This window comes from Lucilia sericata, unplaced genomic scaffold (genome assembly GCF_015586225.1).
Source record: "Lucilia sericata isolate MDLA Ls3-8-SP2 unplaced genomic scaffold, ASM1558622v1 Contig000338F_arrow, whole genome shotgun sequence".
NCBI classification, from domain to species: Eukaryota; Metazoa; Arthropoda; class Insecta; order Diptera; family Calliphoridae; genus Lucilia; species Lucilia sericata.
In genome coordinates, this window is record NW_023994358.1 from 126,154 (window position 1) to 270,332 (window position 144,179).

The 144,179-nt window shown below is 29.2% G+C and overlaps 1 protein-coding gene across 1 annotated transcript; it reads right to left on the reverse strand.

The window, feature by feature from the left end:
* Positions 1-24,183: 24,183 nt before the first annotated feature.
* LOC119603803 (protein sax-3-like) lies at positions 24,184-102,011 on the reverse strand. Its single transcript, XM_037955995.1, has 14 exons — positions 101,441-102,011; positions 51,681-51,871; positions 48,778-48,880; positions 47,572-47,856; positions 47,315-47,455; positions 45,153-45,284; positions 44,039-44,976; positions 43,843-43,962; positions 43,275-43,704; positions 34,480-34,575; positions 33,992-34,238; positions 33,720-33,883; positions 30,959-31,205; positions 24,184-25,910 (listed from the first exon to the last, which is right to left on the reverse strand). The coding sequence occupies exons 1-14, from the start codon at positions 101,721-101,723 to the stop codon at positions 24,545-24,547; spliced, it is 4,743 nt and encodes a 1,580-aa protein (XP_037811923.1). The 5' UTR covers positions 101,724-102,011; the 3' UTR covers positions 24,184-24,544.
* Between the last annotated feature and the right edge of the window lie 42,168 nt (positions 102,012-144,179).

Genomic DNA, 144,179 nt, shown 5'->3' on the forward strand with positions numbered 1-144,179 from the left:
CTAGACTATAGACTAGACTATAGACTAGACTATAGACTAGACTAGACTAGACTACTAGACTATAGACTAGACTATAGACTAGACTATAGACTAGACTATAGACTAGACTATAGACTAGACTATAGACTAGACTATAGACTAGACTATAGGACTAGACTATAGACTAGACTATAGACTAGACTATAGACTAGACTATAGACTAGACTATAGACTAGACTATAGACTAGACTATAGACTAGACTATAGACTAGACTATAGACTAGACTATAGACTAGACTATAGACTAGACTATAGACTAGACTATAGACTAGACTATAGACTAGACTATAGACTAGACTATAGACTAGACTATAGACTAGACTATAGACTAGACTATAGACTAGACTATAGACTAGACTATAGACTAGACTATAGACTAGACTATAGACTAGGACTATAGACTAGACTATAGACTAGACTATAGACTAGACTATAGACTAGACTATAGACTAGACTATAGACTAGACTATAGACTAGACTATAGACTAGACTATAGACTAGACTATAGACTAGACTATAGACTAGACTATAGACTAGACTATAGACTAGACTATAGACTAGACTATATAGACTAGACTATAAACTGGACTATAGATAGAATAGACTAGACTATAGACTAGACTATAGACTAGACTATAGACTAGACTATAGACTAGACTATAGACTAGACTATAGACTAGACTATAGACTAGACTATAGACTAGACTATAGACTAGACTATAGACTAGACTATAGACTAGACTATAGACTAGACTATAGACTAGACTATAGACTAGACTATAGACTAGACTATAGACTAGACTATAGACTAGACTATAGACTAGACTATAGACTAGACTATAGACTAGACTATAGACTAGACTATAGACTAGACTATAGACTAGACTATAGACTAGACTATAGACTAGACTATAGACTAGACTATAGACTAGACTATAGACTAGACTATAGACTAGAGACTATAGACTAGAATAGACTAGACTATAGAATAGACTATAGACTAGACTAAAGACTAGACTATAGACTAGACTATAGACTAGACTATAGACTAGACTATAGACTAGACTATAGACTAGACTATAGACTAGACTATAGACTATACTATAGACTAGACTATAGACTAGACTATATACTAGACTATAGACTAGACTATAAACTGGACTAGACTATAGACTAGACTATATACTAGACTATAGACTAGACTATAAACTGGACTAGACTATAGACTAGACTATAGACTAGACTATAGACTAGACTATAGACTAGACTATAGACTAGACTATAGACTAGACTATAGACTAGACTATAGACTAGACTATAGACTAGACTATAGACTAGGCTATAGACTAGACTATAGACTAGACTATAGACTAGACTATAGACTAGACTATAGACTAGACTATAGACTAGACTATAGACTAGACTATAGACTAGACTTTAGTCTTATTAGATTACTAAGTTACACTGGAGTGGCTTCTCTTCTCTCGACAATACCAAATACATACACTGACTCCCTGCAAAATTGCTGGATTCTTTTGGCTATATTTGTAAATATTTGCATGTATTTGTATTATGTTATTTTTACACTAACTGATAGAGACTACAATCATTTTGCTTTACTTTACCCTAAAGGCATTTTAATAATGTTGAATATTTGTTTTCTGTCTGTTTTGTATATTTTCTTGTTTGTAAGTATGTTTAAATGTATTATAGTTATGTATGAAGTTGTATAATGTTGTTGCTGTTATAACAACATTTATAGTTTTATATGACTTGGTTTCAATTGTGGCTATTTGCTTGTTGTTGTTATTCTAAAATTTATGTTCATCTGTCCGTCTGACTCCATGAAGTTGTATTTTTGTGTGTGCATGTTTTGTTATTAACTTTATGTTTTTGTAAGTCAATTATCAATTCAATTCAATATGTTAGTTCTAAAGACTTTTCATCAATTTAATTAAAAAAATGTTTTACAGTAATTTGAAATGAATTTAAGTTTAATTATTACAGTGGGACTTATAAATTGTATAAAATAATTGTGTGTTGGTAAGAAAAGGAAGTAAATAGTATTATCTTGCAAAATAGATAGTTTCAATAATGATTCTCTGGAAGTTATGATTATTCCTCTAATGGCGTTTATATTATTATTTCATTATTGTAGTTTTATTTATCTGTTAAACTCAATACTTTCAGGACGGTGTTCTTCTTGCACTGTTTGATAATTCTATTCGGAGACTATGTCCTAGAACTGAACTAGAACTGCACAAGAACGGATCAAGAACGGAACAAGAACTGAACTTGAACTGAACTAGAACTAAGCTAGAACTGAACTAGAACTGAACTAGAACTGAACTAGAACTGAACTAGAACTGAACTAGAACTGAACTAGAACTGAACTAGAACTGAACTAGAACTGAACTAGAACTGAACTAGAACTGGACTAGAACTGAACTAGAACTGAACTAGAACTGAACTAGAACTGAACTAGAACTGAACTAGAACTGAACTAGAACTGAACTAGAACTGAACTAGAACTGAACTAGAACTGAACTAGAACTGAACTAGAACTGAACTAGAACTGAACTAGAACTGAACTAGAACTGAACTAGAACTGAACTAGAACTGAACTAGAACTGAACTAGAACTGAACTAGAACTGAACTAGAACTGAACTAGAACTGAACTAGAACTGAACTAGAACTGAACTAGAACTGAACTAGAACTGAACTAGAACTGAACTAGAACTGAACTAGAACTGAACTAGAACTGAACTAGAACTGAACTAGAACTGAACTAGAACTGAACTAGAACTGAACTAGAACTGAACTAGAACTGAACTAGAACTGAACTAGAACTGAACTAGAACTGAACTAGAACTGAACTAGAACTGAACTAGAACTGAACTAGAACTGAACTAGAACTGAACTAGAACTGAACTAGAACTGAACTAGAACTGAACTAGAACTGAACTAGAACTGAACTAGAACTGAACTAGAAGTGAACTAGAAGCTGAACTAGAACTGAACTAGAACTGAACTAGAACTGAACTAGAATTGAACTAGAACTGAACTAGAACTGAACTAGAACTGAACTAGAACTGAACTAGAACTGAACTAGAACTGAACTAGAACTGAACTAGAACTGAACTAGAACTGAACTAGAACTGAACTAGAACTGAACTAGAACTGAACTAGAACTGAACTAGAACTGAACTAGAACTGAACTAGAACTGAACTAGAACTGAACTAGAACTGAACTAGAACTGAACTAGAACTGAACTAGAACTGAACTAGAACTGAACTAGAACTGAACTAGAACTGAACTAGAACTGAACTAGGACTGAACTAGAACTGAACTACAACTGAGCTAAAATTGAACTAGAAGTGAACTAGAAGTGAACTAGAGCTGCACTATATTAAAGAGCAATACTGACATCTAACATCCTTGTCAAAAGCATTGCCTAATTTAAATCAGATATTTCTCCATTATTATCCATATTATAGGATCAGCACATGATATACTTATAAAGGCGGAACTAGACTTTTGAAACAATTTCCATTGCGAAGTTATTTACATACATATATCTTCTCACATTAAAGGATTGTGAATTTTATTTCCTAATTCAACTCATTATTCGCATAAAAGTCGTAAAATAATTCAACGTATACGTAATCATGTGTAGTAAATTAATTCCGTAGGGTGTTTAAAATATACATACATACAACTTTAAGAAAAACTCTTCTTTTCTTATTTCATACATTTAATTAAACTTCGATTTTCAACTTTCTGTCAATATCTTATATATATTCATAAAAAATTTTATTAAAATACTAAGATAAATACAACAAGTTAGAGTGCTATATTCGGCTATGCCGAATCTTAAATACCCTCCACCAGCAAACTACTTTTTATTGAAACCCATCTAACTATCTAATTTTTAAATAACTTGCCAAAATTTTTGTCGAACTAATTTTGATTAGGTCCAGAAAAATTTATATTAATACGCCAGTTCGAAAACATTTTAATAGAATGATGTATCTATACACAGAATATGGGAGTTGTAACCAATTATGGACTGATCAGGAAACAATTTCGTATAATGATTTTTATGCAAAAAAGATCAAGTCTAATTTTACTCCAATAGCTTTATTAATCAATGAAATATGTGCGTTTAGTAAAGACAAAACATATTTGTGTAGAATTTTCTCAAATTAACTTTATTTGACAATGAAATATGTGTGTTTAAGTGACTCTCAGCAGTGGACCTTATATAGAAGCTATGACCACTAATAGACCGATCCGAGAAAAAAGTGGCAGAATGATTCATATGTACACAAAACTTATTCAAGTCGAATTTTACCCCTATAGCTTTAGAATTCAATGAAATATATGCGTGTAAGTGATTTTGGGAAGTGGACCTTATATGGGAACTATGACCAATTATGGGCCTATTCGGGAAACATTTCGCAGAGTGATTCATATTTGGACAAAACATGTTTGAGTTGAATTTTATCGAGATAGCTTTATTTGATAATGAAATATGTGCTTTTAAACATATTCAAGTCGAATATTATCCCAATAGCTTTAGAACTCAATGAAATATATGCGTTTAAGTGATTTTCGGAAATGGACCTTATATGGGAGCTATGACCAATTATAGACCTATCCAGAAAAAATGTTGTAGAGTTATTCATGTTTATGCAAAACATATTTATGTCGAATTTTGTCAAGATAGCTTTACATGACATTGAAATATGTGCTTTTAAGTGATTTTCGAAAGAGGGCCTTATATGACCAATAAGGGACCGATCCGTAAAAAAATAGTGAAATGATTTGAATGCACACAAAACATATTTCTGTCGAATTTTATCCCGATAGCTTTAGAATTCTATGAAATATATGCGTTTAAGTGATTTTCGGAAGTGGACCTTATATGGGAGCTATGACCAATTATGGGCCTATCCGGAAAAAAAATTCCTAGAATGATTCATGTTTAGGTAAAACGTATTTGTGTCGAATTTTATCAATATAGCTTTACTTGGCATTGAAATATGTGCTTTTAAGTGATTTTCGGAAGTGGGCCTTATATGGGATCTATGACCAATTATGGACCGATCCATAAAAAATTTTGTAGAATGTTTTGTATGTATACAAAACAGATTTGTGTCGAATTTTACCCGGATATCTTTATAATTCAATGAAATATATGCGTTTAAGTGATTTTCGGGAGTGGACCTTATATGGGAGCTATGACCAATTATGGACCTATCCGGAAAAAATTTCGTAGAGTGATTTATATTTCGACTAAACATATTTGTGTCGAATTTCATCAAAATAGCTTTAGTTGACAATGAAATATGAGCTTTTAAATGATTTTCGGAAGTGGGCTTTATATGGGAGCTATGACCAATAATGGACCGATCCGTAAAAAATTTGGCAGAATGATTTATATGTACATAAAACATATCCAACTCGAATTTTATCATAATAGCTTTATTGATCAATGAAATATGTGCGTTTAGGTGATTTTCGGAAGTGGACCTTATATGGGAGCTATGACCAATTGTGGACCGACTGAGATCTACGTTGACAGTATGATTTCTGTTCATATTATATTTACATGTACAAAATTTCGTGTTGTACCGTGGTGAATTTGGTTGATTTTCTTTACTTAGTTTTAACGTGAGCGTGTTTTACACAGACAGACGGACAGACGGACATAGCTCAATCGACTCAGAATTTGATAAGGACCCAGAATATATATACTTTGTTGGGTCTTAGATGAATATTTCTTGGTGTTACACACGGAACGACAAACTTATATATACCCTCTATCACCACTGATGGTGGTGGAGGGTATAAAAAGAAAAACTTCTCACATAATATTTACACATATCTACATAGTATCAAAATCAAATGAAGTTTTATTACAGTTACTACTAACACACATACATAAATACTCAAGGAAAATAGTTTTATACATATGCATTTTCTTAGCAGACCATGTTTGCTAAACCTATCTCCCTTCATACGAACACATACAGATGTATTTTTATGTGACACCCACGTGGGTTGTTATATGTCTAGCTTTAGGTGTAATTAGTAAAATGTAGTTATTGATATATTCAACATCTTAAATTGAGTCAAATCTGTGTGTTTATCCCACCCACCTTGTTTTTTCCTTCGACATAACTTTACTTGTACTTATGAACTTCTAAGTAATTTAAGCAAGGATTATAGCAGTCAGACATTGGACCATCATATGTCGTCTTAAAAGACGCAACAAAATAAAACAAGTAAGAGTGTTATATTCGGCTGTGCCGAATCTTGTATACCCACCATCAAAACATTGCCGAAAAGGACTGCTTGCTTATAAATAAACTTTGATATTTAAGAATCGATGCTTTTGTTATTATCAAAACAATTTTCTCATTCATTACATATATGTATAATTTTACCATCATACATATTATGTATATCGATAGGATAAATTATGGACTGATCCTCCTAAAATTTGGTAGAGAAATTTGTAACAAATTTTGTCGCTGTACTTGTATTTTTAAGGTAGTATAAAGCGTTAAAGTCATTTTCTGAGAGGGACCTTATTAGATGGGGGAGGTTTGGTCAATTATGGATCGATCCTCGTCAAATTTTCTATAACGATTTTAGCTAGTAATGAGCGTTAAAGCCATTTGTGAAGGGGACCTTATATGGGGGGTAGGGTCAATTATGAACCGATCCTTATAAAATTTTACAAAGCGATTAGGTTCCTATAAAATATGTTCATGTTGAATTTCATCGCTATAGATGCTTCTTTTGGACAGTTATGAGCGTTAAAGTAATTTCCTGAAGGGGACCTTATATGGGGTATAGGGTGAATTATGGACCGATCCTTATAAAATTTTGCTATGATATTAAGGTTCCTATAAAATATGTTCATGTCAAATTTCATTGGTATGGATGTTTCTTTAAGGCTGTTATGAGCTTTAAAGTAATTTTCCAAAGCGGGGGGTAGGGTCAATTATGGACCGATCCTTATAAAAATTTACAAAGCGATTTAGGTTTCCATAAAATAGGTTTATGTCGAATTTCATTGCTATAGATGCTTCTTTTAGAGAGTTATGAGCGTTAAAGTCATTTTCTGAAGGGGACCTTAAATGGGGGATAGGGTCAATTATGAACCGATCCTTATAAAAATTTACAAAGCGATTTAGGTTTCTATAAAATAGGTTCATGTCGAATTTCATTGCTATAGATGCTTCTTTTAGAGTTATGAGCGTTAAAGTCATTTTCTGAAGGGGACCTTATAGGGCGGCTAGGGTCAATTATGGACCGATCCTTATAAAATTTTACAAAGCGATTTAAGTTTTTATAGAATATGTTCATGTCGAATTTCATCGCTATAGATGCTTCTTTTAGACAGTTATGAGCGTTAAAGCCATTTTCTGAAGGGGACCTTATATGGGGGGTAGGGTCAATTATGGACCGATCCTTATAAAATTTTACAAAGATTTTAAGGTTCCTATAAAATATGTTTATGTCGAATTTCATCGCTATAGGTGCTTCTTTTAGTCAGTTATGAGCGTTAAAGTCATTTTCTGAAGGGGACCTTATATGGGGGCTAGGCGAAATCGTGGACCGATATTGCCCATTTTCAATACCAAACGAACTGCATTAACTAAAAGTATTTATGCAAAATTTCAGCTCTCTAGCTACATCCGTTTGGACTCCATCGTGTTTTCAACAGACAGACAGACGGACAGACGGACAGACGGACGGATATGGCTAGATCGTCTTAGAATCTAATAAGGACCCAGAATATATATACTTTTATGGGTCTTAGACGAATATTTCAATGTGTTACAAACGGAATGACAAAAACAATATACCCCCCATCTTTTTTGATGGTGGGTATAAAAAATCTATCTGATATCAACAATCAGTCTCCACCTTTGTAGCAGAATATACCAATACAAATATAAAACTACAGTCACAAGCAAAAAAACAAGCTCTCAAATTTCGAGGAAAAGCGAAAGAATCACCTTTTTATTATACATAATTTGTATTATGTTTTCTCACCCACTGTCCCGTTTATGTGTACAGATAATTAAATTAGTAAAATTACCTTAAATAAGTTTTGTTACAAGAAATTGTAACTTCTCCTGGGGGATCTGTTGTACGTTAAACTTACAAGTTTAAGTGTGATTAACAAAGCAATAACAAAATGCTGAAGACAGTAAAATATTGTTCTATGAATAATATCATCCTTAATACCTATAATGTTCTCTGAATTCGGAATGTTTAAGAAATTAAAATCCTTCCACTTACCTCTTTTTAGCTAAAACTTAATTATTTTTGACATTTATTTTATTTTTCAGGGACAAGAGATAGGGCTGAAATTTTATAGAAATATATTATGGAACTAGACTAGACTAAACTATAGACTAGACTAAACTTAAGACTATACTACAGATTAAACTAGACTAGACTATAGACTATAACCTAGTCTATAGTCTAGTCTACAGTCAAGTCTATAGTCTAGTCTATAGTCTAGTCTATAGTCTAGTCTATAGTCTAGTCTATAGTCTAGTCTATAGTCTAGTCTATAGTCTAGTCTATAGTCTAGTCTATAGTCTAGTCTATAGTCTAGTCTATAGTCTAGTCTATAGTCTAGTCTATAGTCTAGTCTATAGTCTAGTCTATAGTCTAGTCTATAGTCTAGTCTATAGTCTAGTCTATAGTCTAGTCTATAGTCTAGTCTATAGTCTAGTCTATAGTCTAGTCTATAGTCTAGTCTATAGTCTAGTCTATAGTCTAGTCTATAGTCTAGTCTATAGTCTAGTCTATAGTCTAGTCTATAGTTAGTCTATAGTCTAGTATAGTCTATTCTATATTCTAGTCTATAGTCTAGTCTATAGTCTAGTCTATAGTCTAGTCTATAGTTCTAGTCTATAGTCTAGTCTATAGTCTAGTCTTAGTATAGTCTAGTCTAGTAGTCTATAGTCTAGTCTATAGTCTAGTCTATAGTCTAGTCTATAGTCTAGTCTATAGTCTAGTCTATAGTCTAGTCTATAGTCTAGTCTATAGTCTAGTCTATAGTCTAGTCTATAGTCTAGTCTATAGTCTAGTCTATAGTCTAGTCTATAGTCTAGTCTATAGTCTAGTCTATAGTCTAGTCTATAGTCTAGTCTATAGTCTAGTCTATAGTCTAGTCTATAGTCTAGTCTATAGTCTAGTCTATAGTCTAGTCTATAGTCTAGTCTATAGTCTAGTCTATAGTCTAGTCTAGTCTATAGTCTAGTCTATAGTCTAGTCTATAGTCTAGTCTATAGTCTAGTCTATAGTCTAGTCTATAGTCTAGTCTATAGTCTAGTCTATAGTCTAGTCTATAGTCTAGTCTATAGTCTAGTCTATAGTCTAGTCTATAGTCTAGTCTATAGTCTAGTCCTATAGTCTAGTCTATAGTCTAGTCTATAGTCTAGTCTATAGTCTAGTCTATAGTCTAGTCTATAGTCTAGTCTATAGTCTAGTCTATAGTCTAGTCTACAGTCTAGTCTATAGTCTAGTCTATAGTCTAGTCTATAGACTAGTGGGTTAAGTCTTTTAGTTTCAAAAGTTATTGTATTACTTATGTTAAAAACTATGACGCATTCCTTTAGTAAAGGTTAAATATAGATAAAACACTAAATCCTACTACTACTCCTACCTTTAGTAAAGGTTAAATATAGATAAAACACTAAATCCTACTCCTACTCCACTCCTACACATTAAAATTATCTAACGCTCTAACTTAGAAATAACTTAAATTACTTTTCTTAAATAAATTAAACTAATTTATTGTAAACCTCTTGAAATTTCTTTGAATACTATGTTTTTCTCTCAAATATTCTGTTTAATCATCTAGAGCATAGCGAAAGATTATGTTATAATTTATTAATAGTCATTCAACATTCTCATTAAACTTATTTCCAGATTAATATTATTTCGTAAATTGTATTGTTTTGTATAAGTTGCTAAATAACAAGAAAAAGGAGTTTACTTCTTCGTCGTTTTGCTACTTGTGTTTTTGGTGCTAATGTAATTCATTATTACATCTCATTTCCGTTTGACGGAAATCATTCATTTCCTTGACGTGCTTATGGGGTAAACAGTGAATAAATACTAAAATCTTAGATAGATTACAGACAAACGAATATATACAAAAATATACATATTTGCTTACAGACTTAAAATGAACAACCACCAAGTTCAATTTAAGACAGAAAATAGATTTTTTACTAAAAAATCATAAAATGTGAGTTATAACAAAGATTTGAAAATTTATTTTTTCAAGTTTGTAGTTTTGATTTTTTTGATGAATAATGTATTGCTTATATACATATTGACAGACATGGCTGTTTGGTAATTACCCTACACTTGGTGCTTTTAAAGATTTGTTTGGCCAAGGCATCTATCCTGGCTATTCTTAGACAATATTAATATATCAACTATAATTATTTAGACTAGACTATAGACTAGACTATAGACAAGACTATAGACTAGACTATAGACTAGACTATAGACTAGATTATAGACTAGACTCTAGACTAGACTATAGACTAGACTATCGACTAGACTGTAGACTAGACTATAGACTAGACTATAGACTAGACTATAGACTAGACTATAGACTAGACTATAGACTAGACTATAGACTAGACTATAGACTAGACTATAGACTAGACTATAGACTAGACTATAGACTAGACTATAGACTAGACTATAGACTAGACTATAGACTAGACTATAGACTAGACTATAGACTAGACTATAGACTAGACTATAGACTAGACTATAGAATAGACTATAGACTAGACTATAGACTAGACTATAGACTAGACTATAGACTAGACTATAGACTAGACTATAGACTAGACTATAGACTAGACTATAGACTAGACTATAGACTAGACTATAGACTAGACTATAGACTAGACTATAGACTAGACTATAGACTAGACTATAGACTAGACTATAGACCAGACTATATACTAGACTACACACTAGACTATAGACTAGACTATAGACTAGACTATAGACTAGACTATAGACTAAACTATAGACTAAACTATAGACTAGACTATAGACTAGACTATAGACTAGACTATCGACTAGACTATAGACTAACTATAGACTAGACTATAGACTAGACTATAGACTAGACTATAGACTAGACTATAGACTAGACTGTAGACTAGACTATAGACTAGACTATAGACTAGACTATATACTAGACTATAGACTAGACTATAGACTAGACTATAGACTAGACTATAGACTAGACTATAGACTAGACTATAGACTAGACTATAGACTAGACTATAGACTAGACTATAGACTAGACTATAGACTAGACTATAGACTAGACTATAGACTAGACTATAGACTAGACTATAGTCTAGTCTATAGTCTAGTCTATAGTCTAGTCTATAGTCTAGTATATAGTCTAGTATATAGTCTAGTCTATAGTCTAGTCTATAGTCTAGTCTATAGTCTAGTCTATAGTCTAGTCTATAGTCTAGTCTATAGTCTAGTCTATAGTCTAGTCTATAGTCTAGTCTATAGTCTAGTCTATAGTCTAGTCTATAGTCTAGTCTATAGTCTAGTCTATAGTCTAGTCTATAGTCTAGTCTATAGTCTAGTCTATAGTCTAGTCTATAGTCTAGTCTATAGTCTAGTATATAGTCTAGTCTATAGTCTAGTCTATAGTCTAGTCTACAGTCTAGTCTATAGTCTAGTCTATAGTCTAGTCTATAGTCTAGTCTATAGTCTAGTCTATAGTTTAGTCTATAGTCTAGTCTATAGTCTAGTCTATAGACTAGACTATAGACTAGACTATGGACTAGACTATAGACTAGACTATAGACTATAGAATAGACTATAGACTAGACTATAGACTAGACTATAGACTAGACTATAGACTAGACTATAGACTAGACTATAGACTAGACTATAGACTAGACTATAGACTAGACTATAGACTAGACTATAGACTAGACTATAGACTAGACTATAGACTAGACTATAGACTAGACTATAGACTAGACTAGACTAGACTAGACTATAGACTAGACTATAGACTAGACTATAGACTAGACTATAGACTAGACTATAGACTAGACTATAGACTAGACTATAGACTAGACTATAGACTAGACTATAGACTAGACTATAGACTAGACTATAGACTAGACTATAGACTAGACTATAGACTAGACTATAGACTAGACTATAGACTAGACTATAGACTAGACTATAGACTAGACTATAGACTAGACTATAGACTAGACTATAGACTAGACTATAGACTAGACTATAGACTAGACTATAGACTAGACTATAGACTAGACTATAGACTAGACTATAGACTAGACTATAGACTAGACTATAGACTAGACTATAGACTAGACTATAGACTAGACTATAGACTAGACTATAGACTAGACTATAGACTAGACTATAGACTAGACTATAGACTAGACTATAGACTAGACTATAGACTAGACTATAGACTAGACTATAGACTAGACTATAGACTAGACTATAGACTAGACTATAGACTAGACTATAGACTAGACTATAGACTAGACTATAGACTAGACTATAGACTAGACTATAGGCTAGACTATAGACTAGACTATAGACTAGACTATAGACTAGACTATAGACTAGACTATAGACTAGACTATAGACTAGACTATAGACTAGACTATATACTAGACTATATACTAGACTATAGACTAGACTATAGACTAGACTATAGACTAGACTATAGACTAGACTATAGACTAGACTGTAGACTAGACTATAGACTAGACTAGACTAGACTAGACTAGACTAGACTATAGACTAGACTAGACTATAGACTAGACTAGACTATAGACTAGACTATAGGCTAGACTATAGGCTAGACTATAGACTAGACTTTAGACTAGACTTTAGACTAGACTATAGACTAGACTATAGACTAGACTATAGACTAGACTATAGACTAGACTATAGACTAGACTATAGACTAGACTATAGACTAGACTATAGACTAGACTATAGACTAGACTATAGACTAGACTATAGACTAGACTATAGACTAGACTATAGACTAGACTATAGACTAGACTATAGACTAGACTATAGACTAGACTATAGACTAGACTATAGACTAGACTATAGACTAGACTATAGACTAGACTATAGACTAGACTAGACTAGACTATAGACTAGACTATAGACTAGACTATAGACTAGACTATAGACTAGACTATAGACTAGACTATAGACTAGACTATAGACTAGACTGTAGACTAGACTGTAGACTAGACTATAGACTAGACTATAGACTAGACTATAGACTAGACTATAGACTAGACTATAGACTAGACTATAGACTAGACTATAGACTAGACTATAGACTAGACTATAGACTAGACTATAGACTAGACTATAGACTAGACTATAGACTAGACTATAGACTAGACTCTAAAGTTGAAATGAATAGTAGAGCTCCTGCAATTCTACCTTAACCAGCTGTAAATTTGCCACCTAATGTTTCTACATACAAAAAAAATACAAAACAAAAATTCTAGAATGTTTATTGTTTAGAGTAAAAAATAAAATACAAAGGAATGCAAACACCCTCTTGCAAAAGTCTCGTAAATATATAGCATTTCCAATCAACATCATCATCAGCAGCATCATTTTGCGGGTATACAAGCCAAGTGAAAAAATCAACAACAATGTTTAAATTTTATACTGCATATTTTCTCCTAAGGGTGTTTACGTTTTGGTGTTAATTTTGTTATTGTTTGAAAACAACAAAAGAAAACTGTTTAATAAAAATATTTTTCCTGTAATTTCCATGATTGTTTAAATAAGGTTAAACAATATTTAGGAAATATAGAAAATGTTCAGTTTAGATAATAAACAACAAGACGACATTATCGGTAACAAGATTTTATTTTCAAATCTTTTGTCATAAAGATAATGTCACTTTAAACAACTTAAAGGAAATAATATGCCATTCAAAAACAATATCCTTAAATACTAAAAAAAAAGTGAAAATGGTGACACTTACTAAATGAGCTTTAACTTTATGACTTTCAACTTGTGGCGGGTAATAAAACCTTTTATCTGAAAGTTTACACCCAGGCTGCCAACAGTCGTTTGAGTCTTATTATAGACAGATAAAAAATGTCTGTTAGTTAAAATTGTTCAAGGAATTTTAAGGATTTTTTTATCCTTATTGGTTTTAACAATATACTGCAATTAGTTATACTAATGAGTGTACAATTTTATGGTTTGTTTTCTTTTTTCGATTTTTAATTTTGTAATTAAAAAATAACTTTTTTTTACACATTTACACGTTATTTATTTTTTGAAAATTTCATTATATATTGCCTTCATGCAGTTTGAAGGTTATCAAAAATCTCTCCTTATTGTGTGTTAAAAAATATTGTATATATAAAAATTTTAATTAAATTGCATTAATTGATGGTGCATGTAAAACATACAAAAAGTGAACCACAATTTTGTAATTTATAACGTTAACGTGTCTACAACTCCTTCTTTAGTTTTTCCATTGGCCAAATGACAAATTCACTTTTGTTTAAGGAAGGTGTTTTTGGTTGATCGTGAACGACTGTAAGTCAACATATAATGTTAACAAGTTTTGTTTCTTTCACAAATTTTTTACCGATATGATGATATATCCTATCTTAGAACTTTAAAGCTTAACATTTTTAATAAATGAGATTAAAAATTAAAATTTTCTGAAATTATTACTTTTTAGGTTTTAGCGAAATTGTTTTAACACATATTTTCAGAATTATTATAAAACAATAGTACATTTTTTAGGCCCGATATCTTGGGAAACTATTTTGTCATAATAGTGGTCTTAGCGATTGTATACATTATTCCCATTTTATTTTCTTTAAAGGCTTTCCAAAAAGAATTGCTGTAATAATTTTCTATAAATCGATGAAGTCAATATTACTGCAACGAAAATACTTCTCTATATTATGACATGACATTGAATATTTTGCTATAGTATACCACACATATGACAGGGTTGTGCAACATCGGCCCCACAAAGAGAAGTGATTGTGTGGCTAATATCATTTAAGTATAAGTAACATAGAACAGACATTACACTGCATTATAGACTAGACTATAGACTAGACTATAGACTAGACTATAGACTAGACTATAGACTAGACTATAGACTAGACTATAGACTAGACTATAGACTAGACTATAGACTAGACTATAGACTAGACTACAGACTAGACTATAAACTAGACTATAGACTAGACTGTAGACTAGACTATAGACTAGACTATAGACTAGACTATAGACTAGACTATAGACTAGACTATAGACTAGACTATAGACTAGACTATAGACTAGACTATAGACTAGACTATAGACTAGACTATAGACTAGACTATAGACTAGACTACAGACTAGACTATAAACTAGACTATAGACTAAAGCTGCACTGGGTATCAGAAATAAATAACATATGACTATTCAATCGCACCTACACGAAGGAGTTTATGAATCTTCTCATACCAGATGATCCTCCTTGAGCTCTTGCTTATCGATGATAACCTTTCCATTTTATGTTGAATGAATATTCCATTCAATGACTGTTATAGAAGTTGATTTCATCACGTATTAGTTCGATTCTGTATGGAACATGAACATGTTGTTTTCAGTTATGTGGATCTTACTAAGTTTCACAGACTAACTCTAAAGAGTCAGTTTTTAAGTCGGCTATATCTACATAGAATGGCTTTGATAGTTTTGCATGAATTCTCACCATTAGAAGTATTAGTTTCATGGATCAGCTCAGATCAGATGATTACGCGAGAGACTACATGCTCAACATCATAGATAATCGTTCAAGTCATCAGTTGATTTGAGTCTATATTAACGTAGGTATGTTACTATAATCCGATTTACAATGGTACCATATTACTGATCGATTTATAAATCGTCTGCTTCCATAACCTAATCTAAATAAATAATGAGATTTTTGCAGATAAATTTCTGTAAAATTCAAAATTTAACCATTTATGATAATTGGCTGCACACCTCTGGTATTTTTCTATAGACGTTAATTGTCCATTGCCCATACATAAAACCGCATTTAAACGAACGTAAACACTATTTCTTTTTTAATAAAAAATATTAAAAAAACTCCGTGAATTCAGTAAACACATACTCATTTTCATATAATTCAAGCATTTATACATTTGTTCAAAAAATAACATGCAACAGCCCTCAACATGTTCATGTTTAAACGCCGAAAAAAATTGCATTTGTTTTTATTTTGTTTTATACATCCATGCAACTCCTTCTTTTTGTTCATTTAAAATCGACAAGCTCCTTTATAAAAACTCACACATAGACACATACTCACGGACGACTAGAGTACTTATTTTAATTTTCGCGAATTTTCATTGTACATACCTACAATGTATGCATAATACACATACATAAATATAATATTGTATTTTTCATATTAAAAAATCCTGTATATTTTTCACTGACTGAACGGAAATAGCGCATTCACAATTATGTTCGTTAAAGAGATGTAAAAAGCGAGTGAACAATGAGAAAAAAGAGAAAAACGACAAAAAATTTAACACGAAAACGTATTTATGGCGGTACTGAGTGTATTGCATATAGTACCGGATGTAGGTATGTACTTTTAGCATATGCCTGTGAAAAAACCAGAGACGGTGGTAAAAAAAATATGTAAAACTGGACTTCATGTTTGAACTTTATAGAATTAATGTCAAGGCATGCGTTAAAAAATAATATTTTAATAATCCAACTAAAATCCTGATATATAGACTTATTGATGCTGGTAAGATTATTAGCTTCGACGTCTCTGTAAATCAGTCGCTGATTTATTATACGAGGTCATAGAGCGGAAAATAAATGTTTCTGCATCTGTTTTCATTTGCTTTAATTATACCCTACAATATTTTCCGGCATTAAATTTTAACGAGTTGACACTAATGTGCTACTACAAAAAAGTTTAAAAGAGAAAAACTAAAAAAATATATAAAAAATGGGTATGTATAGAATTAAAGATTGATATTTCTTAAGTATATTTTATATGCAAGATCGATTTCAATATTACTTTTAGGATGGTTTTCACCTATATATATATCTTAGTAGTTAATAACTTCTTTAATAAAATTTATAAACCAAAATTACTCTTAAATTCATATTGTTCATAGCGGATGTTTATATTAGCGCTTTAAATATTCACTCATTATTCGTAATATGTATTTACTTTTATGTTTAAAAAGCTATTAAATATTTTTCAACCAAAATATTATAAAAAAAAATTATTATAACATTGTGTTAAAATATACAAATATTTTAAGCATTCCGACTATAGTACTAATTAATAAATACTTTTTCATGAATATTTTTAAAGACAATTTCGCATCATCAGTTTCTACTGATCATCGTTCGATAAAATTTAAATATTTGAGTTTTTTAAGGGCTTGTTACAACTTAAATTTAAGATATTTCTTCTTCATAAAATTTAACCTCTTTAAATTTGGCTGTAGTAGAGAAAATCCCAATATTCTTATAGTGAGCCTCTGGGCCAAATGATTATTAGTTTAATGTCATCAGCAAACCTTAAAAGGAATTCTCTCATCTCCGAAGAACAGTATTTCAGCAGTATTGAATTGAACTAGAACTGAACTAGAACTGAACTAGAACTGAACTAGAACTGAACTAGAACTGAACTAGAACTGAACTAGAACTGAACTAGAACTGAACTAGAACTGAACTAGAACTGAACTAGAACTGAACTAGAACTGAACTAGAACTGAACTAGAACTGAACTAGAACTGAACTAGAACTGAACTAGAACTGAACTAGAACTGAACTAGAACTGAACTAGAACTGAACTAGAACTGAACTAGAACTGAACTAGAACTGAACTAGAACTAGAACTGAACTAGAACTGAACTAGAACTGAACTAGAACTGAACTAGAACTGAACTAGAACTGAACTAGAACTGAACTAGAACTGAACTAGAACTGAACTAGAACTGAACTAGAACTGAACTAGAACTGAACTAGAACTGAACTAGAACTGAACTAGAACTGAACTAGAACTGAACTAGAACTAGAACTGAACTAGAACTGAACTAGAACTGAACTAGAACTGAACTAGAACTGAACTAGAACTGAACTAGAACTGAACTAGAACTGAACTAGAACTGAACTAGAACTGAACTAGAACTGAACTAGAACTGAACTAGAACTGAACTAGAACTGAACTAGAACTGAACTAGAACTGAACTAGAACTGAACTAGAACTGAACTAGAACTGAACTAGAACTGAACTAGAACTGAACTAGAACTGAACTAGAACTGAACTAGAACTGAACTAGAACTGAACTAGAACTGAACTAGAACTGAACTAGAACTGAACTGAACTAGAACTGAACTAGAACTGAACTAGAAGTGAACTAGAACTGAACTAGAACTGAACTAGAACTGAACTAGAACTGAACTAGAACTGAACTAGAACTGAACTAGAACTGAACTAGAACTGAACTGAACTAGAACAGTACTAGAACTGAACTAGAACTGACCTAGAACTGAACTAGAACTGAACTAGAACTGAACTAGAACTGAACTAGAACTGAACTAGAACTGAACTAGAACTGAACTAGAACTGAACTAGAACTGAACTAGAACTGAACTAGAACTGAACTAGAACTGAACTAGAACTGAACTAGAACTGAACTAGAACTGAACTAGAACTGAACTAGAACTGAACTAGAACTGAACTAGAACTGAACTAGAACTGAACTAGAACTGAACTAGAACTGAACTAGAACTGAACTAGAACTGAACTAGAACTGAACTAGAACTGAACTAGGACTGAACTAGAACTGAACTAGAACTGAACTAGAACTGAACTAGAACTGAACTAGAACTGAACTAGAACTGAACTAGAACTGAACTAGAACTGAACTAGAACTGAACTAGAACTGAACTAGAACTGAACTAGAACTGAACTAGAAACTGAACTAGAACTGAACTAGAACTGAACTAGAACTGAACTAGAACTGAACTAGAACTGAACTAGAACTGAACTAGAACTGAACTAGACTGACTAACTGAACTAGAACTGAACTAGAACTGAACTAGAACTGAACTAGAACTGAACTAGAACTGAACTAGAACTGAACTAGAACTGAACTAGAACTGAACTAGAACTGAACTAGAACTGAACTAGAACTGAACTAGAACTGAACTAGAAGTGAACTAGAAGTGAACTAGAACTGAACTAGAACTGAACTAGAACTGAACTAGAACTGAACTAGAACTGAACTAGAACTGAACTAGAACTGAACTAGAACTGAACTAGAACTGAACTAGAACTGAACTAGAACTGAACTAGAACTGACCTAGAACTGAACTAGAACTGAACTAGAACTGAACTAGAACTGAACTAGAACTGAACTAGAACTGAACTAGAACTGAACTAGAACTGAACTAGAACTGAACTAGAACTGAACTAGAACTGAACTAGAACTGAACTAGAACTGAACTAGAAACTGAACTAGAACTGAACTAGAACTGAACTAGAACTGAACTAGAACTGAACTAGAACTGAACTAGAACTGAACTAGAACTGAACTAGAACTGAACTAACTGAACTAGAACTGAACTAGAACTGAACTAGAACTGAACTAGAACTGAACTAGAACTGAACTAGAACTGAACTAGAAACTGAACTAGAACTGAACTAGAACTGAACTGAACTAGAACTGAACTAGAAACTGAACTAGAACTGAACTAGACTGAACTAGAACTAGAACTGAACTAGAACTGAACTAGAACTCACTAGAACTGGAATTAGAACTAGAACTGAATTAGAACTGAACTAAAACTGAACTAGAACTACAACTGAACTAGAACTTAACGAGAAAAAACAAATTTCTTAAAACATAATTTTTCAAGACGTTTTTGCCGCCTATAAAAGTTTACTTAAGCTCATTTAGCAATGTGTGTAAAGAAACAACAACAAGCGCTTTTAGATTTGCCCGTCAATGGGTACAAGAAATTATGAGAACCGCATAGTAAGGACTGTTTGTTTTTTACGCAATTAGTAGACTTTTTGCAGCAGACTGTGTTTTACATGATGTTTTTAACAGTGTTATGACCATTTACATGCTACATGTTATATATCGTTGGAAAGGTAATTAAATCTAGTATTAGATAGTTGTGACTATAATCTAATATATTATATAGTATAGAAGAAACCAGACCTGTAACATATTAATATTCTTTATTGATATAAAGAAGATATTAGCAGTTGGGCTAAACTAAAAATTAAGGGAAGGGGTTCTGGAATACAGCTACAAATTAGAGGCCTAATTAGTGCCCTTTTGATCGAGTCAAATTGTTCGTAATTTTTTGAGATTAAGTATTTTCAGCTATAGTTTCATCTATCAATTATGCAGTAATTGAGCCTCTGTTGCGTCTTCAAGTACAATGAGGAGAGGATTGTGCGAAATGTTTGCTGTTATATTATCCAACCATCCATCCAACTAAACTTTATAGTCAAAACCTAGCAAACCCCAGTTGCACTTTCAACCATTTAAAACAATAATTAAAAACACTTGAATTTTTAAATTTTTCATAAATATGGCATTTAGTTTTATTTTGTTTTCGTTTTGTAATCGGTTTTGTTTTTCCGTTTTTTTTTTTTTTTTCATTAATATTATACTAATTAATCTTATAATCGATATTTAATAATCACTAAAAAACTGCTGCTGTATTATAATTTATTTTATTTTTAATAATTTTTTTTTTCTTCAGTTTATCTGTTAATATTAAATTATTTAAATACAGCTAAAAAAACAACAATTCTATAAAATATTTTTAAATGTTTAAATTATAAATTATAGTAAAAACTTATAAATTTATGTATTTTATGTAAGTGTTTGTGTATTTATTATTTATATATATATATATACTATATAAGTAGGTAAGGTTATTTTAATTATTATGTTTAAATAATACGATTAAACTAGTCAGTTTTTATTATAACTAGTAATTTTAATTATTATTACATATTTGTATTTGTATATGTAGTTATTATATTTATATGTATATGTATAGTTAAGTATATGTCTAGTGATATATTTTTTATATTTTACAAGGGATTTTTTTATATATATAATTTAAAGCTAATTAAGCCTTAAACAAACAATATAATTATAATAATAAAAATTTACAGGAAGGAGTAGTTTTAATGAAAAAAAAAAAAGAATTAAATAAAATTTAAAAAAAAAATTAAAAAGGAGTGTAATAAAAGTTTATCAATTATCTGCTAAAAACAGGCAGCATCGTCAATTATAGTTTTATTTATTCTGTTTTTTCTATTTTTATTCAAGTGATTTTTTAATTGATTTTTTTAGCTTTAATTGATTTATTTTTTTTTTATATATTTATTATTTTATTAATTAATTCATTAATTTTTTTATAATAATTATTTTTCTATAATTAAGTTTTTTTTTTGCTCTAAACTACTATTTACATATGTTTTTTTTTTTATTTAGCTTTTAACTTTTATTTGCTTTTTTTAATTTATATCTAATAAGACATCACATCATTTTATTTTTAAATGTTTTAATATATATTTTTATTTATAATCTATATAAAGATTTTTATTTAATTGTTTTTTGTTAATTTAATATATTTTTGTTTGCATTATATTAAAGAGTGTTATAGACAGGAACATTTAGTTGTCTTTAAAATGGCAACTTAATTTGTGTAATTATAAAAAAGGTTTTTTTTTATTTAAATTGTGAAAAATTATAAAGAAATTAAAAAAAATAGTTATAAAGAAATTATTAGAAAAGTCGGTGGTATTTGATATTGTTAAATGAATTTTGGCAGTAAAAGGTAAAAAAGTTTAACTATATAAATCAAAAGCTTTGAAACAAAGAAAATATTAAGAAATTTTGTTGAAAAGTTCAGAAATTTATCTGCTATAATAAGAAATAATAGAAAGTTTAATTTCTAGTTAAATTAAGTCATTGTAACAGATAAAATTGATCAAATCTAAGATCTAAGGAACAGTTTCTAGTACCAATAGGACTCAATTTAAGCACATATGTTGTCATTTGGTATTTGCGTGATCTTTAATGATCATGCTGGGATCTATTGATAGTTCCTTGATCATTGTCATCATTTTTCAAAAAAATCTTTTTATTAATTCAATGAAAATTCTGTTGTAATAAGAAATTTTTCTTTAAAACATAAATATTGTGCAATAAAATCTTAAAGTTTTAATATATTTTTAAAAAAAATATAAATATTTTTTCACCAAATTAAAAATTTAAAAAAAAAAAATAAGTAAAAAAATTCATCATTACAAGAAAATATTTTTAAAATTTTAAGAAAAAATATTTTAAATATATTCAAATTTTTTAAAATAAATATTTTAAGAAAATATTTTTAAAATTTTTAAGAAAATTTTCAAAATTTTTAAACAAATATTTTAAGTATTTTAAGAAAATTTTTTTAAAATTTTAAGAAAAATATTTGAAATTTTTAAAGAAAAATATTTAAAATATTTTAAGAAATTTTTTTTTAAATATTTTAAGAAAATTCTTTAAAATATGTATTTTAAGAAAATATTTGATTTTTTTTTAATATTTTCAATATTTTAAGGAAAATATTTTCAATATTTTAAGGAAAATATTTGAAATATTTAAAAAAAATATTTGAAATATTTTCAGTATTTTCTTAAAAATATTTTCAATACTTTTATGAAAATATTTTCAATATTTAAAAAAAAATATTTGAAATATTTAAAAAAAAAAAATACTTAAAATACTAAAAAAAATATTTCAAATATTTTAAAAAAATATTTCAAATATTTTAAAAAAATATTTCAAATATTTTAAAAACATATTTCAAATATTTAAAAAAATTTAAAATATTTTTAAAAAATATTTCAAATATTTCCACTATTTAAAAAATATATTTCAAATGTTTTGAAAAAATATTTTAAGATTTATATTTTCAATATTTTTTAGAAAATATTTTCAAAATTTAACAAAAATATTTTAAATATTTTCAGTATTTTCTTAAAAATATTTTCAGTATTTTTATGAAAATATTTTCAATATTTTTATGAAAATATTTTCATTATTAAAAAAAATATTTCAAATATTTTAAAAAAATATTCGAAATATTTTAAAAATATTCGAAATATTTTAAAAAATATTCGAAATATTTTAAAAAATATTCGAAATATTTTAAAAAATATTCGAAATATTTTCAATATTTTAAAGAAAATATTTTCAATATTTTAAAGCAAATATTTTCAATATTTTAAAAATATTGTCAATATTTTAAAAAATATTTAAAAAAAAATATTTTCAATATTTTAAAAAATATTTTCAATATTTTAAAAAATATTTTCAATAGTTTAAAAAATATTTTCAATATTTTAAAAAATATTTAAAAAAAATATTTTCAATATTTTAAAGAAAATATTTTCAAAATTTTAAAGAAAATATTTTAAAATTTTTTAAGAAAAATATTGAAATTTTTTTAAGAAAAACATTGGACATTTTTTAAGAAAAATATTAGATATTTTGAAAAAATATTGAAATTTTTTTTTATAAAAATATTGAAATCTTTTTTTTTTAATAAAATATTCAAAATTTTTTAAATAAAAATATTAAAAATATTTTCAGAATTTTAAGAAGGTAGTTTTAAAAGTTTTATTTTTGAAATTGCTGAAAAAACTGAAAATATAATAAAATATTTTTAAAATAATATTTAAATATTTTGAAAAAATATCAAATTATTAAAAAAAAAAACTGAAAAATATTTCAATATTGTTACAAAATGTATATGAGAAATTAAATTTTAAAATAGGTTAAAAAAAACTTGAATTTTTAAATAAGTTTTCAAAAATTTTGTATTTAATTAAAAAAATTTTATAAATAATTTCTAAAATATTATCCAAAATGTGGATATCTACTTTAAAATACTTAAACTCACAAATCATGTAAGAAAAAAACTTAAAAATTTGGTTCATTTGGAAGCAAAAACTTAAAATATTTAAAAGAAAATAAAAAAAAAATTAAATTAAATAATAAAGAAGGTTTAAAAATCAGTCTTAAAACTTAAAACAATTACAATTAAAAAGCAAACAAATCAAAGTTTATTATTATCATCATTTACTTTCAACATTTTCACTCAAACTCATCTAATTGTCCATTATTGAAACGTTCGCACCACTCTAGCAGCTCCTTAACCTCACGTGCATAATAATCTTCTTGATGTCTAGCTGTTGTTGCAGATGTAGCTGTAGTTGTTGTTATTGTTGAGTTGGTGCTTTCGCAGGCTAAATCTTCACTCATTTTAATAGTTGTCGTTTGGCACTTATCGAAGAAGGGTCACACATTGTGTGCATTAGAGGGACCGCTCGTTGAACTACCCGAATTACTTAAAAGACTACGTTCACTGGCCATACTGCCGCCGGGAGCATAAATCATTTCTGAATCACTGCTGGCTTGTTGTTGATGCAACGGATGTAAGTGATGCATTTGTAGTGAAGATGTTTGTGCTGTTTGTTGTAGTTGTTGTTGTTCTAAGCTTCCCATAGGCGGGTTTGTTGCGGAGGAGTTTATTGTTGGGGCATTATTAAGCATATTGGCATTACGTTGATATGATGAAGAGGCCGACGAGGAGGTATTGGAACGTGTTGAGGAATTATTGTGTGAACGCCAATTATGATATTGATTTTGTGTTATACTGGTTTCTTGATGTGCATGGGAATTGGCCAGTTGTTGTGGAAGATGTTGAGGTGTTAGGGGTATTAATTGCTGTTGCTGTTGTGGTGTCTCATCCACCTTGACGTATAAACGTTCCATATCACTTTCATTATCACCATCGGCTGTATGATATAGAGCCTGGTCTTCACCAATTTCATCATCGTGCGACATTAGCATGGCCATGGGTGAGGGTGAACCACCACAACCCGAATCGGCCATGCCATTGTAACAGAAAGAACCAGCATCTAAGTCCATTAAATTTTTACTAATCATGTCTTGGGTATTATAGTTTTGATTATTGTTAAGCGTATTTTGTTTTTGTTGTTGTTGTTGTTGTTTTTGTTGCTGGTTGTCGGCCAAATGCAGCTGATAGTTTTGTGCCTGAGTGTTAATGACCTTAAAACGATTACTTTGTTGATTATTGCCACTGCGTCTTAAAGTGCCTATATGAGCAAATGTTTGTTGGCCCAATTGATGTTGTTGTTGCTGCTGCTGTTGTTGTTGGTCGGCTGTTTCATAGGTATGACAATTACTTAATTTATTTTCTGTAATATGAATTTTTTCCTTAGGATAATAATATTGTTCAGAATACACTGATCTATTGCTGGTCATTTGCGTGGGATATATTTCACTGGTGGTAGACATTTGTTGATAAATATTATTGCTTTCATTATGTTGTTGCTGTTGTAATTGCTGTTTTTGTTGTTGCTGCTGTTGCTGCTGGTGATAATGAGGATGCATGGGTCTTTGCTGCTGTTGTACATTTGCCAAGGCTGGTGTTTGTTGCACATTAAAACCTGGTCTAGTTTGATAACGTGGCTGTTGTCCATTTGTATTATGCTGCTGTTGTTGCTGCATTATAGAGGAGGTAGCATAGGGTGCCGGTGAAGAGGCATTTTTACGTCCTATACCATATTCACTGCCAGTTTTGCCAAAACTTGTTACTTCTGCATAGTCGGTGGGTATATTGGAATATTCACCCACATATCTAGAGAAAGAGAGAGAAGAGAAAAAATGTTTTTGGTTTCAATATTTATGGCTTTAAATTGTTTTTAAATGTTTTATATAGTTTTATTTAAATATACATGTTTTTTTGTTAAATTAATGGTTATATTTTTAAGCTGCTTATAGAGCTGGTTTATTTAAAAAATTTATTTGAAACTTTTATTTTTTTTAATAAAATTTGAGGTTTATTATTTAAATTATTTGGCAAGGATTAAAAAAATGTGTTGCTTTTTTTCAGGTTTGCTTTATTTTTAGGGAAAAAATTTGTTTGCAAATATTTTAATCCTTAAATTTATTAAAAATTCTGTAAAAATATCAATATTTTTGAGCGGAAATATGGGTTAAAGGTTAAAGTTTGCCGGTTGTCAAACAGAAGGTTATTTTACTGAATTAATGTGAATTTAACAGACACATAGATAGACAGGTATACTAACATACATACTGATAGACAGACAGATGGACAGACGGACAGACAGACAGATGGACAGACGGACAGACAGACACAGAGACATACAGATATACAGACATACAGACAGATAGACAGACGAATAAACAGACAGACAGGCGGACAGACAAACAGAAAATGGATGGACGGACGAATATATAGACATAAGTACCTATCAAATATTCTTAACTAAATATTTTTGAAGGGAAATATGGGTTAAAGACTAGACACACAGATATACAGGTATACTAACAGACATAAACACAGCTAGGTAAACATATAGAAATACAGACATACACACAGACGGACAAACAGACAGGCGGGCAGACAGACAGACAGGCGGGCAGACAGACAGACAGAAAAACAGAGAATGGATGGACGGACGAATATATAGACATAAGTACCTATCAAATATTCTTAACTAAATTTATGATTAAGTTCCTCGAAATCAGACTATAAAATTATAAAATTAGTTTTTAAAATTTTGACTAACAGTACGTATGTATGATTAATATTAATTATTAAGAGAAACATACTTCTTTAGTTTAACTCAAAAACTAAAAGCTTTTAAAACTTTAAATGAAAAATATTTAAATGTTAAACTCTTAAGCACATCGTAATAGGTTTTTGTAAATAAATTAATTTTAAATAAACCTTTTTATTCATAACAAAATATTCCTTCAAAATATCTAGATATTATTATAATTAAATTAATTATGGTCATTAAATATTTGTGTAATTATTTAAATTTTTTGTTTGCTTTAAAAATTGCTAAAAATTTAACCCTTTTCCTTTACAATTTATTGATTATTAATCAATATTAAACAAAAACAAAAAAAGTAAAAATGATGAAGTGAACTTCAATTATAATTACTATTTTAATTAATAATATTTTATATATGTCGTGTGACAAAAACAAATATTTCTAGAATTTTTATAAAAAAAAAAACTATAAACAAACAGCGTAGTTATATTTATATAAAATTAAAATTTAACAAAAATTTTTTTGTAATTACCCTGATTAAACTACGCCTTTCTATATATTTATTACTTTTTTAAATCATAATTATTATTTTTAAAACAACTATATATATATAGTATTTATACTTATAGTGGCTTCATAACTAATTAAAACAACATAAATATTTAAATAAAATACACAAACATTACAATTTTGCATATCACAACAACAAATAATTATAATGAAAAAAAATTATTTTTATGCTTATCAAACCAAATCATAAAGTAGAGAAAAAAAAATATCATTAAACAAGCAGAAAATTTGCTGGAAAATAAGCACATTTAAACAGATTTAATTATATATAAATATAATTTAATTTAATATTTAAATATTAAAATCATATACAAATTTAAGTCTCTGTAACTTTTTGTCATATTACATAAAAATCATGTTTAATAATCGTAATAATAATTATATTGTATATACAAAAAATGTTTGTTGCTATTGTTTCAACACTTTAGTTGTAAATAAAATGTATAAATTACCAATTGTTTCAAAGCTCAATAGACATTTATTAAACACCAAAAGTATTGTTATATTTTCAACAATTATAAATAGCAGGCCTTTAGAAATTGTTATTTGTTTTTATTTTATAAAAATTTTTTTTCTCATTTAGGCCATAAATTATAAAACAACAATATAATTGTTGCAAAAATGGAAAAAAAAAATTAAATATATAAAATGTTGGCTATATGAGTATTTCTATAGATGAGAGAGAGAGAGAGTTAGGCAAAGAAATAGCGAAATTATGCTAAATAGTTATCAATGTGATATTAGAATAATGTAATTTTTTGTAGCTAATACATATTTGTTTAAAATAAATTTCATACATAAATTAAATATGTTGCGAAGTTTTACTAATTTCATTAAAATATTGTAAGTTTTTTAAAAAATTTTCAAAATTTTATTGCCATAATTTAGCAATAAGTACATACGAAATGGCTTCTTGTTCTAGAACTGTACAAGAACTGAACTAGAATTGAACAGAACTGAACTAGAATTGAACTAGAACTTAACTAGACTGAACTAGAACTGAACTAGAACTGAACTAGAACTGAACTAGAACTGAACTAGAACTGAACTAGAACTGAACTAGAACTAAAACTAGAACTGAACTAGAACTGAAACTAGACTGAAACTAGAACTGTAGAACTTAACTGAACTGAACTAGAAACTGACTAGAAAACTAGAACTAGACTGAACTAGAACTGAACTAGACTGAACTAGAACTGAACTATAACTGAACTAGAACTGAACTCAACTGAACTTGAAACTGAACTAGAACTGAACTAGAACTGAACTAGAACTGAATAGAACTGAACTAGATAATTGAACGAACTGAACTAGAACTGAACTAGAACTGAACTAGAACTGAACTAAAACTGAAACTAGAACTGAACTAGAACTGAACTAGAACTGAACTAGAACTGAACTAGAACTGAACTAGAACTGAACTAGAACTGAACTAGAACTGAACTAGAACTGAACTAGAACTGAACTAGAACTGAACTAGAACTGAACTAGAACTGAACTAGAACTGAACTAGAACTGAACTAGAACTGAACTAGAACTGAACTAGAACTGAACTAGAACTGAACTAGAACTGAACTAGAACTGAACTAGAACTGAACTAGAACTGAACTAGAACTGAACTAGAACTGAACTAGAACTGAACTAGAACTGAACTAGAACTGAACTAGAACTGAACTAGAACTGAACTAGAACTGAACTAGAACTGAACTAGAACTGAACTAGAACTGAACTAGAACTGAACTAGAACTGAACTAGAACTGAACTAGAACTGAACTAGAACTGAACTAGAACTGAACTAGAACTGAACTAGAACTGAACTAGAACTGAACTAGAACTGAACTAGAACTGAACTAGAACTGAACTAGAACTGAACTAGAACTGAACTAGAACTGAACTAGAACTGAACTAGAACTGAACTAGAACTGAACTAGAACTGAACTAGAACTGAACTAGAACTGAACTAGAACTGAACTAGAACTGAACTAGAACTGAACTAGAACTGAACTAGAACTGAACTAGAACTGAACTAGAACTGAACTAGAACTGAACTAGAACTGAACTAGAACTGAACTAGAACTGAACTAGAACTGAACTAGAACTGAACTAGAACTGAACTAGAACTGAACTAGAACTGAACTAGAACTGAACTAGAACTGAACTAGAACTGAACTAGAACTGAACTAGAACTGAACTAGAACTGAACTAGAACTGAACTAGAACTGAACTAGAACTGAACTAGAACTGAACTAGAACTGAACTAGAACTGAACTAGAACTGAACTAGAACTGAACTAGAACTGAACTAGAACTGAACTAGAACTGAACTAGAACTGAACTAGAAACTGAACTAGAACTGAACTAGAACTGAACTAGAACTGACTAGAACTGAACTAGAACTGAACTAGAACTGAACTAGAACTGAACTAGAACTGAACTAGAACTGAACTAGAACTGAACTAGAACTGAACTAGAACTGAACTGAACTAGAACTGAACTAGAACTGAACTAGAATTGAACTAGAACTGAACTAGAACTGAACTAGAACTGAACTAGAACTAGAACTGAACTAGAACTGAAATAGAACTGAACTAGAACTGAACTAGAACTGAACTAGAACTGAACTAGAACTGAACTAGAACTGAACTAGAACTGAACTAGAACTGAACTAGAACTGAACTAGAACTGAACTAGAACTGAACTAGAACTGAACTAGAACTGAACTAGAACTGAACTAGAACTGAACTAGAACTGAACTAGAACTGAACTAGAACTGAACTAGAACTGAACTAGAACTGAACTAGAACTGAACTAGAACTGAACTAGAACTGAACTAGAACTGAACTAGAACTGAACTAGAACTGAACTAGAACTGAACTAGATCTACACTAAATCTGAACTGTAATTGAAATAGAACTTAAAATTAATATTTTTTCATTTTAAATTTTATTTATCAAAATTTCCCAAAACACATCAATTGAAATAATTCCCTGTGTAAATCGATCAATATTAATCATACGCTCAGTATCACTAAACAAATAATAACACTTATACGCTTAATTGAATTTTTGCATATACATTTCTAAATATTTATTTATATTAAAAAAATCCCCTTAAAAATATATGAATAGTTTAAAATAAATCCTTTAAATCTATTATTTCCCTCAACATAAAAAAATACAAATACTATAACACTTTAAAAATTTCGTTTATTTAACAAAGCTGCTGTAAAAATATATTTATCGGTTAAAATTTTATAACAAACTTTTCAATTTTTATGAAAAAAAAAAAAATTCTATTTATTTTCATTAGAACAACAAACTGTTATAAAAAAGCAGAAATAAAATAACTAAAATATAGTGATAGTTTTATTTCGAGAACAACATTTTAAAGCCCTCATAAAAATAAATGTTTGTTTCTAATTAAACATTTAAAAATTTTAGCACCATAGACAGCTCAAAAATAAAAAAAATTTAATAAAATATGCTTAAACTATATATGTATATGTAGTTACAAAAAATATATACAAAACTTACCTTTGTTGCTGTCCCCCTACCCCGCTGCCATTATTGCCATTACGTTCGTTTGTGCCATTTGTACCATTAGCTGTATTGTTTGTTAGACATACTGGTGCATAGTCATCAATTTGATCCTTTTGCATATCGAGTGTATCACCACTGGGCTGTGTACGCCATACCATGCCACCCGTTGAAGCATCTAACCAATAACCATTGCCATTACGTGATAAACTGGGCATTTTTAAAACATCATTCGGATGAGTACCTATAAAACAATATATATAGAAGGAAAAAATATCGTTTAGAAAAAAATTTGTTTTATAAAAAATGGATTTGTGTCTAGAATGGAAAAAACAAGGATTTGTTAAAAAATGTATGTAGTATATTGTCAGCATTAATTGTTGTTGCAAACAATAGTGTTATAGTGTCTAACTACTGAAAAAAAAAACAAGAAATTAAAATGATTTTTCATTTAGTTTGTTTTTCTTGTATTTTTTTAGTTTGTGTATTTGTGGAGGTTTGATAAATTGTATGGATGTTCTGGTCATGTTAACTATTTAGTTAATTAACATGACATGACAGAGGGAAACGTAGTTAAAAAAAATGTTTTTATCGAATTTTTGTTGATAATAAAATTTGTATGTTAAAAAGTTTGTTTTTTGAGTTTAGCAAGGACGATTCGTTTTTTATTTCCTTTTCCTTTTTGTACAAATTAAAACATCAATTTCCTTAGAGATTAAAATAGTAATGATTTGTGTCAAAGGGTTTATTTGATAAATAGTGACAAAGAGAAAATGTTGAAAAAAAAGCAGCTTAACAAAAGAAAAAACGATTGGAAATAAATGTGAAATGAAAATAAAGCTTAATTTTCCAATAAAAAACTGTTAAATACAAATATTATAAAAGAGCTTTTAATACTAAAAATATTCTTCATAATAAAACTTTAAACTTCTGGTTTGCTTTATGTCTTTCAAAGCTTTTAAACTAATTACTTCAATCAAGTTTTTTAACATGAAAACTGTGGTATGTAACCAAAGCTTTAATGATAAAAGCTACAACTTTAAAAACTCTTAAGACTCGAAAACATATAAAAACTTGATAAAAAGCTTCCAAATTAACTTCTAAAATAAAAAGCTTTCAAATATAATTCCTTAGTTTAATAGTAAAAGCTTTATAAAGTGTTACAATAACTTTTTAAATGTAAAGCTTTAGAATTTGAATTCAAGCGAAAATGGAAAGCTATGGAATTAACTTTACTTAGAAAAAACTTTTGTTATTAAAGATCAAAATGAAAGGCAATGGAAAGTAAAGCTTACTGAGTTTTATTTAATACGAATGCATTATTCAAAAAGCTTTTTTGAAATGGAAAGCTTTGGAATTAGCTTTATTTAGAGAAAGCTTTTGTTAGTTATAATCAAAATGAAATGCAATGGAAAGTAAAGCTTACAGAGTTAGAAAAGCTCACAGCAGACATACAATTCACACTAAAAGCTTTACAGTTTAATGGTAAACAAGGAAGTGATCCCGCATCATTGGATTATTTGCAAAAGCTTAAAGCGTTTCTTAAAACGTAAATGGAAAGTTTTAGAATTAAATTTATTTAGAGAAAGCTTTTGTTATCGTAATGAAAGGCAATGGAAAGTAAAGCTTACAGAGTTAGAAAAGCTCATAGAAGACATCCATTTCATACTAAAAGCTTTACAGTTTAATGATAAACAAAGAATTGAACAAAAGCTTTTTAATGGAAAGTTTTGGAATTAAATTTATTTAGAGAAAGCTTTTGTTATTCAATATCACAATGAAAGGCAATAGAAAGTAAAGCTTACAGAGTTAGAAAAGCTCATAGAAGACATAAATTTCATATTAAAAGCTTAGCAGTTTAATGAAAAACAAAGAATTAAGCAAAAGCTTAAAATTTTTCTTGAAGCGTAAAGCTTTAAGCAATTAGAATACATTGCTAGAAAAGCTTTTTTGAAATGAAAAGATTTGAAATTAAATTTATTTAAAAAGAAAAAACTTTTGTTACAGAGCTAGAAAAGCTTCTAGCTCTGTAAGCTTTAAAATATTATATGACAAAAGCTTAAAGGGTTTCTTGAAATGTAAAAAAATTAAAAGTTTTTTGGAAAGCTTTTTTCAGTTAATAGCTTTTTATAGCAGCTTATGAATGAAAGCTTTTTAATATCAAAACTGGAACAAAATCCCTTTAAAGCTTTTTATAATTTAACAAGTACTGGAATTTTTCAAGCAAAACTCTTTATTTAAAAACCCATTTCAAATGATTTACCACTGAATGTAAAAACCAAAAACAAGAAAAAACTTTAGCCCTTCTTTGCCAAACAACAACTGCAACAACAACAACAATTATAAAGCATGATAAAGCAGAAAATTTACCCTGGTTTTTTTGCATTTACTTTGAGGTGGTTGTATTAAAGGTAAGAAAAACTTTTATTTACACCTGCTCGTTTAACAATGATTTTTCAAGTGGCTTTTGCTGATTTTTGTAGTTGTTGTTGTTGTTGAAAAAAGTTGCTGTAGTAGTCTATAGTAGTTAGTTGTTGATTTAAACGAATCATACAATATTCAAAACAACTAAAGCAACAGCAACATAAACAACACTCGTTAACTTTTGATGAAGGCAACAAAGCGCAAAATGAAAAGTACTTTTGCCACTTAACAAAAAAAAAAAAAGTGGAAAAAATTTAAAATAAAGGAAAACTTAACAAAAACTAAACTTTTCTTTAAGCTTAAAATTTAAAAAAAAATAAAAAATCCTACTAACCTCTAATGGTATTTAAGGCAGATTGTTTCATCATCATATGTTTACGCTTGACAAAGACCATGGCGCCAAAGGATAACATCATAACCGCCAATATAGCACCCAATAATATAATAAACCATGGTTGAGTAAGCACATCATCGACATGATCTTGATTTATGGGATAACTATAAATAATATATGAGAAAAAAGAAACAAAATTGTTTATGAATAAAATCCAATATAAAAAATTAACATATTTAAATTTTAGCGAAAATAGAAACTCTCTAACTTACCGTTGATTTATGAAAGGATCCAAACGTTTAGTAACCGGATCTAATCTTAAAGTAGCCGGTACACAATAGGGACCCACACCCGCATTATTACCAGCTGCCACACTGACAGTATACATAACACCTTCGGTTAAATTGGCCAATACCAAAGTGGGTGAAACAGCATCAATTGTGACATTTGTTAGAATACGTGAAAAGTTATGAGCTGTATCGATGCCCCTTACAACAATGTGATAGTATAACAAAATGCCTAATGAGATGGGAAAGAGAGAAAATAAAAACGGAAAGGGATTATAGTAAATATTTAAAAAGAGATTAGTAAACAATTTTTCCTTCTGTAGAAGAAAAGGGTTCCAAAAAATTTCTTTCTTGCTAATTTTTGCCATTTAAGCATAAATTATATAGCTACACATGTGTTCTTTTTTCTTCCTGTAGTCCTTTTTTATTGTTATTATTTGTATATGTAGTTTTTTTGTTATTGTTAAACTTACCATGTGCTGGTTTAAGATTTGGCTGTTTCCATTTCAAAAATACTGCCGAAGAATTTAATAATATGGCTTCCATACCAAATGGTGCTTCATTGGGTGCTGAAATAGTTAAATGAAAATAAGATAAATATTATATAATATGCAAAATGTTTATTTAATAGGATTTATACTAATTAGTTTATAATTATTATAATTATGGAGATTTTGGTTTTGCTTAACAAATGAAAGATTTGAAAGGAGTCGTTGAAGTTTAATGCAGCAAAGTATTGCTTAAATGTTCTAAAGTAAAGTTCAGTAGTAAAATGTACAAACATATTTCCTTATAATGATTCAGTAGCTTTAGAACTTTTACTAACAAGATTCTAGAACTCTAGCAAAAAAGCTTTTCAGAAACTTTAAACAAACATATTTAGAAATATGTTTCTAATTCCAATGTTTATAAAAAGCTCACTAAGCTTAAGCAAAAGATTTATAATAAGTATATTAAGTTATATTAAAAGCTTTTGAAACTTTAAAAATCGTAAAAAAATTTTTCCTCATACAGATTTAGAAGCTTTAGAGCTTTTACCAAAAGGATTCTAGAACACTAGCAAAAAAGCTTCTCACAAACTTGAAGCAAAAAAGCTTTATAATAAGAAAATGATTTATAATAAGATGATGAATGATTTCTTTGCTTTCGAAACTTTATATTGAAAGCTTTTAATGTTTTATAAAAAGCTTTTGAAACTTTTTAAAAAGCTTAACATTTATAGAGGGTTTACAAAGCTCCATAAAAAGCTTTAAAGCTTTTTGAAAAGTCTTTAAAAGTTTAACAGAAAGCTTTTTATACTTTTTCAAAAGCTTTCGGAAAAACGTTTGAAGCTATACTAGAAGCATTTAATGTAAAAGCTTTAAAAACAATTAAAAATATTCATAAACCTAAAAGATTTGAATAGCGAAAATTGAAAGAAAAGCTACAAAAAAGCTCTTTTTAAACATTATAAATTTTTTTCTTCAAATCCATAGCCTTCGCTCCAACAACTTTACACAATCCTTTAACTAAGTTCCTCAGCTTTTTAAAAGCTTGGAAAACTTACAAAGCTCCATAAATTGCTTTTAAAGCTTTTAAAAATTTAACAAAACACTTTTGATATAAAATATCATCAAGCTTTTAAAACAATTATAAGTGTACATAAATTTAAAAAATTTGAATAACGCAAATTGGAAGAAATCTACAAAAAGCTCTTTTTGAACATCATAAAGCCTTGGCTCAAACAACTTTGCACAATCCTTTGACTAAGTTCCTCAACTTTTTAAAAGCTTAACTTTATAAAAAGCTTAACTTTTGTGGAATGCTTACAAAACTCCATTAAAAGCTTGTAAAGCTTTATAAACGTCTTTAAAAGTTTAACCAAACACTTTTGATACAAAAGCTTTCAGAAATGCAGTTCAAGCTGTAGTATAAGCATTTGATGTGAAGAAAAGCTACAAAAAGCTCTTTTTTAACAAAATAAAGTTTTTTCTTCTTCGCTAAACAACATTACACAATCCTTTAACTAAGTTCCACAACTTTTTAAAAGTTTAACTTTTGTGGAAAACTTACAAAGCTCCATAAACAGCTTTATAAAAGTTTTTAAAAGTTTAACAAAGCACTTTTGATACAAAAGCTTTCAGAAATGCAGTTGAAGTTGTACTATAAGCATTTGATGTAAAATCTATTAAAACAATTAAAATTTTGCATAAAATATAAAGTTGTTAATATCGCAAGTTCGAAGATTAACAACAAAAAAAACCCTATTTTATCATGAAAACATAAATTTCAAAGTCTCCACTCCATTTACGCAATCCTTTAACCAAATTCCGAAAATTTTCCATCAACTGCAAATATTCAAATTTCTACCCTCATCTCAAACCCAAAACCCATCTGTTTTGCCCTACAAAATAATCATTTTAATAGAACATAACCTTTAGAGATAAAAGCCAAAAGAAAAAAACTTTCATCAATTTAATCTATAACTTTTGCTGCTTAACAACAAAACATTAATTTGTATCGTAAACTTTCTCCTAACACATTTATCAAAGGGAAATATCTACGTTTTATCTGCTTCAATAAATATTTAATACGCAAAAATTATGCAGCTGATGTCAAAAAAAGGCAAAATTTTTTAAACAACAAAGTTAAAGATTTGTTAAAAGAAATCAAAGATAACAACATATGATACTCAAATTTTGAAAGAAGTTAAAGAAATAAAATCTAAATTGCAAATAAATCATAAAAGGAAGAAGAAAGAAAAAACTGTGACAAACTAGTGGCAAAAGTTTTAAACGTTAGGACTATAAAAGATTACAAAACTAGAAAAAGTTAATGGAACACTTTTCAAAACTTTAGAAATTTTTCTTTTAGTACAATGACAGCATTAATTTAAAATAATCATACGCCCCCATATGCTAAAAGTTATATAACATCTTTACTATAGAATAACAATCATACGCCTGCGAATACTTTTTTAATTTTAAATATTAAAATATTTTTTAAACAATTTTCAAGAAATTCTTTTACAAAAATAACAATAATTTTCCTTTTTTGTTTTATTATAAATATAAATTGTATTAATATTACTCATACGTCTTAATGAAAAAATTTTTTTCGTTAATTAATTTTAAACAATTTATTTAAAAAACAAAGAAAATATCTTTTGTTTTTGTTGTTGTATTTTAATAAAAACTCATAACTTTTCTGTTTGTATTAAATGAAAAGAATGTTTTTTTTTAGAAAAAAAGCACAGCATTTATACTTTTGTTTAAACAATCATAGTTGATTACTTTAAATAACCACAAAACTTTAGTAAAATATAAAAGAATGTTGAAGAAAGAATAAAAAACTCATGTGTTATTAACCCATGTAAGACTAACCTCAGAAATTTAAAGAAAATTTCGTTTAGATAGGAAAATTAAAGAAAATTTTATAAAATTTAAGAAGGAACGTCAGGAGGAGTTCTTTAAGAAATTTCTGTTCAAATTTCCATTTACTTGTTTTTAACGGGTTAATTTTCATTTTGCTGTTTCCATACATTCAGTATTTTCTCTCTTTGGTAAATAAAAATAAACAAGTACGCACTTAAGTAGGAAAATATAAACATAAACTCACACACACACACATGTTCTCAAATATAGTCTAACCGTCTCGTATTTGAAACAAAAACAAATACAACATATATAAATACATATATAGAGCCATTATATTTCACTATATGTATTCTAATATATGTATGTATAGCAAAAAAACATGATAAGATATACCAGGCTAACAGAAACAGCTAGAAAATGTTACAAACCAAATTAAACAGACAACGCTAAAAACAAGCACTATAACAATAATAGCAACAAACAACAACAAAACAAAAGCAATAGTAGCAGTATTTGAGTTGTTCAAAAGAAATAAAACAACAACAACAACAACTAAAACTTAAATAGAGAAAAACAAAACTCATCTCCATTTGTTTATTTATAAGCTTGAATAAATGTGCTGAATGTCGGAGCTTTTTATAAATGTATTTATACATTCACACACACACATGTACATATGTACGTATTTATGTATGCATGAGTGTGTGCTGAAAATATGACGATGAAGCTGTTGTTGTTGATAATAAAACAACAGTAAAACTAAACGCTATAGACACCAGTACGTATACGTAGTATGTATGAATGCTGCTACTTGGCGCTTTTTTATACCCTACACCACTTTAGTGGGGAGTGTATATTGGGTTTGTGCTGATGTTTGTAACGCACAATAATATTGGTCCTATACGCACCTTAAAGTAAACCAATCGACTGAGAATCATTTTCTGAGTCGATTTAGCTATGTGCGTCCGTCTGTCTGTTTGTCTGTCTGTCTGTCTGTCTGTCTGTCTGTCTGTCTGTCCGTCCTTCCATGTAAACATTGTAATCAAACTACAGGTCGCAATATTGAAGATAATTCAATGAAATTTGGTACATGATCTTCTATTGTCCCAGGGATGAAGCCAATTAAGATCGGTCCATTATTTCACCTAGCCCCCATACAATTGAACCCCAGAATAGGGCTTGTAAACCTTGTAATCAAACTACAGGTCGCAATTTTGAAGATAATTTAATGAAATTTGGCACATGCTCTTTAATGGTTCCGGAGACGAAGCCTATTGAAAATGGTTAAGATCGGTCAATTATTTCACCTAGCCCCCATACAACTGAACCCGACGAAAAGGGCTTTTAAGTTCATAATTATGTTTAATATACTCGTATCTCGACAAAAAGCTGCAAAACCAAGTTCTATACTAGCCTTGATGACTCTCATGATGTTTATAGTTATAGGGTCTCATTTAACCATAGCCCCTATACAAAGCCCCCTTCAAAATTTGACTTAAATGTTTACAATTTTATTCAACAATAAATGGTATATCTGAGGCAAGGTATAATTCAACTTAAATGCTTTATTATGAAAACTAAATTACAGTTTATTTTTGTAACAGGTGTATAGGGTATTATAAAGTCGGCCTCGACCGACTATAATTTCTTACTTGTTTTTACAGTGTTTTGTTTTTGTTCATTTCTTTTTTTTTTTTGCTGCATACTTTTAAAAATTTTTTCTGCCATATTTGTATGGCAAAAACAAAGTAAAGTAATTTCTTTGAGTAAACATTGAGTCTTTTTATTACACCAACACATATCATAACACACACACTACTACCAGTATATACCCAAAGGTGCATTTGAAGAATAAGAGCATTTTGTTTGTAATATTAAAGAAATGAGTGAAAACAAATAAAGAAATAACATATCGAGGTTGGAGAAGGGTTTTTTCCTTTTCGCCTGTCTCCTGATGCTGCTGCTCTATTATATTGTGTTGTAACTGTATGTGTTTGTTTGAAATTGTGCTTTTGTATTAGAACAAACTGTTTGTATGTGTATTGGAGGTGTTTTTTTTTCTCTGAAAGTTATATTTTGATTGTTTTTTTGTGTTATCCTTTTTGTTATGTTATAGGTATTTACATTTGTCAGGACTTTTACCCTACCAGGCTTTAGTTGGGACTTTTTGCCAGTTATAGGGTTTGTTTTTGGAGCTACTTTTTCCAAAGAGGGTTAGAGGAGTTTATTTAAAAGTTTTGCTCATATATTTATCATTATTATTAAATATTTAAAAATTAAACAAATTAAGCTTGTTTATTAGGTAAATAATGGTAAGGTTAAGCAAAAGTATTGTAAATGATTGTAAATTTAAACATTTCAAAAATTTGCAGTAAAAAATTTTCTTTCTAACTTTGCCTCTGTGGATGTAGTTCATTTGGTCGTTGTTGTTGAGCTTTAATTTCCGTTTTTCATTTTGTATTATTATCTGTTTCCACATCCACTTTTGTGTTTTTGTTAACAACGTGCTAAAGTACTTTAAAAAAAAAAAACAATAAAAATGCAATAACATAAACACAGACTTTACAACAACAATTTAACGTTTTGCATACAATCTTTGTGCATGTGTGTATCATTAGCTTAACCCTGCAGTTTACAGTAGGTAATAGGAAATTCTGAATTTACCCTTAATTTGGAGAGTCTTGGGGGTAAATGAAAGTAATTTTCCTTCCATTAGAAATGACCTTTAAAGTACGAAAATAATTTTCTGGGTGATTACTTTAGGGACATAAAAGTAACGATTCAGTATACTCGGGGACACTAGAGTGACGACTAAGGGGTACATAGGAACACATCAGAGTAATATCATGTCTCGCTAGATTACTTTAGAGACAAAAACCTATCTATTGACTCTCTCTTTTCATTTCTAAAAGCATATATGAGCCGAATCGGCTATTCTTTAGATTACTTAGGGACACTAAAGTGACAATTGACTCTACACTAAAGTGATCAATAACTTTCTGCCTGTATTGCACAGTAAACATGTCTTTTCTGTAGATTACTCAGAAACATAGTGTAACGATTGCTCTGATATTTTGTAAAAAATTCATATTGCCTTCAAAGAGACACATTGACTTCTCCCTAAAAACTACCGATAAAAAGTTCAGTTCTATGAAATGCATGTTTTTATACATTGTTTTTGTTTAAATTGCATACAAATTGCAGCACGTAACAACAGTTGACAGTAAATGTTTCGTGTTGTTTTCTTCTTATTTCATAACAAAACAAACATTATAAGAAAAAAAATGTTTCCATATACCTACAGCTTCAGCTAAATAAATACTAAATAGCAGCAAGAAAAAAATAACATTTGTTAAAAGAAAAGGATTTACAACAGCAACCCAAAATAGAACTCTTCATATATTTACACACATATACATATAAAAGAAAGAAACGTGAGCTGGCATACCTTTACAGTTTAAAGGTAAACATTTTTGTGGTTGCATTTCCTTATATATTCAAGAGCTAAATACAAACATTTTAACACATATGTATATGGATGTATATGTTTATATATAGACTTGTGTGTTTGTTAATATGCATGTATAAGGATATGTAGGGCTAGTGTTTTTTTATGTTATGCTATGACATCATGTCTCTGATGAGACTGCTTGTACATGTGAAGTTTGCATTTGTTGTCTTAATATTGTACACAAATTAGACATAAGCAATTGGAATAATATACATGTAGATTAGAAAAAAAAAAAAACAAGTCAGGGCACTTGGTCATGTTAACAAGAGCGAATATAAAATACCCTACTTAATATCAAATCTAATACATAAAACGTTTAGAAAATGTACTTGCTGTTCACTTCCTAAGAAGTAGTTCTCGAATCCAAACTATCAAATTTCATTCTCAGTTTTTAACTGTTATTTACGAATTGTTTTTATTTTTAGAAATCTAATAACTTTTAGCAAATGTCTCTTTTAGACTAATAAACCTAGTAACGCATAAAGTAAAGCGCCTAAAAGTAAGCAGGCAAAAATATGTTAAAAAAAATGTTGCATATTTATCTGAAATAATTGTTGTTTATCTTAGCATGAGTTGTTGGTTAGGGTAAAAAAAAATCCTTGACAAAAATTCAGTTTTAATGTGGAAAAACAAAAAAAGCTAAAAAATCATACAAATGCATATGAAAAGCATAATGAGTTTTGTATTTAAGTTAACCCTTTAAGAGCCAAAAAAGGGACCTATTTATTATGAAGAAAATACTAAACTTTCTAAAGAACTTTTTGAAATATAAAATACATTTTTTTTTGTAATTATAAAAATAATTTCATATGTATAATATTTAACTTTCTTGTTTAATTGAATTTAAAATAAATTCTAAAGCCTACTTCAGGGAGTTTATATTTAAATAAAATCGTAATTATAGTGATTTAATAAGATTTTTAGTTATATTTTCTTAAAAATATTCTATTCATATACAATATCATAGCATACTTTGAAGCTGGCTCATAGGAATTAGTTATTCCCAAATTATAGCATATCGTAAGGCTGTTTTAATTTAACCACTAATATAAAACTAAAGTTAACAGTTTTTGTATTGAATTTAAAACAACATTTTGTTCAATTTTTTGTTGTTTTTTTAACAATTTAAATTTCCCAATAAAACGACTTGTTTCTAAAAGTAAAGCATACTTTTAGGGTGACATTTTAAGTTATTTAAATATTCTCTCTTAAATGAGCAGAATATTAGTCATTAGCTTTAAAATTCGTTTATATTTAGAGGCTGAATGGTTAGAACAATTTACTCGGAAATTAGAGCATATCTTAGGGCTGATTATATATTATAACAAATTTTGAATTAAGTTTTTGAGTCTCTTTAGTGGAATAATTTAGTTATTTTAATCCTAATTCACAATTCTTAAGGTTGCTACTATTAAAACAAGTTCATTTTAATAACTTACTACTAAACTAAAGCCTACTTTTAGGCATCAAACTTTAAATAAATCTACTGCCTATCTTACAGGCTGATAACTTAAACCTTACGCTTCTCAAAAGATTAAAAACCTAATTTCAATCTTTTTTCACCCTCTACTCCTTTACACACAACTGCACTTTATCATAATCCTCTAGAGATTTTTGTTCTAGAGATTTTGGTCTAAACCAAATAAAAAAAGTGCATCATAATATTGCCTTGACTTTATTTGTTGTAAAAAATTTATTTGTTTTATTTTTAATTATTTTCTGTCATATATGTTTTTTGTTTTTGCTTTTGTTAAGAGACACAAAGTGTCTGGAAAGTTACAAAAGATGCTGCTGATTTTTAAGGGTTTCTAAGCTTTTGGCATCTTTTGAAAGGGGGTTAAAATAAGAATCATAAACTTAAAACTTTTTGCACAAAAATTGTGGGGGTTTTTAATGTTTTATGAAATGAAGTTTTCCGAAAAACTCCTACATATGAAAACATGTGTTTATTTTTATATGTTATCGGAGATAAAAAAACTTTTGAGACTAGAAAAGGTAATAAATTGTTTAAAGAAAAACAAAATATTTTAATTGATAGTCAATAAAGAGAAAGTTAATAAACTAGAAGAAATAATAAAATTAACAAAAAAAAATAAAGAACTAAGAATTGTTTTAAACTTCAAAGCAAAACTTCAAAACTTGAAATTATAAATCCGTAGATAATTTTGTACAAATAAAAGATTCTTAAATTTTAAAAAATTTTTAAATTTCACACATAATTTTTATGCCCAAATTTCCTCAAATCTTTCTCTATTGTTAAACAAATAAAATAAAAATCCCATTATAAAATTCACCAAAAAAATATTAAATCAAATAAAACATTAAACAATAATAATAATAATAATCTCCCCCCAAAAAAAAAGAGAATAAATAAAATAAATAACAATGACGACACACTTACCATCTTCTAAAGTTCGTGCCACACGTGAATTTGATGGTTTACCCTCGACCGATTTATAAAAGGGTACAATGAAAAATTCATATAAAGTATATTGTAAAAGTCCAGTCATGGTACAGGATGAGGCACCACCACCATTCAAAATGGTCAACATACGATACGAAGTACTACCAATATATGAAGCGGCCGATTGTAAAATGGAGGAGGGTGTGGTGGTCGAAGTTAACACATAGGGCGTACCATCACGTCTGGCAATATTTGGTTTTGAAGCTGAAATCAATGCGGATGAAGAGGCAGCTGTTGAACGGGTATTACTGTTACTGCTACGTGCAGCGGCTACTAATGGATTTGTATTGGCTGTAGAGCCAGATGAAGTTTCCATAAGTTGACGTGCGTAAATATAAAAACCCTCAACATATTTGCCATTGATGATCTGTAAAGGAATACATAAACAAGAAATAAAGTAGAGTTCACCAAAAAAAAGAACAGGAAATGAAAAATATAGTTTTGTTTAACAAAGTTTTAAAGAAAAACTAAATGAAATAGAAACCAAAAACCAACAAATACTAACCTGCCAAGATAATTTCATACTAGTGGAATCCACTACACTAGCATTGATAAGTTCTACTACATCTCCCGACAATAAACTGGCACGAGCTTCACTCAAATCTAAGCCACTATTAAAGTATTTCTAAATATATAAATAAAAAAAGAAAACAAAAAATTAAAAATTTAAGTTAAATTTTTCTCTAAAACAAAAAACTTACCGTTCCCACTGTGATGGGCTCCGATATGGGTGAAGGCAGCGACACTCCATGAGTATTTTCCGCTCTAATCAAAAAGAAATAATTTGTACCCGGCAATAAACCCACTTGTGTATAAGTGGTATTTTGAACTCTGGAAGCTACTTGCAACCAACCATCGGTTTCATTTTTGGCAAACATTTCCACTACATAACCCACCAAACTAGAGGCACCCACTTTATTACTGCGTGTCCAAGACAAACTAATCGAATCTTCAGTTTTATCCACCACTTGAGGTTTACCAGGTGGTCCAGGAAATGTCGAGAGCTCAGGTGCTCTAAAGAATTTGATATTAGGATTGGTGGGAGTATCCAAACGTAAATAACCACTCCAGGAAGATTTGCCATTACGATTGCTAGCCACACAGGTATATAAACCCTCATCTTCACCCTTCACCAAATCCACTATAGTCAATGCACCCATTTCGGACATATTGCGACGTTCATGTTCATTAACATCTACCGGTATACCATTCAAATACCACTGCACTTGAGGTATGGGAGAGCCCAACGTACGACAGGGTAGGGTAACAAAAGACTTAACGGGTAAAGTTTGATTAACAGGACCCTGTTCAATAACCGGTGGTGGCAATTCATATTGAGTATCTACCGTTACCACAATACGACTGCTAACACTACCCACAGCATTGAGAGCATTACAGACAATAACTTTGCCAGAATCTTCGCGTGCAAAACGGAATATGGAAAGTACCGAACGTCCCTCGGGTGTTAGCGTCACTTCAATGCGATTATCCTTATAGCCGGGGAAAAGTAAAGAGCTATTACCCTCCAAAGACCAATAGACGGTGGGCTTGGGATAACCACTAGCTTGACATTCGAATAAGACCTCATCGCCCACTTCAACGAATTGATTTTTAGGGCGTAAAGTAAATTTGGGAGGAGCTAAGGAACAAATAAACAATTTTATTTAAAAAAAATTATTCAAATTTTTTAAAAATAATTTAAAATTTATATTTATTTTATCAAACTTTTATAGAACAAATTTTATATGAAAATTTTTCTTATAAACCTTTCATAAATTGTTATGAATAAGTCTTTTAGTGTTTTGAAAAACTTACCATGAACTACTAAAGTTCCTGTGGCCGTTATAGAACCCACTGCATTATCAGCTTCACAAGTATATTCGCCCATATCTTCAAGAGTTATGTCATCGAGCTTTAAGCTACGATCTTCCAAAACGGTGACACGACCTTTAGAAGAAAAATTTACCAAATTTTAAAATATTTGTTAACTTTAAAAGAGGTTAAAAACAACAATCCATTTAATAAAAATTTATATAAAATACAAAAAGCTTTTTATAAGGAAATAAAAAGCTTTTTATATAAAATGTTGGAACAGACTTGAAGTCTAAAAAGCATAAAAAAACATTTTTTTTTATAGAAATGCTTAAATAAATAATTTTAGTGAATTATTTAGAAAGAGCTTTTTAAAGAAATACTTAGAAAAAGCTTTTTAATATAAATAGTCAGATCGAGCTTTTATACTAAAATGTTCGAAAAAAGCTTTTTTATATAAAATGTTCGAAAAAAGCTTTTTATATAAAATATTTGAAAAAGACTTTTATAAAAATATTAAAAAACTGTTTTTATAGAAAAGCTCAAAAATGCTTCAAAAAAATATTTTTTTGTAATGTTCGAAAGAAGCTTTTTAATAAAATGTTCAAAAACAGCTTTTTATATAAAATGTTCGAAAAAAGCTTTTTTATATAAAATGTTCGAAAAAAGCTTTTTATATAAAATATTTGAAAAAGACTTTTATAAAAATATTGAAGAACTGTTTTTATAGAAAAGCTCAAAAATGCTTTAACAGAAAAAGCTTTCTATAGAAAAGTTCAGAAAAATATTTTTATAGAAAAGCTTAAAAAGGTATTTGTTTTTATTAAAAAGCTTAAATAAAGCTTTTAAAAGAAAAGCTAAGAATGAAAAAGCCTACAAAAAGCTTTTTAACGTAAATGTTTAGAAAAGATTTTTTAATCTTTTTGTATAAAATCTTTAATTTTATAGAAAAGCTCAGAAAAAGAGTTTTGTGGAAAATTTTACAAAATACTCTTTTAGAGAAAAAAGTTTTTTATATAAAAACTTTTTCATAGAAAATCTTAGAAAAAGCTTTAATTAGAAAGAACAAAAGGAGTCTTCTTATAGAAAAGCTCTTACAAAGTTTTTTAAAGAAAAGCTCATAAAAAGCTTAAAAATGAAAAGAAATGAAAGAAAAGGCTTTATATAGAAAATGTTAGAAAAATGTTGTTGTAGCAAAGCTTATCATTTTGTAGAATGCATGGAAAAGACTTTTAATTTATTGGAAATTTAAGCTTTAAGTTCTTCCTTTAACTAAAGCTATTTTTTAATTTAATTACATATCCTCTCATTAGCAATTCACCATCTAAAGAACCACATTGCCATAAGATGACATTTACTATAAGCACAACTCTATATATTAAATCGAAAAATCTAAAAAGTTTGTAGAAAAACAACTTTTAAATAACCAAGAATAACCATAAAATCATTAAGTTATATTGCATTACCTTAAACAACATAATTGTTTGAAATACTACCCCCGACTTGAAAAATCTTTGACATCTTTTGCCAAAGAGGAATATTAAAATAGCAAATTTCATTAAACAAATCAAAAACCTAAAACCTCATAAAGTCAGATCTATGTAAAAGAAACTTCATTTAGACGTCCATAAAGTTAAGAGCAAAAATAACATGACTGTGTTTTTGAATCAAAAACCATACAGACTGAGACATAAAGTTGAGGTATATGAATACATTTTTTGGTAAATGTTAAAAGTTTTACAAAAATAGTTAGACACCATGTGTATGTACTATGTGGATCTATGACTATGACAATTTAAAGGAAGGTATCATATATAGATGACCGCTTACTGTGTTATGTGGTTTCCGGCTAATTGACAATAAGAGAAGGGTTAAACAAACAGAGTATAACCGCAAATGTTTATATACAGTCAACAAATATACAATAACAAAAACAAAAGTAAAATAAACATTACAAACACATATGAGAAAAAAAACATTGCTTGAGTATATATGTGTGTGTGTGTTAAATAAACATTTGCGTCCTATGCTCTGCTGGTTCCTGTTCCTTAAAATAGGTAATTTATTTAACATATTAAATGGATTGTTGTTAACATAGTATATTTTATCAAACAAAAAAGCGATTGTAAAATGAAAATTTTGTAAAATTGTTTAAATACACTTACGTAATGGCATATTACCACCAGAGGCAGTACGACGCCACAGGACATCCGGCAATGGATCACCACCAATGCGACATTGAAATATCACTGAGGTACCCACCACAGCAGTTTGATTTTGGGGGCCACGTATTAAAAATGGACGGGCTAGTAGTAAAAAAAAAAAATGAAGCAATTTCATTTAAAAACATATTTTATAAAATCCTTTAATTAATATAAATGTTTAAATAAAATTTAAAACATTTGACATGAATTTTACTTACTGTGTACTTTTAGAAAAGCTGTTGATGATTCTCTGGTACCCACTACATTTTTCACTACACACTGATAGCGTCCATCATCGGATTGTCTTACATCTTGTATGGCCAAATTACCACCATCAACTACTCGTATTCTTTTATTGCCATTTAAATTTAAAGTTTGTCCATTTTTACGCCATGATACTTGAGGTTCAGGTGATCCCCTAGGTGGTCCACATTCCATAATGGCTACCTCACCTTGAGCTACGCGGGTATTTTGGGGTTCTAAGCGAAATTCATCACGCAAAACTGTTTGAAAGAACGAAAGGAGATAATTTCAAATGTTACAAAAAGCTTTGAATTTAATTTCTAGAGAAAGAACTTGGGAAAGCTTTAAGCTGAATATATGATAGGAAAACTAAAATACATATTACAGTTTTCTTTAGGAAAGCTTTTAAAGCTTTTGAATTGTTTTTAAGAAATCTGAACAATTTTTGTTTTAAGGAAACTAAAGTTTTTGAATAAAGCTTTATATTAGTAAGTTTTTCATAAGTAACTTAAAGCTTTAAAATTCAAAAAAAAATTAAGATAGAGCTTTCTTATAAGGAACTTCGGTTTTAATTCTTTAATTTAATTTCTAGAAAAGGAACTTTTAAGAAAGCTTTAAGCTGAATATATGATAGCAAAACTAAAATATTACAGTTTTCTTTATAAAAGCTTTAACACAGTAAGCTTTCTGTATTACAAAATTTAAAGCTTTTAAATTGTTCTTAAGAAATGTGAACAATATATGTTTTAGGGAAACTAAAGTTTTCAATAAAGCTTTATATTATTAAGCTTTTCATAAGAAACTTAAAGCTTTTTAATTGTAAAGCTTAAAATAGAGCTTTCTTATAAGGAACATCAGTTTCATTGTGTTTTGTTTTTCAGAAAAGCTTCTTAATAAAAGATCTTTTAAAGCTTTTAAGTTTTTTGATGATATTTAAAGTTATATTTTTTTAAGTTTTTCAAAAAAGCTTTATATTAGTAAGCTTATCCTAAGAAACTTAAAGCTTCAATATTTAAAAGCTTAAAAAAGAGCTTTCTTATAAGGAACTTCAGTTTTATTGTGTTTTTCAGAAAAGCTTCTTAATTAGACATCTTTAAATGCGAAGATACTTTTAAAGCTTTTAAGTTTTTTGATGAAATTTAATATTATATTTCTTTAAAGCTTTTAAACTAGTTACTTACATGCCACTTGCAGTGTTGCATTACGTGATCTGGCCACACCAAACTCATTTTTAGCTTGACACCAATAAGTGCCGGCATCACTTTCACGCCGTGAATGAATAACCTGCAATGAAGAATACATGAATAAAAAAATTAATACACCATTTATAATAGAATTGCAAAAGCAAAGCTTTTATATCAATTAAAAGCTTTTGGGAAATTTTTTGTTGAAATGTTAAACAAAGAAACAGCTTTAAGTTACAGAAAGCTATTTTTAATAAATATTTTCAGTATTTGAAGCTTTTAACTAAATAAATAGTTGAAGCTTTTAACTAAAGCTAGAATTGCAAAAGCAAAGCTTAAATTTCAATTAAACCGTTAAAAGCTTTAGGACTTATTTTTTGAAATGATAACCAAAGAAAGAGCTTTAAAATATAGAAAGTTATTTTTAATTAATATTTTCAGTATTTGAAGCTTTTAACTAACTAGACAGTTTGAGGCAAAAGCAAAGCTTTAATTTTAATTAAACCATTAAAAGCTTTAAAACCTATTTTTTGAAATGATAACCAAAGAAAGAGCTTTAAACTATAGAAAACTATTTTTAATTTATATTTTCAGTATTTGAAGCATTTAACTAAATAAACAATTATGGCTTTCAAAGAAAGCTTCTTAAAATGTACACTTATCTTACAATATTTTTTAATATTAAACTTTTTCTCTTGTACTTTAAACTACTTAAAAGCTTTGACTTTAATTAAATTGTTAGAAGTTGTAAAATAGATTTCTCCCCTTAAAAACTTCACAAATTCCTTTAAATTATAAAACAATTAGAATTTTATCTTCATTTATAATCTCTTTAAACAAAACTGACACGTGTTCGAACATTTTACCCAACCATAACAAAGTCCTTTTAATTTTTTAACTAATTAAACAAACAAGCATTTGAAATTTTGCCATAGAAAATAATTTAAATAATTTCAAAAAAAAATTTTTAATAAAAATTTATTTTTCATTTGTAAATTTTAAATTAACATCCGTTATTAAATAGTTAGAGCTTAATACAATATTATATTTAATTATTGTCAATTTCTTTTAATGTTTTTAGACAACTAAAGTATTTTTTGTTTGGTTAGGGAAATGTTTTTGTTTAAATTTGTATTTAAAACAAAAAAGGAAACGAAAATTTATACTCTATAGTTTAAAATGTTTAAACAAAAAAAGTTTTAATATAAAAAACACAACAGCATTTGTTAAATGTTTATAAAAATAATATAAAATTTGTCATGTGTAAGTAATTTGTGGCTGGCCTTTTTTAATAAAAAAATTGTTTTCATAAAAAATATGTTTTTTATATTTAATATAATTTTCCTTTTTTTTTGATATTAACAAAAATGAATAGTAATTGCTAAATGATTATGATTTTGTTTAAACAGCAAAACAAAGTTACTTGTAGATTACATTTTTTTTAGGAAATTTAAGGTTTAAAGAGAATTTGATGAGACAGACACAGACACACACAGACAGACAGACGGACGGACGGACAGACAGAAAGTCAGACAGAGAAACAGACAGACAGAAAGACGTTCGGACGGACGGACAGACGAAAAACTTAATTTTTCTGTAACATTCTGATCATAAAAACTGCTTAAATAGTCTGCAGTCTTGTTCTTTTCATCACTTTTCAAAAATGTTTGTAATGATTCTATTAAATTTGGCAAAAATATTCTTTAGTGTGAACACGTTATTCAAGTATGACAATTATTTATACCCTACACCACTTTAGTGGGGAGGGTTTGTGCTGATGTTTGTAACGCACAATAATATTGGTCCTACACCCACCTTAAACTATACCAATTCGGTTTAGAATCATTTTCTGAGACGATTTAGATATGTCCGTCCGTCCGTCTGTCTGTCTGTCCATCCGTCCATGTAAACCTTGTAATCAAACTGCAATTTTGCAGATAATTCAACGGAATTTGGTACATGATCTTCTATACAAATGATCAGGGGTTCATAGGGCTTGTAATCAAACTACGCAATTTTGAAAATAGTTCAATGAAATTTGGTACATGATCTCCTATGGTTAACATCGGTCCATTATCTCACCTAGCCCCCATACAACTAAACCCCCGAATAGGGCTTGTAAACCTTGTAATCAAACTATAGGTAGCAATTTTGAAGATAATTCAATGAAATTTTGCACATGATCTTCTATGGTACCGGAGATGAAGCCTATTGAAAATAGTTATCATCGGTAAATTATTGCACCTAGCACCCATATAACTGTACCCGACGAATAGGGCTTTTAAGTTCATAATTATGTTTAATATACTCGTATCTCGACAAATAGCTGCAAAACCAAGTTCTATACTAGCCTTGATGACTCTCATGAATTTTATAATTACAGGGTCTCGTTTGACTATAGCCCCTATTCCAAGTCCCCTTCAAAATTTGACTTAAATGTCCACAATTTTATTCAATTATAAATGGTTTAAGTACAATTCAAGGCAAGGTACAATACAACTTAAATGATTTTATTTTTGTAACAGCTGTAGGGTATTATATGGTCGACCTCGCCCGACTATAATTTCTTACTTGTTTTGCAAATGTTTTACAACTTTTTATAAAAATTACTTTAATGGTCACAATTACGAAAATGTTCAAGCGATTTTGTTAATATTTGAGAAATATCTATATACCAATCGACTCAGAATCACTTTCTGGGTCGGTTAAGAAATGTCCGTCCGTCCATCCGTCCGGCTGTCCATATGAACGTTGTGCGTTAGATACAGACCGAAATTTTCAACATAATTTAATAAAATTAGCATCAAATCTTTTGACTATATCTTCAACAATTTTGAACCGATTTGTTTAATATGCAATATTTTTATATTTAAGAGTTTAAAGAAAAACTTTCAACTTACCTTAAGAAAAAACAAATCACCCGCTGGCATTAAAATACGATGTGATCCTGAATCGGTTTTCAATTCATAACCATCCTTAAACCATTGTATAGATGGCTTAGGACTACCTTCGGCTTTACAGTTAAAGGTAAAAGGATCATTTTTAGGCACCACCATATCCATAGGATGTTCAATAATACGAGGATTTTGAGCTAAAGGATAAAGAAAGAAGAAAAAAGTAAATTAAAACAGGTGTTAAGAAAAATAGCTTAAAATAAACATAAATTTATATAAATAAATTCCTATACAAACTTAATTAAACCTTAAAAATAATTTCAAATTTGTCATGCCTTAAAAAGAGAAATACAATAGATAAAAACCCGCTTGCTATAATACCGACAAAAGGCTTTCTTAATATTATTATAGTTGACTTATATACGTTTTTTATATAGCCCCCCTGTAAGACCATAAACTACCACTATTTTTTGCTGGCTGCTTATCGTTTCTATTCATTGAAAAGTCCTTATTTTTTAGCCTTAAGCACCTATTCATTGGTTTTCTTTATAAGTAGAAAATTATTGGATTACTTTTTGATATTTATGATAATTTGAGTTTTTTTTTTTTTTCTCTATATAGATATTCATTCTATTTAACAAAAGGTATTAAACTACCTACTGCCACAGCTTTAGAATGACTGCCTGCTGGTTTTTATACCATCTTTAAGTAACTAAAGCCCTGGCTGGCCGTTCATCCATTGATATTTTTTTCTTCTTAATATTGATGATAATTTTATTTAAAAGGTTCAATTGTGTTTAATCACCCTAAAAGTGATGTTAATGAATCTAAAATAAATTTTCATAAAATTAAAAGAAAATTTCCAGCTATAGAGCGCCAACAAAGCTAACATTTACGTATAAATGGAAAATTTAATTTGTAGATAATTTAGGTTTATTAAAAGGAATTTTTTTTTTTTTTTTCAAATTTCTTCATTATTTTCTGGTTTTAATGTGTTTTTATATAATGTCACCTCTTTATTTGTTAGTTTTTGGATTCCTTTTTCATTTGTAGTTTTAGTTGCTTTCTTGCCATGTCGCCTTTTGGCCAGAGTATCTTGTGTTTTAAGCGGAAATTAAATTTTGGTAGAAAATTTATTGAAAACGGATAAATGAAGCCATCAATTGTGTTAGTTAACAACAAAGTTAGAGCAAGAAAACAGCAGTAAAGTACCGTTTTAAGGATGCCTTTAAGGTAATTTATAAAGATAAGAGTAAGAGAAGGAAAAAGGAGTATAAAAACAAGGACATTTAGGAGTTCTTAAACAGATAATAAAGCAGAAAAAGCAAAATCATTAAAATTTTTAATACATATTGTTTAAGAACCATTTTTGGTTATAAAAAAATATTGAAATTTTGGCAAACTTTAAATTTGTTCTATATTTAAAAATAATTAAAAAGTTAATAAAATTTTTGTTTAATTTGATAGCTAATAGCATGATCTATTCATTAAAAGAAAAATAGTTAAAAAATTTTAATTTGAATTTCTGTAATTTGCTCTCAAACTTAACATATTTTATAAGAAATACAAATTTTTAACTAATTTTAAACTTAAGCCTTAAAAGCAATTAAACATTATGTTTAGGTTTTTTACTAAGTTAATAAAATATTGTTATTCTACAGAAAGCTCTTTTTCATTTCTTACAACTTCACTTTTAAATAATTTATTATTTTTTAAACAATTTTTATGTTTTTTCTACCAATAAGTATATTTACCTGGAAAACTTAATAAGTCTAATGTATAAGAGGATTTTAGTGGTTTGTTTGTTTGTATACTATTTTGTAATTTATTTTAGAAGTATTTAACAACAAAATAAATATTAACTCAAGGATGCCAAAAATAGTTAAGAAAAAACATAACAAGAAACCAGAATATTTTGCAAACAAAATAAATTTCAATTAAAGCAAAATTTTTCCTAAAATCTTATTAAATATTTTTAGGTTTTTTGCACTTTTTCCTGATCATTTAGTTGACTTTTTGAATTCTAAGCTTTTTTTGTCAACTTAATGACATACATATTAAGAGCAACAATGTTTTTGGTATTTAAAATGCATAAAAAACTAACTAACAACATGTTGTCTTTGTTATTTAAAACCCAAACATCTTTCAAATAACCCAGCAAACATTACACATCTAAGAGTAAAAAAGTTGTTAGAGTTTACTTTTAAGAATTATTTAAAAATATTATTTCTGTGAAAAAATTTAATTTTTTTTTAATTCCTGGTTTTAAATGTTTGCTGGGTTATTCTTTCAATTGCAAATATTGTTTACTATTGCCTGTTAAAACAAAGCTTTTGTTAATAGAATCTTCCTTCTTGTTTTGTTAACAAAACTATCATCATATATCATCTCTAAAAGACTTTTGTTTTTTATTAATGCTGCTACTCTGTTATTGTTGTTGTTCTTGTTAAAAGTATGACAACAATGTGTTGCATGCATGCATTTATGCATGAGCTTCAAAAAGTGATGCATGAGCTTTTAGGTGGCAAACATGAAACTACATTAACAATAAGTGATAAGGACTTTCAGAAATAATAGCAGCAATATTTAGTTACTTTTTTGTTCGATAATAATGACATATTAAGGAATGTTTTGTAAGGAAAATTTAAGCCCTTTCGTCCTGGCAATTCATGCCAAGAAAAGTTTAACAAAATGAAGACTTAGAAAAATACACAATTTGCTAAGTCTTTCTCTAAAAGATCAAATATCCTTTCCCCAAATGGATACTGTCATTAGAAAGCATCAGATATGATTATTTCACTGACGATCAGTAAAGATCTTTATTACATATAATTTTAATTCATAATGATCAGACATTATCTGCTTTTTTTTTTCCTAAAAAAACAGATATAATTATTCAAAAAATCGTACAAGATCACTAGAGATCAGACGAGATCTTTTCCGAAAAACTCTAGAAATGATCTTAGTCACAAAAGATTAGATAAGCTTTTATCATAAAAAGTCAGACAACATCTTGATCACAAGATCTTGATCACGAAAGATCAGACAAGATCTTGATCACAAAAGATCAGACAGAATCCTTATTACGAAAGATCAGACAAGAACTTGATCACAAAGGATCAGTCGGGATCCTTATCAAGAAAGATCAGACAAGATATTTATCACAAAAGATCAGACATGATCTTTGTCATAAAAGATCAGCAAAGATCTTTTTTAGAAAACATCAGACAAGATCTTTTACCCAGAATGATCACACATGAGCTTTTTTTAAAGAACGTACATGATCTTGACAAAATCTTTATCGTAAAAGATCAGCAAAGATCTTTATCAAAAAAGGTCAGACAAGATCTTTTTCAGAAAAAATCAGACAAGATTACAAAAGATCAGACAGGATCCTTATTACGAAAGATCAGACAAGAACTTGATTACCAAAGATCAGACAGGATCCTTATTGCGAAAGATCAGACAAGATATTTATCACAAAAGATCAGATCAGAACACAAAAGATAAGACAGGATCCTTCACAAAGGATCCGACAAGATCCTCACGAAAGATCTGGCAAGATATTTATCACAAAAGATCAGACAAGATTTGTATCATAAAAGATCAGCAAAGATCTTTATCAGACAAGATCTTTTACCCATAATGATCACACATGAGCCCTTTTTTTGAAGATCGTATATAATTTTTTTCCAAAAAGATCAAAAATGTTTTTATTCAAAAATAATAAAGATCATTATCATAAAAGACCGGAAAAGATTTTTATCATTAAAGACCAGACAACATCATTATTACAAAAGATCGGACAAGATCTTTATCGCAAAAGATCAAATTTCATCTTTTTATCAAAAGATCAGATCATGATCAAATATGAAATATATTAGACTGCAAAAGATCAGATTAATTTCCAAAAAATTATATATATATAATAATTTCATAAGATCAGACCTGACCTTTTCCAAAACTAATTCGACATGAAGTTTTTTGAAGAATATGATATTGATCAGATATGATAAAAGATCAGACATGATCAAGATTTTTAATTGAAATGTGTATCTAACCCTATTTAACGGTGCTTTTGTTAAACTTATAATTTTTGAATATTTTGCTGTTGTATTTAAATAAACATTTTACGTTTTCTTTTGTTGTAATCTAAAAAAAAAAAAATTCTTCACTAATTCACTTCCTGTTGTCATTTGCATATCATTTCTCTACTTTTTTCTAACTTGTTTGTTGTTAAATTACATTTTACTTTTCGTTAACACTTTAGTCAAAAAAAATATATAAATGAAAATACAACAAGGGAACAATATACTTAAATCATTTGAAATTATACTCTTCCAAAAAAAAAAAAAACGAGAAAAACATTTTCCTAAAGTTGTACAATTTTTCCACAAAAGTTTTATTTTTCCTTTATTTTTTAGTCTTCCTGTGTTTATTTACACTTGTATAACAATTTGAATTTTTTTTGTACTTTTTGGGCAGTATCTCTTAGATAGCTAGCTGTAGCAGTAGTAGTTTGTTTTAAATGTTTATTTGTTGTTTTTCTTTGTTGATGTTTATATAAAATTTATTTCAATTTTAAACTTTTGTTGGTCAAATACTTAAAAAAACGCTACTTGTCTCTCTCTCTAGACTGCTTTTAAACACACACACACACCTTACTTTACAGGTGAGTTTTTCAGTAGTTTTTTTGTTTTATTTCCTGTCGTACAGAAAAAATAAAAAAACAAATATTAAAAACTATTTGTTTTTCTTTGCTTTTCCTAATCAGTTGTATGCCACCCTGAACAAAAAATTATTGTTATTTCTTAAAGTTTTTGCACATAATATTTTAAGAAAAATTTATGAGTTTGTTAAAAGAATATATAAAACAACATCATGTGGCAGGTATTTGCTTGCATTCCCTTTTGCTCTCTAACACTTAAGGGGTTTTTCCGGTGTGAGATGAATTTTTGTTTTCTTAAAGGGAAATTTATGTTTCTGTTTCATTTATTTTGGACTTAAGTGTCGAAAATAGAAAAAATTTATATTTTTGGTATTTAAAGTAATTAAGGAAAAGTGAGCAATTTATTTGATAGTAAAATGTTAATATTTTAAAGAAGTTTTTAATGAAAAATATTTAAATTCAAAATTTTTAACTTTTAGTTGACTAGTTTTAACTTTAGTTGCTGGAAATGAAAACAATTTAGTTGCACAAAACAAAATTAGTAAATACAACTAAATAAAAGCTAACTTATCTATAACTTTAATAAAATTTAGTTGCCCTAATAAATCTTTTGTAAGCCCAAAAACTTTTGTTGGAAATACCAGCAGTTCAGTTGCTGCAACAAAATGCCATCAGTTAGTTGCTGTAACAAAAAGTTTTTAAAAACAACTAACATTAAAGTAGTTTGATGAATTTGTCCGTCATCTTAAGTTGCTTTTTACTAGAGCTTTTTTATAAAAATTATGATTAAAGCACAAAAGACTAATAGAACTTTTGTTTAAGTACAAATATTTAGTTGCTGTAACAAAATTTTGTAAACACAAACATAATCATCAAGAGTTTTCTAAATGTTTAAAGCAAAAATCTTAAAAAGCTTTAACTTAAACTTATATAGGAACTAGCAGCAAAAGTTTATTAAACAAAATTAAGGTTTAAAAAGTTTGTTGAACTTTCAAAGCTAAAAGCTTTTAGAACTTTTGCTTGAATGTTGTTGTTGTAATAAAATTCTGTAAAGACAACTAAAGTTTAAAAAGTTTTTTAAACTTTTAAAGCAATAGGCTTTTAAAACGTTAGCTTAAGCTTACATTCTTAATCCTTGGTATAAAATTTTGTCAAAGCAACTAAAATATACGAAGTTTTTTGATATTTAAAAACAAAAATAGATTAGTTTTAGTTACAGCAACAAAAATTTGTAAACACAACCAAAATTTGAAAAGCTTTATTCATTTTGTAAGTAATATAGTCTGCTCTTGTGAAAAGCTTTTGCTGAAATTTATATAAATATTTAGTTCATGTAAAAAAAGTTTTATACCAACTACCAAAGCTAAAAGCTTTAAGAAATTTTGCCTTTATTTTGTTGTTGTAACAATATTGGGTAAAGCCTATTAAAGTTTAAAAAGTTGGTTGAACTATTAAAGCAAAAAGCTTTTGGTTTTTGTTGGAGCAAAAAATATTTGTAAACACAACCAATATTTGGAAAGCTTTGTTCATATTTCAGGTAAATTAGCCTCCTCTTGTGAAAAGCTTTTGCTGATATTTATATAAATATTTAGTTCATGTAAAAAAAGTTTTATACAAACTACCAAAGTTAAAAGCTTTAAGAAATTTTGCCTTTATTTTGTTGTTGTAACAAAATTGTGTAAAGCCAACTAAATTTTCAAAAATTGTTTGAACTTTTAAAGCAAAAAGCTTCCAAAGCTATAGCTTAAGCTTACACTCTTACTCCATGTTATGCAATTATGTCAATACAACTAAAAATTAAGAATTTTTTTGAATTTTTTTTGAACTTTTAAAGCAAAAAGCTTTAAGTTTTAGTTGCAACAACAAACATTTTTAAAGACAACCAAAATTTGAAAAGCTTTGTTCATATTTCAAGTAAGTTTCTTGTGAAAAGCTTTTGCTGAAATTTGTTGATGTAAAAAACAGATTTTTTAGAACTTTTAAAGCAAAAAGCTTTTAGTTGCTGCTACAAAATTTGTAAATTTTAAAAGCTTTATCAACTTTTCAAGCAAATTAGTTTCGAAAAAATCATTTATATGAAAAATTTTCTATATAAACAAATACCACAATGATACTTAATAGAACTTCTTATCTTTGTTAGGTTATTTTAAAAGCTTTTCCATTCTGTGACTACTTATTTAACAACAAAGTTTAAAAAAAAAATACCAGAAAATATAAAAGGCATTCTCTAATAACATTACACTAATATTAATAATAAATATAGTAATGATAATGGAATAGCATTACTATCATAAGGTTGTCCATTAGAAAAACCTAATAACTCTAAAAGCTCTACAAGCTTTTTGTTAAAATATTTTTGCTGTAAAATACATATATTTTTCAAATAATATTTTTCCATTTACTAGTAAATACTGCAGTTTTCTCTGTAATAATTAATTCCTTATTTGTAAATATTTTTTTCCTCTATGGTGTTTTTTTCCATTAGTTGTAGCTTGGTTTGTCATGAATTTTAATAAACTCCTGTTTGAAGTTTTTACTTTATTTTAGTCATTTAAGCACTATGTGTAGTTTGTGTTGAAACCAACTATTATTTTTTTTTTTTAATTTTTTATCTGTATTTAAAAAAATGAATTTGTAAGTTGGCATAAAGATAAGACTACAAAGAGTTGGAGTGTAGGAATAAAAAAAGCATATTCAATGAAAGGTTTTATATACCCCATACAGTAAAACTCTATTGATAGACAGATAGAGATATGAACAACGGAATAATGACATTGAATATATTGAATATGCAAAATATTGAAAATAAAAAAAAAAAACAACAACAGCACTATGATGAATATGATAAAAATTTAACAAAAAGAGATTTTTGTTCAAAAGTATGCTACAGTGATAAGGGGAAAATATTTAGTTCAATAAAGGGTATGATAGGTTTTTGAGAAAAACTTAAAAAAAAGCTGAGCTTTAAAGAAATGCTGAAAGCTTTTAGTAATAAAAGCTATCTATTTTCAAGTAAAACCCTTAAATTGTTAATGTAGTGATAAAAATCACACAAAAAAGGATAATTAAAGTTATTTTAACAAAAAAGCTTTTAATAGCTTTTTACTAAAAAAATTTTTATTTAGTTTATTTTCATCTTTAATTTAATATTTTGCCCACACTGTTGTCAGTTAATTTTCTTAGCAAAAAAAAAAAAAACTTTTCTATTTTATTGTATTCTAATAATTTTTATTACAAAATTTGTTTAACCTTAGGCTATTTGTCTCATTAGCAGCCATTTGTGGTTTGTTATTATTACATATTTTTCTATCTTTATACAAATTTACGAGCTAGAGAATACAGCTACTTGCTAAAAACGTGCTAAACAATAAAATTTTACAATAAGAAAGCAAAAGAAATAGAAATAATTCTTCTAAATACACCTTAAGGGCTGACATTGGCCAATGTTCTATGGTAAAAACAAAACTACGTGTTGTAAGTGGATATAATGTGGTGGGTCCTGTATAAAAACAAGGAAAACAGAAAAAAGCAAAAAAAAAAAACAACAAGAATTAATTTTCTGCCATAAAGAAAACAAAAGATCTGTTGGAAATAATGTTGATGGTGGTGGTGTTGTTTTTGTTTTTAGCTGGGTGTATGATTGTAGCCTTTAGCTACTTACACATTATTAGGGAGTCTCAAGAGAGTGACATGAAACATCACAAGTTTAACGAGTCTTAAATATGGAGGTAGGGAGGAAAAGATAAGCTTCAATTTATACTACTGATTAGGGTTAGAAGGAAAACATATGTTTTATTTGTTTTTTTCCTTTTTCTTTTGTTTTGCAAATGGTGTGTTAAATTGTATTAATAAAAATTATAAAGTTAAATATTAAGAAATAAGAACATAATAATGTTAATATTCATAACTGCTTACAAAACAATGTTACACAACTAAAAGTATGTTTTACATTTAGTGTTATTAGCGCCGCCTTAGGGTATGCTTTAAGTTTTAAAGCAATAAATATTAATTTATGTTTACTGAAGTGATAAGATAAGTATTTAAACAACAACAAAAATTAAAGAACTAAAACTGAACTAGAACTAAACTAGAACTGAACTAGAACTGAACTAGAACTGAACTAGAACTGAACTAGAACTGAACTAGAACTGAACTAGAACTGAACTAGAACTGAACTAGAACTGAACTAGAACTGAACTAGAACTGAACTAGAACTGAACTAGAACTAGAACTGAACTAGAACTGAACTAGAACTGAACTAGAACTGAACTAGAACTGAACTAGAACTGAACTAGAACTGAACTAGAACTGAACTAGAACTGAACTAGAACTGAACTAGAACTAGAACTGAACTAGAACTGAACTAGAACTGAACTAGAACTGAACTAGAACTGAACTAGAACTGAACTAGAACTGAACTAGAACTGAACTAGAACTGAACTAGAACTGAACTAGAACTGAACTAGAACTGAACTAGAACTGAACTAGAACTGAACTAGAACTGAACTAGAACTGAACTAGAACTGAACTAGAACTGAACTAGAACTGAACTAGAACTGAACTAGAACTGAACTAGAACTGAACTAGAACTGAACTAGAACTGAACTAGAACTGAACTAGAACTGAACTAGAACTGAACTAGAACTAGAACTGAACTAGAACTGAACTAGAACTGAACTAGAACTGAACTAGAACTGAACTAGAACTGAACTAGAACTGAACTAGAACTGAACTAGAATTGAACTAGAACTGAACTAGAACTGAACTAGAACTGAACTAGAACTAAACTAGAACTGAAGTAGAACTGAACTAGAACTGAACTAGAACTGAACTAGAACTGAACTAGAACTGAACTAGAATTGAACTAGAACTGAACTAGAACTGAACTACAACTGAACTAGAACTGAAGTAGAACTGAACTAGAACTGAACTAGAACTGAACTAGAACTAAACTAGAACTGAACTAGAACTGAACTAGAACTGAAATAGAACTGAAATAGAACTGAACTAGAAATGAACTAGAACTGAACTAGAACTGAACTAGAACTGAACTAGAACTGAACTAGAACTGAACTAGAACTGAACTAGAACTGAACTAGAACTGAATTAGAACTGAACTAGAACTGAACTAGAAATGAACTAGAACTGAACTAGAACTGTACTAGAACTGAACTAGAACTGAACTAGAATTGAACTAGAACTGAACTAGAACTGAACTAGAACTGAACTAGACCTGAACTAGAACTGAACTAGAACTTAACTGATCTAGAACTGAACTAGAACTAAACTAAAACTGAACTAGAACTGAACTAAAACTATACTTGGCCTCTAGTTCCTTAAAAATATCTTTTACATTTTAACTCTTTCCTACTTCTATTCCTCTTTCCTTAAATATTATTTTAATTTAAAAATCCTCCAACTAGTGTACATTGTAGCACAGCGAAAGGGCGCCATTAGTTAATTTCTTTATAGTATACTTTTAGGCAAAGCTTTATTTTAGCAACACAATTATAATTATTATGCAATTTAGTTCTATGACTTTTAACTTAATAAATTTATAATTAATTTAAAGTCATTATTATTCCTCCCATACACATACACAAGCAAAATTGTTTAAAACTAAATTTCTGCAAATCTTTTTCAAGTTAAAGACTTTAAACAAATTAAAACTGAAAACCTATTATTAAATACTGATGTTTATAATACAAATAACAGCCTAAGGGCTATAATTTTAATAACACAGACTTAAATTGTCTCTAAGAGGACAGAAGACAGGAGAAGAAATATTTGAAATTAAAATTTGGGAGAAAAAAAAAACATATAACAACCAAAAACATTATAAAACAGTTCATCAATTAAAAATTAAAAATATTTTAAAGGAAAAGGGCATAAAAGAGAAGAAGGAATGAGGAAAAAAATTTAGTAACAACAACAAGCCTGTTATTATTTTTATAAAATTCCTTTTTTTTCCATAGTCTGTGAATAATCGTTAGTTTTCTAAACTAAAGTCATTATTCTTGCACATGTCAAACTAACAACAAAAACAACTTGAGTAAATTTGTTGTTGTGAAAAAACTGAATACAAATATAATGACAGTATTTTATGACTATTTAGTTAAGCCACTCAGTTAAGACATTGGCCTCTTTAAACACTAACCACTGGCCAGTGAGTTGGATAGAGTGTCTTGTTTAGCATTACGTCAAAAGAATCTTATTTTATTCAAGATATTAATGCATTGGCTGTTGGCTGGGTCTGAGTCTTTATATACATATGTATTTTTTTCTCATATATATGTTTGGCTTTTGTGATGGAAATCTTTTTGGCATGAAATCAATCATCATTCTTTAAACGTATAAATTTTGTTTTTTTTTCGCTGCATTATGCCTCCTTTCGTCATTCCTCCTACTGCTGCAATCTTAATTCTACCATCTAAATTGTCTTTGTTAAACGCTTTTGGAAAAAAAATTACAAAGATCAAATCTATAGAATGCTAACATTTAAAGCATAAGTAAAATAAACCCTTAAGGATAAGTTGTTAGTAGTTTAGTTATTTATGCATTCTTTTGCCAAATGTTCTAAAAGTCATTGCATATGACATTGAAAATTTTTACTTGTTTCTCGTCAGCCCTCTTCTATTAGTGGTCAAACGTATGAATACATAATGTTGTCATAAAATTTTTGTATTTTTCATGAGTTATTTCAAAGTTGTTGTTGTTTGTTTTCGTTTTGTTAATTGAATTTAGTTTTATATATTTAAATGCCGGATGTGTTATCCTTTGGTTGTGTAGTAGTTAGAGCTCGTTTTTTTTCGTTGCCTTCTCTGTCTGCTATTGTTTATGATTTGGGTGTTTGTTTGCCGAGGGTTTCTTGAATCGATATAATCAATAGCTCTGACATCTGTGTGGATTTTGTGTGTTGCAGCAGTCAAGGGTAAAATTATGGTGGTTGTTTTTAAAATCAATTAAATTTGTATGAAAAGAAATTTTAAAACTTTTTTGGTTAATTTCAAGAAAAATATTAAGAAAATTTTTGAGTTTCTATTTCTAAAAAGTAAAGCTTTTGGGAAAAGCTCCTCATATAACAAAGGTTTTATTTTAAATTTAACACATTTTGTAAAACTACTTCTCGAATATCAAGTATTTAACAATGAATAGCTAAAAACTTTCGAAAAAAAGCTTTTTCAATACTAAGTTTAATTTAAGCTTAATTTCTTAAAAGTTAAGGAAATAAAGTTGGTCATTATACACGATTTTTTAAAGAAATTATGATTTCTTAAAAGGATAGGAAAAATACTAAAAAAATTTGTGAGTTTCTATTTCTACAAAGTAAAGCTTTTGGGAAAAGCTTTTCAAATAACAAAGCTTTTATTTTACATTTAAAACATTTTGGAAAACTCCTTCTCGAATATCAAACATTTCACCATAAATTGCTAAAAACTTTCGAATAAAAGCTTTTGCAATACTAAGTTTAACTTCAGCTTAATTTCTTAAACATAAAATTAAAGAGTTTAGGAAAAAATCTTGTTCAACATTCATGAATTTTTTCAAGAAATTATGAGAAAAAGCTTTTAATTTCAAATAATATAATCTCGGAAACATTCGAAAGACAGGCTTTTGAATAAAAGCTTTTTCAATATTAAACCTTAACTGAAGCCATTTTTCAATACTCATGCTTTTAAGTTTAAGAAAAGCTTTCTCAAGTTTAAGAAGAGCTTCCTTAAGTTAAAGAAAAGCTGTTTTAAGTTTAAGAAAAGCTTTCTTAAGTTTAACAAAAGCTTTCTTAAGTTTAATAAAAGCTTTCAAGTTTAAGAAAAGCTTTCTCAAGTTTAAGAAAAGCTTTCTTAAGTTTAAGAAAAGCTTTCTTAAGTTTAAGAAAAGCTTTCTCAAGTTTAAGAAAAGCTTTCTCAACAAATGTTCTTCTTAATGTCAAGAGAATTCTTTCTGAAGGTTGAAGTTCCAAGCTTTCTACTGGCATATTGGTAGGCTCACTATAACATTAAACTGCTCATATTTTGCCCTTAACTGTTACTATATATAATTCAATTTATGTAGGTTTTGTCATTTTTATATGATTTTTTTTTCTTGCAATCCTCTTTTTTTGGGGGTAACATTGATGTTGTTTTATATATACGATAATAATCTTGTTTTATATTCTTTACATACGAACAAACGAGTGACTACAGTTTTGTAAAAGATTCCGGCTGATGTTGCCTCTGTGTACTTTCAATTTATTTGTGCATCATTAAACATAAAAGCAGAATATCATAAATATAATTTGTATATATTTGTTTGTTATTGTTGACTTTATTACAAAATATTTTTTTGCAATTCTATAGATTGAATTTGTTTTGAACATAAACATATTTTGATAGATTTTAATATTTTTTTTTTTTTTTTCACAAAAAAATTATGTTAATGAAAAACAGTTGTTGTGGTTAATATAAAATACACATTTATTTTTAGTGGAAATATTGTACAAATTTTTAAATTTAAGTTAATAAACCTATAAAAAGCTTTTGTTGTTCTATTAAAAAGTTAAATTTAGAATGATGTGTTTTAAGTGAGCCTAAAAATATACTTTAGTTTTAGTTAATTTTGTATATCTAAAAGTATGCTTAGGTTTTTAAACTAAATTTTGCTCCTAAAAGTAGGCTTGATGTTTTAGTTCAAAATTTGTTAGTTAATTAAAACTACAGTTCATTGACTTCTTCTAAATTCATTAAATAAACATAAAAAAATTAACTAATCTGTCTTAATTTTTATATTTTACTTAAAGAACCTTTTTCCTTGACAATACAGAACTTTGTCATTTAAATAAATTAACATATCCCCCAACACAAGCTATTAATACTAATGCGTTTTATTATAAAACCAGCATAATATTATTCATCATTCGAATGATCCAATGATCCACTACAATTTAATAGAATTCTTGGTATAGTAATTTACTTTCAAACAAAAGCAGCAAATCAAGAAAGCACAAAATTGATAGTCAAAAAAAAAAAAACAACAACCAACTACATACCGCAAAAATTAATTTATTTCATTTATTAAAGTATAATAAAAAAAGAAGGTATCATTACAAGTTGTATTATCTTAGAAATGAAATGAAAGACGGCAAGTTATAGTATAACATCAAACAAGAAACTAAAACAGTAGATCCTCCTATAGCGGGGGCTAAGCAACATTTACTCAATTTGTTGATCTTCTTTGAAATGTTAAACCAACAAAACTATAGCTATTATTGCCTCTAATATGTGTGGTATTATATGTATAACTGTGTTTATATGTTTGTTGCGTTATTTTTTTATTTTGCTCAATTTAATCAAAAGTTTGCGTTTATGATGAGATATTATTGAAAGCATTAATAGCAAGAAATTTTTCAATGGCTGTGGTCTTAACACGGCATACTTTCTTCAGAAGCTAAACAAAACCCAGCAAATTGTTCAAAATAAAAACAATAGAGAATAATTATTTATTCTGTATTAACGACATCAATTTTTAATTTTCTAAGAAACTAATAGGATTTCATAAGATCTCGGCCTAAAAGTAGGCAAACCATTTTTGAAAATAAAACATCCTAAAAGTAGGCAACATTTTTAGAATACTTTGTATTTATTAAGTTTAACACTAACATTTCAGAAATGTAAGCTTAAAATTGTTAAACAAAAACTCTAGCATATTTTTAGTAAATCAATAAATTTATAGCATACTTTTAGTTACTTATCAACAAATATGTACTTTTGCACAAAAGACATTCTTTTCAACAAATTCAATTATTCTTTCATATTTTTTTTTTCCATTACAAGATCATAAAGGAAATAATGTCTAAACATTTGACTTGATTTAAAGACGCAAAAACCCCAAAACAGAACTTCAAAAAGAAACAACAACCAAAAAAGAAAATACAAAACTCATAAAAGCCGCCAGCAAAATCAATGCAATAGTATAAAGTTAAAGAAAAAAACTAAAGCATACAAATGTACTTGTAGCATGCCATAACCACAATAAAGCATCATTAACAACATCATTATGATCAGCCAGCAACCTCATCATAAATACAAAATATATGTTTCTTTTGTAGGGAAGTGTAGTAAATGTATTCAATGCATACAATACCGCAATAAGCATAAACATACTTTGAAAACTAAACAAAAACATACATTACATATTTGCCAATATTGAACAGAGTGACAAGGAATACAATGAACAAATATTATATATGAATGGGAACTGAACTAGAACTGAACTAAACTAGAACTGAACTAGAACTGAACTAGAAATGAACTAGAACTGAACTAGATCTGAACTAGAACTAAACTAGAACTGAACTAGAACTGAACTAGAACTGAACTAGAACTGAACTAGAACTGAACTAGAACTGAACTAGAACTGAACTAGAACTGAACTAGAACTGAACTAGAACTGAACTAGAACTGAACTAGAACTGAACTAGAACTGAACTAGAACTGAACTAGAACTGAACTAGAACTGAACTAGAACTGAACTAGAACTGAACTAGAACTGAACTAGAACTGAACTAGAACTGAACTAGAACTGAACTAGAACTGAACTAGAACTGACTAGAACTGAACTAGAACTGAACTAGAACTGAACTAGAACTGAACTAGAACTGAACTAGAACTAGAACTGAACTAGAACCTGAACTAGAACTGAATACCGAACTAGAACTGACCTAGAACTGAACTAGAACTGAACTAGAACTGAACTAGAACTGAACTAGAACTGAACTAGAACTGACTAGAACTGAACTAGACTGAACTAGAACTGATAGACTGACTGAACTGAACTAGAACTGAACTAGAACTGAACATAGAACTGAACTAGACTGAACTAGACTGACTAGACACTGAACTAGAACTGAACTAGAACGACTAGACTGAACTACTGAACTAACTGAACTAGAACTGAACTAGAACTGACTAGAACTGACTAGAACTGACTACTGAACTAGAACTGAACTAGGAACTGAACTAGAAACTGAATCTAGAACTGACTAGAAAACTGAACTAGAACTGAAACTAGAACTGAACTAGAACTGAACTAGAACTGAACTAGAACTGAATTATAACTGAACTAGAACTGAACTAGAACTGAAGTAGAACTGAACTAGAACTGAACTAGAACTGAACTAGAACTGAACTAGAACTGAACTAGAACTGAACTAGAACTGACTAGAACTAGAACTGAACTAGAACTGAACTAGAACTGAACTAGAACTGAACTAGAACTGAACTAGAACTGAACTAGAACTGAACTAGAACTGAACTAGAACTGAACTAGAACTGAACTAGAACTGAACTAGAACTGAACTAGAACTGAACTAGAACTGAACTAGAACTGACTAGAACTGAACTAGAACTGAACTAGAACTGAACTAGAACTGAACTAGAACTGAACTAAACTGAACTAGAACTGAACTAGAACTGAACTAGAACTGAACTAGAACTGAACTAGAACTGAACTAGAACTGAACTAGAACTGAACTAGAACTGAACTAGAACTGAACTAGAACTGAACTAGAACTGAACTAGAACTGAACTAGAACTGAACTAGAACTGAACTAGAACTGAACTAGAACTGAACTAGAACTGAACTAGAACTGAACTAGAACTGAACTAGAAACTGAACTAGAACTGAACTAGAACTGAACTAGAACTGAACTAGAACTGAACTAGAACTGAACTAGAACTGAACTAGAACTGAACTAGAACTGAACTAGAACTGAACTAGAACTGAACTAGAACTGAACTAGAACTGAACTAGAACTGACTAGAACTGAACTAGAACTGAACTAGAACTGAACTAGAACTGAACTAGAACTGAACTAGAACTGAACTAGAACTGAACTAGAACTGAACTAGAACTGAACTAGAACTGAACTAGAACTGAACTAGAACTGAACTAGAACTGAACTAGAACTGAACTAGAACTGAACTAGTACTGAACTGGAACTGAACTAGAACTGAACTAGAACTGAACTGAACTAAAACTGAATTTCTTCAAATGATTTTTTTAAGAAAAAGCTCCAAAAGCTTTTTTAGTTACATTGAAGATTTTTATAGAGAAATTTTGCATTTATTTGTTTCGTTTAATTGCTGTCACCCTGTGTTTTACAAATAGCATCTTATGAAAAAGTTATGCAGTTTTAAAAGTTTATTTTAATTTTTTTTTTTTTTGAAAGAAAAATAATGCATTGTTTTAATTTTTTCCAAAAAAAAAAAACACATACTACATCGCTAGTCTTCTCAAAAAAGAATGAAAGAGAGGACAATACAGCTGCTGTTCTTGTTAAGTTGATAATCATGTAAAAATAAATCACATTTTCGCTTCCTTTTTGTTTAATGCTACAACACAGCCTGCTGCATACAGCATGTGGAAGACTGTCTGTAACAACTATACGAAAATACAAAAGGCGGTAGATTTTGTTGTAAAGAAACTTTAAAAGGGTTTTTAGTTTTTTTTTTTTTTTTGTTTCGGCTTAAAACAATATGAACTAAATACTAGGCAAACTTTTTGTTTTTTGAGCATAAAAAAATGATCTACAATAAAAACGCATATAGATTTTAAAATGTAAGAAAAAAAAAAATTATCTGTAAATATGCAGCATTATAAACAGAAATATTTTTTTTACCAGGATTTATAGAAAAAAAATTTTAAGAAATAATCCACCACACACGTGTAGATTTAAAAATCATGTATTATGCACTCATGCATACTTTCAATTAGTGTTATTTGCTTAGGCCAACAACAGCAAAAACAACAAAAGAGGAGAGTCTGTCTGTCCTTAGTAACAAACACCACCTACAGGCAGGCACCTCTAAATGTGGCAGTAAAGGAGCAGTAAAAACAACAACAACAAAAAAGGAAATATGCTAAAATGCAATAACAGCAACAACAACAATAATATGCAACTACATCAAAAACAGTAATACTCCTTATATGGAGCCTTTTGTAATGTTTAGACAGACAGTGAAACGATGTTGCCACACAATATATGTATGTATATTGCCGGTGTGTGTAAGTATAAAAGTCTGTGGCAGAGAGGTTGTTGCATAGACATACATATTTAAGACTCAATAACAGTTTTTAAGTCAATTGTAATGTGCGTAGTAGTTAGTTTTATAAAAAAACAGCATTTTTTTACCAAAGCTTTTGGCCATTTGTTTCTACTTGTGGCTGTTGCTGTTGTATGTACAACATAGGAGTTGCAAGTATTTTTGCAATTGTTGTCAGTAAGTATGTCTGTCTGTTTGTATGTTGTATATACAGGTAGTGATTTTCAATCATTTGCCTTAAATTCATGTATTTTTTTTTCCTTTAACCAATATTTGCCTAGTGGCTAAAAGTAGAAACAACAATGTTGGTGGATTTTTTGTTTTGTTTAACGAAAATTTAAATTGTTCATTATGTTAACCCAAATAAATACATATTGCCACGTACTTTTTGTTACATACAAACACACATAACTAACTGTCCGTCTGTCTGTCTGGCTGTCCGTCTGTCTGTCTGGCTGTCCGTCTGTCTGGGTGTCCGTCCGTCCATCCGCCTGTCCGTCCTTCCTTTATTCCATATGTCTATTAATCTATGCCTCTCTGAGTACGTAAATTTTGACTTGTCGTCATTTAAATTTTGTTAAAATAAAATAATAAACAAAATTTAAAATAAAAACCCCATAAATTCATTAAAAGTGTATAAATGTCAGTTTGTTTGGTTGTAAAGAAAAATCTATAGTTTTTTATCTCTTTCTCCATTTATTTGATTACATTAAATTGAAAAAAGCTATATTTCTTAAAGAAATCTTTAATATACATAAAATTGGTGTTTTTACTATAAAAAGTTTTTTCCAAATTTTTTAATAAGTGCTCTTTTGTCCACCACTAACACTATAACAACAAGATTGATGTTAAAATTTTATTGTTTAAGAAAAAAATAAATAAATTTTATTGTATAAAAAAACCCCGCTTGTGCCTAATGTGTCATGTTAAATAGTCTTTAAATTAATAAAGAAAAAAACTGCTTTTTTGAGTATAAAAATAGAGGGTGTTTTTTTTCGATATTTAAAAGAAATATTTTTTTGTTTAATTTAGTTTTATGTAAATGATTTTTGAAATGATTAAGTGTTACTAATTTTTTATGTTCATTGTTTATTAACACTTTTATTTTGAAGTGTTGGAGTTTTTTTAAGAATTATATGATTTTTGTGTTTCTTTAAAGATTTAACAAGCTGCTGTTTTTAATAGGAATTGCGTGACAATATTTTTTTTGTTGAAGGTTTTGTAAAATGCCGAAAATTTAAACAATAATAAATTATCATGTGTCCGAATAAATGATAAGAAACTTGAGATATAAACAAATTAATTAATAAAATTCTATATTTGGCATAAACTAGTTTTAAAACTTAAGCTTTTGTTTACTAATAAATCATTTTTAATGTTAAGCCTCTAAATAGGCAATTTTTTTCAACCTGTACCTACTAAAAGTACACCCATTTCTCTGACAGTTAGCTTTAATGTACTAGTGATAAAATTACGTTTATTTGGGTTCAATTACTAAAAAGCTTTAAAGCTTTAGTATTTGTTGAATAAGTTTTATCTTTAAGCCTAAAAGTAGGCAATATAGAAAACGATCTTATATGTTTCAATACTTATACTCACGATATCCTTAAGATTTTTTGTATTCATTTGTATTAAAATCAAGGATGCTTACCTGTAAATATAAGAAAATTATAAAAAATTAGTTTAAATTATTAATTATTTAAAGTGTCTTATAAATAAAAATCCGTAGTATGCTTTAAGGCGAAAAACTTTAAAGCTACAAAAGCTCTTTTAATAACATGTAAGCAATCAGTTAATTGTGGAATAACTTCTTAATAAAACCTACGAAAAGTCGAGATTAATTGAAACGTTTAAAGTTTAAACTATTTTTCATATTTTTATAACAATTAAAAAGAGAAAATCATTAGCATACTTTAAGGCACATAAGTAAAGAAAAGAGCTTGCAATCAATTAGTTAACTAATGATTAACACTTCAGTCTAACCAAACAATCTAAAGTTTAAACTATTTGTCAGTTATTTTTATAACAATTAAAAAGACAAAATCAACAGTATACTTTAAGGCTCATAAGTAAAGAAAAAGGCTTGCAATCATTCGGTTAACTAATGAAAGGCAAAGGTTTAAAAGTTCTTAAACGTCAGTAAAGCTCAGATTAATTAGACAACTAAACCAGCTATTAATAGTTAAACAAATTTTTACTTTATTTACTTAAATAATTTAACAATTAAAATCTCCTCCTAAAAATAACCACCACTTTTATTAATATTTATTACAATTTGCCTATTAGCCTAACACTTCATTAAAAACAAACTCAAATTATTATAATTTGTAACAAATTTTTGTAGGAGGTTTTTCTCCAATTTTAAACTTTATTATACAAATTAACCGTTATTAGCTGGAAGCTTTAACTATATACAATTTCAAATACATATTTTTAACAAATCATCAAGCCAAAGAAGAGGAAAAAAAAGTTCATTAACACTTCAGCCCAACGAAAACAAAGCAGGAATTGAAAAACTTATAGGAAACCAAAAACACCCTAAAGAAAATTATAATTTTTTTTTTTCCTCAATAAACAAATAGTTAAACCTCCCAAAACAAAAATTCAATAACTTTAACCTAAAGCCACAACAGAAAATTAAAAAAGTAAAGAAAAATAAATAGAAAATAATGATCAATGATAAGCGTAACAGGCAGAATAAATATTATTTTAAATTTATTTATTTTCTGGACAAAACCTCTAAAACACTCAATACTCCCAAGAAATGGTCAAGCTAAGACTTTTATTCAAACTCTTAGAGATAAATAAAATCATATAAACAAAAGGGCCATTGTTATTATTGATTTTAACAACTTAAAACAAACATTTATGTATATATTGTTTTTAAATACCAACAAAAAAATATCAGAATTCTTTAACTAAAAAACTATATTGAGGAAAAACTACTCCCATCTAGGAAACAAAAACTCCAAAAAAAAAGAACACATCATTTTACAAGAATAACAATTGCTCAAAGGTGGTCTCATAATTTTCAAGTTTCAACTGAAAACATAAGAAACCAACAACAACAGCAAACTTACATGTTTTGGACAATAACAACTACATACAATAGGGAAAAAATCTTTATACAGTAAAATATTGAAAACAAAACAAAAAAATTCTAAATCTTACATGTAAAACTACAGAGTCAAAGAATCTATACACTCTAGGTATTGTATCTATGAAATGTTATTGATGCTGCCCCTGCTTGCTACTGCTGCAACCAAGACTTCTATAGCAACAACAACAAAAACCAATAAATATAGTGAAATATTGCTTTTTTTGGTGTAGCTATTCTAAACATTTTTCTTTAAAAAAAATGCAAAAAAATACTGATTCTATTGAAAAACTATTAAACAATTGTTTTTGTAGTTGTTGTTGTCGTTGTCCCATGTTTCATAAAAGCAGGGAGTTAAAGGAATGATATGAAAGCTTTACTATTTGTTTGGATAAAGATTAGTTATCGTTATTTTTGTGTTTAAACTCAAAATTTTTGAATAGGCAGCTTTTTTAAACAAAAAGCTATAAAAAGCTTTTTTAAGAAAAAGCTCTAAACAGCTTTTTTTAAGAAAATATCTAAAAAGCTTTTTTAGAAAAAACTCTAAAAAGCCTTTTTAAGAAAAAGCTCTAAAAAGATGTTTTAAGAAATTAGTTTAAAAAGCTTTATTTTTAGAAATTAGTTTAAAAGCTTTTTCTCAGAAAAAGTTTTGAAAAGCTTTTGTTTTAAAAATTTTTCTAAGAAATTAGTTTAAAAAGCTTTTCTAAGAAATTCTAAGAAATTAGTTTAAAAAGCTTTTCTAAGAAATTCTAAGAAAATCGTTTAAACAGCTTTTCTAAGAAATTTTTTTAAAAAACTTTTCTAGGAAAATTATTTAAAAAGCTTTTCTAAGAAAACATTTTATTTTTGAAATAACCTTTTAAGATCTTATTTAAAATCTTTAAACAAGTTTTTAAGAAATAGCTTCAATACTTTTTGTTAAAGAAAAAGCTTTAAACTGCTTCTTTTTTATTATTTTTGGAAAAAACTTAAATTTTTAGTTTTAAGAAGAAGCTTTAAACAGCATTTTAAAAAAGCTTTATACAGTTTGTTGATGAAAAAGCTAAAAACAGAGTTTTTAAGAAATGACTTTTTGAACAAAAGGCTTTTAAATGTTTTTTGAACAAAAAGCTTTAAAATGCTTTTTTTGAACAAAAGGCTTAAATGCTGTTTTTTGATAAAAGGTTTTAACAAGCTTTTGTGGAAAAAGATATCAAATCAAAAAACTACAAAATTTGATTAAGAAAGAGGTATTTGAACAAAAGGTTTTTTATGAAAAAGCTTTCAAATTATTTCTAAACAAAAAGCTTTTTTAATAAAAAGATTGTAAATTCATTTTAAGGAAAAACCTTCAAAAGACTAAGCTAGTTTCTTTAAGAAAAAGCTTTCAGTTTTTTATATAAAAAGCTTTCACGATAAAACTTTTGCAAAACAAATTAAGTTAACATTCATTTAAATACCAATTGCTTTCGTATATTCATGTTTAAACTATGCAACATGTTCAGTCAAAAATCGTACACTAAAACCAAAACAGAACCTACAACTCAGAAGCTTCAAAGCTTAGAGAGCACAAAACAACAACAACAATAACAACATTCAAAGATGAATGTTTATTATACGAATAGTAGTGGGTCTACAGGAGATGATCTAACTAAGGATATAGTATATTTTTTTGTTTGGATTGTATTTCCTTATAGACAACAACAATAAAGCAAGTGTACCAGGTAGATGTTGTTGTTGTTGTTGCAAGTTGCTATGTTGTTACATATAGTTTTTTTTACATTTTTTGTACTTCTTGATGTTCTGTGCCGCATTCTAGGTCTGTTTAAATAAATAATGGGTTGTATGCTTTTAAGGTCAGTGTTTAGTTAAGAAATTGCATTGATTTGTATAATGGCATCAATATAATAGTCATTCAATTCCAATAGTTATTGAAGTTATAAGGCAGCTATAGTGTGTAGTTGTAGTAATGCTTGTTGTTGTATTGTAAGTTGATTCTTTGATTGCCGTTCAATGTTTAGGTAAAAGTAGCTAAAAGGTTTTCTTTTTTTATGGCAAAAAAAGTTTCTTGAATATTTTATTTAATAGAAAAATCATAACATAACTTTGCTTTTTGTTAGCAAACAAAGGGAAGTGCTTGTTGTTGGGCTTTAACTTAAATATGATATTGATTTAAATAATAGATAAAATGCATATTATATTTGAAGATTATTTACAATTTTTCAAAGGAATTGCAAGAAATAGGGGAGAAATTTAAATTAAAGTTTAACAATGAATAGAGCAAGAGTGTATATAAAGGAAGATTAAGAAGGTGTATATAAAGGAAGATTAAGAAGGTATTATTGCAGTTGGAAGTTGTGAAACAAAATAATGGAACTAATAGTAAAATTATTAAAAAGTTATTAAGTCTTAAGATTTTGTTTACACCTTAAAGTATGCTTTAATGTTTTAAAGTTTTTAGTTTAAAAATGTATGCTTTACTTAAAGAAAAATTAAAAACTAAAGTCTACATTTAGGCGACAAATAAAGATATTTTGTTATAAACTTAATTTACATAAATATAATTGAAAAATTTGCATAAACATCTTGCTCATCTCGTCATTTTCAAAACCAAAAACAAATTATAATCACTTAATTGTTAAATTTTTATTAATATGTCCTCCTACTTTTCCCTGAATATCACTGGCAGCCATATAATATTTAATCTTCTCACACACTCATATTTCAACTTGAAAAAGAAAAAAAAAAACATTTTCGACGACAGACAGACAATCACAGAATAAAATAAAAGGACAACAAAAACAGCAATAAAACATTTATATAAATTGTATGTATAGCTGCAGTAATTAATATATACATTTTTTTTTCTTACAGTACATTTTGCTTGCCATAATTTATCTGCAATAATTTGTTGCACATTCTGCATTTACAGACGAGAAACTTTGCAAACACAAACTGCAATATGATTGTGATGATGTATGCAAAATTACAACAACGATGACGACAAACAACAGCAGCAGCAACAAAAATTTCAGAAAAAAATAAAGGGAAAACTCAATTTTTTTTGTTAAAAAAAAATAGCAAGCAAACAAATATAAATGATACATGATGCTTAAAACGATTAAGACTTTAAACAAAATCCAAAAAAAAAAAAAAAAATAATAAATATATATAACTCTATATGTTGCTGTATAAATTAAAAGTATAAACACAACTCAATTTTTTTTTTGCTGTTTACAAAAAAAAATTAAAAAAAAAAACTAAAAAAATATGAATGATATTGCTGGTTATTAGTGTAGCATGTCTACTTTTTTGTTGTTGTTGTTTATATTTTTATAACTTTTTTTTTCCATTTTCTTGCCCCAAACAGGGTTGAAATTGTGTGTGGAGGTTCTTGAAAAGTAACGTGGAAAAATAAAAATAATAAAGGCGTTACTTAAGGCTTCATAACTATAAAGCTTTGCATTGCAATTTATAATATTATTTTATTTATTTATTTGTAGATTTGTAGCTGAATAGCAGGCATTGCAACATATGGTTGTTGTAGTTGACTTTGAGTTAAAGTGTGTTGGTTGAGTTTTCAAACCGCAATATGCAGTTTTGTTGCTGCTGCTGTTGTTGTTTTTGCACAAAATTCAATTTAAAATATTGCTGCACTTTGGTAAGTTTTACAGCGTTTTAAACCTTTTGTGAATATGAGGGGTTAAGGTAGACTTTTGAAAGCTTTATATGTGCTTTGAAATAACAAGAACTCTCTTTGTCATATACACTTTTAAAGAAAAGCTCAATTAAAACTTTAATGCATAGAAGATTTTTTAAAAGCTTTAATGCATAAAGTATTTTCATGCTTAATTATGTTAAATCTTTCATAAAGGTTTTTTAAAGCTTTTATTTATAAAGATTTTTAACTGTTTTCTTACATAAAACTTAAACATTTTGTGAATCAGAGGGGTAAAGGTAGACTTTTTAAAGCTTTACATGTGCTTTAAAATAACAAGAACTCTCTTTGCCATATAAACTTTTAAACTCTCTTTGCCATTTCAACTTTAAAGCATTGAAGCTTTTTGAAAGCTTTAATGCATAAAGTTTTTTTCGTGCTTAATTTTGTTAAAGCTTTCATAAAGGGTTTTTAAAGCTTTCATATCTAAAGTTTTTTAACTACTTTCTTACATAAGCTTTTTTTTAATCTTTCGTAGAAATCTCTTTTTTAAACTGTTTATACAAAATACTTTTCCTTAAAGCTTTCAAATATTTTTAAAAGCTTTACTATTAAAACTGTGTTAGAAGATTCAAATATTTAAAAACTTCTATTCAAAAAAAGCTTTTAAATACTTTTATACTGAATTTTTTTTAAGAATATTCATAAAAGCTTTCTTAAAAAAATAATAAAAAGCTTTCTTACAAAAAAAAGTTTTTAAGCTTTCATTCTAAAAGCTTTTTTAAGCTTTCATTCTATAAGTTATTTTAAGCTTTCATTCTAAAAGTTTTTAAGCTTTCATTATAAAAGCTTTTTAAAGCTTTCATTATAAAAGCTTTTTAAAGCTTTCATTATAAAAGTTTTTTAAAGCTTTCATTCTAAAAGCTTTTTTAAGTTTTCATTCTAAAAACTTGTTTAAGCTTTCTTTTTAAAAGCTTTTTAAGCTTTCTTTCTAAAAGCTTTTTTAAGCTTTCATTCTAAAAGATTTTTTAAGCTTTCATTCTAAAAGCTTTTTTAAACCACTATAAACGTATTTAAAAGATTTCCTCAAACATGTTTATCAAAAAGACTTCATACGAAAAGTTTCTTTAAAAGCTTTCATTTAAATTACTTTTTAAAAGCATTCATTAACAATTTTTTTAAATGATGTCATTAAAAATGCTTTTCTAAAACGCAAAAACGTATCTACAAGGTGTATTTATTATAAGCTTTCATATAAAAAGCTTCTTTAAAAGCTTTCATTAGAAACGGTTTTTAAAAGCTTTCATCAAAAAATCTTTTCTTAAGCACTAAAAACTTATCTAAAAGGCTTCATAACAAATTTAAAAAAAGGCTTGCACAAGAAAAGTTTATTCAAACGCTTTCAAATTTAAAATTTTTTTAAAACTTTCAGATTTAAATTTTATTAAAATATCTGATATTTACAACTTTCTTAAAACTATATAAGCTATTTCTAAAGCTCTCAGTCTTAAGATTTTTAAAATGCTTTCAATGCTAAAAGCTTTTTTTGTAAGCTTTCATATACGTATCTACAAATTTTGAATTAGAAACCTTTTTAACAGCTTTTAAAGCTTTAAAATTAAGAGCTTTTTAAAAGCTTTATAACAAAAAATTTAATCACAATGAAATTGTTTAACTTAAATGCATAAAAAAGCTTTTTAAACCCTAAAATGTACATATAATTGCATATATATTATATAATATGGAAAAGGAAAAAGCTCCCACTATAACAGCTACATATACATACATATACCGCCAAATTGAAAATACAAATGTAATATAAAAGAAATAATAAAAATAATAGCAATAATAATAATAAAAAAAATTCTTGTTCACTCATATGTTTTTTGTTAGTTTTGTATGTTGGCATTAAATAATATTCTTTTTGGCTTCTTGTTGTAAATATTTCTCTTGGCTGCTTGCTGCACACGTTTACAGCATGCCATTTCTACACTGACTTCACTTCGATATCACACTCCTTATATTGCCAACTTGGATGGATGTAAAGTATAAAAACGATTTGTTGTAGTTGTTGTTGCTGTTCAGTTTTTAACAAATAATCATACAATATAAGGAAAGTACAACTTTTATGCATTCATTGCTCAATATGTCTTGCTACACATGTCGGTTGCTGTGTCTGTCTGTCCTTACGTTTGTCTTTAGGATGGTTGTTTGGTTTGGAAGACAATCTTGTTCTTGGATTTGTTCTATCTAGCAATAGTATGTTTGTTTGTGATAATTTATGAGCAAAACTTAAACTTCTGCAGCTTATAACAAGTACTCACAAACTTTACTTACTTTATGCATACTTTGCCATGTTGCTGCTAATAATGCTGCTGTTTATCTTTTTAGTTGTTTTTTTTTTCTCTCTCTTATGTTTGCTGTTGCTGCTTTAAGCTAAACATTATGTCTAGTATAACATATGACTCTATTTGGCGGTTAATATCTAAAAGATTCTGTGAATAACAAATTTTTATTTTATTACAAGAAAATAAATTAAATTTTCTTTTTATTATTTTTTTCAGATTTTTTGCCTTTTTCTAACCATATCATATGTTTGTGTAAGTATTTTTAGTTTAATTTTATGTTTATTTATCGTAAAAAACTTTTAAATTTTACTAATTGCATTAAAATGTTTTGAAGCTAAATCATTACTATATGTTTATCCTTACGATCTTTTTTTTAGTTTTTAATGGTGAAAAAAAGACGAAGAAGAAAAAGTCAGGTGTTTTGTAGTTGTTTTTATGCATTATGCATAATGTATGCAATATTATGCATTTTTCATGCAGCCATCGATCGCATTCTTTTGCTGAGTTTATTTTAATGTAAAGCTTTTTTTCGGTAGCCTTAAACAAAGCTTTTCTCTGGGCATTTACTAACTGTAAGCTGCTAGTGTTTAAACTGCCTTGATAGCCAGTCTGTCCGTCTTTCCTTACTTAAATCCGTCCGTCTTTCCTTACTCAAGTCCGTCCGTCTTTCCTTACTTAAATCCGTCCGTCTTTCCTTACTTAAATCCGTCCGTCTTTCCTTACTTAAATCCGTCCGTCTTTCCTTACTCAAGTCCGTCCGTCTTTCCTTACTCAAGTCCGTCCATCCATCCGTCCGTCTGTCTGTTTGTTCATATTATTGTCATTGTATAGCTGCATAATAAGGCTTGTTTAGCATACACTTTAAACTAACAGCCACCAAAAAAAATTATATAAATAAACCGCCTCGATAATCAACATTTAAACTCTTCTTCCTTTTAAATCCTCATACATGTAGTTACATTTTAACACACTCTCCCGGTACGCACGATTGATTTTGAGTAAAAAAATATCTTTGCCAGCCTTTCTTTTGTGTTATGGTATCTTTTTAAAAAAGCAGCCGTTTTTTTTTTTTTGCGCTATTCTTTAGCATTTTGTGCATAATATTTTGTATGGTTTGTTGTTTTTATGAAAATATTTTGTCATTGTTGTTGCACTTTTTTTTTTATTTGTTAACCGAAAAAAATGAGATAAATTGTTACACTAATGAGCTATTTTACATAATATGTCTCTTTGGCTTTGTACTTATACACAAAGGATAAAGATGATGGTTTTTTTCTTCCTTTATAATCATGCAGCTTTCTGTTTAAGATGTTATTGATACAAGACGATACATGCATAATTTACAGATAAAGTATGAAAAGTTTGGTTGTGGAAAAAATTTGCTAAAAGTTGGAAGCATAATTTGAAATTGAAATAATATTAAATAAATGCAAATGAGAAAGGGTATTTTGTTTTGTTATAAACATCGGTTTTGAACTAATTAGCAAGAAAATTTAGTTTGAAGCAGGTATAAAGGAGCAAATATATATAGAAAATAAAATTCTTAAAGGTTTCTCAAACCTTACATTCATTCATTAATTCATTTCAAAGAAATTGTTATTTATAAATATTTTTAGAATTTTTTGATAATTATTAATTATGTACACATTTTGTTAACACTTAAGCGTTCACATGTTGTTTACAGCAATTTCAGCTTAAGCTAAAAATAACAAAAAAAAAAAATTTGCTAAAATTTTTACTCAAAATTTTTTCTGCTTTAAACCAGACGAAAGGAAGTTATGAATTTTAATTTGAAGCTATTTAGTTTTCGCCGAAATATTCATAAAACTGACCATATTTCTGTCGAAATTTTTAACGCCTAAAAGCATTTAAAACAACATAAAAACACAAAAAAAAATTTGCATAAAACATACAGTAAATTTTTGAGAAAATATCAAATAAATCACAGACAGCCAACAGAAAGTGATCTTGAACTCCTGAACATAAGTGATGGGTATGAGTAAGTAGCAGCAGTTTTATTGATATGTTCAAATTTTTTAAACAAATTTGATCATAAACATGATTATGACTTAATGGCAAACTTGCAAATACACACACATACACATATACATATGTACGTACACAGAGGGAAAAAGAAATATACACGCCTGGTACCAAATTAACACCAAAGAGTTTATAATTTTTCTATAACATCCGTTGTCAAAGTTGCAACGTTGTCAACATGGCAACAATTCGTTGTAGAAATCTAAATTTTATACACATCCGTTGTGTAAATGTATATAGGCAACGGATTGTTTGTCATTAGTGAGCTTACCACGTTTGTTAACATTTAGACAACGGATGTGTATAAAATTTAGATTTCGACAACGAATTGTTCCAATGTTGTCAACATTACATAGTGTTGTCGTACTTTGACAACGGATAGTATTGAAAAATTATAAACAGTTTGGTGTCAATTTGGTATCAGGCGTGTATATTTCTTTTTCCCTCTGTGTACATGTATGAGGGAAATCGCAAGAGACAAAACTGATCTTGAGCTTTAATGATGAGTATGACTAGCTGCCGCATTATTGATCGAACAATGTTTTGAACAGATTTGATCAAAGACATTAATTTGGTTTAACCCAGCAAATGTAGAGACAACTATTTGAAACAAAATGGATTTCAAACACACCTCCAACCTATCTCTCTCCCTGAGAAGAAGCATCAAAAAGTGATCAAAATTTTAGGAAAACTTTTAGAGACAACTCTAGAGCTATCCAAATATGCTGGAAAATTTTACTTTTGCGAAAGTCCTTGATTTAAAATTTTGCTTAATTTAAGTTTAATATCTCTTTTAAATGATCATGATTTTAAAATGTTATCAATTCAGTAACAAAAAACCTTACATTTTGCAGGGAAATAACGAAAAAACTTTTCAAAAATTATTATCTTTATCTTATTTGTGTTTTGATCTTTGATGGTTTATTGAACTTCTTTAAATTTCCTAACATCATTTATTACTTGCTGTGAGCTGTCAATAAAAATTAGTACTAATTTTTTTATTTAATAAATTTGATATGATTTTTTTTTTTTTGTAATTCAAAAAATATATATATATTTTTGATATAAAACACTTGTTGTTTTTATTAGGGTGAGAGATGTAAAGATTTGATTAAAAGATAACAATGTATAGATTTAATAGTTAAGTTTTGGATTGAAGGCCTCCTAGAGAGCTTTTTTTATAGATCATTAGATGTGGTTGGGAGATAAACAACATTTTTTTGTTTGTGAAAAACAAATCAATAAAAGTGTGGCTAATAAAGGTGTTAGAAGCGATTTTTTTTTTGGAAAAAGATTTAAAGATAAGGAAACATTATTTTTATTAATTAAAAGAATTTTTTTTTGGAAAACATTTATAGTTTTTCCTGGTGTTTTATAGATTTTTTTAAAAATAGCTCGTGTGGGCCTACCACCAAAAAATATTTTAATATTTGGAATGGAAAGACGGACATGGTGATGTTAATATGTTTTCCAGTTTACTGTTTAAAAAAGAAGTTTTGTAAAACTTTTATACCTCAGAAACCAAATATATCTTTATAGTACATGCACCAAGACGGACAAAGCCTTCAAAAGATTGACAGATCTATTTTTTGCAAATTTATAGGAAGAACTGATCTATTTGTTTGTAGTGATCATGATATAAATGATATAACAGTTAAGCGGATGGACGGACTGAACTATTCGTTTTTCTACAGACAAATGGATAAACTTATATGATTAAGTACTTGAGCAATATCTTTCGTAGATCTTTTTCTAGCAAATTTGGAGGAAGAACTGATCTATTTGTTATAAATTTGAAGAGATCGGATTTTAAAAGATAGTCAGAAAGACGGAGAGAACTATTCGTTTTTCAACTAGCAAGATCTTGACAGATCTATTTCTTACAAAATTTCAGGGAAGAACTGATCTATTAGTTATAAATTTGGAGAGATCGTGATATAACAGTTGGGCGGAAGGACGGACGGACAGAACTATTCGTTTTTCAACAGACAATTGGAGGAACTTATATGATTAACTACTTGATATCTTAGGATTTTGAACGTGTAATTGATTATTACAATGTTTGATCAAATAGCTGATAATGTTAAAAGAAAGTTGAAGAACTTTATTTCTAAATAGGCGCTAAAAGAACTTTCTTTCCTTAATCCATCACTTTCAAATTTCTATTAAAATTTAACATTTATTTTTATCAAAAAAAAATCTAAAAAAATTAATATTCTACACAAGTTTTCCAAAGTAACTAAAAACATATTTTCAAAAACAAATTTTCTTTAGACTCCAAAGAAAGAAAAAACATTTCCTATGACCCAGACCAAACAATAAATTCTTTTCAAAAAAAATCCAAAAACAAGTGACAAATTCAAGTCATGTTTACCAAGACTCAGCAGTAAAACGAAGAAAAAAAAAGAAAATAATCTAAAAATATACAAAGTCATTTTTATAGGGGATCTCATCTCTAATTTGAATAAAAGACATATAACAAATACAAACGTCCAATGGCGACGAAGACATTGAACCTTTTTTTTCTCGGTGACGACTGCATATAGTTTAGTTATAAGATATTTTCTTTTACAAGAAAAACACATATAATCAACATGCTTTACATGTAGGTTTATTTTAATAGTTTTTTTTAGTTTTCCGTTTGAAGTATTGGACAAAATCGAATATACATCAAAAAAGATGGAAAAAAAACTAAACAAAAGAATAACACACTCGAGAAAAAAAGGAAAGAAAAATGAAAAATCACAACATAAAATAATTTTTGTTAAGGTTTTGTTTTTCTGTTAAATCATGCTGTGCTAACACTGAGCACTCAGAAAACCTTGTAGATATTAAATCTAAAATGAAAATCGTTAAACTAGGGTTTGGTGTGTGAGTGTGTATGGAATACATACATACATTTTTTGATGAGTTGTTTAAAGTCTGTAGGTATTAGATAAAAGAATCTTTAACATTTTGACTGACTTGATTACTAATTGTTAGAACATGATTTGCTTTAAATATTAAATAGATGGTAATTTATAAAATTAAAGTTCAAAAAAAAAAAAAAAAAAACAACTTAATTAAATATGTTGTAGAGAAAACTGAAACTCAAATGAAAAATTGTTATAATAATATGTTGTTTTTTTAATTAGTTTTTGGAATTGTTCGGAATTTTGTGTTTAAAATAAAAATTAGTTTTGTAGTTAGATATTAATTACAATAATTTTGTTTTAAAACAACTGAACAAATCAAAGCTGAGTTCAGATTTTATATCTGAAAATTATATAAATTAAGACTTAAATCAAAAGAGGAAATCAAATCTCTTTTCAGTTTAAAAGAAAAGGAAATTTTGTCAACAATCAAATCAATCACAAACAATAGAATCTATAAGTATTTCTTCGAAGAAAACTTTTCCTTCCGCTACTTCAAACTTTCCTATAGCTATGTCCGTCCGTCTGTCTGTATGTCTGTCTGTCTGTCTGTCTGTCTGTCTGTCTGTCTGTCTGTCTGTCTGTCTGTCTGTCTGTCTGTCTGTCTGTCTGTCTGTCTGCCTGTCTGTCTGTCTGTCCATCCGTCTGTTGGATCGTCCGTCTGTGTGTCCATGTCAACCTTGTGTGTACTCTACAGGTCGAAATTTTTAACAAAATTTGAAATTTGGCACATACTCTTTTGACCTAAGGATTCTGCCGATAGAAATTGGTTAAAATCGGTCCATTATTTCGTATAGCTCCCATACAGCCGTAACCCTGAATAGAGCTTCTGAGCTTATAAATATGTTAAATGTTCTTGAATCACTATTTTTCAAAAATCGGCAAAAACTTAGTTTTATATAAGTCTTAATGATACTGCTGATTGTCGTAATGATCGGGCCTCATCCGATCCTATCCCCCATATAAAGTCCCCTTTAGAAAATGACATGATGGTCAAAATTCACTTATAAACACTAATGACACGATGATATTCTGCATAAATAACGTAGACGTAGAGATGTAGACGTAAATCCCCTCTACCAAAATATATAAGGATAGGACTATATTAACACCCTCCCCCCAGACCCCATCTTTTAGAAAATCCCTTTTTGGTCAATTGTTAAAATATTTGTGAATTAAAATAAAACTTAAATACTTTATTATTAAAAACAAGAATCAAAATTTGCAACATAATCACTGTAAAATGGTCGGACTTGCCCGACTCTAAATTCTTACTTGTTTTATCATGTTTTCCTTAAAAAAAATCTTTTTTTTCATTTTAATAAAATTTTCTTAAATTTCATATTATTTACTTTTAATAACAACTTAATAAACATTGATTACCAAAAAGAAAATATTGCTGATTGTACAGCCTTCTTTTTCTGCAAGACGATTTTGCTGTAACCACAGAGGGCCTGCCACCAGTACTTGTAATAATTTTTATAACTTACTTATACAGCAACATAAGCTTCTAGTCTTGAAATACCACTATGAGGCAGGCAAAAACAAGCAACAACAAGTTTTTTTTTTTTGGTTTTCCAGCTACAAGTGGCAACATAATACTAAAAGTCGGGAGTTCAGCAGCATAAACCTGTTGTTTGCCATTTTAATGAATTGTCATTTTTGTAGTTAAAAGGTCTGCATTTATTTTATTAAATTTTTATTTGTGATAAAGAAAACCTTAAGAAACACCTTTTAAATTTTTATATTTGCCCAGAAACAACAACAAAAAACAAAATACAAATACCGCTTTTAAATATGATTTCTTAAGTAAATGGCATAAAAGCAGGCAGGCAGTCAGACAAACTAAATGATAGGGAGCACCAGAAATAAATTGAACAAAATGTTTTTTTTTTGTTTAAACATAAAAAAATATTTGTTTTAATGAAGTAAATATACAACAGCATCATAACTTTTGGGAAAAAAAAGAAAAAAATTCTGCAAACATTGTCAACATTTTCATCTTACTCAGTCTGGATTGCTTGTTGCCCCATCATTATTTTCAAACTGATGACGATGATGTTGCTGATGAGTAGGACATTGTTGCTGATGTTGATCAATGTATCATATTTATGTTTTTGTCTTTCATTTCATTTTTAAATAAATATTTTGTTATGTTTATGCTTTTGCGTTTTGTATCTTTCCAAAATGCTTAAGCTTGTTAAAGCAGAAAGAGAGTAAGTATATGTGTCATTTACAATTTTTTGTCTGATATTAAAGAGGCTTACTTTAAACAGGTCTATAAAGATTCATCATTGAATATGCTACATTTTCTTTGAAAATGTCCGTCCTTCCCAATGTTAGTTGAAATAAGCTTTTAAAAGTCTCTCAGTCTCTCTTAAGTACTTCAAAAACTTAACTCCCTATAACAATGTTTCCTTTCCATTGATATAACATTCGTCAGCGTAAGGTATACACAATTCTTTATAACCTTATATGGAATCAATACTTATTTTTTTGTGGGAATTGAATTTTTGAATCTCAAAAATATTTATGTTTATTTATGATTTTTTATGCAAACAGTATAAATATTGTTTTTATGGTATTTTGTTGTCTCGTTCTTTTTTTTTTCTTTCTATAATTCTATATACTTTACTTTGTATTGTCTTATTTTATGGGAATATTGTCTTTTGGTTGGCTCAAATTTTTGTTTCTATTATGTTTGCATTTAATAATATTTACAATATGATTTAAAACAGTGTTATAAATAGAATATTAAATTTGAAAGAAAAACAATTAAGAAAGATAACTGTTTAAATTTTATTTAATTAGGATACGATTTACATTAAAGTTTATTAAAAAATTTCAACTAAATTTGAAATTGAACTATTCAGAAGTCTGGACTATAGAATAGTATAATAGTCTATAGTCTGGACTATAGAATAGTCTATAGTCTGGACTATAGAATAGTCTATAGTCTGGACTATAGAATAGTCTATAGTCTGGACTATAGAATAGTCTATAGTCTGGACTATAGAATAGTCTATATTCTGGACTATAGAATAGTATATAGTCTGGACTATAGAATAGTCTATAGTCTGGATTAGAAAATAGTCTATAGTCTGGACTATAGAATAGTCTATAGTGTGGACTATAGATATACATAGTCTGGACTATATATGTCTATATATAGGACATATATAGTTTGGACTATAGAATAGTCTATAGTCTGGACTGTAGAATAGTCTATATTCTGGACTATAGAATAGTCTATAGTCTGGACTATAGAAAAGTCTACAGTATGGACTATAGAATAGTTTATAGTCTGGACTATAGAATAGTCTATATTCTGGACTATAGAATAGTCTATAGTCTGGACTATAGAATAGTCTATAGTCTGGACTATAGAATAGTCTATAGTCTGGACTATAGAATAGTCTATAGTCTGGACTATAGAATAGTCTATAGTCTGGACTATAGAATAGTCTATAGTCTGGACTATAGAATAGTCTATAGTCTGGACTATAGAATAGTCTATAGTCTGGACTATAGAATAGTCTATAGTCTGGACTATAGAATAGTCTATAGTCTGGACTATAGAATAGTCTATAGTCTGGACTATAGAATAGTCTATAGTCTGGACTATAGAATAGTCTATAGTCTGGACTATACTATAGAATAGTCTATAGTCTGGACTATAGAATAGTCTATAGTCTGGACTATAGAATAGTCTATAGTCTGGACTATAGAATAGTCTATAGTCTGGACTATAGAATATTCTATAGTCTGGACTATAGAATAGTCTATAGTCTGGACTATAGAATAGTCTATAGTCTGGACTATAGAATAGTCTATAGTCTGGACTATAGAATAGTCTACAGTCTGGACTATAGAATAGTCTATAGTCTGGACTATAGATAATTTACGTTAGAGTAGAGTAGTTTATTATTTTGACCATAAAACCTTGAGATTGTTTGTTTGAAAGAAATCCAGCCCGCATTTTCTTCAACTTAATATGACCCTCAGATTTTCCAAAAAAAAATCCTTTTTATGCAAAAATATTTTGCCAAAAGTATTAAATCTCTAAATGATCGGCTTTACAGCAGACCAATTTAAAAACAAACCCTAGAGGTTTTACAATTATTTCAAGCCATAATTAGTCCATAAAAGATGCCTATAACTTGAAGCATAATGCAGCAGCTGCTAAATAAAAAAAACTTCATTTCATAAAACAAAAAGAATAAAGAAAGACAAAATTATGAACCAAATAGCTACATTATAGCAATTGCTTTTTTATTACAATTTGTTTCTTCCTTCTTAGCAATATCCTTTCAAATCCTACAGTCGGAATTTCAATTTTCTAAAAAACAAGAGAAGACAACAAAAATCATCATCATGTTCGACATGCCATAATTTCAAGATCATTTACTACAAAACAAGTATATGTATAGCAAATGTATATCTTACACCTAACTCCCTTAAGCGGTATGAAGATTGTTTAGTGTTTTTGTTCACAAAGTCCTTGGTGTAAGAGCAGCTGTAAAATATTTAACTTACTTTTTTGTTCGTTTTGTATAAAGGTTATAAAAATGTCCTTCAATGTAAGTCATAAAATGTGTATTTGTAAAATTCTTCTATATGTATTGCCTACATCTGTTTGTATGTGTGTTTGTTTGCTGGAGATTATCCTAGTATTTTTTTGTCGAACAATAGTTTGTTACCTCTATAAGTTTTGTTTTGTATTTAATTCAAAAATTTGTTGTTACAATTGTTTTTCTGTAACGAAATCTTGTAGTATGTGTAGGTGCATTTAAGCGTAAAAAACTGGCTTAAAAAAAATGGTGTAAAGTTTGTTACAATTGTTGTTGTTGTTGCTGTTGCATGTAGGTAGTATTTAGGGTTGGAGTTTTTATAAATTCCTAGTTAATACCCTTAGCCTGGGTATTTGGTTTTGTTTAATGAAGGTCAGGTGTAACTAATGAAATTTGTTATATTACTGAAACTATGTTGTTTTTGAAAATAATTTATTAAAAAGAAGAGCAAAGAGTGTATGTATTTTTATTTAATTGCTAAAGTAATTAGTTTGTTGTTGCAATGAACTCTTCTACAAAATAGTGTTGTATTTAAAAATTTTAACATTTCTTAGATCATGGGCTATAGAATAGTCTGGACTACAAAATAGTGTATTATCTCGACTATAGATTAGATTAAAGCCTGGACTATAGAAAACTCTATAGTTTGGACCATAGAATAGTCTATAGTTTGAAATATATAGAATAGTCTATAGTCTGGACTATAGAATAGTCTATAGTCTGAACTATAGAATAGTCTATAGTCTGGACTATAGAAAAGTCTATAGTCTGGACCATAGAATAGTCTATAGTCTAGACTATAGAACAGTCTATAGTCTGGACTATAGAATAGTCTATAGTTTGGACTATAGAATAGTCTATAGTTTGGACAACAGAATAGTCTATAGTCTGGACTATAGAATAGTCTATAGTCTGAACTATAGAATAGTCTATAGTCTGGACTATAGAATAGTCTATAGTCTGGACTATAGAATAGTATGTAGTCTGGACTATAGAATAGTCTATAGTCTGGACTATAGAACAGTCTATAGTCTGGAATATAGAATAGTCTATAGTCTGTACTATAGAATAGTCTATAGTCTGGACTATAGAAAAGTCTATAGTCTGGACTGTAGAATTGTCTATAGTCTAGACTATAGAATAGTCTATAGTCTGGACTATAGAAAAGTCTATAGTCTGGACTGTAGAATAGTCTATAGTCTGGACTATAAAATAGTCTATAGTCTGGACCATAGAATAGTCTATAGACTGGACTATAGAATAGTCTATAATATGGACTATAGAATAGTCTATGTCTGGTCTGTAGTCTGGACTATAGAAAAGTGTATAATCTGAACTATGAAATAGTATTGACTATATATTAGTCTATAATCTGAGTTGGACTATAAATTAGTCTATAGTCTATATATAATGAAAACATTACATTAAGTATAAGTAGGCTTACTTAACTTATACTTACTTAAATGCTTATTTGCAGACGATTGTAGTAAGTACTTAAATAACTCCCTACTTGTAAGCGAACGTGGTCATTACCGTGTTCAAATAATGACTAATGAATGCTATAATATAAGTAAATTTTGTCATTTGAACCCCTTTTATTTCAACGTAAGTTTTTGCTGGAATACTTTAATTATAATTTGTGGACTACTGCTCAGTTTTTGCTTGATTGTAAGCAATATTTTCCAAGTATTTCCGTTACCTTTCGGCTGATTTTTCTCAATACCTATAAGTCAGCAGTTCATATTAAGTTTTAACTATGCTCTAGTTCCAATTATGTTTTATTACTTTTAGTTTCTAAGAAAAATCTAAAAAAAAAACTTTTAGAAAATTTTATAAAACACAATAGATTTCTGTTAAAAAAAAAAACTAAAAAATTCCTTTTCCTTTCTTAGCAAAGGCTTTAAATTTTCTTTGCAATTGTATTCCTTTTCCTTTAAGTTCTTTTATACTTTATCTCTTCCTAGTCTTCTTAAGAAGCTGCCGAAAAAAAAATTCATTCTATTCATTGTAAAGAAAAACAAAACACTATTGTTCTTTTGTTAAACCAAAGAAAATGTAGAAAAGATGAAAATTATTTTTTTTTACACATTTTCTTCTAAAATCTATATTTACGAGGGCTGTAAATTTCTTTGTGCGTATGTTTTTTTTGAGTTTTTCCATAAAAACAAGAAACATATGTTTTGTAAATTGTTTCTTTGACTTCATTTAGAAATATGCATTTGATTTTATATACCATCATTCAATCAAGTTGAATATATATATATATATATATTTCTATCTTTTAGAACCGGGTTGTCTAGTCTTATTTTTATTAGAGTTTTATGCAGGCGTAACAAATTTTATATTGACCTTGCTTCATTAGTTACTAGAGGCGTTTAGAAAAAAATTTTTTTTTTTTTTCTGAGAACAATTTTTTAAGTGATTTGAGAGAAAAATATATAATTAAGCAAAAATTTGCTTCATATCTGTTTAGAAGTTGAAATACGTTCTCATTTTCCACCAACATACAAACTTATTTTATTCAGAGATTTCAACAATTCAAAAAATTTTGAAATTTATCTTAAGTATTGTACTTTAGTCAATTTTCAATCTAGAGTACTCTTTTTTTTTGCTACTTCCATAAACATAAAACCACAAAAATTGACAATTAATTTCGTAAGAAAACAATTTTATACTCAAAAACTATACAACCACTATTAATTTTTCATGTTAAGGGTTTTTATCAGCATCTTTACTCCAAAGACTCAACACAATCTATACCATATGACGACATATTGTACATAAATATATAGATATTGTAGTTGTCTTAACATTAAAGTGAAAAAAGCACTTAAAATGCGTTAAGATTTGAGATAACCCACCCAGAAAATTACAACACACACACACATAAAGAGCAGACAAATCATTTGGTATCTTTAAAAACACTTTTTGAAAAAGATTCTAAAAAGACCTTAACAAATGCACTTGATGCAAATAAGGCTTAAATTTCAGACGAAAAAAAAATCCAACCAAAACACCAACTGCAATATACATACTAAAACTACTACTACTACCTTTATACTAACTAGCTACAATTTTACTAACAAATTTATGTTTTAAGCAATAATGATAAAGAAACAATCTAAAGACGAAAAAAAGAAAAATTCTTTCTGTTAACTATATAGCCAAACCTTTTACTCATACGAATATGTGTAGTAGTAGTAGTATTATAAAAATTGGTAATTCAATGCTTTTTAACTCTTATCAGTTTCCTTTTCTTTTTTCTCCATTTTTTCTGTCTGTTCTTCCATACTACATTTGCTTTCTGTTCAAATGTTAAGAGCCTCGTCTAAATGGTATTACCAAAAAAAAACCTCTTCAACTAAAAGAAAATAACAACATGTTGAAAACAAGCAGCAATTGCTATATGCTACAGGTTGACATTTATTTAGATTTATAGTTTAACTATTTTACAAGATGTTTTCAAACAAACACATACACACAGAGAGAAAAACTAAAACATGTTGTTTGAAACATAAAAAAAAGCGTAAAAAATATTTTAAAGACAATAAAAATAACAACAAACTATAGGAGAGAGAGAAAAAAACTTTAACTCGAGCCATACTAAATGACAGTAAGCAAGGCGAACGACATCTGAAATATTAGCAGGTTACACTCGAAGAATTAGGTAAACAAACAAAGTCAAACAAATACAAATTCTTAAAGCTTTTTTCCAAAAAAGCTTTCTTGATTAGAATAAAAAAATATAGTATTAATTGATAGAAGAATTTAAAAAAATGTTTATTTTAAAGCTTTTAGTACAACTAGAGTAAAAGCTTTTTAGAAAACTAAGCTGAGTATAACTGAAAAAGCTTTTAGTTCCAAATCATTCCATCAAAGTATCAAATAATCTCTATAATTATTGAAAAACTTTTAGTTACAAATCATTTAATCAAAGTATAAATTTATCTTTATAGTTAATGAAAAGCTTTTTAAACTTGCATGAGCTTTCAGAAAATGCAATGCTAAATTTATAGACAAAACTTTTAAGGCTTTTTCTGACTTCCAACAAAAAGTAAACCTAACTTAAAGAAAACGGAGTAAAACTGATAAAGCTTTTAATTTCCAATCATTTAGTTAAAGTATCTTAATATCGATTTTTACTGGCAAAGTTTGAGAACTAATAGAGCATTCAGATAATGGGGTTACACTCGAAGAATTAGGTAAACAAACAAAGTCAAACATTTTATATAACAAACAGAAATGCTTAAACCTTTTTCTCCAAAAAAAAGCTTTCTTGATTAGAATAAAAGTATTAATTGATAGAATAATTAAAAAAAGCTTATTTTAAAGCTTTTAGTACTACTAGAGTAAAAGCTTTTTAGAAAACTAAGCTGAGTACAACTGAAAAAGCTTTTAGTTTTAAATCATTCAATCCGAGAATAAATAATTTCTATAACCATTGAAAGGCTCATTGAGAAATCTAAACTGAGTAGAATTGAAAAAGCTTTTAGTTACAAATCATTTAATCAAAATATCAATTTATCTTTATAGTCAATGAAAGCTTTTAAAGCTTTCGGTGCTTGAGCTTTCGGAAAATGAGATCCTCAATTTATAGATAAAACCTTTAAAGCTTTTCCAAAAAAGTATAGAAAACTTAAAGAAAACGGAGTAAAACACTTTTAGTTCCAAATCATTCAGTAAAAGTATCACTTAATAATCTCCATTTTAGCTGGTAGATTTTTAGAACTAAAGCTTTCGGAAAAGCTTAACTTTTAAAGCTTTTTGTAACATCAACCTATCTTATAGTAAACTTAACACTTTGATATAAAATGTCATCAAATTAATCTCAAAGCTTAAAAATAAAACTTTTAAGCTTTCATCAAATACAAAGTAAAACAATTAAGAAAACTTAGTACCACTAAAAACGCTTTTAGTTTTAAATTATTAAATGAAAATATCATTTAATCTACATATTTCCTTATAGATGTAGAGCTTTTTAGATGTTGTGATTCTTAATTTGAAACTAAAACTTCGAAAGCTTTTTAACATAAACATCTTGCAGTAAACTTATTACTTAGCTCAAGCCTTATCGATAAAACTTGTAATCTTAAAAAAGTAAAAAGCTTTAAGAAACACTGAAGAAAACTTTAAGATCCAAATTATACTATCAATATTCACATTTACTGGTAAGCTTTTAGAACTAACAAAGCTAAAGCTTTCTGAAAATACTATTCTTGATTTAAAGCTTAATGTAAAAAGCTTTCTTAATGCTTATATAGAATAATTTGACTGTATTCGGAAAAGCTTTTAATATCAAATCAATTTCAAAATATCAACAAATCTTCATGATGTCTAAGAAGCTTTTAATTTAAATAAAGCTTTCAGATAACTGAGTTGAATTTTAATGCTTTTACTAATATCCATATATGTTGCAGGAGACTTATTACTTTGATTCCCAAATTGATCTTAAAACTTAAAGCTTACCACAAGAAAAAAGTAAAAAGCAAAAAAAGCTTTCTCAATGCTTATATAAAATAAGTTGACTACATTCAGAAAAGCTTTTAATATCACACCAATTCCAAAATATCAACAAATCTTTTAATTTAAATAAATAGCTTTCAGATAACTAAGTTGTGCTCTCAACTTAAAGCTAAACTATTAAAGTTTTTTCTAACATAAATGATTTTATTTTGCTAAAAACAGTATAACTTTAACATTTTCTTTCGAGACTTTTTTTAACATTTTCCCTAGATGGGCTTGAGCTTTTTTAATAAAATTTTCTCTCTATTTGTATGATGTGAGTGTTGTTACTACTTTTTTTTATTATTTTATTATAAAAGCGTCAACATATTTGCCACTTTTGGTGCAAATTTTTTCCTATCATCCATTACGCTTCCCCTGTCCCACTATGATTTTATTAGTTGTGTTTAAACACAACTACACAGGTGCTTTTAAGCTGAGCAGTAAAAAAAACAGTTCCCCTCTCCTTAAAAGGTTTTGCTTTATTTGCAGCAACAAACTAGGTACTACTGTATGAAAAGATCCTGTTTAGAATACATGTTAATGGTTGCTGAACTGTTTTTGTGTGAGTATGTTGTTGTTGTGTGTATCTAGATATTGCCATATTTAAATTTAATTCTTAAAGCGTGATATTAGATGTCAAGTAATGATAATAACAACTCTTAAAATGTACGCACAACATATTTGCTTTACTTTACAATTTTTTTCTACAATTTTCATGTTACAACTACAACTAGCCTGACCAGGTTTTTTAAAGTAAAAACCATTTCAAATTATTGCTGTTTAGCTGTAGTTACTTAAAGTTTTAAGGTTTTTTTTTGGAAGGTATAAAGCAAATATGTCTAATATTATATGGCTGGGCTATTTAAAACAGCTGCTAAGGTATATACATATAAAAAATCTATCTTATTCTTTAGGTGGCTGTAAAAAATCTGTAAAATATTTCCTTTCATTTTTTTTGTTAGTTTAGCTTAAATATTAAGCGTAGGTTTAAATTATGCCTTAAAAAATGTGAAATCTTGTAAAATATGTTGCATACTTCTAACAAAAGCTAAAGATGCTTGCTGTTTTTTTTACATTTTCTTTAAGGTGTAATAATTTGTTGCTGTTGTTAGGTTTTTTTTTTTTTTTTGCTGTTGAAAAATTTGCATGTCATCAAGCTATAGTAGAAGACGAAACCAAAAAGAAACATGTTTTAAATGCCTGTTTCTTTTATTTCTTAGGAAAAAAATCTGGCCATAAACATGCGTAGGTTTTAATAACATGACAAAAGACAAATTTCCTGATTCAATTTTCTTTAAGTTTGTGCTGAAATGTAAATGAAAATCTAATCGTTTAAGTATTATAAAGGAAGAGAAGTGGAGTAGAGGTTAGTATTGCTCTATGCAGGAAATTATTATTAATATTTATAGATATTAAAAAAATAAATGATATACAAGACATAAATCATTACTTTTTTTTCTAAGTTAAGGTTTAAAAAAAATTATTTTTAAAACTTAATTTTAGAAAATCTTTAAAACAAATATCATCATTTAGCTATCATATTGAAACAAATGTACCTTTCATTAACTTAATCTTTATGCATTTTAAAATCTTTAAATATTTCTCTATATAACCCCCTTTGTTCTGAACTCCTTTCAAGGGAAGACCTTTAATACATCGTTTCAAATTTAATTGTTTTATGATTTAAAACCTAAATTTTACGGTTTTACAAAAAAATCTTTGATAAAACAAAATTTATATGCCTAACACAACCACCAAAACATTAAAGCTGCACACACTTTAAGATAAAAATCTTTGAAAAGAAATCAAAAACCTTTAAAATACATTTGAACTTTGTTATGCACGTGAAATAAATTACAAAAACAAAAAATGAAGCATGCAACTTGCTACAGCTACGCATTTACTGGCTATACATACAAGTTTTTCATGCACGCTAATTACATGAGAAATTAGCCAAAAATAAAAACAACAACAACAACAAAATGTCAACAGTAAAAAGCAAAAAAATGTTGATGCAACATAAGGGTTGTTGCCTTTAGCTAAAAAGCTAAGGGTGTTAAGCATGCAAGGCATTATATGTATGTTGCAAGTACATACATACATTCTCATTGTTACCATCATTAAAAAAGTTTAACTTTTTTAACAAATGTTACACTTTATTTTTAATTTTTCTTTTTTTTTCAAAAAGCAAGGGTTAAAGTACTAAAAGATTTTTTTGCTACAAGTAGACAATGATAATGTTACCCAGGGGACCTTTTATATTTTGTTGTATTGGTTCTCTGCTTGTAGTTTCAATGTTAAACACATCCCTTTTTATGTTTTCTCAAAGTTGTAACAATAAATCTTTTTATATAGCAGGTTGTTAGAAAAAATCTTAGAAGATTTTTGTTTAAATTTTAAAAAATTTAAGATATCTATTTGAAATGGAAATTTTATTTCAAAAGTTAGTTAGATCAGAAGTAGGCAAAGAGATCTCTAACTTTTTTACTTCCACACATATATAAGCCAAGTAAGGTTATAAAACTAAGATAGTCGCAGCTTTCATTCTCAATATATGGCAAAGTCTGCCAGAGATTGAGAAAATTTGCTCTCTGATATAGAAGAAAGCTGTTTGCCTAACTCTGCTTTAAATAATTAGTTAAATTTCTTACATTTTCATTTCAATTATAACTCTTAAAGGCTTCTCATAACTAATCAACAATCTGTGATATGAAAGAGCTATTTGCCTAACTCTGTTTTCATTTCAATTCTCAAATGTTCCTCAAATCTAATCCGCAGGCTTCTTCTGAACATTTGAACTAGATTTGAAACCAGTTTTAAAGAATAGAGGAACAATTTTATGCTCAAACTTTTTTTCATTTGCTGGTGAGATTTTAAACACAAGATTTACATTAAATTTGAAAGATCAGTTTCTTATGAATAGAGAAAGAGAGAGAGAGCACAATTTTGCACTAAAAGAGAAGAACTTCCCTCTATTGTTTGGTAAGTTATCATTCTCATCAAAGTTTTTTTTATTATTATCAAGATTATTTGAGTGATCTTGTCTAACTTCAGAGTTTAAGTTCTTCTCAGTTAAAGAAACCTTTTCCTTTATTGTTGAGAAAATTATTATTAACCAAGTGTTTTCCAGTTGTAAGCAAACATTTGATATTTGATGTTAATTTTAAATCATAATATGAAAGCTTTTGTAACAAAAAGGAGGAAGTCAACGAAAAGTTAGTTGTTGAACTCTGGCTATATTTGTCTGTCCATTCTTCCGTCTGTCTGTCTGTCGTTTTGTCTTCATATCCATCTCATTGTCTCTATATTTGTTTAAGTTACAAACTTTCCCTGAAAGAGAAATATTGAGATGAAGAAATCTTTTAAAATGGACCAAATCTTTCAAACAGAAAAATGTTTAAGAATTTATTGTCCTTCCGTCCGTCCGTCCATCCATCCCTCCGCTTGATTTCAAAGTTATTAAGGAACATTTTAAACAATTAAAAAGCTTTAGATTTTTAGAATCTCCTAACTAAAAGAAGGGCTCATTATATTTCTAACACTTCGAAGTATTAGTAAATGAAATAATTATAGCTTTATTTGGTTGTCCGTCCTTCCGTTTGTCCTGTCTGTCATTCCTTTCCTCCATCTATAATATCTGTTCAATTCACAAGAAAGCTCTAGCAGGAGAAATGTTCAAACAAATAAAGATTTGTAACATCTTAACCATCCATCTAGACTGTTAACGATTATTTAAGTGACCTTGTCTAACTTCAAAGTTCTTCTTATATTGAGAAAATATTTCCTTTATTGTTGAGAAAACTATTATTTTCCAAGTGTTTCCAAGTTGTAAGCAAACATTTGATATTTAATGTTAATTTTAAATCATAATACGAAAGCTTTTGGAACAAAAAGGAGGAAGTCAACGAAAAATTAGTTGTTAAATTTGAATTCTTGTCTGTCCGTCGGTCTGTCTTCATATCCCCTGTCTCGTCCGTCCATCTGTCCATCCATCCATCCGTCCTTCCATCCTTCCATACGTCCGTAAATCCGTAAAGTTTAAAGTTAATAAGCAAAAGTTTAAACAATTTAAAAGCTTTTGATTATAAGAATATCTTAACAAAATAAAGGATTAATTACATTTCTAGCACCTCGAAGTATTAGTAAGTGTATTAATACTAGCTTTATTCGGTTGTCCGTCCTTCCGTTTGGCCATTCATGCGTCTGTCTGTCATTCTTTAACTCCATCTATATCTGTTTAATTCACAAGAAAGCTCTTAGGAAATGAACCTTAATGGGAGACTAAAAAACTTTGGAACATCTCATACGTCTAGACTGTCACTGATTGGATTAAATGTTGTTAGAAACAAACTTTAAAAAGATTAATGACACATGATTTTAAGTATTATGCTAAAATTTTAGTATCAAAAAATAAAAAGAAATCTGTATTAATATACAATTCTAAGCAACCTTATAAATCTTTTTTTTCATCCATTTTTGGGTCACTAGTTAGCCTTTAGACTTTTGTTTTTTTTTCGCTACACTTATAACAGTTTTATGCATTTTTCTAGTTTTTTATTTTACGAAATTTGACTCCTATTTCTTTGCAAAACTATGATATGCTCCAGTTAAATAAATGAAGTAAATGGTAAATTTTCTTCTATGCTCTAAAAACTAACTACAAGTGTGTATAGAGGAAAAACAACTAACACAATTTATAGCAGAATATTCTTAGGCTATTTTATTGTAAGTCAGCTAATAATACCTTTTCATAGTTTTCAAATAAAACTACAATAGTTTTGAGTTTCCCAAAGATTACGTTTTTTTTTCTTTCTGTAACTCTAACATACCTTACAGTTATACTATTTTGTATGCATATGAAAATAACTTTTTTTTTTCTTATGTTTAGAGTATTTCAAAATTTAAAATGTAAAATAGGGTCAATAGATAATACATTAGATATGATGAATTTCTTAACAAGAATAACTGAATAATGTAGGGAAAAAAAGGTAAGTAGGTTGGCGCCTATAAGGCAAAATTATATAAAAGTGAAATAATTTGATTAGGAGAGAGAGAGACAAGCAAAGGAAAGAAAGAAGTTAAGTCTTAAAGCAAAATAAATCTTATTAAAAATTTGATTAAATTTAGTTAGTAATTTTATCTAAAATTTCCTAAAATTTATTATCAATTTCTTATATTTGCCCTTTTGTTATTTTGCACCATATGTCTTTAAAACTCTTGAAAAAAAAAACTAAATCTCTAATAAAATCTAAGCAAATATTAATATTTGTATTACAACAAAAGCAGGTAGTTTATATACATATTTTACAACATTTATTGTCTGTCTGTTTAACTAACAAATATCCCGCCGTGTTTATACACTTATGAATTCTTATGTATTTTACCCCATATCCATATTCTACTTCTAACAAGTATTTAGTTTATTTGTTTACAAGTATACAAGGTTTTATAGTTAATAAATTGTTCTTGTATGTGTGTGTGTATGTTAGGCATCCTAGGGTTTTCCACAAGATCATATTACACACATTTTCTTAAGAGTGCAGATTGTTTTTACAAAGAAAAAATTGTGCATAACAGGGAAAGATACAACAACAACAATCGATAGTTATAAAAATGGCTGGCTGTGTTAATTCCACAAAAAAAATATGGTTTTCAAGGGTGAAAATATTGTTTGCTTGCTGTTTTTCAAATGAAAATTTTTAAAGTGTTTTCTTGTTTTGCTTTATGATTTTATGGAAAATTATTGGAAAATTTTAAAAATGTAAAAAAAAAATTCTTTTTAAAAATTTTATTAAAAAAATGTGGAAAAATATGAAAAATGTTTAAAACTTTTAAACTTTAAGATTAAAGAAAGAATTTTACATTTTCTTAAAATTTTGTTAATACTCACGAATAAATCGAGAGTTTAAGAAAAAGCAGAAATGCAGGTTTTATTGTAACTGATATTATTTTATTTGCAAAGCATAAGAAATCATTATAAAAAGTTAAAAAAAAAACTTAAATTTTCAATTTTCTAAAAGTTTTTTATTATTCGCGAATAAATCGTGAGTTTGGAAAAGAGAAAAGTTGGATATTTTGTCTTCAATTGAAAATGACTTAATAACAGAAAGTTTTTTGTTAGGAATAATTAAAGCACAATAATTATTTAAGATAAAATATGATATAAAAAATGATTGGGAAAATGTCTATCAAATGTCCATATCTAACAAAAATGTGACAGTTGAACAATGAGAGACCAGTATTGAAATCTTTCAGTTCTATAAGAGAGAATCTACAAATGGCTGCATAGAATGAGAGTTAAACCTTGAAAAAATCTGAATGATGATGATAAGATGACTTTAATATCAAAAAGATACGACAAGTTTCAAGTATCGATCTATTTCAAACAGTAACTTAATTAGAACTGAGCTAGAACTGAGCTAGAACTGAACTAGAACTGAACTAGAACTGAACTAGAACTGAACTAGAACTGAACTAGAACTGAACTAGAACTGAACTAGAACTGAACTAGAACTGAACTAGAACTGAACTAGAACTGAACTAGAACTGAACTAGAACTGAACTAGAACTGAACTAGAACTGAACTAGAACTGAACTAGAACTGAACTAGAACTGAACTGAACGAAACTGAACTAGAACTGAAACTAGAACTGAACTAGAACTGAACTAGAACTGAACTAGAACTGAACTAGAACTGAACTAGAACTGAACTAGAACTGAACTAGAACTGAACTAGAACTGAACTAGAACTGACTAGAAACTGAACTAGAACTGAACTAGAACTGAACTAGAACTGAACTAGAACTGAACTAGAACTGAACTAGAACTGAACTAGAACTGAACTAGAACTGAACTAGAACTGAACTAGAACTGAACTAGAACTGAACTAGAACTGAACTAGAACTGAACTAGAACTGAACTAGAACTGAACTAGAACTGAACTAGAAACTGAACTAGAACTGAACTAGAACTGAACTAGAACTGAACTAGAACTGAACTAGAACTGAACTAGAACTGAACTAGAACTGACTAGAACTGAACTAGAACTGAACTAGAACTGAACTAGAACTGAACTAGAACTGAACTAGAAACTGAACTAGAACTGAACTAGAACTGAACTAGAAACTGAACTAACGAAACTGAACTAGAACTGAACTAGAACTGAACTAGAACTGAACTAGAACTGAACTAGAACTGAACTAGAACTGAACTAGAACTGAACTAGAACTGAACTAGAACTGAACTAGAACTGAACTAGAACTGAACTAGAACTGAACTAGAACTGAACTAGAACTGAACTAGAACTGAACTAGAACTGAACTAGAACTGAACTAGAACTGAACTAGAACTGAACTAGAACTGAACTAGAACTGAACTAGAACTAGAACTGAACTAGAAACTGAACTAGAACTGAACTAGAACTGAACGAGTACTTAACTAGAACTGAACTAGAACAATTTCAAATCAATATTGTAGAGAAATAGTTTCAAAATTTCTTTCATAACTGATCAATGTTTCGGCTTTTTAGATCATTAAAGATGATCTGAATCTTTCTATTTATATTTCTTTAAAATTGCTTTAAAATCTATAATTCAAGACGTTAACAGTTTAAAACTTTTATAAAATGATCCTCAGTTGGATTAAGCACTAACTAAAACTTAAATACTAACTAAAATTTAACCTGCTTAAGCATGACTCATTGCTGATCTTTTATAAGCTTAAAACTTCTAAATGTATTTTTCTACAAACCAGCCTTGCCTCAAAAACCTATAAATCTTTTACTTCCCGAAAACTAATCCCCAAGATTAAAAATATTTTTTTTCAAAAGAACTCAAATTAGTTTAAAATTTATGTTTTATAACCATATAAGGCTAAAAACGCATCTATCATTTCCAAAAAACTTACCCTTAAGAGCTGTAACTATTTTTAATCCATATAATCCACTATCGGCTAATAAAAATACCAACAATACCAACAGCAACTGCATTGACATCAAGCCAAAATGTTTGGGTGCTGATGATGATGATGATGATGCTGCTGTTGGATTTATTCCATATGTTGTTTTTGTTGCTTTAGTTCTTAACATGTTGGCGACATGAGTATTATTAGTATGTGTATTATTGTTGTTGTTATTGTTAATCTTAAAGATATTTTTAAAACTCAACAAATGCTCTAACATATGATGCATTTTGAATGTGATTTGAAGAAACTTTTTTTGTTTTCTTATTATTTTTATACGTTTTTCTTTTATTTCTTTCTATGATCTGTTTTAAGTAAATGAGTTTTAAGCTATAAATTCAAATAGTATTTGATTTGTGTTAAGAATTTAAAAAATTGTGTATTTAATGTTGTTGTAGTTGTTTTTATAAAATTTTATTTATTCGTTTTTGTAGCACTAAACACTGACATTTTGATTTATTTTGTTGGTAATTTTTTTCGGAAAATTTATTATTGACACCAGTTAGAGGAGTATTTTTAATTCTTTTTGAAGCTTTAAATGTTATTAGTTATTTAGTTAGAACTTAATTTTAAATTTAGTTATAATCTTATTTTATAAATGAGTTTTGTTTTTTTAATAAATTTTTCATTAATTTTCTTTTTTATTTTAACAAAACACTTTAAATCCTTTTATTTAAACACATTTTGTTTTTATTTTCTTTTATGCAAAAAATTCCATTATAAATTTTCTTAAAAAGGGGAGCTTTTTTTTAAATTTCGTTAAAATTTTCTTTGTTTTTATTTAACTCCACTAGTAGTAGAAGTAGCTTTTTGAAATTGTTTTGTATCCCAAAACCGAACGCCCGTATGTGCGTTCTGTTCTTGTAAAAGTCAACCAAACCGCCCGGCAATCGTATTACAACTAAATCCATAGACGATTCCACAGTTCGGTAAACACACAGAATACGCACATTGAAACAAACAAAACAACACACACACACAGAGATACTCGAAATCCCCCAAAAATCAACATTTTTACTACGAACTTTGAGCAAAGCAAGTCTGTTTGCCTGCTGCTGTTGTGTGCGTGTGTGTGTGTTTGTTGTATTCTACCTACGAAGTATCTGTGTTTCGTTTTTCATTTCATCGTGTTTAATGTTATCGGAGAGTAAATTGTGGATGGTATTTCGTTTTCATTTCGTTTATGGCCTGCTGTTGCATGTCTTTTGTTTATATTTTTGTGTAATATCTATTTAGTCATGTGGTGGATTGTATGTTTTGCTTTTTTCTGAACTTGTTTATGTTTGTTTTATGCAATTGTTGGAAACAGTTGTTGTGGGGGTTTTGAAAGGGAAGAGAGAGAGAGTGAAATGAGCATTTCATTTGCCAAAGTGTTTCAAGTAGTAGATATGTGAAAATTGAATAAATGCAGCTATTTGTTGTAATTAGTTTATTAGTTAACAACATGTAAACAAATATTACAAAATGTTTATAAACATTTTTGTTGAAACAACATTGTTTACAAACAAATTTTGTTGCAAAAACTCTTTCAAATCGTAAAAAATCTACATCTCTAAATAAATTTCTATAACAATATAAATGTTTAAGTTTATATGTCTATAAACATGTTGCTAAGAGATTTACGTTGATGTTTATGTTGCTTAAGTTTTTTTTATGCTGCTCAACATGTTTGCTCTTTTATTCTACATGTTTCTATCAATTGTATTTCTTGTTTTTTAATTTAAAAACTAATTCCAAACATGTTTAAACAGGTTGGCTGCTGTTTGTATGTTGGTTATTTATGTTTATCTTGTAAGCGCCAACGTATTTTTTAATTATTTTTATTTCTTTTTAATTTCGTTTTTTTTTGCATTATTTTCATTTTGTTGTTGTTGTTTTGGTTTGTTCAACATGAATGACTCAATTAATCTAAAAGTTAAGTTGTTTGATTTTTTATTTCATTTTTCTCTACAATGTTTCAATCATGTTTGTTTTAAGCACCGCTACTGGTTATTGAAATGAAGTGAATTAATTTATAAATTTACTAGATTTGATATAAATATTAATTGAAATTTAACGTTTTGAGATGTTTTAAATATGTGGAAAGTAGATCACGATTGCCTAAGAGTTTTTTGGAAAGAGCTAAGATTCCTTTTTGAATGGGTAAGTTCCTTTATAGCTTCAAATCTAGCAGTTTCTGGAACATTTTATTTTTTTTTTTTTTTTTTGGAAAGAGCTAAGATTCTTTTTTGAATGGGTAAGTTCCTTTATAGCTTCAAATCTAGCAGTTTCTGGAACATTTTATTGTTTGCGAATAAATCACGAGTTTGAGAATGAAACAAAAATGGACATAAATAAAATAAACCTAAACTCTAGCATGCTCTTAACTTATTCGCGAACCAATCACGAAAATAATGATTTAAAATCAAACTCGCTTAAAGTTTTTATACGTTGAGTAATAAAAAGTAAATAATTACCTTCTTAGTAATGGGTGGAACTGAATAACTTCAAAAGATTACAAATTTAGATGTTCTTAAATTATTCGCGAATAAATCACGAACAGAAATAATTTCAAATCTAAATAATAAGATTTTCTATTAAATATTCAATATTCGAGAATGAATCGTGAATTCTCCAAATTGGGAAAAGGCATTGTTGAAAATAGCGACCTGTAGAGTACGCACAAGGTTTACATGGACACACAGAAGGACAGACAGATGGACGGACGGACAGACAGAAGGACGAACAGACGGATATTGCTAAATCGACTCAGAAAGTGATTCTGAGCTGATTGGGGGTTACAAACATGTTGATCAAACGCAAACTTCCTATCTTGAAAATTGCGACCTGTAGAGTACGCACAAGGTTTACATTGACCCACAGACGGACAGACAGATAGACAGACAGACAGACAGACAGACAGACGGACGGACATAGCTAAATTGACTAAGAAAGTGATTGGTATACTCTATGGTGGCTCTAGGTCCAATATTTTTGGGTGTTACAAACATGTAGGGTATAAAAAGCAGTATAATAACAAAGTGACATTTAAAACGCTTGGTTTTAGGAACTAATTGAAGCTTTCAAAAGCTTAAGGTTTAAGCAATATTTAAGAATTTCATTTAATATCGTGTAAATATATAAAATTTTTCTAAAAATTTTACCTGGTATTTGTTTAACTTCTGTTAAACAATTTTCACCTTTCTTAACCCACTGTCCAACCATGAAGAAATATTAATTCATTTATAATTTTATTGTTTAATTTAATTATTTAAAATATTTTTTTTTTAAATAAACATCATACTTTTCACACACACCTTATTTTTTTCCAACAAATACCATACCTTTTCTTATTTTCTTTTATGTTTAAACTCGATTAGGTTTTATGCAAATTTTTAACAAAATTTAATATTAAAACATATATCATATTTTTTTTTAAAAACAGCCTGACACTAAGCCTATCAAAAATGATTATGATTATTATTATGATTAAAATATTTTTAGTTAAAAAAAAAAACAAAATAACTAACAACTTAATTTTAAGGTCTCAAAGTGTTGAAGTTAATGTCCCATCATTAATAATCTCTTTCAAATGTTTAATAAAAATGCTACGCTATTTTGTTCAGATCTGCATAATAATGAAGAAAATTAATAGGTTTTCTGTGGTGTTAGTTGTGGTCCAATGTTAAGTAGTTATTACTTAATATTATTAAGTAAAACTAACATATTTTTTCTAGTTTTTTTTTACATAAAAAGATATCTTCTTTTATATTTTAATCTTTCATATTTTCATAACTTTTATTTTCATAATTTTCTATACTATCTGGCTTCTAGTAAAAGCAGTCTAGTGTTAAATTTGTTTTATGCTTGTTATGTTTTTTTGTTGAGCTTTTTTTTAAAGGATTTCTGATATAAAATGTGATGGAAAAAACTTTCTTTTATGTGGAAAAAATTGTGTTAATTTTGTGTGAGTATTCTTTATTTATAAGAGTTTTTGTTCCAACATCTTCAATAAGGAGCCAGCAGTGTGTAAATATTTAAATTTCTTAGCCTTTTCTTTGCTGCTATAAACATTGCATAATTTCTTTTAACGCTTGACATTAATTTTAACAAATTTGCTGTTTTTTTCAACGAAAAAAGTATATAAAAGAGATAATTTGATAAGGAAATTAAATTGTTTACTTAATGTATAAACGGGACAAGTAGTGCAGAATATTGTAATTTATAATTAAGCAATAACCGATTACAATTATTTGTAATTGAAGTTTGTAAATAGCCTTTTACAATCTACCTACCTACCTCCCTACTTACCTAACTACCTATCTATCTATCTATCTATCTATCTATCTATCTATCTATCTATCTATCTATCTATCTATCTATCTATCTATCTATCTATCTATCTATCTATCTATCTATCTATCTATCTATCTATCTATCTATCTATCTATCTATCTATCTATCTATCTATCTATCTATCTATCTATCTATCTATCTATCTATCTATCTATCTACTATCTATCTATCTATCTATCTATCTATCTATCTATCTATCTATCTTCTATCTATCTATCTATCTATCTATCTATCTATCTATCTATCTATCTATCTATCTATCTATCTATCTATCTATCTATCTATCTATCTATCTATCTATCTATCTATCTATCTATCTATCTATCTATCTATCTATCTATCTATCTATCTATCTATCTATCTATCTATCTATCTATCTATCTATCTATCTATCTATCTATCTATCTATCTATCTATCTATCTATCTATCTATCTATCTATCTATCTATCTATCTATCTATCTATCTATCTATCTATCTATCTATCTATCTATCGATCTATCTATCTATCTATCTATCTATCTATCGATCTATCTATCTATCTATCTATCTATCTATCTATCTATCTATCTATCTATCTATCTATCTATCTATCTATCTATCTATCTATCTTATCTATCTATCTATCTATCTATCTATCTAGCTATCTATCTATCTAGCTATCTATCTATCTATCTATCTATCTATCTATCTATCTATCTATCTATCTATCTATCTATCGATCTATCTATCTATCTATCTATCTATCTATCTATCTATCTATCTATCTATCTATCTATCTATCTATCTATCTATCTATCTATCTATCTATCTATCTATCTATCTATCTATCTATCTATCTATCTATCTATCTATCTATCTATCTATCTATCTATCTATCTATCTATCTATCTATCTATCTATCTATCTATCTATCTATCTATCTATCTATCTATCTATCTATCTATCTATCTAGCTATCTATCTATCTATCTATCTATCTATCTATCTATCTATCTATCTATCTATCTATCTATCTATCTATCTATCTATCTATCTATCTATCTATCTATCTATCTATCTATCTATCTATCTATCTATCTATCTATCTATCTATCTATCTATCTATCTATCTATCTATCTATCTATCTATCTATCTATCTATCTATCTATCTATCTATCTATCTATCTATCTCTATCTATCTATCTATCTATCTATCTATCTATCTATCTATCTATCTATCTATCTATCATCTTCTATCTATCTATCTATCTATCTATCTATCTATCTATCTATCTATCTATCTATCTATCTATCTATCTATCTATCTATCTATCTATCTATCTATCTATCTATCTATCTATCTATCTATCTATCTATCTATCTATCTATCTTCTATCTATCTATCTATCTATCTATCTATCTATCTATCTATCTATCTATCTATCTATCTATCTATCTATCTATCTATCTATCTATCTATCTATCTATCTATCTATCTATCTCTCTGTCTGTCTGTCTGTCTATCTCTATCTATCTATCTATCTATCTATCTATCTATCTATCTATCTATCTATCTATCTATCTATCTATCTATCTATCTATCTATCTATCTATCTATCTATCTATCTATCTATCTATCTATCTATCTATCTATCTATCTGTCTATCTATATCTATATAGCTATCTATCTATCTATCTATCTATCTATCTATCTATCTATCTATCTATCTATCTATCTATCTATCTATCTATCTATCTATCTATCTATCTATCTATCTATCTATCTATCTATCTATCTATCTATCTATCTATCTATCTCTATCTATCTATCTATCTATCTATCTATCTATCTATCTATATCTATCTATCTATCTATCTATCTATATACTATCTATCTATCTATCTATCTATCTATCTATCTATCTATATATCTATATATCTATATATCTATATATCTATCTAATCTATCTATCTATCTATCTATCTATCTATCTATCTATCTATCTATCTATCTATCTATCTATCTATCTATCTATCTATCTATCTATCTATCTATCTACCTAATTATATATCCAGTATCTAGTTTATCCACAGTATACCAAGTTATTTTCTAATATTTCTTTTCCGAAATATTTATTTGTATTAGACCACCCATTACAGAATTCTGACCGATATTTAGTTCCAAATTCAAAATTATTTTTATGATGTCTTTGTCCTTAATACATAATAAGAGCAACTACCATTTCATACTTTTCAAAAACTATAAATTATTAAATTGTTATAAATACTCCCCGCAAGTGAGTTTGATACACATTGACCATCAAAGTGTTAAAGATCCTTCATGGGTTCACAAATATATTAATACACGTTTTAATTTCGTTTTCTTTTCCTAAATGGTCAAACAAAATTAAAGAAGTGTAAATCTCTATTATATTATCCACGACACAAAAAAAGAGAAGCGTTAAAATAGGGAGGAAATTTTTTCGGTTACAACAGCAAAAGAAAACTAGTGAAAAACTTTATTTCTTATTTCAATTCCAGTACAATTTTCTTCTTTTTCAACAATACCAACAAAAAGTCTTTTGTTCCATTTTACCAGTAGTTTTAACTTCTTCTGTAGTTTTTTTGGGAAAATTCTTCCAAAGCAGGTGTTAAAACTAGAATTTCTTGGCGTTTTTTCTATACTACTATTTACGGGTTTTCTTTACACTTCTCTCTTTTCTTCTTTTGTTTTTTCTTTATACCCTGGCATTTGTTCGAGTCAAACAAAAAGGTCAAAACAGAAATTCCTTTAGCATAATTTTGTTCGCCTTTTTTTCTACTTTATCTGCGTGTTAAGCAGGTAGTGACTAGAATTATTTACTTTCTTAATGAAAACAGGTAAGAAAACTTAAGTTAAGGGCTTAAAATGTGTATTTTATAGGAAAACTAGTGTGGGATGTTCTGTGTATATTAAATATTTAACTGCAATAATTGGCCAATTTTCATCTTTAAGGGAAGAAATACAAAGAACTATAAAATTAAATGTTTCGAAAGAGACAATATTTTTTCAGGAGAACAACTAAGGGTATGTGTTGTCATTGTTATAAGTTAAATATATTTTTAATTTTTTTTCCCAAATTAAGACCACAATTGAACTAATATCATTTACAAAATTTTGCTAACTCTACAAACGATTCATTTATATATTTTATTTTCACAATTTTCATTTGATTTGCAAAATATTTACTTTGCTTTCGTATAATATTTATTATTAGAATACTTGTTATATTAATTTGTATATAATCTGTATTTTTTCCTATTCCATGAACCACTTGTAATTGTGTGTAATTGCTTGTGTTTTTCACAAAATCCCCAATTGAGACTTTAAAACTCTTAAATGTCATTTGCCTATGTCTAAACCCATGTTAATTACAAATGTCAGTCAGTCACATAGTCAGTTAAAATAAACAGAGAATAATGTTAATAACAACAGACATTATAAAGTTTAGCAATATGAAATAGAATACATAGAAATTAGATAAGTATATAGGAAGGCAAAATAGCTTTAATGGATTATTTCAAAGGCCAGGAAGAAATTAAAATACATATCGAGGGTCTATGTATTTGTATGAAAAATAAATTTGTTTTGGTTTCTCTATCTATTTCTATCTTCAATAATATTTTTGAGAGCAACTCCTTTACAAAATAGGCTATACAAATGGATTACTTTAGATAGATTCAAAATACATTTTTTTTTGTATTTTTGGACATGATGAAGAAGACTCATAATTAGTATGGTTTTAGTTAGAAAGCATCCTTTTCAGAAATAGATAAATTATGGAGCCTTATGAATCGGTCAGTTAATTATCATATTATATACATGTAGATAATAGTTATTTATGTATTCGAATGTCTAGAAGGTAATAACTGATATTCAAGGGCAAGTGCTTCGTATGGAGGAGCGATCATTGAAAAATTCGGAAATTTTTCTAAGTATTTAAGTGTCTAAACAGATAGATAGATAGATAGATAGATGATGTGATAGATAGATAGATCGATAGATCGATAGATAGATCTTAGATAGATAGATAGATAGATAGATCGATAGATAGATAGATAGATGATGCTCGCTGGCTCTGGCTCTCTTCTTCTAGCTCGCTCGATAGCCTCGATCGCTCGCTCGCTCGCTCGCTCGCTCGCTCGCTCGCTCTGCTCGTCGCTCGCTCGCCGCGCTCGCCTCTCGCTCGCTCGCTCGCTCGCTCGCTCGCTCCTCGCTCGCTCGCTCGCTCGCTCGCTCTCTCGCTCGCTCGCTCGCTCTCTCGCTCGCTCGCTCGCTCGCTCGCTCGCTCGCTCGCTCGCTCGCTCGCTCGCTCGCTCGCTCGCTCGCTCGCTCGCTCGCTCGCTCGCTCGCTCGCTCGCTCGCTCGCTCGCTCGCTGCTCGCTCGCTCGCTCGCTCGCTCGCTCGCTAGCTCGCTCGCTCGCTGCCCTCGCTCGCTCGCTCCTCGCCTCGCTCGCTCGTCCTCGTCTCAGCTCGCTCTCGCTCGATCGCTACGATTGCTTGATATTGATATAGATACTACCAGACATACAGCAGACAGACAGACGGAAACACGATCTGTGAGTATTCCATTGAATGCATTCATAGGTTTTCTGAATTGGATTTGATACTAATTCCAATTCTATAAGTTTGTCGCATTTTTCTCATCTCTTCATTTTTTCCTTTTCATCATGTTACATGTTTACGATAATCTTATTTGCTTAAATTTTTCTTATTACCACCAAAAATTTTTAAATTAATCATGGTCATGATTGGACCTTATAAATAACATTTATTAATTTAGTTTTATAAGATTTGTTGTCAATGGTTAATTATATTTAAGTTTCAGACTATAGTAGTATGGGTAAGTTAAAGCTCACCATCCTGAAATATAATTTAACTATAATATAAATTTAGATCCCATAAGACCAATTGATGTGTCAATACATTACTAAACTCATTGAAATAATATTGCTGATGTCAATTTTATTTTATTAAAAATAGGATGAACTTGAGAATATTTTTAAAAATTTAATTAAATGGGAATATGTGTATTTCAAAATTGTGTTGACTCATTTACTAAGAAATATCAGTTATAATTAAATTTATGCCTTAAATACATCTCTTATTAAGTACTGAATAGTTAATTAAACAAATCAAATATTTTTGTTCTGAACATTTTCTCTTTACATATGACCACCAATTTATTATATACGGTTCCTTTTTATTATGATTTATGACTTATTTTTGAGATCAAAAGCAAAGAACAAAATAAAATATATGTTTAGCTGATTTTGTTTTAACATTAAGGTTTCTTTTTTTTTTGGTCTTATAAAGTAAATGTAACGAATTTTGTAAGAAAAAAAATATTAAGTACTAAAAAACAACCACAACATTATTATTATTATTACTGTTCCCCCACATGCTGACTAGAATGAAATGTATTTAATTTACAATTTCAAAAAATGAAATGAAAAATATATTGAAATTAATACAATTATTACGATTAAAACTGCCCACAATATGTTAACCAACAAAAACAGTGGAATATTGAACATTGTGAGTGGAAATATTGAACATTGTAAAAAAAAACACAACCCAGACGTTTAAGGTGAATCATCAGAATTTTTAATAAATACAAATAACAAACCCATATCAAGTCAAATAAGAGAGAAAAACGTATATTTAATAGTTACATAGAAAATACTGGGTGTAACAAATGCAATTGTTAACATATCAATAAAATTGTATTTATATAATATCATATTTTTCTTTAGTAAATTTAGTTTTTATTTTTTTATTGAAGAGTGCATATGAAGTTTTGATGTTATTGGGTTAGGGTAATAGTTTAGTTCTTTCAAAGAGAAAACAGTTTGTTTCTAAAAACTCATTTAATTAAAGCTTTTTAGCATGAGTTTTATCATTAAAAATATTTTGTTAATTTAACGGCATTTTGCTTCACAACCATTAAAATGTTTTAATTATAATTACAATTTTCAAAAACTAGACTTCATTAGCTTTCCAGTGATATATAATTTGTGGTATCTTACTGTCCATTATATTCAAATATTAATCAAATGAATTACACTCTTCAAAAAAATATCTATTAAGAAACTGAGTGCTTACTATGCGGTTCTCATTATTTCTTGTACCATCTGCTTACTTCTCCCTAGCTTTGTTGTTGTTGTTTTTCTACGAATATTTAAGAGAGCTTAAGTAAACTTTCATGACGGAGAAACACGTCTTTTAATAATTGCTGTTAAGTTTAAAAACTGCTTTTCTCGTTGATGAAAGGGTTATAAGTTGTTTTTTCCTAAAAAATGGAAATTTTATTAAAAATTTTGAAATTTTATAAAAAATTGGAAATTTTATAAAAAATTGGAAATTTTATAAAAATTGGAAATTTTATAAAAAATTGGAAATTTAATAAAAAATTGGAAATTTTATAAAAAATTGGAAATTTTATAAAAAATTGGAAATTTTATAAAAAATTGGAAATTTTATAAAAAATTGGAAATTTTATAAAAAATTGGAAATTTTATAAAAAATTGGAAATTTTATTAAAAATTGGAAATTTTATTAAAAATTGGAATTTTTAGCAAAATCTGGTTATTTTTTTATACCCACCATCAAAAAAGATGGGTAAAGCATGATAGAGATAGAGGATTGAAATTTTCCACAAATATTCTCTATAGGTAAGGTTTGTTTGGTGTTGAAAAAGGGCAATATCGGTCCACGTTTTCGGACAGCCCCCATACAAGTGGAAACCCGAAAAACAGCTTTAATGAGCATATCTGTTTCAAAAGTACGAGTACAGCGATGAATAACATAAATAAGTTTCATATGATCCAAAATCTCCCTACCAAATTTTATGAGGATCGGTCTATAATTGATCCTACCCCCCATATAAGGTCCCCTTCAGAAATTGACTTCAACGCTCATTACTGGCTTAAAAATACGAGCATAGTGATAGAATTTAACACACATAAATTTCATATGATCCAAAATCTCCCTAACTAATTTTATGTTGATCGGTCCATAATTGACCCTACCCCCCATATAAGGTCCTCTTCAGAATATGACTTTAACGCTCATTACTGGCTTAAAAATACGGGTATGGTGATGAAATTCGACACACATAAGTTTCAATGAAGCCAAAATCTCTCTATCAAACTTTATGTGAATCAGTCCCTAATTGACCCTATTCCCCATATAAGGTGCCCCTCAAAAAATTACTTAAACGATCATTACTGGTTTAAAAATACAGAAAAGCGATGAAATTCGACACACAAAACAATTTTTATACGAGTTAAAACCTCTCTGCCAAATGTATTGAGGATCGATCCATAAGAAAATTGCTTTGACGATCTTTATGACTTCAAAATACCTTAAAGATCATCAATCGGCTCAGAAGTAGAGTAGATTTAGCTATGTCCTTGCGTGTATATATCCATTTGAACCTTGTGCCCAGTTCGAAAGATAATTTAATTAAATTTGGCACATACTCTGCTTTTGCCCTATTGAAAATGGTTAAATTCGGTCCATTATTTCGCATAGCCCCAATACAAGCGAACACCCCAAATAGGGTGTTTGAGCTCATACTAAAAATCAACAAAACTTATTTCAATATAAGTCTAATGATCGAGCCCCACTTCACAATAGCCCCCATAAAATGTCTACTTCAGAAAATGACTTTAAGATCAAAATTCACTTATAAACATTAATATCGGGATGAATATCTGTATAAGTAACTTTAATGTAGACCTAAATTCTTCTACCATAAAGCACAAGGTTAGGCCCATATTTGACCTTAAAAATACCCCCCCCCCCCCAGAAAATCACTTTTTTATACCCTCCACCACCAACAGTGGTGATAGAGGGTATATATGTATAAGTTTGTCAGTCCCTGTGTGACACGCAGAAATTGTCATCTAAGACACAACAAAGTACATATATACATACATATGTATATTCAGGGTCCTTATCAAATTCTGAATCGATTCAGTTATGTTCATCTGTCTGTCTGCCTAAAACATGCTCGCGGAAAAACTAAGAAAAGCAAATCAACCAAATTCACCGAATATAATCACTATTGTTCTAAGGCGTTTAGTATGGAAAATGAGCAAAATCGGTTTACAACGTAAAAAGTTAAGAGTAAAAATTTCAGACTACCTCGAAAAAATAACCTTTATTTTCTAATTATCGAGAAGTTTTCTCAGAAAATATCATAATTCTATGATTTATATTGGTATTACCACAAAATTTTGGAAACATGTAGATCAGTATCGGTCTATAATTGGTCATAGCTCCCATATAAGGTCCACATGCGAAAATCACTTAAATTGACATAACTAATTAAGAAATAAAGATATTGGAATAATATTCAACATAAGTAAGTTTAATACATACCCTTATCGCTCTGTAATATATTTTCCGGATAGGTCCATAATTGGTATTAGCCATATAAGGTCTACTTCCGATAACTACATAAACACACATATATCATTACTAAATTAAGATATCGGTATAAAATTCGTCTTGAGTGTTTTTAAAGTACATATAAACAGCCCTACAAATTAGTTTTCGGTCCATAATTGGTCATAGCTGCCATATAAGGTCCACTTCGGAAAATCACTTAAATGCATAATAACTAGATAACTGAATATCCTACAACATGAATATGTCTTATATATACACACATAACTCTACAAAATAATTCTTCGGATTGGTTCATAATTGGGTAAAGCTCCCATATAAGGACCACTTCCGATAACCACGGTATGTAGTAATCACTAAAAAGTAAGTTGTTGACTAAGTACAAGTTATTACAATAATATCGCTGCCGAGATATTTGTTTATAAATTTTGACGAAATTACTTTTGCCCAAACCGAATCCGTAAAAAAAACTCAAAATTCAAAAGTGATAGGAAAATATATCGTAGATTATAGCCAACATGAAAAAGAAGAATACTATTTTCCTGTTCTTCAAAAACATAACAAACATTGTGTTTTCTAACCAGCAACCAACATATGCATTTTGTTACCGAAAAAAATATGCCAAATCATCACTGCATACAAAACCAAACAACTAGACATTTATAGATTCTCTTAACTTTCTGTTGCATGTTTTTTTTCTATTTCTTTGTTCTTCTAAAAGTCAGTTAGACATGTTAGTGAAAAATATCGTTAAAATGACAATAAAGTTAAAAAAAAAAACTCAGACACTTAATAGCAGAGAGGAGATACATACAAATAAAAAATCTATAAATTTATGTAAGAAATAGTTGAAAAAACAAATTCAATTGCTTACTTTTACTATTAGTAAAGTGTCAGTCAGCCAGTCAGTCAACCATCCTAAGAAGAGTGTGTGTGTATGTCTACTAACTGGTATCGGTGGTATAGACCTCATGGGGTACACACCTCGAATTTTGTACCTGTCCCAAGTTAACAAACACACATACTATTTTTCAAGTTGATTCCTTTCCCTATATTTGTAAGTTGAATAGGAGTTATATTTTTGGTAAATTTTATTTTTTTTTATTATTTAACAAATTCAATTGAAATGTGTAGCACAAGACAAAAACAATTTATATAAATTTTAGCTGCCTGTATGTGATGTTTAAAAAATAGGCTAAAATACGAGGTTAGACTGAAATTAATCTAAGAGCAACAAAATCAAAACTTTAGTTTGAAATAAAAGCTTGTAATTTCCTAAACTCACTCGTATGTTAAAATCTAAATATGTGTTCAAGTTTAACTGGAGTTGTGCACCCATATTAACGTTAACGCAACAAAACCAGCCACAATTTGACAGCCTACTCAAATGGGTTTGGTTGGTTTTTCGAATATTTTTTACTCACTTATTTCTCTCTAGTATTTTTATTCCCTTCATATTAATAAAAATCACAAACAAACGCCGTGTAGTACTACAAACAGCAAGAATATAAAAATCAATTTAACAAAACTGAATGTGCGTAACATATGTGATATGTCTAACCTTGTCAGTGAAGGTGGGCGGGCAAAGAGTGCCACCAATTTTATAGTAAATCTTTTGTAGAAGCTTAAACTTATTGTCAGTCTTGGGCTTTGGGATTGTGTAGTGTGTCATCATCTTAAAGATCCTTTAGATAAATAAAGGCAAGTTTTGTTGTTGTCACATGCTTTACCAGTCAAAGGAGTAAATAAATTTAAGCATGACTTAAATTAGAGTAGGAGTTGCAGGATTTTGTAAGGTTACGATTATCAATGATTTTTTCTTTAGAGCAAATGATCAAAGTTATATGATTTTTCATTAAAAAAAACATATTTTGGAATATTTTTATTATACATATAGATGTGAAGTTATAAAAAATTTATAAAATGTTTAATGGACTATACAATAGACTTTAGACTAGACTATAGAACAGACTATTGTCGGGACTATAGACTAGAGTATAGTCTGGACCATAGACGCGACTATAGTCTGGACTATAGAATAAACTGTAGTCTGGATTATAGAATAGACTTTATACAAGACTATAGTTTGGACTATAGAATAGCCTATTGCCTGGACTTTAGAATAGACTATAGTCTGGACTATAAAACAGACTATAGAATGGACTATAGACCAGACTGTAGTCTGGACTATAAACTCGACTATAGTCTGGACTATAGAATATACTATAGTCTGAACTATAGAATATAGTCTGGACTATAGAATAGACTATAGATTAGACTATAATAGTCTGGACTATAGAATATACTATAGTCTGAACTATAGAATATAGTCTGGACTATATAATAGACTATAGATTAGACTATAGTCTGGACTATAGAATATACTATAGTCTGAACTATAGAATATAGTCTGGACTATAGAATAGACTGGAGTGTGGACTATAGAATGGACTATAGTCTGGACTATAGAGTGGACTATGGTCTGGAATATAGAATGGACTATGGTCTAGACTTTAGAATATACTATAGTCTGGATTATAGAATAGACTATAGTCTGGACTATAGAATAGACTATAGCCTGGAATATAGTCTGGACTATAGAAGAGATATAGTCAAGACTATAGAATAGACTATAATCTAAATTATAAAATATACTATAGTCTAGACTATAGAATAGACCATAGTCTGCACTATAGAATAGACTGTAGTCTGAACTATAGAATAGACTATAGTCTGAACTACAGAATAGACTACAGTCTGAACTATAGAATATACTATGGAATACATTATATTTTGTACTATAGAATAGACTATACATTGAACTATAGGGTAGTCTATAGTCTGGACTATGGAATAGACTACAGATTGGAATAGACTATAGTCTGGACTATAGAATAGACTATGGTCTGGACTATAGAGTAGACTATAGTCTAGACTATAATATAGACTAAAGTATGTAGAGTGGACTATGGTCTGGAATATAGAATGGACTATGGTCTGGATTATAGTCTGGACTATAGAATAGACTATAGTCTGGACTATAGAATATACTGTAGTCTGGACTATAGAATAGACTATAGTCTGGACTATAGAATAGACTATAGTCTGGACTATAGAATACACTATAGTCTGGACTATAGAATAGACTATAGTCTGGACTATAGAATATACTATAGTCTGGACTATAGGATATACTATAGTCTGGACTATAGGATATACTATAGTCTGGACTATAGTCTGGACTATAGAATAGGCTATAGTCTGGATTACAAAATAGCCTATAGTCTGGACTATAGAATATACTATAGCCTGGACCATAGAATAGACTATAGTCTGGACTATAGAATAGACTATAGTCTGGACTATAGAATAGACAATAGTCTAGACTCTAAAATAGATTATAGTATGGACTATAGAATAGACTATAGTCTGGACTATAGAATAGACTATAGTCTGGACTATAGAATAGACTATAGTCTGGACTATAGAATAGACTATAGTCTGGACTATAGAATAGACTATAGTCTGGACTATAGAATAGACTATAGTCTGGACTATAGAATAGACTATAGTCTGGACTATAGAATAGACTATAGTCTGGACTATAGAATAGACTATAGAATAGAAAAGACTAGTGTGGACTATAGAATAGATTATAGTGTGGACTATAGAATAGACTATAGTCTGGAATGTAGGACTGCATGTTACGGATTTCAGCATTATAACTGAGAAAATTTTTTGAAAGTGCAGCTGAGTTTAAGTTTTTATACTTGCAAGTCTATGGGTAGATACTGCATCAAATTAGAAATTTTAAACTAACCTACATTTTTTAAAGATGTCGAGGAGGGCCTAAGGTTGCATAAATGCATACCAGTAAATAAACAAATTTTTCCACATACAAAAATATGTTATTCAAATGTAATGAAAGCCCGCTAAATCCTATATATAGGGAATATACAATGACTGACAGTTAAAGTGAACCGTACAATCAAACATCCTACTTCTGCTGTTGCTACAAACAGATGACTTAAGTTATTCCACTAGACGAATAAAACAAGTAACTGGGATTGAATGAAGCTGATGTACCCTACAGCCGGTTATATTATAACAACATCTCATGACAATAGCGCAAGTACTTGTATTTTGTCCTTTGTGTAAATGAAATAATCTGACATTTGTATATAGAGGAACCAAGCTAATGTGGTCTTCTTTCAATGAGAAATACTGTAGACTTATTTAGGGCTAACAGGTAGGTCAGTTTTGGCTCCACTTCAATGAATTTTGTCATAATTTCAGTGGCAGTGAAAAGTAGTAAAAGATTTTCCACTTTCTCTACAAATACTAAGTTTCTTTGGCTAAGAAATATATGTCTTTGTTGAATTAGTCTTTCAGTTTGTAGATCAGTTTTTCATTTAAGTAGAGGGGTTTTAAGAAATATTAATCAATTCAGTTAAAGGCCCCATAATTAGAAATGATATGATCGTGTTCAGTTCTGAATATGTATATCAAATATCAACCAGAACGCTACTCCGTATAATGGTGTAGGGTGAATTAAATAAAAATAAATAAACTATGATATGCATAATATTCTATTCATACACAAAAATCACTACTCAATTCCTTTATATCAAAAAAGAACAGAAGGCGTTAACTCTTTTTTTTTTTCTACCAGTCAACGTTTCATTTTTTTCCCCCGTTTTATAAACTCTTTGGTTATGCTTCATAATGAGTTTTTAAAGTTCTTTTATTCAATTGATTGACTTTGTTTTCTTCTAAAAGAAACGAACGAAAAAAAAATCTCATAAAAACAGCTTAACAAAACTATAATTTTGCATTCAAAAACTATTTTGTGATTTTTTTTTATCCTCTCCATGCATTAATCGTACTTGTATTTTTAGAATTATTGAAAAATTTTGTATTTTTGTAAAGAGTATTTTTTCACTTAAAGCCTTTTGTTTCGTTTTATGCTTCATAAGCCATCGCTTAGACATGAATATGAATTTTTTTCATTTCAGTAATGAAGAAAAAAAAACTTTATTTGAATTTATTTATTGATTTTAAGAAAAAGATAACTTTGATGGTTTTGCGACCGCCTGCTGTCATTATCAACGCCTCTGTTAAGCAGCAAAGAATTTATACATAAATATACATTATAATACAAACAAATATTTTGTTATTAATATTTTGTTAATACTTTAATATTGGAAAAAAATTATATTGTATAATTTTTTTGAAGAGATTAATACAATGAAAATATTGTTTTTTATAAAAAAAAGCCTTCAGATATTTTTTCATGTAAATATTTTTTCTGCCTAGCTATTGTATAAAAATTAATTAAACATCATATTTTGGGCAATTGTTTACATTTAATAAAAAAAAAATTGTATTTGGGTAAATGTGAAATAATAAGTTTTATTTTTGTTGGTGGTGTTTCTCTAATAGCCTGCCAAATTAACTATAGAATTAACCTTAGTCACTATGTATTATTTATATATGATGGTTGGTACTACTTGTATTGTATTATTAATGAATATCAATTAATTTTGTGTTTATAATATATAAATTTTGAAAATTAATAAATGAGAGATCATATGCAGTACGTAAATTATTTAATAATTACTTTATAGGTTGTAAGGTTGTTGATATGTTGGTGGTCTTACTACATGTGAGATATTTAATTGTAAATTATGAAATAATTATGTATACAACGGGAATTTGCTTTAATAGGAGCCTTGAATGATTTGGAGGTATTTATACCCTACACCACTTTAGTAACGCACAATAATATACCCACCTTAAAGTATACCATCGGCTTAGATTCATTTTCTGTGTCGATTTAGCTAGTCTGTCCGTCCGTCTGCCTGTCCGTCTGTCTGTCTGTCCGTCCTTCTGTCCGTCTGTCCGTCCTTCTGTCCGTCTGTCCGTCCATGTAAACCTTGTAATCAAACTACAAGTCACAATTTTGAAGATAATTCAATGAAATTTGGTACAAGATCTTCTATTGTTCCAGGGACGAAGCCTATTGAAAATGGTTTATATCGGTCCATTATTTCACCTAGCCCCCATACAACTGAACCCGAAGAATAGGGCTTTTAAGTTCATAATTATGTTATTCATTTAGACAAAAAGCTGCAAAACCAAGTTCTTTCCTAGCCTTGGTGAGCCTCATGAATTTTATAATTATAGGGTCTCATTTGACCATAGCCTCTATTCAAAGCCCCCTTGAAAATTTGATTTAAATATTCACAATTTTATTCAACAATAAATGGCTTAAGAACAATTCAAGGCAAAGTACAATTCAACTTAAATGCTTTATTATGAAAACTAAATCACATTTTAGTTTTGTAACAGGTGTAGGGTATTATAAGGTCGCCCTCGCCCGACTATAATTTCTTACTTGTTTTCATTTTCAGATTATTCCAATAACCTAGAAATAACAATGCCCAAGCATCTGGAACAACAGTTGTTAAAGAACAGTTTCTGCAATTGTTTTCTGGTTAACTTTAGTCTCTTTATCGCAAGATCCGGAATTTAAACTAACTTACACTAAGGTAGGGAAAACAATGAAGAGTTCTAGGTTCGTTTTTCCAATAAGCAACACAAGCTCTATGTTGTTGTTGCTTTTTTTGTTGCTCCCTTATTGATCCTCTTATTTAATGGATGGATTTTTCTGATTTTAAATAAGAAACTTCTCAAAAACCTGTCTGACAGAATTTTTAAACATTTGGATCTCGAAAATATCTGAGGTCTTCAAAAAAGTGATTTTGACATAAACGCCAACGAAGATACATATCTGAGGTCTTCAGAATATTGATTTCAACACAAGCTCTATGTTGTTGTTGCTTTTTTCTTCCTCTTTTATTGATCTCCTTTATTATTGAATGCATGTCTGACAGAATTATTAAACATTTGGATCTTGAAGATATCTGAGGTCTTCAGAAAATTTATTTCAACAAAAACACAAAAGGACAGGCATACGGATGGACGGACATGACTCGAGGAAGTTAAACTGACGAATGCAAAACCATGCGACGCAACGAGGGACGGTGGGTAGAACCACAAAGATCCAAAGTGGTGACCCTTGTACGCTTGACGAGAAGCATCCCCAAAATGAACAGGTCAAGCACAGCTATACAATATTGGACGAGAGGGTTCTGATGAATGTAGAGCATTTTCTACTCGGAGGTGATGTAATATGAGAGTTGAATGGTAGAGGGAAAAATAAATATACACGTTGGTACCAGGCGTTTGACACCAAATTTTTCAATAACATTCGTTGTCAAGTATATACATACGTACTACAACACTATGCAATGTATACAACGCAACTTTGTCAACATTGCAACAATTCCTTGTCGCAATATAAATTTTATACATATCCGTTGCCTTAAAGTTAACAAACGTGGTAAGCTCACTATTGATAATGGATTGCGAGCTTACAACATTAAATAGTGTACTTGACAACAGATGTTATTAAAAAATTTGGTGTCAATTTGGAACCATGCGTTTATATGTTTTTTCTCTTTGTGTAGTCGTGGATCATTTCTGTGTTATTCGCATAGCATCGAACTCTAACAATACCTCAAAAGAAATAGCTTAATAGATCAAATAAAAGCTTCAATGGATATCGTCAATATGTGTTACAACAGGATTACCGAACTCAATGTGGAAGAGATGGAATCGTTTCAGGTACGTATGGGTTAGTTTCAGGTACGTATTCTTGTACGAGCGGGTTTAGATGAATGTAGAGTATGTAGAGAGGACAATGAAACTCTTTAGAATATTCCTTGCCTACTGTGAGGGAATGCATGATATTTGAATAGTAGTTGCTAGTTGTGGATCATTTCTGGGTTATTCGCATATCATCGAACTCCAACAATATCTCAGAAGAAAAAGTTTAAAAGATCAGTTTCAATGAATATCACCAATTTGTGTTATAACTGGATTACCGAACTTAATGAGGAAATGATCGAATGTTTAATAAACTATAAGAAATGAATCACGATCTTGCTGAAATTTTGTCTTGACGTTCGCAAAAACACTTCCGAGTTGTTACTAAGTCTATTTGTGTTCATATGTCTGTCTGATAGTTGAAAACATCCCAGACAAATAAGTCATTGCCACACTTTCTTATAAATGGGCTTTTGAGGAAGTTAGCATCATGTAAGATATAACGAAATAACTTCCAAAAACATAAATGAAGTAGAAAATCCTCTTTTTGAGAAACCTTTATACGAAGCCTTTTAGAAAATTTATTCAAATATTTAGAAAATCTTTATTAAGCGATTAAAAAAGTATTTAACTTTTGAGCCCCTCCAACTCGAAAGTAGGCGTGACTGACAAAAAAAAATATAGTTATTTTTTTGAGAAATGCCTCTAAAACCGACTTGATTCATAATTTTAGGTTTTTTATCACCAGATTTCGAATTTTTAAATGGGAGCTTATCTATATATGTATATAAAAATGAATGTGTGTTTATTTGTTTATTTGTTTGAAGTCTATAGACGGCTAAACGGCTGGACCAATTTTCTTGAAATTTTAACACTACCTTCCTGTATATCTGGAAGGAACTGCAGGCTACTTTTTATTTTAAAATTTCAAGTAGGCGAGGTGCCACGCCTACTTATTAAATAACTATTAAAAGTCATATATCTTGGAAACTGGTACAATTAGAGTTCTCAAATTTTGCACGGACAACTTTGACATCCATAAGAATATTTTTGGAGAAAATGGGCGGAATGACTATAGTGGGCCTGGCACCTTCCATATTAAGAATTTATTAAGTCAGTATATCTCGAAAAATATAACAGTTAGAGCCCTCAATTTGGTCGGAGATACATAGGTAAGTCTCAATATGATTAGTTACGATAAAAAGTGGGCGGACTAGCAGCAGGGGGCGTGGCACCTCCCATATTAATTAAATACACAAATTCGTTTATCTTGGAAACTATTAGGGTTAAAAGCTTCAAATTTTGCACGAAGAACTTTAGCATCCATGTAAATATTTTGGGTAATAAATTAGCGAACTATCAATGGGGAGAGCGGCACCTCCCATATGAATTAAATACAACAAAATATTTTATCTAAGAAACTAGTAGAACCAGATTCCTAAAATTTTGCAAAAAGATATGAAAGTCCTTTCATCTCAACATTTTGGGTGAAAAAAATCGGACTTTCATCAGGGGGTGTCATGGAACCCCCATATAAATTATATAGAAACATTTGTATATCTGAGATACTGAAGAAGCTAGAATCTTCAAGTTTTACTTGGTATCTTCCATGTGTAAGTGGGTTTTTTTTTGCTTTTAGGGTAGCAAAGCACACTGGGTATAGCTAGTTTCATTATAAAATTATGCAACAATTGGGGCGTTATTTCATTATACCCTACTCCAATTTAATGGGGAGTTTATTATTCGTTTGTTACAATATCTGTAACGCACTATAATATTGGTCCTCTGCCTACCTTAAAGTACACCGATTGATTCAGAATCACTTTCTGAGCCGATTTATCTATGTCCGTCCTTCCGTCCGTCCTACTGTCCGTGCGTCCATGTTAACGTTGTTATCAAAGTACAAGTCGAAATTGTGAAGATAATAAAATTAAATTTGGCACAAATATATATTCAAGGATTAAGTCTATTGAAATTTGTTGAAATCGTTCAATTATTTCACCTATCCCCCATAAAACCGAACCCCCAGGAAATACTTTTAAGCCTATAATTATGTTAAATATACTAGTATTTCGGCAAAAACCGGTAGAACTATGTTTTTTAAAACGCTGCCGATTTTCCTAATGATAACGCTTCATTTGACCTCATACAAAGCTCACTTTAGAAAAGGAGCCTTCGAGCCTTCATTTCAAAAGGTCAGTATTTCATCGGTAAATTGATCAAATATATCGCAATTCAGCTATAATTCAACATAAATGCCTTATTATAAAAAACAAGTAGGAAAGTATAGTCGGGCATGGCCGACCATGTAATATGAAAAATTTTATTTTTCATAAAGAAACTTTTATGTTGAATTTTACCTTAATTGCAAGGTATTTAAGCAATTTATTGATAAAAAATTAATTTTCTAAATATAAATATATAATTATATTGGAGTATAGGTCAAACATGGGCCGATACTCATTCAATTTGGGAAAAGGATATATTTTTAAATAACAGTTAGTTATGTTGAGTTTCATTGCGATACAAATGGTTACAAGTCAATTTTAGACGTTTAAGACATTTTTTGAAGAGGGGTTTGTATGGGGGCTAGGGTCAACTAAGGGCCAATCATTACGAAAATCTGCAGTGTTATTTATACTTATATAAATCATATTTGTCCCAATTTTTAGAGAGATAATAGTATATTTGACGTAATAATGGCATAAACAGCCCAAATCGGGAGGTACGGTTGTATGGGGGCTAGGTGAAATAATAGACCGATTTCAACCATTTTCAATAGGCTTCGTCCCTGTGCCAAAAACATGTTTGGTCCAAATTTCATCAAATTATCTTGAAAATTGCGGCCTGTACCTTGCGCACAAGGTTTACATGGACAGCCAGCCAGCCAGCCGGACAGACGGACGGACGGACATGTCTTAATCGACTCAAAAAGTGATTCTGAATCAATCGGTATACTTTAAGGTGGGTGTAGGACCAATATTTTTGTGTGTTACAAACAACAGCACAAACGTATATTACCCTCCCTCACTATAGTGGTGTAGGGTATAATAAATCACACTTTAAGTGTATTAAATGTAGGGCATCTATTAGTCAGACTTGTCCGACTTTACCCCCTTACCTGGTTTAATTTAGGTAGTTTTAGGGAGTTTTTTGAAGGTCATTGAAAAGTTAGTTATAGAGTAAGTACAAGCCTACTACCAAGTTTTGCGTTGATGATATAGACTTTGAAGGTTTTTTTGATATTAGAGAGAAAATACATTTACCCCAAAAAACTTTTGTTGACCAAAATCAAATAAAAACCCAAAAATAAGACATCCCTCTTAATATAAACTAGTAAAATGACTTTTCAAGTATGAAAATGTTAATGCATGTTGAGTGCTAAATTTTAGACAGCTGAAATGTAAAAATATTTAGACACAATTCGAAATGAAAGAACGTGGCGTCAACCGCAAATCACTAGACACTTACAGTGCACGTACAGAGAAGAAGTGAGGAAAAAAAGACTTAAATTATATTATTAGGAGTAGTCTATACAACAGCTTCCGTTTTATATTTTATTTTCATCATTTATTTATAAAAATATACATACATACTTCATTTATGTACTTAATTCTTTGCATATATGTATGTACATCAACATCATCTTGTGTGAATTTATGTTTGAACGATTACACACCAACCAAAAGAAAAAAATTAAGAAAAGTTGTTTTAAAAACCGCCGCCTTTACTTAACAATGAATAAATAGTTTTGACACTAAAATGTTAACAAAAAAAAAAAAAAAAAATATAAGCAGACAATATATTGTGGATTTATTTTCTTAAAATCTCTAGAAGAATATTTATTTATATTTATTTACTTTAGACATGCAAACCACACCAAACTACCAACCACAACATGAATATGAAGAAATCGAAAATTACTTTTTTCGGCCTGGCTGTCATCTTTTGCTAGTTTTTAAGAGATTTAGACACTAATGACACATTCGTCAGTTAAGTGCCTTGATTTTGTAAATATTTTGATTTTTTTTGTTTGTTTGTTTCGATGGCAAACTTAGATGAAAAGTTGCTGCTAAATAAATTATTTAACTAATTCAAGTTGCTATTTGTATTAGATGCGAGGGCTGTAGGAGAAGTTGTTGATTTGAGTAAACAATTGTATTTATGGGAACAATTTTTGAGTGGAAAGGTTTGAAATAGTACTAAAACCTTATTCTTTCGAAACATTTAGGACTTTCTGTGTCTATAAAAAGCTAGAGATTAGCTTACACTGGGATTGTCTATCAGTCTTAGGGTTGTGGGTTCGATTCTATATACTATATGACTTTACTATATGACTTTAAACTGTTTTACTATAAAGTCCTTTAGTATTAATAGCTCTCCTTGTTTACCCCAAAGTGTGTTACATTCAAAAATATAAACTTTTCATACCACCCTCGTACTTTTTTAGGGAATTTTTCCATTCCCATAGTGATGAATTTTTATTGAGTAAAAATTTACAACGATTATATAAATTTTAAAAGCAAATGACAAAAAAAAAAGTATTAAATAGCATGCAGTATACTTAAAAATGTGGCCACTAAAATAAACAACCCCATCATCGTCATCAACAGCCGCGACTGGGGCAAGCAACAACATCAAAATCCTCCTGATCATCATTGAAAAACTACTAAAAGTGTTGAGTAATGAGTTAATCTGCGCTGATTAAGTGTGTGCAAGTTGAGGTATTTAAACATAAATTAGTGGGGTATTGTTGTTTAAAATATATTTATCATTTTCATGTTTTTTTCTCTTCTTACTTATTAGTATTTTGTGTTCTTATTTTTGTCATCGTTTTTGATTTTTTTTTTTCGAAATATTGTTTTTATAAACATGATGATTTTTCCATAAATCTCTTTCATATAGTGTCAGTGGGGACTAGATTTCACATGAATTTTTCTCTGCTCCAATATGAAAATGACTGATGACAATAGTTTAGTTTTAACATTTAAAATATATTTTTCATCTTAAATATTAACAAAAACAACTAGGGTTGAATAAAATTAATTTTTTCATAACTTAAAATATATACACATATACATAGAGGGTAAAAGAAATATACACGCCTGATACCAAATTGACACCAAACTGTTGATAATGTTTCAATAACATCCATTGTCAAAGTATATACATACGTAGGACAACACTATGTAATGTTGACAACATAGCAACACTAATGACAAACAATCCGTTGTGAGCTTACCACGATTGTTAATATTTAGACAACGGATGTGTATAAAATTTAGATTTCAACAACGAATTGTTGCAATATTGACAACGTTGCGTCGTCAACATTACATAGTATTGTCATACGTATGTATGTATATACTTTGACAACGGATGTTATTGAATAATCACAAAATCTTTGGTGTCAATTTGGTACTAGGCGTGTAGGTATATTTTTTTTCCTCTGTGTATTGCAGAATTTTCCTGAATTGTATTAAGTACTAAAAACTTCTGAAATCTTGTACAGCTAACACAAAATTTCCAAATATGTATTCAACTTCAATAGTATTCAACTAAGTTAAATAAATCATGACTAATAAGACTGGAACAAGCTACCAAACATGTTTATAGAAGCTTAGATATCTAAGACCAACAATTTGGTGTGCTGATTCCGAATATGAAAAAAAAGGTCGTATCACCCATCAATTTTCCACATTTTCATCTTTTAGTCCTTCTGACTGTATACTTGAGTCCCAAATACAAAATTCTTTAATATTGTAGAAGTTGCGAATAGTGGCTCTTCTGGTTCTGGACTTATATTTAAAGTTATAGTTATGCATACGGGAAAAATTGGGCGCGATAGGATCGTGGTAACCCTCGCTGCACCTCGAGAAGAGGAGGATGCATTGTGCTAGATAGATATTGTGCTAGTTAGGGTGTTGTGCTAGCAGACTTCGTCATGCCACATTGGTCATTAACTCTCTTTGGTCCCGACGTGGCCTTCTTTGATGAAGATGGCGATGATCGTGTTCGGTCCAGTGCTGGCATAGGGCACATGCTTAGATGTGATCACATGTCTGCTCTGGTTTGATTCCGTCGTAGTCGTGGCGGGCCTGACCTCCACAAGAGTAGTATTTAGCATGGCTTCACACTTCTGTATGTGGCAGGTATGTTTACGCCGCAAACGCTTTTCTCAGGTGGTTAGAGTCGCAGGATCCCGAGAGTCCAGCGATCTGACATACCGGAGAGAGCGTTTGTAGCCCGCCAACATTTTTCGTTCGTTCTGTTCCGTGTTCTGCCCTTTGTTTGTCTGTTTTTGGTCTCCCTTAACAGAGTTTCCCTTTGCAGTGTTTCCTTTTATAGGGTCATGGGCCTCTGTCCTCCTCATCAGTCTCATAAAGGTTTTAAATCTTTCAGACCTGAGAGGCTATCGTCACTGTCGTCCGAGGTTACACTGTCCTGTCTGGTCAAAAACTTGTCCGTTTTGTCTATCCCAGTAGCATCTTTGACTACCAGACCTGGGGTACATCTTAGTCCTTTACAAAAGTATAACTTTGTCTCAGCTTTCGACATTTTTAAAAATTTTTTCGGCCTGTGTTATTAGAAAGAATTAAAGATGTACTTAAAGAGGGTGTTATAATAAAGTTACCAACCAAAATAACTGAGTAACTCAGTTTTACTGATCTTCACCTTTTCATCTCTTGGATTGTCTTTGAGGTAACATTTGACACCTTAGACTATGGTGTTATCTGAAATGATCTATGCAAGTAAAAGCTGCTGAATTCTTCACAAATCGGGATTGGTATGGTAGTTCGATTTTGTTATTCTTTGTCATAATGATTCAAACAATGGTCGAAAATCAATTGGAGAATCCGGATCCTACGACATGTCCGAAAATCTGTGTTAAGAACTCACTCAGAAAGCATGAAATTCTGAAATGTGTGGTTAAATTCATGTTTTTGCGTCCAACATAAAAATCCCAACTACATGGTGTGACCCTAAAAATTCAAAGAACCAATCCTTTAATGGGTAAACTGATATTCTCGTAGTATGTTGACCCAAATGCAAATCTAAAGAGTGAACTATAAATTTGTATGGAGGAAGATTGTGGACGTCCTATGATTCTCATAGGAACGAAATATATTTTGATCTATACGTGTACGTTCTATTCCCTTTTAACAAGTGGAATTCATAATTCATAATTTGAAGAGCCTAAAACCAGAATTTCGGGCTTTAAAAAATAATATATATAGGAACAGTTTAAATCGAGGAAAAGTATAAAATATAGTTAATATTTTCCAATTGAAATTAATTTCCTTTAGCAAGATTTCCTGGAAAACTTAAACAAATTACTTAAAACCAGTTGCAATGCAATAAAAGTGACAACAAATACAATTTTCCTAAATAATAAAACAAATTTCCTAGAATGAAATAAAATACGCTTGATGTAAGCAGTTGAACATATTTTTTAATAATTAGTGGCGCTCTAATTAAAATATTTAAAAATTAAAAGATAAACAAATTGAAAATGCACATTTTTAACATAATGAAAAACGTATCTAATGATGCCTCTACTATAATAGTGACTGCACACTTTTATGTTGCATGATTATTATTTTAAAATAGTTTAGCACATTGTTGTTGCATGTGTATAGTTTAAGTTGTCTTTTTTGCTGATTTTTAACATGAATACTGCCAATTATTTAATTTGTTTTTTTGTTGTTTCTTTGTTGCATGCTTATATTTTGTTTTATTTAAATATCATTCTAAAGAATTACAGTCACTTTTAATTCGAGTTGAAAATATAGCCTCACAAAATGACACAATGCTCTTTGTAGTAAATAGTTTTTGTGCTTCTTTTCTATGTATTTGTAGAATTTGTTGCAGTATACTGCTCGGTCTGTTTGTTTGTCTGTCTGTCCATCTGTCTACTTGTTGCACGCATAAGTTATTTTGCACTTGCACTTTTAATTCTATTTTTTTCGGCCTTTTGTTTATGTAAATACTTAGTTGTAGTTGCCGAGTTTGTTTTACTTTTACTTAAAATTTACATAAACTTTCCAATGTACAGATAATTTTGTTGGCACGATTTAGAGAGTGAAAATTGTGATGATTCACAAGAGTTCTTGTGAAAGGAACATAGAAATAATAGACAATAAAATGATTAAATGAATTAAAATTTAGTTTCAAAGAGATTCATCGTCATTAGAGGAGAATGGACTGATGATTTATAAAACAATTTGTTAAAGAATTAGTAGAATTTTGTGAAAAATAATTCTTTAACAAAAAATATCCATGAGAATGAGTAGATTCGTGGAGGAAGTTGTTGATCATTTTGATCTATGGAGAGAAGGTAAGGAAATGTCGTAAAAAAGAGGAGCCGGGGAGAAAAAGGGAAAGGAACGAACGGAGGAACGAACAAGAAACGAACGAACGAACGAAGAACGAACGAACGAACGAACGAACGACGAACGAACGAACGAAAGAACGAACGAAAGAACGAACGAACGAACGAACGAACGAACGAACGAACGAACGAACGAACGAACGAGAACGAACGAACAACGAAGAAACGAACGAACGAACGAACGAACGAACGAAACGAACGAACAACGAACGAACGAACGAACGAACGAACGAACGAACGAACGAACGAACGAAACGAACGAACAAAGAACGAACGAACGAACGAACGAACGAACGAACGAACGAACGACGAACGAAGAACAACGAACGAAACGAACGAACGAACGAACGAACGAACGAACGAACGAAGAACGAACGAACGAAGAAACGAACGAACGAACGAACGAAGACGAACGAACGAACGAAAGAACGAACGAACGAACGAACGACGAAACAAGAACGAAACGAACGAACGAACGAACGAACGAACGAACGAACGAACGAACGAACGAAACGAACGAACGAACGAACGAACGAACGAACGAACGAACGAACGAACGAAAGTAACGAACGAACGAACGAACGAACGAACGAAACTAAATCGAACGAACGAACGAACGAAACGAACGAACGAACAACGAACGAACGAACGAAGAACGAACGAACGAACGAACGAACGAACGAACGAACGAACGAACGAACGAACGAAGAACGAACGAACGAACGAACGAACGAACTAACGAACGAACGAACGAAACGAACGAAACGAACGAACGAACGAACGAACGAACGAACGCAACGAACGAACGAACGAACGAACGAACGAACGAACGAACTAACGAACGAACGAAACGAATCGAACGAACGAACGAACGAACGAAAACGAACGAACGTAAACGAACGACACGAACTAACGAACGAACGAACGAACGAACGAACGAACGAACGAACGAACGAACGAACGAACGAACGAACGAACGAACGAACGAACGAACGAACGAACGAACGAACGAACGAACGAACGAACGAACGAACGAACGAACGAACGAACGAACGAACGAAGAACGAACGAACGAACGAACGAACGAACGAACGAACGAACGAACGAAACGAACGAACGAACGAACGAACGAACGAAACGAACGAACGAACGAAACGAACGAACTAACGAAAGAACGAACGAACGAACGAACGAACGAACGAACGAACGAACGAACGAACGAACGAACGAACGAACGAACGAACGAACGAACGAACGAACGAACGAACACGAACGAACGAACGAACGAACGAACGAACGAACGAAACGAACGAACGAAACGAAACGAACGAACAACGAACGAACGAACGAAGAACGAACGAACGAACGAACGAACTAACGAACGAACTAACGAACGAACAACGAACGAAAACAAACGAACGAACGAACGAACGAACGAACGAACTAACGAACGAACGAACGAACGAACGAACGAACGAACGAACGAACGAACGAACTAAACGAACGAACGAACGAACGAAACGAACGAACGACTAACGAACGAACGAAAGAACTAACGAACGAACGAACTAACTAACGAACGAACGAACGAACGAACGAACGAACGAACGAACGAACGAACGAACGAACGAACGAACGAACGAACGAACTAACTAACGAAACTAACGAACTAAACGAACGAACTAACTAACGAACGAACGAACGAACGAAGAACTAACGAAAACTAACGAACGAACGAACTAACTAACTAACGAACTAACGAACGAACTAACTAACGAAAGAACGAACGAAACGAAAACTAACGAACGAACTACAAACTAACTAATAACTAAAACTAACTAACTAAACAACTAACGAACTAACAACTAACTAACTAACGAACTAACTAACTAACTAACTAAACAATAACTAACTAACTAAACTAACTAACTGCAACATTTAGTAGATTCGTGGAAGTTTTTGAACATTTTATCTATGGTGAGAAGTTAAGGAAATGTCGTAAAAATATGATCCTTTTAGAAAAATTGGATCGTCCGATCCAATACACTTTTGAACCAACATACATAGCAATTCACCAGATTTAAGGTAGAATTGGTTATAATTACTTTTTTTTCAATCCAGGGTTTTATAATTGGACATATTTTTCATGTTTTGGCTCTTCTATCCTCTATTTGATATTTCTCTTTAAATTTTCGATCTAGCATTACCCCCGGGTATTCAAACCTGCCTGTAACTGATATTGCACTGTCCAAGAACCGGCATTTGTATGAACAGATATTTTCATATTGCTTGTGCAATAACAGATTTCTGTCTTAATTAGCTGGACATGCTGTCCTTAGTAGAGCGGAGCCAAAAAAAATTTTAAAAAGTTTCAATGAACTTCTTAATTGACAATACTGTCTTCCGCAAAAAACTTTAACATTCATACTCATAAATTCTTTAACGAACGCTACAATTTAACTCCTGTATATTCATTTAATGACAAAATGCCCTTTAATTACTCGCAACATTTATGACTCTTTTCTTTTGTAAATTTAACGATTTCTTTCGCAACTTTGGTTTTTATTATCAAATTAATTAAACTTAATTAATATTGTTTTAAATATACAATTTCTCTGTATGGCAGTTGTTGCTGTTGTTCTAATATATATATATATATTTTTTATTAAATGAATATGTAAATGAGATCATTCAGTGGCTTAACACGTTTAAGTTTTATTTTATTGCCCAATATTTAAGAATTAATATTTTTACGATCGATTTTAATACACACACACACACACAAACAAGTGATAGCTGACAGATGTCGGTATATTAAATGTTATGAAAACATCCATACTATTGAATTAAAACTTTTAAAAACCATAAAACTTGGTAAGTTTAAAGTAGAAAGAGTGATTCATAAATGAAACCTCAGACATGATTTTTAATTAGTTATTAATATTTTGTAATTTTGTTTATATGTATGGGGAATATCAAGTATTTTAATTTTTTAATGTGAAACGATTTAAATTAAAATAAAATTATTTAGTTGATAGTTATCAGTAAGTTTAAGTATAAGATTAAAATTAGGTTAAGAGTTTTTAACGAGTAATATTTATATGATTGTAAAAGACTATTAAAATTCTTATGAATATCGTAAAGTTTTTCGAAAGTTTCATGGAGTAGCTTAGCAAATCAAAGTTCAAAGGAGGTGAAGGAATTGTTCCGTAAATATTCTATGATTTCGAAATATGAATGAAAATGGGGAAATCAGCTCAAATGAGAGTGAAGCTTATATTAGATAGTGATTTAGTTAGTTAGTTATTTAGTTAGTTAGTTATTTAGTTAGTTAGTTAGATAGTTAGTTAGTTAGTTAGTTAGTTAGTTAGTTAGTTAGTTAGTTAGTTAGTTAGTTAGTTAGTTAGTTAGTTAGTTAGTTGGTTGGTTAGTTAGCTAGTTAGTTAGTTAGTTAGTTAGTTAGCTAGTTAGTTAGTTAGTTTGTTTGTTTGTTAGTTAGTTAGTTAGTTAGTTAGTTAGTTAGTTAGTTAGTTAGTTAGTTAGTTAGTTAGTTAGTTAGTTAGTTAGTTAGTTAGTTAGTTAGTTAGTTAGTTAGTTAGTTAGTTAGTTAGTTAGTTAGTTAGTTAGTTAGTTAGTTAGTTAGTTGGTTAGTTAGTTAGTTAGTTAGTTTGTTGTTTGTTAGTTAGTTAGTTAGTTAGTTAGTTAGTTAGTTAGTTAGTTAGTTAGTTAGTTAGTTAGTTAGTTAGTTAGTTAGTTAGTTAGTTAGTTAGTTAGTTAGTTAGTTAGTTAGTTAGTTAGTTAGTTAGTTAGTTAGTTAGTTAGTTAGTTAGTTAGTTAGTTAGTTAGTTAGTTAGTTAGTTAGTTAGTTAGTTAGTTAGTTAGTTAGTTAGTTAGTTAGTTAGTTAGTTAGTTAGTTAGTTAGCTAGTTAGTTAGTTAGCTAGTTAGTTTGTTTGTTTGTTTGTTTGTTTGTTTGTTTGTTTGTTTGTTTGTTTGTTTGTTTGTTTGTTTGTTTGTTTGTTTGTTTGTTTGTTTGTTTGTTTGTTTGTTTGTTTTGTTGTTTTGTTTGTTTGTTTGTTGTTTGTTTGTTTGTTTGTTTGTTTGTTTGTTTGTTTGTTAGTTAGTTAGTTAGTTACTTAGTTAGTTAGTTAGTTAGTTAGCTAGTTAGTTAGTTAGTTTGTTTGTTTGTTTGTTAGTTAGTTAGTTAGTTAGTTAGTTAGTTAGTTAGTTAGTTAGTTAGTTAGTTTAGTTAGTTAGTTAGTTAGTTAGTTAGTTAGTTAGTTAGTTAGTTAGTTAGTTAGTTAGTTAGTTAGTTAGTTAGTTAGTTAGTTAGTTAGTTAGTTAGTTAGTTAGTTAGTTAGTTAGTTAGTTAGTTAGTTAGTTAGTTAGTTAGTTAGTTAGTTAGTTAGTTAGTAGTTAGTTAGTTAGTTAGTTAGTTAGTTAGTTAGTTAGTTAGTTAGTTAGTTAGTTAGTTAGTTAGTTAGTTAGTAGTTAGTTAGTTAGTTAGTTAGTTAGTTAGTTAGTTAGTTAGTTAGTTAGTTAGTTAGTTAGTTAGTTAGTTAGTTAGTTAGTTAGTTAGTTAGTTAGTTAGTTAGTTAGTTAGTTAGTTAGTTAGTTAGTTAGTTAGTTAGTAGTTAGTTAGTTAGTAGTTAGTTAGTTAGTTAGTAGTTAGTTAGTTAGTTAGTTAGTTAGTTAGTTAGTTAGTTAGTTAGTTAGTTAGTTAGTTAGTTAGTTAGTTAGTTAGTTAGTTAGTTAGTTAGTTAGTTAGTTAGTTAGTTAGTTAGTTAGTTAGTTAGTTAGTTAGTTAGTTAGTTAGTTAGTAGTTAGTTAGTTAGTTAGTTAGTTAGTTAGTAGTTAGTTAGTTAGTTAGTTAGTTAGTTAGTAGTTAGTTAGTTAGTTAGTAGTTAGTTAGTTAGTTAGTTAGTAGTTAGTTAGTTAGTTAGTTAGTTAGTTAGTTAGTTAGTTAGTTAGTTAGTTAGTTAGTTAGTTAGTTAGTTAGTTAGTAGTTAGTTAGTTAGTTAGTTAGTTAGTTAGTTAGTTAGTTAGTTAGTTAGTTAGTTAGTTAGTTAGTTAGTTAGTTAGTTAGTTAGTTAGTTAGTTAGTTAGTTAGCTTTGAGCTTATTTTGAGATCATATTTGCTAATCCGGAATGTTTCTCTGTTGAAAATTAAAACAAGTGGTTTAAAAAAGAAGTGTTCTAGTACATTATTATCGTGTGTATGGCCAATCTTTATTAAAAATCAATAGCAACTTATTAGTTCAACATATTTCAGAGGTAAGTATATAAAATTCGTCACAGCTGAATACAAGGCTTTCCAACTTATAGCAATAAGCATTGTCCAAATTGTTACTTGTTCTTTATTTTCGAATCAAACTCTTCTAAAGAGCCTTCCATTTAACAATAAAAACAAAGTATGCTTAACTTTTGTGTATCCCCAGTTTTTTATGATAATCTCTTTAATAGACCATCCTCTATCTATATTTGAATAAAAATGAACCTTTAATAATAAAGAATAATCAGGCATAACATGCCTGTATTTGTCATGGTTTCCAATATACTTTTTTACTATTATTTCCAACTACTCAATGGTTCATCTTCTTTTAAGTAGTTTTATTACATAAAATGAGTTCTCATAAAACTATTATGTTTGTCACCAGTATGAACACTTTTTTTCTCTATTTAACCATGAGATTTCTAAAGCGCAAAAGGTCAAAATGATACCAAGCCCAATTGTAAATATGAAAAATATAAAAAAACTACAAAAATATTATTAACATTGAAAAATGACTGAAGAAAAAAACGGTTCCCTTTGCAAATGCATACAAATACTCATACAAAAGTAGAAATTCAAAAGACACGCATTTTATCTGTAACTATTTTCAATGCAGTTTTTTTTTCAATAATACAAACGAGGAGGATCTTCTTGTGGAGTTTTTGTGTTTTTTAAGGCCATTGATGATAATGCTGCTGCAGCTAAAAGCAAAAAGGGAAAATAAAAGTTGTTGTATATTAAAATTGTTGTTTTTTATTTGTTTTTGTTGCACAGCAAAAGATCATCGAAATCATCATCGATAAAACCATGGGGTGTCGTTTAATCCACACCATCCACATGACTTGTTTATTTCAAAAACTACAACAGATGATATAGCAAAAGGAAACCAAATCATTCTTATTGTTGTTGCTGTTGCTGGCAATGTCACTGATGAGAACAATAATGTTGAATGAATACTTTTGAAAAAATAAAAGCGACAATTTTTATTTGTTTTCAACTGTGTGTGTCTCAAAGGAATTTTTTGCTTTATTTTAGTGTTTTTTTCCCATTTGATTCTGAAACAAATCCTAAAAAATTGTTTATAATTTTAATATTTTCAATTTCTTTTCGTTTTTTTTTTTTTTTTTGGTACAAAACATAACCGCCAGACTTTATGGTTTTGTCAAGATTTAACCTTTTTCACTCAGCACTGCACCGTGGTGGTGTTGATGTGATGTTGTAAAGAGAGATGCCAGTTCCATATTTATTTAACACAATCCCAACTTGTTGGGTTGCTAGGTTTATGTAGAGATAAGCTTGACATTTTTAATATTTGTTGCACATACTATATATATACTTGTTGCACATTATAATACATCCTCAAAATACATGATTTTTAAACAAGCATAAAAGTTAGTTTGTTTATTTTATAAAATGCTATAATTTATTTTACAGCTTTTTATTTAACACATATTGTTTGGTATTGTTATCTGTTTGGTTTTGTTATTATTTTTTGTTTATAATAAAAAAAATATGATTTTGTGTTTTTCTACAGAATTCTTGATAAAAGTGTATTGAGTGATTTCGTAATAAAATAATTTAACCTTTGTGAACTAACTCTTTCGATTTCAATGAAATTTTAAACGTATTTTTTAAGTGCAGTTAAGAATCACTTTCTGAGTTGGTTAAAGCATGTGTGTCCGCCTGTCCGGCTGGAGGTCCATATAAACATTGGGCGCAAGCTAAAGGCCACAATTTTGACAAAATTTGGACCATACGTGATTTTCGCCACAATGGTTTATTAAAAATGGTTGAAATCGGTCCATTATTTCACCTAGACCCCATATAACCTGACCTTCCGATTTGGGGGTTTTTAACTTATAATACTATAAAAATTGAGAATCGGCCCATATTTGACCCTAACTCCCATATAAAGCCTCTTTAATAAATTTTTTTGATAGGAGAATAAAATCCATCCATAAAAACCGAAAAAAATACACTTAGGCCACTATCGGTCCTGTTATGCGCTTCTTTTTATGGAAAATTCGATGTTCAGAAACTCAGTTTTCTGGACGTAGTTCCTAAAAATTTTTCAATCATTCTTTCGATATGGATGTTATATCCGGAATATTATCACTTACTGTCCTCTCTACGTACTCACTCCCAAGATATTTGGATCTAAGTTATGTAAAAGTCTGACAAATGGCTCTATAGATTCACTGTCCTCTTTACGTGCTCTACATTCGTCTGAATCCGAACGTTCAATTTTGTATAGCTGTGAACGTAATCATGTGGTTCCACTCGGAATACGTACCATTATACTATCCTCAGACTTCATTTTTAGGAGGCTACTCGTCGGGAATAATATTACTCCCAAGATATTTAGATTTAATTTCAACGAAAGCCTGATAATGGGAAAGGAAATGCACCAGAGTTTCACAGTCCTCTCTACGTACTAACGTGCTCATACGTGCTCATTTTGAGGAGCCTTTTCGTCCTGCTTTCATTAGATTTACCTCATAAGATCTTTGTGGTTCTACCCACCGTTTCATGATTCTGAGAAGCCTTATGGGTTTATCTCATCCATACTTTTAATACTGCCCTCGTTGCGTCGAATGGTTTTGTGTTCATTACCTAGTACTCACGAGTGGCCTGGTACCCATATGATGTAAATATTACTTCTGGGAGAGTGTTCGGTTAGAGCTTTTTTACAAACCAATACGGTCTTAGATTTAACTTTACGGGACTAAATATACGTTAAGCCGCGTGGGCACAATATTTATCCTAATCTAATTTATACATGCTCGGACTTCCGCCTGGAGGCTAGTGTTGCGATTAGGTACAGGTGATTTGTATTTCTGTTTCAATATTGAACCCCAGGCCTACTTTGCCCCCCAAATTAGAGCTATTCATGTAATTAAAAAGTTCTTTACAACTTTCAGAAGAAAACGCCTGAAATCAGAGCAATACCATTACATACATACTCAGCGATATATCCGCACTGTCGTCGATCGGAATGAATATTTGTGTTGTTGAGCGATTTTCCTAAGAGAACATGGACTCTCATCTGGAAGGCTTTTGTTCTTAAACTCTATTCGATGGCCTATGTATAAAATATTACTTCTGCCATGAACCCTTTCTCCCAAGTCGGTAGAAATATTGGAGTTAATTCAGATATGAAATATATTGTTGATGTCCAGATTATCCGTACTCGCAGGATATTCAATATGGATCACCGTCAACAAGAAGCAAGAGTTCTTGACACCTCTAAGAGAGAATCTGGGAAGATCTACTTTCATCGCTACTTCTGTAAAGATGAAAAGAACAAACCGTTTCAGAATGGAAGTCATCAGATTTCGGAAGAGTATCACTTCTAGTTCGGCAGAGTATCACTTCTAGTTCGGAAGAGTATCACTTCTAGTTCGATCGATCTGCTTTTTTAGTCATGTGGTATGGCGAACATTGACGAAATATTTATCTAGTCGAGGACCTCTTCCCATGTTTCCAAGCTGTAGGACAATTTGTGTTAATTCAGAAGGAAAATTAGTATATGATCACACCGGAAGGACCATCTAATAAGAGTCTTTTGCGACTCTGAGGGAAAAGCTAGAAAACCTTACTATTACCTCTAGTCTGTCATTGTTCGCTTCATAATGGAAGCCTTTAGATTCCAAAGGAGAGGATACTGTAAGTTTTACTGATCATGAAAATTCTTATAATTAGTGTCAAATATTAAAGCTGCAAGGTATAGCTGCTACTATACATTATCGATCGATCCACTTTACTATTTATATGGGATGACGAATATCTACGAAATATATATCCGGTCCTCATTTCTTGTTTCCAAGCCGTAGGAAAATTTGTTTTAATTCAGAAGGAAAATTCTGATATAATCACACTGGAAGGACTTTCTACTAAGAGTCTTTTTCGATTTTCAGGGAGAAGCTAGAAAACCTTACTATTGTTTATAGTCTATCATTGATCGGTTCAGTGTGGAAGCCTTTCGATACTGAAGAAGAGGTTATTGCCACGAAGAATTCTTATAGTTAGTGCCAGATAGTAAAGCTGCTGATCTAGATAGAATGATCCTGTTTTCTTCTTCTCAAGCAAGGAGTTGCCCTATTAGATGTCGCATTAAATCAGATGAAGGTGTAGATATAATATCATTCTAGTTTAAGAACCTTATAACAAAATCAGGGGACTAGCGCTCGAACTCGAAGGACCACTGACAGAAAAAATCAGGACTACTTTGTGTCTTTTTTGTGGAAACGAAAATAATAAAATGGTTCAGAATGGTATTATTCGATTCTGAAAGAGCGGATATTGCAAGTGATGAAAATATTTGAATTTTTATAAATTCGTTATTTTTTGGGATAGACTCATAAAGGAAGGTAATGTATTATCACCTATTGAATCATAATCAATCAAAAAGTAAATTTTTGTTTTTTTGATGATACGTTGTTTGACAAGTTTGGGATTTATACTGTTTATTAATTTCCATATACTTTTTGTTTATTTTACAGTTTTACATTAATAACAAGTAAGAAATTATAGTCGGGCGAGGCCGACCATATAATACCCTACACCTTTGACAAAAATATTATGTGATTTATTTACCATAATAAAGCATTTAAATTGAATTGTACCTTGCCTCAGATATACATACTTAAGCCGTTTATTGTTGAATAAAATTGTGGACATTTTATCGAATTTTGAAGGGGGTTTTGAATAGGCGCTATGGTCAAATGAGACCCTATAATTAAAAAATTCATGAGGGTCATCAAGGCTAGTATAGAACTTGGTTTTGCAGCTTTTTGTCGATATACGAGTATATTAAACATAATTATGAACTTAAAAGCCCTATTAGTCCGGTTCAGTTGCATGGGGGCTAGGTGAAATAATGAACCGATGTTAACCATTTTCAATAGGCTTCGTCTCCGGTACCATAGAAGATCGTGTGCCAAATTTCATTGAATTATCTCCAAAATTGCGACCTGTAGTTTGATTACAAAGTTTAAAAGCACTATTCGGGGTTTCAGTTGTATGGGGGCTAGGTGAAATAATGGACCGATGTTAACCATTTTTAATAGACTTTGTCTACGGTACTATAAAAGATCATGTGCCAAATTTCATTGAATTATCTCTAAAATTGCGACTTGTAGTTTGATTACAAAGTTTACAAGCCCTATTGGGGGGTTCAGTTGTATGGGGGCTAGGTGAAATAATGGAAAGATCTTAACCATTTTCAATAGGCTTCGTCCCTGGGACAATAGAATATCATGTACCAAATTTCATTGAATTATCTTCAAAATTGCAACCTGTAGTTTGATTACAAGGTTTACATGGACGGACAGACAGACAGACAGACAGACTGACGGACGGGCATAGGTAAATCGACTCAGAAAATGATTCTGAGCCGATTGGTATACTTTAAGGTGGGTATAGGACCAATATTATTGTGCGTTACAAACATCAGCACAAACCCAATATACCCTCCCCACTGAAGTGGTGTAGGGTATAAAAACAATTACTTTATGCTTCCGGTTAAATAATATTATATTCTAGTGTTAAAATATTAACAACATTGACATTTAAATATTTTCCAACATGTAGTTGTCAAAACTTTACTTTTCTTTGAAATTCTCTGTCATCCTATGTTTATTTACATTTAAGAATTATTTTAAATAAAACTAATAGTTTTCTGTTTGTTACTGCAACCAATGTTAAAATGTTTATATTTGTAATTTACAACTTTTTTGTTTAGTTTTTTTCTAGTTTATTTATCTTAACTTAGATATAAACAAAAAAAAAAAAAAGCAAACTGTCACTTGATACCACAAAAAAAAAAAGAAAGACAAAATTTACAATGTTTATAAGTCACCCACCCCAGTGACAAATAACCCAAAAAATAATAATCACATACAATATATACAGTGAAGGGCTTAAGTTAGGTGTCAAATGTAACCTATATTTTAATAGTTAAACAAAACTTAAGTAAATAAATCTATATGAATTAACACTAAATTTTTGTTTATTTGCTGAAATGCATTACTTTTTATTACAAAAGCACTCCTACTTATATATAAATAAAAAATAAATTAATAATAAAATGATTAATTACCACAAAAAGTAAATTTTTGTATTTATTTTATAATAAACAATAACTAAACATTTGTTTATAAAATGACACAAATATATTTATTAAGTAAAAACTACATATAATGACAATTAAAAACTCTGATTTAGATTGAGTAATCTGATACCCAAACTATCTATACAAAGAATAAACTACTGATAACAAATAGTTATGTTTATGCTACAATACGGGGAATACTTAGCAGTTGGTCGTCTATTTTAAAGAAGGTGCAGGCTGATGCCCATAAATTATAAATATTATCAATTGGCATTTTCTTTTTTTTGTTTTTGGAACCAAATATATACAATTCTATAGAAATTGAACCCTTTTATGTCGACATTTTTGTTAAAATAAACAAAACATTTTTCTCTGCCATTAGGCGTTGACAAATGTAGAGTGAATACGTATTTTTACAAATAAATATTTCATAGTTTTGTAAAAAGTGGAAATTGTTTTAAAAACCATTATCAAGTAATTTATTAAAATTTTAACTTTAATTTCAATTTCACACTTAAACATAAACTGTTAGTTTTCTTTAAAAATCGAATTTTCCCTTTAAAATATGGGTTTGTCTGAAGTATGTGTGAGAAAACTTTTTAACAATTCTAGTTAATTTGAAAAAGTTTAACTCAGCCGACAAATTTTAACCCCATTATTAGGTTAGGTGTCAAAAACCCAATGTGTTTATTGAAGATTTTGTCCGTCTGTCTGACTAGAAAGGTAATATTCTGCACTGATTAAAATCCTTAAAGCTGTGATACACTGTTGTCAGATCTTACAACGTTGTCAATAAAATGTGCAGAAAATGTCTAACAATCTTGTGAACTTACAATTTTTCTTTTCAACTTTGTCAGAAAAAGCTTTACGGACAATGTTGTAAGACATAATTTGTAAGTTGACACTGTTATTAGACATTTTCCGAATAGTTTACTGCCAACATTGTAAGATCTACCAACCGTGTATACATAACTTTAGATAGTAAAAATCAGACTAATAGGAAATAATGGTAATCAATTAAACTAAAAGGTTTTTTGCAAACATAATGACCCGAGATAAATGATTTCGTTATTAGAACTTTACTGGCCACCGTATAGTAATAGGGTTTAAATTTGGTTATACCCCTAATGCCCATTTTTAAAGACGACTTTTTATAGGACAAAATCGGCAGTATCATTTGAGTTTATAAAACTTAGTTGTGCATATTTTTGTGTGGAGATGCTGATATATTAAAGCTTTTAAGAGCTATTCGTGAAGTCCGGTTGTATGGGGCCTTGGTTCAAAAACAGACTTATTTGAGCCATTTTCAATGATCACGGCATTGGTTCCATAGAATATGGTATTTCAAATTTAATTTAATTATTTTAAAAACTTCGTCCTATAGTTTGATTACAAGCTTTACATGGACCGACAGACAGACGATCAGATAGGCTATTAACATACTCAAAAGTAGGCGTAGAATAACGGCTTTTATAAATATCATCTTTATCATTCGATTCCAATATATTGATTTAGATTACATTTCACTGCAGTTAGATTTTCATTTTATACATCAAGAAACTTATATGTAGACCATCAACAGTAGTTAACAGAATATTTTCATCTAAGGTGCACTTTCCCAAGTTACAACCGCCGACTTTAACTATAAATAGAACAATTGATTTTGAACAGCAAAGTTAAGTAGGTAGTTCTATTGCAAACCTTATTCATGAGATTGAAGTCCACCTCATTTAGAAACATAATTAAATTTTCTATAATTCTTAAAAATTTATATATTTTCATCGATTTTTCGATTTTGATCCATTGCAACAGTAAGTAGTTGGCTAACAGTAAAATATTTCAAAATATTGATGAACAATGGGAATTTTTGGCTGATGAAGATCTTATCGAAATTGCTAAAACTGCTCTAAAACTTAAACCGGCGAAAGGACTGAAGCATGATCGTATTGGTCCCTGCACCATCCGTCAAAAGATAGGAAGGAATTTTTCCGAAAAACTTGATCATCTGTTGTCTCTTCTTGCACGGTCTTTCAGGCAGAGATACGTATATGCCATCGTTACAGCCATAAGAAGAATCCGCGAACTGAATTTGGAAAATTCATCTATACATATCTACTTGGACAACCTTGCATCAGTCAAGGCTCTTAACTTCAACGTTATTAAGTCGAAATGTCTTCTCAATCATTGGCACAACTGACACAACATTACGTTAAGTTGATATGGGTTCCAGGACATGAGGGCATCCGGAGAAATGAAATATCTGCAGAATGCACACTCCCCTGGTGCAAGCACCCCCCTCCCACGGGGCATGTTTCCTTGATGAAAGGCACTTAAATTGGTGTATTGCAATAACGCGGTAAAGAGGTGCTACCAGTACCTCTAGTCTGCCGGGACTATAAACTGGTGATGACATTTCAACTGGATAGTACTTGGATGCTTTGACATGGGCTCTAACCAGACCAAACCCCC

Coding starts and splice junctions, on each gene's coding strand:
- LOC119603803 (XM_037955995.1), bottom strand. CDS start 101,723: ATGCATCATATGTTAGAGCATTTGTTGAGTTTTAAAAATATCTTTAAG. Junction 43,705..43,842: donor GTATGAAATTATCTTGGCAG/GTTAGTATTTGT, acceptor ATTCCTTTACAG/ATCATCAATGGCAAATATGT. Junction 34,576..43,274: donor GGCACGAACTTTAGAAGATG/GTAAGTGTGTCG, acceptor TAACTATTTCAG/CACCCAATGAAGCACCATTT.